This window comes from Chelmon rostratus, chromosome 14, assembly GCF_017976325.1.
Source record: "Chelmon rostratus isolate fCheRos1 chromosome 14, fCheRos1.pri, whole genome shotgun sequence".
In the NCBI taxonomy this organism is placed as follows: Eukaryota; Metazoa; Chordata; class Actinopteri; order Chaetodontiformes; family Chaetodontidae; genus Chelmon; species Chelmon rostratus.
In genome coordinates, this window is record NC_055671.1 from 3801663 (window position 1) to 3940690 (window position 139028).

Sequence of the window (139028 nt, forward strand, 5' to 3'; positions counted from 1 at the left end):
ATTAGCTGATTCATCTGCCAATCATTTAAGTTATTATAATATTAAGTGGAAAATGCCTCTTAAAATTTCCCAGAGTGGAAGAAGATGTATTCAGATAGCGTTCATTTGACTGACAGTGGAACGCAGAGATTCAGTTACTGTTATAACTTGGAAAGAAAAGCATCAAATCAACACACTGAGTGGGATCAGGGACTGGCATTTTTAGTTAAAGAATTATGTGATGAAATCTTTGCAAAATATATATATATTAATTACAAAAACAATAATTGATAACATATAGCTGTCGAATAATTTTCTGTCATTTGATTGATTGTTGCAGCTCTATATACAGCATTTATATTTAAACAATGTATAACTGAAGTCTATGAAACACAAGAGTTAATTTGCGGGTGGAGTTTTTATGTAACCACATTAGCAAGTATGTCAGGAGTCAAGTCAAAATAACAATCAATCACAATGGAAGTCAAGGCATTTGACAGGAAAGCTGGTCATTGTTCATTCAAAGCAGATGGATGGCTATATTTAAACGTGATTTGAATGCATTTCTTGAATAACGATTAGGTACAACGCTAACTGCATAGTTTTACATATCACTTTCTAATAACTATATTAATATACATACGTACACATTAATATTAAAATGAATAATACAAATAAATGTTGCTACAGCCACTACGTTTAGTTGTAAATATTTTGGTCATCAAACTGTTTCTGGAAGGCTGAGCACTGTTTTATTGAGCACTGAGCTTTGAGCATTTTCATTCTTCTGGCAGTTTTCTGGAGACTTGGTGATAATAGGCTGTCCACATGTTTGTCTCTGAATTGTCCCTTAGAATAATGTTTTGGTAAAATCCTAAAAAAGCATTTTTATTTTAGGACAGTGAGGAGAGTGTCACAGAACTATGCCTTCTTTCGTTTTTTTGAACAGAACAGATGGATTTTTATTCCCACTTTGTGTCCCAGGGAACTTAGTGCACACTGTGAACGACGATTTACAGTAAAAAATAGAATATACAGGAGGAACATGGGATCAAGGACAATATGCAGTCATTCTTTTGCACATACTCGACTGCAATCTATACATTTTTATCGACAATGAAAGCCCCTTTCAGTGACTAAATGTAATTATAGTTACTCCTTAAAGGCAGAATAAGCAAGATTTTTCTAAAAACAACTGCCTCTATTTTCTTATTTTACTGTGTTTGGGACATTTGTGGCACCGACCTTTGCACAGTAGGTGTGTGGCTGCAGTCCATAACAGTGAGTTGGGTGTGAGGGCGAGACTTTATGAAGATGAAGACCAGGTGCCAGACTGAAAGCATGCATCCAGGAGGAGCCCTTGAGGAGGGGCTAACTTTGAATGTTGTTACAAACCGCAATTGACCAATCCTGCTCATTCTGCCTTTGGACATTTGCAATGTCAGCTACTGCTGACATGACACACACACACACACACACACACACACACACACACACACATTTCTAACTTCTTTAGCTTCTGCCTGAGTATAATATGGCAAACACAGCTAATTAGATGAAACCGTCCATGAACGTTGTGAGTCCAACATATATCCTGACTAAAATCAGACTACAACCTGGGCAAGCTGTTGCTTTGGGATCAATTAGTCAGTTGCCATTCCTTCCACTGTCTGGTGAAATTAGCTCAGACTGCTGCCCCCCCTCGACTCCAATGAAACCGCCCAGAGAGTACAACGTTTTGCGCAAGGTGACTTCCAACTCCTGACAGGCTTTCTGTCTAGTAAACGCCGAAGATGCCCCAGGGCAGAGTGCCAGCACGAGGCCAGATGGGAGCCCCGGTCTCTACCTGCCACCCTCCTCCACCCAGTGCCAGTCCCCTGACACCCCCTCTTGCCATCTGTGCCGACCTGCCCCTAGCTGTCAACAGTTCAAGAGCGGGTTGCGGCGTTCCTGCAGCCGGCGTGGCGGGCGACAACACAGCTGTGCAGATGTTGTCAGGGCAAAAAGATGGCGACGGCGGCGACAGCAAGGCTAACATCTGTGCTCCCTCTGGGAACAACAGAGCAGCACTTTGCAAGAAAGCCAGTCGCTGTGATACTGTGTCAATGAGCTGACAGACGTGGTGCTTAACGTCCTGCTCCTGGCTCCCCACCCCATCCCCTCCTCATCCCGCTGTACACAGTGCCACCACTGCATAATACTGTGTCAGTTCCATAAATATGTTCTGGGGATTAAACTCAGATTAAGACACTGTAAACTAGATTTACATCAACTAAGTAGATCACAGTGATGTGATACTGAAAACATCCCAGATCATAGGCTACACAACACATAATCCAAATATCACTGTGTTTCTTAAATGTGCATCCCTTCCGTGTTTTTCTCTTTAGTGGCACGATAAAAATGTTTCAGTGACATCCTCTGCAGTTTTCTTATACGACTTGCTGATTTTCCTGTCACTGGATGCTCTCCCCCACCTCACGCTGTTCAGGCTGCTTGATGCAGTCTGTGGCATGTGTCAGGTATAGCCCTTCATTACCACCCTGCTGCTCTCTCACACACATACACGCACACACACACCTACAAGAACAATACATAGGATGTGGATGTGTTCATCTAAATTGTCTGTGTCTGTATATGTGTGTGTGTGTGTGAGAGAGAGAGAGGGGGGGGAGAGAGAGAGCACAGGAGAGAAGAGGAAATGAATAAAAGGACTTCATACATTTTTATGACCGCACCGATAAGGTCAGTCATGTGCTGTGGTTACTAAGCAACACTGCCACCCCATGTTGGACAGTTACGGACCAGAAGAGTCAAACTCAAATATGTTTACTATTGCTCTGTGAATGACAGTGGAATAGCCTCGTGCCTCCCAGATAGCTCCGGTCAGCGTCGCCTCACAGTCACACTAAAATGAACACAAGCAGCACAAACGTACAGAACTCACTCTGCTGCTGTATTGCACCAAATTATGGGAAACCTTTGCAGCTAAATGTCTCAATCTACTGAATTCATAGAGAAATGAAAAGAGCCACCACAAGCCTCAGCATACATGATTTTTCTAACAAGGCCTCAAAGCTGTTCTGATGTCATTGTAAGTTATGGTTTAATGTGGCTCACTTAAATCAAATATTGTATAACATGAGGTTACAACCTCCTATTGGTCTTCAATATATTGGGACAAAATGTGCCTTCTAAAAAAAAAAAAAACAAATGCGCTAACTGTGATTGAAACGACGACGTTTCTGTACATGTTTGTGTGTTAAAAATAATACCTTGTTAACCATGTTCAGCCATCCTGGCTCATATAACCTCCAACTTCTGATTATTCCAAGAAGATTGTTTTTGGTGAAAAAAGCCAACATCTGTATCATCCACATTTTTTCACAGGAAAGATGTACCCAGCACGAGATGTTCCTCCTGAAATGCTATTGCCTGTTTTAAACCTGGAAGGTGCATTGAACAAAATGAATGATTAGCTTTGCTTTCACTATTAATACAGTGATTTTGTTATATTTTCTCAGTTTGTTATTTTGTAGCAAATTGTCCAGCTGGGTCTGAGCTGACATGACCTATATGATCGAAGCTCTAAAGTTATCAGATATTAACACCTGAGCTAGCTCTGAACCATAACGTGGACCACAGTATCTCTTTATTACAGTAGTCGACTTTGTAGTGCTTAAATTTCAGAGGCATTGCACATTAGTGTGGTATTAAAGATAAGGGACCAGAAACTGCAAAGTGCAGTGTACAGACTCTGAATGTAAATTTCCCTGGAAAACTCATGAAGTCACCGCTTTATGTAGGAGATGAAAACATAACATTTTCAGACTGACAGTGTTAATGGATTAACATTCCAGAGATAGAAACTGGATAGGAGTATCCTGCGTGCACAAAAAGGAATAAAACTTTAGGATTCACTGCCTCAATAATCAACTCAGAATATGCAAATTGTGAATTTTGCTACTTAAAATCAAACAGCCCTAAAATCTTGGAATTACCTCTGGATGACCCTGCTTTCCACTCAATCAGGACTGGACAGGAGTGCATTGAGCCGTGAGATGCAAAGTAGTCAATGAGGGGAATCAATACATAGATCCACTAAGGTGGGCTATCAAGGAGCTCTGCTCTGTCCACTCAGTTGGTCGCTGCCTTATGAGGCAGGGTGATTATGGAAACCAATAAGGGAAAATTAGTGTTTTTCAGCCCTGTTAAACTGGGGCTCTACCTGGCTTTTAGTTAGTCCTCCATTCCTAAAAATAACTATCATGCGCATATGCAGTAGGACCACTGCAGCTAACGGATCAGGAAATATAGTCATCGTAACACAAGTCCCTGCATCTGGATGTGGAGCAGAGTGGAGTCATCTCACAGAGTCAACTCTGTGGAGTTGATAGGCAGCACTACAGAATTCAAAGAACTGAAAGCACAGAATTCTTATTTTGTAGTTTAATGCAGTGGATAACAGGCCAAACACAGAAAGCTGGATGTCACACTGAGACGTGTCCAGGACAGACACAGTGTTTTATTTTTTTGTTCAAGACTGGACAATCCTGGAATTGTCACTGTTTGGATTTGGTCTCCTTTTTTAATGTTTTCATTTTTTTTCATTTAAAACGCAGATGCGACTCTTAAATGGAGGAACATCAACAGTTTACAGTTGATGAATTTGTCTTGAAATTCTTTGCTGCTTTGGCTTTTAGAGCAAACCATGGGAAGCTTATGGCACATAGCTTATTTTCAAGCAGACACAGCACTTTCCACTCTCTAATGGTAAGGAATTGCTCTCAAAGGGAACACGATTTCTCCATTTCTTTATTCTGGAGACATGTCGACTCATTAAACATGAATTGTGACTTTGTCTCACGTTCCGTTTGGAATTTATGAGCAGAGAGAAGGATTCAGAGATGATCTAATAAAATGAGGGTCTCAGGATGTACGTTAGACTACTGTTCCTCCATTTCTACCTCATAACGTGGTGTGAATTATTCAGCAGTCTGACCCAAGCAGCGAAGCTCCCTTATTCCTTATGAGTCGCCGACTGAGATGAACCTGCTGTCATTGGTCATCTTTAAGACATTATCAGATCCATATTTTACTGTTTGAATATAATCAAAGTACTTGAGAGTATTTTGCTAATAAGAGCCATAAATGTTTCCCTTGGGGAATCTGGCACTTTGTCGTTACGATTAATGGATATTATTATTCCCCACTGCACACTGGCTTCGATTTGAATACATCTATGTACATTATATTGTAAATGAGCTGCTGCTAACCTGAACCACGCAGAGGAATGGGTGTAAAGAGAACAACATGAATATACAAACAGCTTAACTGAGCATATTTTTGAACCTCTAAAAGGTAAAGCTTTATATTAAGAATATAAACCAATGAAGCCCTCCATGATCACGAGCTTCACGACTCTTCCTCCTCTCTTCTCTTATCGTTCCACCTGTGCTGTAGCTACCTGAGGAAACAGGCTGTTGTGTTTTTGGTCGAGTCTGGGTACTCACGACCTGACCAGTGTTTGTTAGAATTTGCACTTTTTGGAGTATTTCTAGGCCTTGTTCTGGTCTCTGTTTTTAATCATGAGTACAGACTTGCACAGCATGACCGACCGTGAGTGAACTTTCTGCCTTTGTTTTTCACAACCACCATTCAGCGTCTCTTAGCCATGCTCGCAGCGTGTCTCTTCACATGGCAGCATCAGGTGTTCGACCCTTCACTTTTGTCCAGACAGATGTATCTCAGCTAATATTGGATGGATAGGTGTGAAATGTTGCGTAGACATTCATCAGTCCTTGTTGATCTATCCAGCTGAGTTAGGTGATCCTGTGATGTTTCCTCTGGCACCAGTATAAGCTTGACATATGTGGTTTTGAATTAAGAATTGTAATAATTTTGTTGATGTCTTATCTTTTCATCTAGTACCATCATCAGGTCAAAATTTTAATTTGTTCAATACTTTGGTTTATGACCAAATACCTGCAAAGTTTGAGTTGTAGTTGTAGTGTTTAGTGCAAATGTTAGAACGCTAACACCCGAGCTAAGATGGGGACTATGGTAAACATTACACTCGCTGAGCATTAACATGTTACCGTTGTGAGCATTTTAGCACTGGTAGACTGATTAATCAGTCGGCCATTTAATTGGGCTGATATCTGGCATTTTGAGATAATCTGCATTGGCCGATGCCTGCACTCACAAAGCCGATTAAACAAAAAATGTCTGCAGACGTGTCAGAGACAAAGAGATGCTTGTGGGTGCTACTGGCTGCACTAGCATGTTTTTCTGTTGTCTTAAAGTTCACAAATTTTCGCTCTCTCTTAGAAACAAGGGGATGCTGCAATCTGCTGATAATGCTGTGGTTAAAAATCCTAAAATGTTTTTCATTCATAAGTTTTTTGATTACCAGTGTTAATGCATTTTTTTTCATTCAAATAAGTGCACTGCAGACAGAGTGCAGGTCCAGTGAAGAAAACCGAGACGATGCAGGGAATAACTTTAGTGTAAAATAAATGTCCATTGAAGTTCAGCTATTGTGTCTCATTTGTTATTATTATGAAATTGTTGTATTTTATCAGCTGCAAAGAAAGAACAACATGATATCGACATTACATATTAATTAATGGCTGCTTTGCTCATATTGGTCGACCACTACATGTTAGCATGTAGCTAAAGCACTGCGGGGTGCAGAGCTGCTAGCATGGCTGTAGGCTTGTGTTTAATTTCAACTCCCAGTTCTTACATGTACAATGAAACACATTGTCAGGCTTGACTGGCCCAGTTGTTGACACATCAGCAGGTGGTAAACTGCAGTATGGAGCATTAGACCTGCATAAGAACAGCCTGAGTACATTCAAATAATCATCACACTGTACGTTGTAATACAGTGAGGTGTAATCATTCTTTATCAAACTATTGTTTGTTACTGATTATGCTGAAAATATTAGAGAAAGTTGTCATTTTTCTACTTTTATATTTTACCAGGCAGCACTTTAAAAATACATTCAACCTTTTGTCTCAGATTTACTGCACAGAACACCCTTTTATCAGTGCCAAAAAGAAGTCCCAGAGATGTCGGCGGAGGTTTAACATTTAAATAACAGAAGGGTTTAAAGAGGATAATACCATTGATTTGATCATAACCTCACAACATATCATGGAGTTAAAGCGAGGATTAGAGAAATAGGGACTGAGCTCTTTATGACCATGCAGCCAGTGATTTTAATCCAATCTCTGGACCTAAACAGTCCTCTGAGATGAACATTGAGAGATTCATTTACCTTATGGCTGAATGATTGGACAGTGGACAGAGCAATGCAAAAAAAGGCAACAAATCAGCAAGATGGTGAAGAAATGACTCAGTGCCAAGTTAACTGGTAGTTTGGCTTTGTGTGTGTGTATTTTTTTTGTGTGCAGCACAAACAAGCAACTATGTGTCTGCTGTGAATAGGTGATATTTAATTGGTTGGGTTATGCTCATTCTTATACACTTCTCATACAACAGCTATTAAATATGTCTGTCTGGGTTTTGTTGTTGTTTTGCATGAAATCCAAGTCTTTAAAGCAACTTTCTCTGACCTGCATTTTGTGACAAAAGAGAAACGATGAGATAAAGACAAAATATGGCAAACCAAAAGTATAGCACAAATATAACAGGAGTGAAACACTACAGGTATATATCAGTAGGTGTTAATGTGTAAGCCAGTGTATCTGATGAGTGCAGCCTTTCTCAGGACTGTAGCTGCCTGCAGCTGGAGCAAAAATATTTAGTAAGGTATAGTTTCTAATAATAATCCATTTGAGAAGGGTAGTGGGGTGTTGAGAGTGTCAGGCTGCAGACCAGTGCTGTACAGTGGCAAATAGAGGAAGAAGAGGCGTGCATATAAGAATGAACACCACACCAGAGCTGGAAGAACAACAAACCCCCTCACTGCTGGGAGCCAATGAGACGAGGGAGGGGGATTAGGCAAATTCAACACAAACAAAAAAATACTTTGTATTCCATGTGTGAGGAAAAGTGTTTTCCTCCCTGCCATCTTGGTTTGGATGGTTGGAGTCGGTGATAATGATCTATTTTATTTTGGGGATGCCTGGCTGGAAGCACATGCAGGGGCCAGACAGGCGGTGACAGGTCCTGTATTCCTGGTGCATAGCCTGTTCATGTGCAGGTCTGATGTGGATGCTAAGTCTAAGAGACAGACAGTGGATCCTGGTGGAGGGCTGAGGCCTGACTCGCCGGCTACAGTATTTGAACATAAATGGGCCACACTAAATTCAAACAGTCACATGGCAGCGGCTGTCACTGCAGCTACCACTGTGTCAGTGCCTTCGAAATCATTTCAAATTCAACATATAATGCAAATGTGACTTTCTTATCACAACACCATGTCTGAAAAACAACATGGATGTTTGCTCGCTGAAGATTCAAACGGAAACATTTATCTTCTGTCTGTTCCCCTCATGTCTCTTTAGATAGTCAAAATAATCACTGAAAAATTAATGAGGTCTACAGTTGACATTCCCTGGTTCATTGTTCATCGTTATATATTAATAAGGAGGTCACACTATATCATTTTCAATTAAAATATATTTGCACTACCAAGTCCTCAGCATGGAGCACACTTGCTTTTGTTTTCATATATTACTCCACAGCCTCCTCCTCCTGTGTGGCTTGAATGGAAGTGAACTCATGCAGGGGGCTGTGGATGCCTGACATGGCTGCCGTTTGATGCCCCCTGGTGCATTGGGGGGGTCGCTGCTTATGTTTGTCAAGGTCAATTAATGAATGCAGGGGTAAGGCTGGCAGGATCCCCAAAATGTCCCCGGGGCTCATAAATTATCCAGGAAACACATTAAAAGACAGGATCTGATCTCTTCCAATTAAGATAATTTAGCATTTTTTCCCCTCATCAAATGCCTACATAGTATCCAGTCAGGTGTAGCCTACATCACTCCCGCTCCCTCCCTCCCTCCCTCCCTCACTCAGCAGCCATACTCCAGCCTGCAACACCACAGCAGTGCCGGCAAACCATAGAAGGATGCCCTGCATGGGCTAATTCTCTCTTGCTTATGTTGACGTGCAGTTTTCCTTCTCTGAGTGGAACACCGTGATCCGTCTTCTCTCTGATAAAACAAAAGAAAGACTTTTTTTTTTAAAACGCTCCTTCCCTCCTGAACGAGGTTCAGCCGCGCGCCCCATCACACCCCCCACCCCACCCCTGCACCTTTAAGGCAATGGAGAGGGAGGAAAGCGGCTGCGGAGAAGGAGGCGAGGGTTTATTCCACAGTGCTCTGAGGCAGGGCAGGTTTTAAGCGCAGGGACCAGTGTGCGCAGTTTGTGTGTGCGGCTGCGGGGGGAAGATGCGTGTGCTTGTTGCTCGCCGGACGGAGAGAGGCGGTGAAGAGAGAATGAGTTTTCAGCGCAGCTAACAATCAACTCCATGCGCTCTTTAATCCTCGAAAAAAAAATCCAACTTTTACGCATTTTTTCCCGTATACCTGAGATGACACGTTTGGCTGTTTTCAGTGCGTAGACTTACAATTTATTTATTTATTATTTATTGATTCTTTTCTTTATTCCGATTTTGGAGCCTTTTGCTTTTTTGTTTTGTTGTTTTAATTGTTTAACCGTGGAGTTGGGTGTGCGCATAGGCAGCTTGTCCTATGCGTCTCCAGCCTCTGACTCAGCAGCAGCAGCAGCAGCGGAGGCACAGCTCACCTGGACCGGAGCGCACCGAGCCGAGATCCCTCATGTTCCACGCAGAGCAGCGCTCCGACACGGGGGGACGGCTGCACTGAGGCCCCGCGCGGTGCGGCGCGGTCAGTCCGAAACAGGGGAGGCGCACAGTCCTGGATCATACTCTAGATCCCGCCGTACCAGGAGACAATCAGCAGCAGGAAGAAGCTCAGACCTCCTCCTCTTCATCTTCTTCCCAACGTGAAGGATTGAGAGAAAGAGAGGGAGAGAGAGACAGGAGAGAGAGAGGGAGAGAGGGAGAGAGAGAGAGAGATTTGCAAGCTGCTTTTTCTTTCGTTGCAATTGACTTGTTGAAGAAATAAAAGGAAGAAATAACAAGAAGAAAGAGTGCGGGGAGAGAAGACGAAAAAGCATAAGCTTGGATATTGAACGGAGCGGGGCATGTGGATATTGGCTCTCATCTTTTCCCAGTGCATCTTGAATGGTAGGTGATGCATTTGTGCACTTTAAACTTCAAGTTTATGTTAATTATCCAACCGGGCCGCGTGTACAAATAGTCAGCAAGCATTTCCACATTGAAGATATTGATATTTTTTCCCCCCTGTAAAATTGAACGGAACTGAACAGGCTGTTGCTATGTTCTGACACAGGCAGTGGGGGGTTTTCAGGCTTGAAAGGCAGGCTATCAACATTAATCTTTAGAGAATTTAAGTTTAAGGACGTTTAACCACTCATGCATTGTCAACATTTAAGATCAGCCTTTAAGCAAATAGAGAGACACACAGGGAGAGAGAGAGGAGAAATGTAGGTTGAGTGATAGGTTGAGCCTGCACTGCATGAGGAACAGGGCATTTTAATGTCTTTTTTTATTTGACTTTTGTATAATGATTTTTTAGGAAATTCTAGGCCTTAAATAAAATCTCATAATTAATTGGTTTCATTCTCAGTTTGTGCCACAGAGCATTATTTATTGTCTCTCATCAAGCTGCATTGGGCCTTAGTCAGGGTGCATTTTCCTACATCATTTTGAGATGCTTAATGTGCATATAAACAATTTTCAAGAACTTTTTCACATATATGGCTTATGAAAAATTATCCTTTAGTAAATAATTTTGTTGCAACACATTTGCATGTTTACCAGGCGTATTCTCCATTTGTTTGTCTAAATGTTTCAAACCAGCCTGTGAATTTCTGAATTCAAACAGAACAATTATTTACTCAATGAAACTGAAATCATTTCTTTATAGACAGTAGAATTTATTAAGAAAACCTCTCTTAAAGCAAGACATATGTTGATGAAAATGAAAAATGCACTCCATTTACTTGCATGCTACAATATGAGCAAATACGTTTTGTTATTTTCAATAACAATTAAATAACTTGCACATATGATTGCATGTTTGTATGCTTTCTGTCGAGTATCTTCCAGAAAAAGGATTAAATAGGTTGGCTGTGCTTTTTTTCTGGCATGCACCCGCCATATTAGAAGCACAGACATGGAGTCATTTTGAATTGGGAAAAAAAAAAGAGACAAGCCCTTATCACCCTTGCCCAAGTGCACGTCTTGCAAAATACGCTCAGATGCTATTTTGTCCACAGCGAATTCCTCAAAAGATAGGTTTGATAAGTGCCAATTCTGTTCCTTTTTGCACTCGAGATGACTGATTTTTATAGCGAATACAAGAAGGGTGTGTGAGGAAGGGGGGCAGCGAGGAGGACAAGGGGCTGTGGGGTAGGAGGTGGGATGTGCGTTTGTTGGGGGGCAGAAATCAGCTCGAAAGAAAATTGGGGTATTTAGAAGATCTTTCGAAAGGCAGACGGAGGGAAAGGGGTTAAAAAAATCAGAAGTGGACTCAATGTATATTGAGAGTAGCGGGCGATGCGTCAAGCAAAGATGACAGGAAAACCATTTTGTGGCCATGCTGAAGGGTTCAATGAAGGCAGCGGTTATTTATAGGAGAGAACAGAGTAAAAGCAGTGACGGTGGTGTAGCAAAGACTCCTTTCTGTCACTGAGGCAAGACAATTTGAAGAAACAGAGGACACCGATGTCCATTTCAAACCTCACTCAATGCCGTGCTGAAATCTCTGTTTGCCGAGCACAGTCTATTGCTTTGCTTTTGAATGGCTTTTTCAGTCTCTTTGGTCCAGGCAACAGCGCTGCAAAATGGCTGCTGCTAGAAACATCTACATGGAAACTTTGAATGGCAACAACAGCACTCGGAAATGTGATGAATGCTACATTCGTGGCCGCCGCAGATGCAGTGCTATTCATATCGACAAATTCGGTTCATTCGACACTGACCTTTTCTATTGATTCAAAGATTCAGATGTTGTTTTTGTGGCAGAAATTTGAATTACTCAGAGTGCGTTATGACAGTCCTCTCTTTGTATTTTCCGTACCACGCTCAATTGACTGTGGGCAGAATGAAAAGGCCGTGATTGTTGATCGACAATTCTTTCTGCTGCACATTTGTTTTTCCCCCGAACTGACCGGCAAAGATTAGTGTTAATGAGCGGCTTCCATCAGAATCATACACTCTGCTCCTCTTCTGGACAGAGAGATGTAGCTTCCTGAAATAAAGGCTTTTAGGGCTCTGGTCCAGTCCAGGTTGCTGAGGTTGTCTCTATGGAGACCTGGGTAATGAGTGTTGCTGCAGTGTGGGCTTTGAACTTGAGCAGTGCTGCACTCTGTTCAGGTGACCCTGGCAATGCTTCCTGATGGATTTCAGCCTGTCACTCTTTTTTATAGGAGTCACATGTCATTTCAACACTTGATCTTATTTAAATGCTTGATTTCTGAAATATCTGGATTGATTTTGGTCTGACTTGGTTAACCTTTTACAGTTGTTTATGTAGATATTGATATTTGCACTGCCTGTTAGTTGAATATAAGATTAGAACCACAGCTCCAGCTTGCAGTGGTCATTTATGAATAGTATCCACTGTACAAACTCCATTTTGCTCTGAATTGCCGTTTGCCAATTTGAGGACACATTTGCAAGCTCATCTACAGCAGATATAAACAATTCACCGCTGTAGAGAGTAAAATCTGCTGTGGAGTTCACTTCAGTGGTGCTTGAGCTTTTAAAGTGCTCTTGCAGAAGTGTCTATTAAAACCTAAATGGAATGGGAACAACATATTCCAGTTATGAAGAGATAAAATTGGGGAAATGGCATAATGTTGTTTTTGCTCAGCTACGCCACGGGGGGAAATCTGACACATGCTCAATTGGACACTAATAAGCTGTGTAAATATACAGCGAAGCTCCTCAATTGGCTCTTAGTATCACTCCGTGCATGTGTATTTTTAGCTTTCAGTTTAGGATGGCAAGGGGCTGCTGGAGAAAAGGTACCTCTGCTTATTAAAGCATGATCTTTTTCGTGTGACTTAATCCAGTTTTGATTGAACATGATTGATGTAGGAGCAGAATTTACTTCCTTTCTACATTTTTTCCCAATTCAGATCATCATAGCAACAGATTGAACAGAGGAAAGTGTCCCTCAGCCCCTTCATGCTGAGCGCAACCTGGTGGATTAAAGATACAAAACGACTGAGTGTCTGTACCTGCCATCATCAGTCAGACTGTTAATTTTGATTAATAAATTCTGACTAACCAAAGCATGACATTAACCCTGCTAAGGACAGAGATTTTGATGAATCAAGCACAGAGAGGAGAGGTAGGCTTGCAATGAAGATGTCACCCATATGGACATCATTCAATAATATGTATTCATACAATTTTACCAATTAAGAGCACCTGATTGATTTTAATGTCCGTTGGTTGTTAACTGAGTCATTTAGAGGGAGAAATCTATTGTTTTATTAGTTCTGATAGTTTCAAGACATGGGGATAAAAATGACATATATAATAATTTGTTTTTTATCAGTATAATGAGGAAGTGTTTTAATAGAAGTATCTGCTATGTTGCAGAATGGTCATACTTAACATATCTGTTTAACATTCACTGACAAGGTGTTTCATTTGCTTTACAATATCAGCTCTTGCAATACAGTATCTGCTTGTAGCCCCTAAAGCATGATTGAAACTTCACATTGATATGCATAGGGAAAGATGGGGTATTCAAAAGACATCAAAAGAAGCCAAGTTTACTTCATTAAAATTTAAGTAAAACCACAGTCTTTCCCCAACCTTAATCAAACAGCTTATGTTGCCTATACAAAACCATTCAGGACCTGAACCTGATTTCCACTTTGTTCAGCCACGGCACACCCCGACCACCGCCCTACGACTTAGTGGGGTACAAAAATGTAGCACGTCCCGGCCGGTGAACATAATCCAGGTAGTGATTATGTTTCCCTCAAAACATATTTGCTTAAAGTAGTAGTATAGAGTGTGATCAGAATTTTTAGGAGAGCCTAAATGCCATGAAATGTCATCTATATACTGCACTGCATTTGCATCCACAAACCAGAATCTCTTTTATCCGTCTCTGTGCTAAAAGTGGAATATTTGTTCAGTCTGTAACCGGAGCTTGCCTGTTTGATGTTATATACCAAGTTTAGTACTGTTTTATTGTTCTGATCAATTATCCAAAGCCAGAACAGGGTTTCTTAAAGGTCAGATTAAGGCCAGTAGGAAACTAGGTCTGTGCAGACTGGTATCTTTTGGTATACATCTGTCACATCACATAGAGCCAGGATGGGTTGACAGAGTCACAGCAACACACATCACCAAACAACAACTGAGCTCAGCTCCTCGGTCACACGTTAATATCAGAACTCCAGTCAACACGATGTAGGCCACTGCAAATGCTGTGATTATTCTTTTCAAGTAAGCAATAGTTATGTCTTAATGCGTTTTACTTCTGACCGGAGCTATCGCATCTACAGATGCTGCAGGATATTCATCAGGTAATGATTTTTGACAGTGGTAGAATACCCACATTTTAGCATTACATGTTCTGTCATATTTCCTCACTTTTTCTGCACATGTATGTAGCAACAGAAAAGTAATCTTTAACAGATCTGATGCTTTTTTTTTATTTTAAAAAGAGTTTATAGTAATTTCACAAAGAACTTGCAGCACATTTGGTAACATGTATCGTGATTGTTTGAATTTCCGTCAGGTTTAGGAAGATTCTTTTCATTGTTTTCTTTCCATTTTGCATGAGGTTTAATGTTAGAGGGTATGAGGGACATACTGTTTTCATGGACGCATCAGTCACACCAGGATTTGTCAGTGCCATCGGGTAAAGACTTCTGTATCTTCCCACTGTGTGTGCTTACGCCTTAGCTTTGCTGTTCAGACGACGGTAAACTCAAGCATATGTTAATGGATGCACATTGAACTGTTAAAGGTTTCATTTAACCCAGACCAGAATGCTTAAGGAGATGATAGTGTGTAGTGAGGCAGAAAGAGAGGAGGAAGAGAGGGGGAAGAGGGGCACAGAGTCAGCTCATGTAATGTGGTCGCCAAAGCTCAAAGAATCATATCAAATCATCCTGTTTCTCCATGCAGAAACACAGCTATTTTAGGTCCTTTCCAATATATCAGCTAGTTATATTGTTGAACACTGATTAAGACTCAACAATCTGTATTGCACACTCAATAGGAGAAAGACATGGCTTGCTCTTTATCATTTTTCCAGTTATTCTGCCCAGTTTTGTACACATTGAGTGGCACAATTGAACTGATACAAACTACAGAAGCCCTTTGTACTTAATAATGTTAAAACAATCCTTTCTACTGCTTTTGCTGATGACAATCCGCGATGCAGCTGCCATGTGAACAGTGTGATGATTTATTAAATGTCAGCAAACTATGAAGTTGAATTTAATAAGGTCAAGGCAAATGGGGTAGAAAAATGCTCTGCAGTCATTAGAAAGACAGATACTACAACAGCTATTAAGAGACTTCCAAGCTTGTGAATGTTTTATAGATGAAATGAACATTGTTATCGATGCTTAGCAAAATCTGGCATTCATATACATCTGCCACTTAACATGGACGTCACAAACACACATTACGGGTCTCTAATTCGTTAATAACTCATCAACTGTGAATGAATTTGCATCCAAAGCCTGAAATTACACTTTGACGTTTCTATTTGAATGCAGCAGTAATTCACTGATACATAACTACAGTTTAGTGAGAAATCAGAACTCCTTTGACATTTTCCGTGACATGTCTTTTCAGTGTTCCTGCAAAATGGCATTGCATGAATATATAATAGTGCAATGAGACAGTGATGCAGTATTGGTGATAAACCATGTAAAAACAATGGACCTTAGTTTTTGGCATCAGTTAACTGGGTTGGTGACTTAACAAGATGACAATTAGTAGTGTTGTTTGTGTCTGTAGGCTTTCATGATAAAATGGGGCAGTAGGTTAATGCTGCAGCCACGCAGGTGCAGCAAGTCGTAAGCTAAGTTGAGCTCAAGCTACTCTATAAGAAAAGGCCCTGTCCATTGCTCTCTGCTCTATGTCTAGTTTGTAATTGACTTCTAACATGACAGGTAAAGATGTACCAGCAGGTTAATAATACTTTCTCTTTGGAAACTAAACTAAAAAACAGATGGTAACAATCTCCGCTCCAGCTCAGCTAAGATGACCTGTGACATACACACACTTCAGCATATAATCTATATGTGTATTATTCTGTTGTGATCATGATAAGTCTGAGATCTGAGATCATGATAAATGTGATCATAATAAAGACAGACATGGAAAGAGCTTAGAGCTTTGGTCATAGATAGAAGATCAGCTCAGCTGCTGTCAGTTATGAAGATATTAAAGGCAAAAAATGTAGGAAGGAGAATGAGCAGGTTTGTCTGCACATTATACATTATGTTCATACACAATTGGTTTGCAATCATAATTTCTGTTTATTGGCAGCATTTAGTCAGAGGATGACCTTCATCAAGCACTGCGAAACGCGCAAACACAGTGCTTAACCTTACTCCAGAGACCAGGGTCTGTGTTCATTCTTAAAGTCAGCATTGACATTTAAATATTTAACCAGGGTGTATTTTTTCCTTAACCTAACCAATTGATTTTAGTTGCCTAAACCCTTATTATGCTTTAGCTGCCTTGAGCAGATTTTCTTGGAATCAAGAATTGCGAGGCAGTGGTGCATTGTCAAATGCTGGAACCTTTTGTGTATGTTGCTTTTACTTTAGAAAAAGAGAAAAGGTTGGTCACTGGGCTGATGGACTTGTTGCTTTGGTTACTTCATGCCCTACGTGGATATAGATACCGGTGTGTATAATTTTCTATGCAATTTAACACTATTTATGTATATCTATGAGAAGAAGAGAGGGAAGTGGGTAAAGTACCGACAGAGACACATATGATGCATGGTAAGATGTGTGTGAGCTGAGCTGTGTGAGCATGTGCTGTCCCTCTATATGAAAACCTGTGTCAATTCAGTAGAGGCATTTAACGACCATAATTCGAACTTGGTAATATACAGGAGAAACATTTGAAGCCACACAGTATCTCACATCGTGGTGTTCTCATCATCCTCTTTTTATACTGCATAGTGAGATATCACTATCACACTGAGCGTATATCACCGTGTCCTCTGACTTGGTGGAAGCTTTGTGTTGAGTCAAAGTAACACCCACATTGTTACTGAGGCCCAAGCCTTTAACAAAGGGTCTGGCATCCTTGTTGGCAACATAATATTTCCTTCACCGTGACATAATTCACATCCTTCTGAGATGTACAAAATGAAAGGCAATGATTACTAAACAAAATGTATTCTGTTCAGTTGTTAAAAGAAATTTTGTAAATTGCTTCTAAAATGTGATGCAGAGTTCAAATTTGTAATTTAATATTTGTTCCTCAACTACAAACAGCTTGTAAAGCAAATTTAAAAGCAAGTTGAGCAAATTACAAAGGCCAATAATGACAAACACTGCTGTAGCAATAGCAACCCACCTATTTCTTCTCTGTATTCCCTAATACGCCGACCTTACTTAATTCATAGACTACATAGTGACATGTGATTTGCTAGATACTAAATGTGGATTCCCAATTACCCCTTTGTTTTATGTGTAAGATGCCAGTCTGGCAGGTAAACTGAAAAATGAGACTATTTACAAAATTATTTATCCTACAGAGCTTGAATTCTGTGGCTAGTAAACAAGGACAATGGGCTTTAGTCAAGATATGTAATTGTATGTAATTAGTGAAAGCACAGTACATTTTGAGCCTGAGACAGTCTTTGCAGCAAAAAAGGTAGCGTTGACCTGGAACTGCTACAGTAACAAAACACTGGCTGAAATGGTCGCTGTACAAGAGTGTGGCTTCATCATAGGGAAGAGAGAGTACAGCATTTAAATTCCAATAAAATAAAAATGATAATATTATTAACATGGTAACAGTACACATTATTTTCTTTTTTGTGAAGAAAAACTGAATATATTAAACCATAAAAGACAGTAGGTACAAGAAATTATAACAGACTTCACTGGCAATCTCTTCCCCTGTGGCTGACTATCGGACATATTCATTAGACATAACCACACCACGCTGATTAGCATTCAAAATCCAGCTCTGTTCCTGAAGCCCGAAATGTGTAACATTTTCAAACATTCTGGCAAATGTTTCATTAAAATGTTGTTAGCCCCCAGCTCCACTCCGCTTCAGTCTCCACTCTATCAGGCCTTCCCCAGAAGTGATTATGCTAATTGCTGTTTGATCAGATGATTAAATTATAATTTGATTAATCCCAGGCACTAAACGCTCTGAATATGTTGATATGTATTTTGCTGCCTGGCAGTGTTTGCAGAGCCCCTTGTCACCAGGCAGGCTCTCTGATACACACAATGCAGGTATAGGACAGGGAGAGATGTATGTAAGGATACATTGGGAAGCAGTTTTAACATGAATGAAACACAGTTTTTGATGTACTGTGGTCTAGTAATCACTGAAAACATGATGATTAATAAAGGAGCACTCGCCTGTGTGCAGACTGAGTGCGGCTCTAATGCAGATCGCTGCCATTTTCTCAGCCATTGCCTGTCTCTGTTACTCTCAATTGACTGTGTATCCATCAGGGTGATTTATAATAGTGCTGTATAGACAGGCTCCTGCAGGACTAAATAATGAAGGTCCTATATTACATGCCCACTATAGGACTCAGTGCCACTCTGACATCACAGGGTGTATTTTTGTATGACTACCCTTTGATTCTAATCTTGTTATGCTTCAAGTAGTGATGTATGATGCAGAAAAGTTCCAAGATTTTTAAAAATCACACACAGATCCACATAATGGATTGGCTCACTATGTGTCTGCATTGTAGCAATAAAGGAGGACTCTCCTGCAGTGGGGTTACTGAAGATCAAATACTCTCGCCTTTCAGGCAAATGGAGGGCTGTTGGGGGGGGCTGAGGATGGAGGGGGGGGGTGTTGTTGGGTGGGGGGGGGGGGGGTGTTGTTGGGTGGGGGGGGGGGGGGGGGGGTTGATATTTTTCCGAGGTGCAGGAGGATGGCTGTGAGCGGAAAGGCAACAATGTCTAGTCATCTGACCCACAATCCCATTTAACCCCAGGACTTTGATTTGCCCTCCACTGTCAACTGCCAGCTTATTTTGCCTCTTTGTTTCTCTCCTGCAAATGGATTTTGTTTTGCCACCCCGAGATGATGCAAAGCAACGTGGCAAAGAAGCTAAATTCCATCCCATTGTAGCTTATTGTAGAGCTAATGCAAGAAACATGTTCAAAAATATAAAAGCTTTTATTTTGAGCTTTTATTGTTATTGTGCAGTACCATATTCTGTCCATCCATTGAGATGCAACTAAACCATATCCAATGATTTTGTAATTACTTGCTGATACATTGCATATTATACAAAAATTTATAACTGAGTGCTATTGTTTGGTGATCGCATGCTTTAGGTAGGGGTTCTAGATGCACAAAACCACAAAAGCAGAAATGCTAAAAATATGTTCTTTGTGAGAAAAATGTTGTTGATCTTGAATTTTGCACTACTGAAAGGATATAGTCACCAACTACCTTTTTTGTCTCATCAGCCAGTCAAATTCCTCACCTTTCAGTGAAATTTGCCATTTTTGTATTAATAACACTATTGCTCCTATAGCCTGGGTATAACCTGGTCTCTATGGCAGTGTTACCTTACCTTATGATTGGTTAAAATAGGAATTTTGCTGACAAGCTTTATCAGACCTGTTTTTCTTACTTGCGTGTCTCATGCAGCAGACACTCTCTCATTTTAATCAGTGCAGTATGTGTGGCTTCGTGCAGGCTCACATTTCAGCTCTGTCTCACGGGTGTAACCGCGACCCGAAGTGTTTATTTACGCTTCAAGTCTATTTTTTCGACAGTACACGCATGAAAGCCAGGTTTATGCCAAATAAAAAGGCACCGTATAACGATATTTATCTTTATTTTGCAGCCCTGGTGGAGCAGATGGTGCTGCTCTCTGGACAGACAGACAGACACACACGCACACACAGACACACACACACACACCTTGTTTACATCAAGTTTGCTGGAAGCTGGAGCTATGGCGATGGCCCATGTTTCCCATCATGCCATGCTGGACTGAGTAGTTTGTTAGTTTGCTTGTTTTGCATCCCAAAATGCAAATGTTTCTTTGTGACATCAGTGTTTGTAGAATAATGGTTTTGATGTGTGTGTTTTAACCATTAGTGAAGTAGTTATGTTTCTCCAGCTGACAGTCACTGAACACTGAACATTTAATGCATTACCTCATATAGTAATTGCAGTAATATTACCAAAATCTTATTAGAGCTGTTGTATTACTTTGTTACTGTAAAAGGTAATATATTGCTGTATATACTGTATATATGTGTGTTACTTTTGCATTGCAGTACCCCCGACACGGTTAGTAGACAATCATGATTAATAAGCGAGGAAGGAGCAAGGCTTATTGTAGACGCTTTGTGAAATGCTCCTGCTACAATGTTGTTGTCGAGTTGGTAAAACCACATGTTCTCAGTACAAATGAAGTGCCAGCAGTTTTTGTGACAGTCGGTAGGTAAAATGACGCGGTGGAGGAGGTGCTAGAAGGTGCACTCTGTGCTGTGTGTATTGTGTTCTGTAGCTAATGGCAGGTTAGCTAGCACCCCCTGGCTCAGTTTAATGTCAAAACTAGCCATATGGGTAAATACTCAGTCACTTTCTCCTATAATATATAATCAGTATCAGAGTAGTATATAGTATTACCATATAACATTTCTGAAGTGTGTGCAGTGCGGTCAGTGTTGGGTGGGTGGGAACGTTCGTGTATTTTGATGCTTTGAATTGAATCATTCTCATATTATGGATTACCGTGGCCCACAGTAGTATTCTATGTTTGAGAAATGTTTGATTTAACATTGTGCAAGATGCCACAATGTGATGTTTTGTGTTCCTTGTGTTATTTTCAGAATGAAACGATTAGCAGGCCAGTAGAGTAGGCCAGATTTATGCTTTTAATCGCTAGAATTTAAAAACTTCACATCCTCAGACCTCCCTAGTTGTACCCAGTTTTCTTAATCTTGTTTCCTTTTTTCCCTTTTTACCCCTAACCTGTTTACATGCATGTCTTTTGCATGTTTTGAGAATGTATACTGGAAAAGCACATTTTCATGCAAATGGGCCATTTATACACCAATACAGCATCTCCCTGCATCCCCTGTGTGGATTACTGGTTCATAACGTCAAACAAGGCCCAAAGAAGCTGATGTATGTGTGCTTGTTATATAAACAGAGTTTTCATATCCCACACACTTGTATTAGTGGAGAGGTGCCTCGGATGGAGTATTTGGCAGGCCTGGTGCAGTGCAGCTGCACTGATGGGACAGAAATATGCATGAGGGCATTGTTTAAGCAGTTACATGATGCTAACTATGTTTCCCAATTCATGCTTTCCAGCATTTTGTGTCCATCTAAATGGACACATGTCTGTAGAAATTGACACATCACCTGTGTGTTAAATGGATACTTAACTGAAAAAAGTTTAAATTAATTTATTTCCCAGTCACATTTTGGCCTGTGGCCTGTTCATGTTGCATTTTGACTCTCAGTCCATGCCAACAGGTTCAGTCACCACTTGCCTTCAGTCATGTATCAAATCAAGTCAAGTATACGTAAAATACATTATATAGATCATAACAACACACATACACAGACAAAAACTCTCCCAGGCCTAGCCCCTCCCAAACCCTTCGATATCCCTAAATAGTGCCCAAGTACATACAGTAAATGGAAAGCTAAATCTACACTTTTAAATATACTAACAGATTAGGAATAAGAAAACATTAACATATAAAAACAATTTAAGGGAAAATAGGTCAGTCATTAACAGAGTTTTTCACACAAGTGCCCAATAGCAGAAAGCTTTGATGATATACCAAGTGTTTTAAATGACTAAGACCATCCTCTAATGCAGGACTGTTCTTCATTTAGTGCCCTGCTGCACTGTTGGATTCTCTGCATATATAATATAATATAATAACGCAAAACTCTGCTCAGATTTGCTTTAAAATTGTAATTATTCCATTCGGATGCATGTGATATGTATATGTTGGCTATAGACTCCTGCGCTGTGCTGTAGTATGTAGATGATCTTCAAGCTGTCAGCCTTACTCCTTAAACTAATCTCCCCGTTCATCCCTCCCCGCTGGGTTTAATGTCCTCCCTCTCAGCTCACCTGAGATCTACCTCCCCTCTCCCCCTCTCTGTCTATCAGCGCAGTCAGAGTTGCATTTGGCAGTATAGCGAGCAGAGGTGGGAGGAATTTTACTGAAATAGAAATAATGCCTCTCCTCCACCCTCTAACAGCATGCACAGTGTATATTGTGCTGTGATATATTGCAGTGCAGTCAAGCACTGTAGAACTGTTCAGACGTCAGTAATGTCAGAAGTCAATAACAGTTTTAACTAAAAAATCTCTCACTAAAAATACTAGTACTTTGTTGAATGACAAAACAGGAACCAAAATATTACACCACCATTTTCAACACCTCCTGCAAAGTCTACATTTTGCTCATGCCCAAGACAGTTAGTCCTCAGTGATGTGAGTGACTGAGGCCATTGTGCTTTCATAAGTATAGCTTTTAGTTTTATAAAACCAGAAGGTAGAAATCTCAAGCTAAAGGAATAGTTTAGCATTTTTCTGGAAATAGAGAGTTACTGTAGGTAACAGAATTGATACCTCATGCTATCTGTATGGTAAATATGAAGCTGCTGCTAGCAACTGGTTAGCTTAGCTTAGCACAACTAGTGGAAACAGAGAAAAGTGACTGAAATCCGTGAGCCACTCCCATCATGCACGCACAACAAAAAAGACAACATGATCAGCAGTGCGAGTATTTACCAGTCAGAGTAATTTAAGAGCCTGTACTCACAGAATCAGGGGTTACGGTTTATAACCAACGTTCACGTTCAACGTTTAACCTTTATTATACCAAAAATCTCTGTTGCTGTTGCGGTGTTCTGGTGTGCAAACTATTTGAGCGACATGAGTGCTTGACACTGAAGGTGAAAGTGTGTGTCAGTAGGGGCATGGGCATGGCCAAAATCTTTTATCACAGTATGTGTGATTTTATACCTTGGTAAATATCATGATAGGGTAACTGTTCGGTATGTTCAATTAAGAAATAGTTTAAAATAGTCATACATTCGTCACATTTGATTATTCTTAATTTGGAATTTCCATACAAACAAAAACAAATATGTCACGTCATAATATTTGAGTTAAAAACAAAAGACTCAGAACAATAAAACAAACATTTGTTCAAATGGAAACTGCAGTATCGCCAGCAACTGTCGCTCTCATATCTGTTTACCGTGTTCATTATTGCCCACGTTGCTTCCACTAGAGGGTCAAAGTTACATGTTGCTGGATTTGTTTCATACAGGCTAACAGCTAGCCACATATACCACCATATAGCGCAATCCTACATCCCAGAAGCGTGCAAACTGGCAACTCTGATCTTCTTATCTTACTCCCACCAAGAAAGCAAAAATTGTTGTTAAAGTGTTCCTTTAGGATGCAGACTTAACAATGCAGAGTCTACAACCATGCTCGCAGCTCTGTGAGGCTGTATTTAGGCACAGTAGCTAATGTTAGCATTAACATCCTGATGTTTAGCAGGTATACTGTTCAGCATGTTTACCATCACAGGGGCCTGTTAACAGGCTGCCATTTTGTAAATTGCACTAAACACAGTGCCAAATTGAGGCTGATGGGCATGTCATGCCAACGGTTTTGCAGGTATTTGGTCATAAACCAACTACTGAACAAATTAAAATTGAATTGAATGATGGTGCTATAAGAGAAGTCAGGGAGTCATCAAAGTGATTGCAGTTCATCCTGAGGAGGACATGGTTGTCTATGCTAAATTTAGTAAATGTTGAGCTATTTTACTGGATAAACTGAAACATTGACCTGCTGATGGCATCAGATGAAATATCAGGGGATCACCAAAGTTTGACTTCGGTAGACTTTGTCTTCTGGGGACAAGGAATTTCTGTACAACATTTCATGGCAATCCATGCGTTGAGATAATTCAGTCAGATGGACTGACATTGCCATTGTTAGTTTGTTACCTTGGCCTAGAGTAGTTTAAGAAGATTTTAAACGCCATAGACAAAAAAATCTTACGTGGCTGCTGTATAGGTTACCGGTTTAAACTGGCTCTCTAACACAGTATATGAGCTAACTTCTGTGTAACCAGCGTCTACATCAAGCTCTGATTCACTTGATATTCATGTGGAATAATATTAGAAGTTGCTACATCTGATACATCCTGTCATTTCAATGCTGTGTCACTTAGGAAGGGTAATGGAGCATTATGAATGTCTCATATGGTTGTTTTACCTCTTCCTCTTCTTTTTCTTGATGCGTCTTTGCGTATTAGCTTCAGTGGCTGCAGCTACAGTTTCTTTATGTACTCACAGGAGTTCCTCCTCTTCACTTCTTAGCCATCCCACCCCACTATTTATTTATTTCCCTCTGTCTCAGCTGATTTGCAATATTTGTCCATTTTCACCTCTGTGATGTAACTGATTAAGGTCTTCAAAGTACCCAGTACATGGGAAATCCCTCCTCTACTGTTGGCGTTCGTGTAAATGAGCGTTCATATGCATCAACTAACCCACTCCACAGTGACTCTCGTCTCGCCCTCCAGAGAGTTGACATCAGAGGAGGGTATCATTGTTTTACATAGCAGCTCCATGGCACTGAGCACACCCCTCAACATTATTCATGAGGGCAAAATGGGAGCCGGTGATTTGGGAGAGTGAGGGGACCCTGTTCTCTGATCTGCATCTCAGATCAGCGCAGCACTTCTCTTTAGCGCTTATTGCGTAAACCCCTAGGGCAGGAGAGGAGGGGTTGGAGGTTGTGGGGGTGGAGGGGGGTCTGGATGCTTACTCACTGTCATCATGAGGCCGTCCTGTCCTCCACCCCATCTCCACCCCTCCCTCTCCCTCCCCCGTTTGCGCTCCCCCACCCCCCACTCTTTCCCTCCCTAGGCGGTCTCTGCAGAGCTCTGCCTTAATTACCTGCATTGCCTGCCATGAGCTGTCAGTGTGGCTCAGTGCTTGTTTGCCCCAGTGGAGTTGCCCTAATGTCTTGATGCCCGGGTGCCCACTGTAGCACCACAGAGATCCCTGACCTGGTGAGGGCCACACTGTGGCTGAGAGCCAATTGGACTGTAATGTTTAAATACATTAGCGGCCTTGGGCAGGGAAGACATGCTGTGGCTGATAGCTAATTCAATGTGATAAAATCATAGGAGAAAGAGTGAATATCAGGCTCCTGTTACAAAAAGCCAAGCAGTCAACCAGGGCATTATGAAATAATATGAAGCATCAATGAGTTTTTTGTCATTTTAAAACAAGAGACTCCTGACCACAGTCATCTAAGGTTGATTAATGGTGTTTGGTTGAGGTAAACACAGGCCGAGCAAAAAGCCCCTGACACATCAGTGAGCTAATGCACAGGCTAATGCATAGGCCTATTTATGTTGTGTGTTAGTGGGACCTGTATTGATCAGACATTTACTTAAATAAATTGCCTGGGTGATTTGGAAGCAACCACTGATGGGCATTGTCAGAGGTTCATGGGTCCTACTGGACACAGATTGCGGGAAAATGTAAAAGGCTTGTTTGTTTATTCTTTTGGGATAGGAATATCATTGAGGATCTCTGTAACTGGTGCTATTTAAAACCAGTGCCTTGATGTTTATTTTCAACACATTTGAAGTATATCTACATATAAGAAATATTCTCTGGTAAGGTGGCAGGCTGAACCAGCAACAATACTGGCTGCACTGGCTGCTCACTGTCTCTCCTGTCAACCAAACCAATGTCAGCCTTGTGGGCTCCTAGACATTAACGCTCATCCCCCCACATCCCTCTGACACGCCCGCATGCACTCTCCTTGACCGAAGCGTGTCTGGTGCCCTTGAGCTCCAAACGCAGTAGCTCAGGCTCCGCTATGGAAGGATTGCATTAGGAGTCACCTGCAATCCACGTTTAGAGGCTTCAGCAGGGCGTGCCACCAATAGGTGCTGACATCTGGAACTGTGCCAAGCATTATTTCACACAGCAAACAGGGACCCACCTCACTAACCCTACAGGACCCCTCTTCCTGCCCCTCCTCTGAGCTTTGCTAAGACAGAAAACACAGCAAAAAAGAGGCCATCTATTATGCATGTGGATTCATAATTGAACAATATCACTTTTTCCTCTTTGTGGTTTTGGCTCAGGGAAAACTGATGTCGATTAAAACAAGGCTCTGGCACAGGCGGGCGTGTGGTGGCTGTTAGTGAGAGCATGTGTGTGTGTGTGTGGGCATGATAGGCATGGGAGTGCGTTGGTGTTCAGCATAATATTGCAATGGTATGTGTGTGATGCCAAAGCCATATCAAGAAGACTAAGACCAAATGTTTGCACGTTTGAGGAATTAGAACAAAAAACAAGAATGCAACAACTTGTCTTCTCCAAAATGTCTTCAGTGTGGGACAGGACACAAGAACAAACTTTTGGAAACAGCAGAATCATACTTTTTTGGTCTATTCAATAACTAACATCAACATCTAAAGAAGATAATTCATTTTGAAATGAGATTCAGAAAACCAGCATTATCAACTGAGACAGAAATCCTTTGAGATGTGGACCAAAGCGTTGCGGACCGCAGCCTTAATCTGCCAACCAGGCTGACGACCGACCGACTATCGATAGGGTCCACATAAATCTCTGATCTCCCGTTTCAAGATTCAGCCTGCTCTTGTTTTGATCTTACTCCTGTGTTCCCAGTATTATCAATAGATCCTCAAAAGTGCGCCTCTTCCCTCGGCGAAAACAATGCATTACATATCTCTGAGATGCGCATTTGTATGTGTTACATCTTACTATTTTATGACAGCCGTTAATGAGATTATTATTTAACGGTGCTGTACACAAACACACTTGATGACAGCCAACAGCCTCCCACATACTGTCTCCTTTGCTTACAAGCAAGCATTATGATAAATTGGGCTGGTTTGTCTTGGGATATTAATTTACAACTGAACATTCAAATAATATCCCCCAAAATACAAATTATGTTTATGTAATTTCTGCTTCATTAGATAATTCTCAGTCGAGTCAAAGGAAATATACTGCGAGGACTGTCGACATTACACTGAGTTAAATGCATTATTGGACAAGTGCTCCAAGTAGGGATTTTTTTTTTTGTATAAAATCCAGTGGCCCTGCAGTCCTGTTCACTCTTAAACCAGGACACAGCACAGTGTATTTGTTGCGTTCCAAATGTTTCCTACAGCATTTTGATTTGAGTTGTAGGGACTCGTGAAGGTCCAGTGGATGATGAAGCAGCGGCATCAGTCAGGGGCACCTGGGTGCACTGCGATACACGCTCCTGCTCTCCTCCTTCACATCCGTTGTTCTTTGCACCTGCGTCCTTGTGTAAAGGTGGAGTAAGTCAGAATGTGAGAGACCGTGTCAGAGAGCAGCGTGAAGGAGGGATGAAGGTTAGAAAGGAATATAAACAGACAAAGCTGAGCTTGGATATGTAGCTATGGAGAAGAAGAATGAAGAGAAAGGGAATAAGAGAAAATGAAAGTATTCATTTGAAGGTGGTTGTGGGATACAGCTAAGGTGCAGCACGCCTTTGACCTTCATCAAGGCATCACCCCAATCCTTCTACCTTTTCTTTACATTCTTTTTCAGTCTCTCTCTGTTAATGGCAGCCTGCGTGTCACTGTTGGAGTGCTTTCCAGCTTTGCCGCCTCCCCACTCAACCCCCACCCTTACTGTTTTCCTTGGCACTGCACTGAAAAATAAATGCACTCCCACTGTATCTATCTGAACTATTGGGATCTGGCAGGGTTTTGTGTCCATCAGGCTTTCTCATCTTAAGGAATCAGCCACCCAGAAATGGGTGGTGGTGGAGGTGGTGGGGGTCTCAATTTTTTATGAGGTGGTGCAAAGCGGATTGAGACAAAAGCAGTTATGAGGCAGCCTCTCCTCTCCGCTCAGTCACCTTTCAAACACACTCAGACCAGAGGCTGCATGATGGCTGTTCGTCCTCATTTATAGAGCATCAGCCACCGCAGCACCCATCACTCTGCCTAGATACATGTCCCCGATGGACGATAACAATAAAATGTGGATTTGGCTCCTACAAAATGCTGTACTAGGGATGTAAACACACATGAATATGAACAGATAACATACAAATACGAACAGCGTCCAAATTTGTCCAGTTTTCTTTTCCCCACTGATGTGATATGTCACCAAGTTTTCACAAGATTTGTCAGTTCAGTGCAAGATAAAGGCTGGTTGATGGTGCACAGCTACATTTTTTCCTCATGACTTAATGTTTAAGCCTGCATCCTTGATAATTTGACAGTAGACAAAAACATGCATGCAAAATGGTCAAGATTTTTTTTTTTTTTTTCATTTGGGCCCCCTCATTGCATGCGTAACCTTTTTATATGTAAAAATCCTGCAGTATGGCCCGATGAGCTAAAATGGCCCATTTTATGTCAATAGCTTCTCATGTTTTATCACAGAAACTTCAGACGTTCTGTGCTCCCTCTTATCATATATACAACCTGCACTTATTACAGAAGAATCATGCAATATAACCCAATACAATTTTGACTGGCACCTTCCCGATATTAAAGTCTGCTGTTCTATTTCCACTGTTCCTTTCTGCCATTAAAAGTTAAGACTTCCATTTTCTCCGTTTGAGGGTGGGGTTCAAATATAAAGCGTGCTTTATTATTTGTTAATTTAGATACAGATGATACAGCTTTTCGTTTCAGGGCTATACTGTATTTTACATCACTGCATTTCACTGTATTTTTTGTAATTTTAAAGTAAAAGACCTGTTTGTGTAACTAAGACGTTATAAGATGATCACCACTAAAGGTTCTTGTGATGTTCAGAAATACAGTATAAAAGTATAGTAATACAAAATACCAGAACACTTTCAGGTGCACAGCTGATTAATGCATGTCATCACACATTCGTGCACAAATACTTTTGTTTTGCTTTTTGTTTGTTTGGTTTTGAAGCATCCATAGTTTTTACAATATGTATTTCATATATTTGCATTGTATTGGTATGAACTGAGAGGAGCCTTTAGATAACACAGTTTGTGACAGTGGGGCTTTAAACTGTGGACAACAAGTAGTCTGCTGATCAGCCGTAACACCCTGCTATTCACAACAGATGCTGAGATTTTATGATCTTCTTGATGGCAAGTTTTCCTACTTGAGACAACCACTGACAAGCTGCTACTCTGTGTGATAACATGGCCATAAATGAATCCTTGGTAAGCTCTGCAGGTGTCATTATGGGTAGTGAGCCATTTAATTGTTGCTTTACCTTGTGATAATGCAGCTATATTCAAATCCAGCTATATATTTGTTTAAATGTATAATTTTGAAGAAATAAGAAATAGTCATTAATGTAATAAATAATCTGTCTAATCTGCAGTTGGTAGTATGGACTCAAACTTGGGATTTGTAAGATACAACCTTCCAAACTGATGATTGAATGGTGTACGAGTAGCCAAGTGAGTCATCACACAGCTGTCAAAGTATTTTTTCAGATGCAGAGAGAGTCCTGTAAAAGAACAATAAAAGCTGAAGGTTATTTATCTGTGTGTCAACTGCAAAACAGGTCAGACTGTCACACAGTACACACAAAGCCCAACCTCATACATGCACACTTAGAGGCAAACACAAGTGTGTGTGTGTTGGAAAGCTTTATCAGCACACTTGTTTTTGAGGTCTCCACTGTTGTCAGGTTACCCATTTATTGGTAAAAGGACACCTCAGTGTTTGATTCTTCATCTAAAGTCCCAAACGATCAGTGTTTATGGTCCTACTTGTTCAGGTTTCAGTGTGGCCCAACTCGTAGTGAATAAAAAAATCTCCCAGATCTGACGTGCCATGGCTCTTCCGCCTTTTCTTACCATCCCTTGGATAAGAAACCACCTTCAGGTATCTGTCGACAAGTACAGCCGTTCGCCTTTCAACACCTCCAGGCCTGGCCCTCAGAGTACTGCATGTGTGAAGCGAGTGCAGCTCGAAATGTGTGGAAACATGTGTACTCCATGGTGTTTGTTTGTCGTAACAGGTTGAACGACCAGTGGGTGGAAGTGGCCGGTGATTTGAGTGCGCTCATTAGGAATTTATGAAGCGCTAAAATGTTTGGTCTCTGGGGAAGGGGGATTGGCAGCTGTCGCACAGGCAGGCGGGCGACAGGAGGAGAGCCCACGACAGAGAGAGCAGAGGCTGTAGAGATGTGGTAGAGATGCCTTGAATATTTACAGCAGTTTACTGACAGTGGCTGTTTGCAGAATACCACTGTTAACATTAGCTTTCATGGCCTAGACTGCACCTTTTTCACCCGTATTGTCTACTTTAGATGTAAATGATTTCAATGAAATGAACCTGCCGTCTACTTAGTTTTTCAGTATTTGCATGGTAGCACCAAACTGCTGTTATCCTTGTCTGGTCTTATAAAGACAACATTCAATCTAATCTTCTGAAACACAAAGTGTTACTGGCCAACTTTATAGCTAATACATCTAAGTGATGACGGACCCTGTCACTGTCAAAACACATGCAAACAGAGAAAACACAAGCAAAAGAAAACATCTTCTATCAGTAGCATTTAGAAAAAGAGACCTTCATGAGGGTTATAACGTTCAAGTTTCTAGAGTTGTTGATTTAACTGTATTTGGAGAGGTCATTTTGGAAGCTGCACTTTGTGGTGGGACGGTGTCCCTTTTTTTCAAATCCTAATGTTGGCAGGTATTAAGCTCTGAGGACCACCATGCGTTAGGACAGTGGTCTGCTAGAACTGTGGAAACAAGTAAAAAAAATCTGCAGAGGAATACCTGCTTCAACTTTAACCCATTGGTGCCAACCGCAACCCACAGTTTTGAGTGTAATCGCAACTGGAATTGACACACAATACACACTGTATTGCATTCACGATGAACTAATTAAATGATTGATTCAGTTAATTACCTGTCCGTCAGAAAACTGCCGACTATGGCATCATTCATTTGTACATGAATGCCGTCTCCTCTTGTGCAGAGACAATCAAGAATGTGCAGATGGCACAGAGAGATAGGAACTGCAATAAGTGACACTAATGGTAGAGAAAGAGTCCTCAAAACCGCAGATTTACAGAAATTTGATACAATTGGGATTCTGCAGTTATCTCATTTATGACTATTTATTTTCTCCACAGCTCAAATAACAGGGAAAATATTCACAAAGCCAGTGGATGTATCAAACAAGTCCTTCACCCTTCCTTGGGATCCAGCCAGTGTACATATCCTGGCTTCGGTCCAGCAGTGTGGGTTGTCCATTACAGCAAGGAGTTGCATTGTCAGTTTTTATCCAACACAGTAACTTACTACAGGGGAAGTGCATCGCATTACATCGACTTGCTTCATCAGTTAAGATGACTTGGAAACATCCTCTGCTGCGCATTGTGTAGATGAACATGACAAATTGACAGTGTACTGGCTTTTAGGGCTTTTTTTTTTTTTTTTTTTTTTTTTTGCCAATATCCAAATTTTAATTATGGAAACAGATTCTCTGAGAGTGTTTGACACCCCAGCAACAATATAATTGTTGCAGTGATAGATCACTTATTCAGATCCAAGAGTAAACCTTTCGGAGGCAACTGAAGCTATGACAGCTTTTAATTCTGATGAAAGCATAGATGCAAATTAGTTTGTCAAGAGAGAATGTATGGTTGTTTAGCTGCGTGAGGGTAAACACAACGACAGTAAAACAGTGAAAAAGACGACGTTTAAGCCTCGAAACACTGATATGATCTAACGGACATTTTGCTGACACAAAATGACAGTCCCTCCTGTTATAAATGTACTATTTGTGTTCAAGATGATTACTTAAGCTTGAGTAATAATGAGTTTCCCCCCATGCATTTACTTAGAACTGCCTCTATTGTTGGAACATCACCCCTGAAGCCACTGGCAGCAAGAACTCGCTGGATTTCTGAGAACTTTGTTGGGTTGTGTTTGCCCTTAAAGCTTTCTGGTTGGTGCAGAAAAGGACTGTGGATATTTTTTTTTCCTGCAGTAGGGCTGATAAATCTGCCAATCAATGGCTGGATTAATTGTTTAGCGTATAAACAATAAAAAAAATGTGTGAAAATGTCACAACTTCCCAGAGCCCAGCCCAAAACCCCAAAATACTGAGTTTTCAATTATATACAGAAAAAACAGTACATCCTGTCATTTGAGAAGAACCAGGTACCAGAGGATGTTTGGTGTTTTTCTCAATTTTTGCTTGAAAATGACTATAGTTGCAGGTTATTTCTCTCTCAGTCGATGAGTCGACTTGTTTTGGTGTTCTGTGTCGTGTGCACAGATGTGCATGTTTTAGAGGACGGGTGTGGCTACAAACGTGCATGTTGTGCAGGCAGGTCTGGCGCTCTGCTGGTTCTGTTGTTTCACATCCACTGCTGCTGTCCCAGAGCTTTGCTGCAATTTCTCTTCATAGACAACAAGAGACACGCTCCTGCAATCTCCCTCCACTGCAGTGAGCACAAACACAATGGTCAACCAGGGAAAAACACACTTGGCCTAAATTCAGAGAGGAACATGCAGGATGCAGGATAGCACAATTCTGTCAAATATAAAAGTCATTCTGTTATGTAGTGGGGTTTAACAATAGGCTGTACAGCTTGTCAGTTGAGGTATTTAGAGAGTTCTTTGCTTTTCAAAGCTTTGATAGGAAGTAAAAAACAAATATCTAATTGCTTGTCTAACATCTCCTTTCTCTCCCTGCAGTTTTCTGTGAAGATCTACGTTCCAGCTTATATTTTGTCAATGCATCTGTGCAAGAGGTAGTGTTTGCCAGCACCACAGGGACATCGGTGCCCTGTCCCGCCGCAGGCGTGCCCCCTGTCTCACTGCGCTGGTACCTGGCCACCGGCGAGGAGATCTATGATGTGCCAGGGATCCGCCATGTGCACCCCAATGGCACCCTTCAGATCTTCCACATCCCCCCTTCCAGCTTCAGCAAACTCATCCACGACAACACCTACTATTGCACAGCGGAGAACCCCTCAGGGAGAATCAGGAGCCAAGATGTCCACATTAAGGCTGGTCAGTTTCTCTGCTGAATGTCATGAATGTGTACACCTGTGCATTAGTCCATTATGAGGAGTGGCTTGTCTTCAGTCAGTATTGGTAGTTTTCAGTGTCTTACACAACATGCTTGTCTGTCCCTTCCTGTCAGTCCTACGAGAGCCCTACACTGTCCGGGTGGAGGACCAGAAAGCCATGAGAGGCAATGTGGCGGTCTTCAAGTGCATTATCCCTGCCTCAGTGGAGGCCTACATCACTGTTGTGTCCTGGGAGAAAGACACAATGTCAATCAACGCTGAAAGTAAGTTGTGGCATCTTTCTTTACTACAGCAACTAAAGTCTAAAAGTTAAAAATCCAAGTGAGCATACATGGTAGTGTGACATTGGCATCAGTATTTAGTGGCTGATGTGGATCTTGTTTGCCTCTTTGCCAACTTATTCTTGGGAGATTCTTATTCATCGATTGTTATGAGACACTGTACTAATGAACACGGCCTGGATGATTGATTTGATTTATTGTTATACAGGTTAGAATTTATTCATTTTACCACATTAATTTAGATATTGGTATACGAAGGCAACACAACAGATGAGGACAGATCATTGTGGAAAGGAGATTTCTTTATAGTTCTAAGTGGGCTGCTATAAACTATAAACTACATGAAAATACGAGACAAGAGGGGGTCTTATTTTGAAATGCTATAACTTCAACAGTACAGCGGGACTGAGACAGAGGTTCCCATTTTTGTTTATCTTACGATCATACTGTGATGACAGTTAATGTTACAGTGTTCCCTAAAATGCTGTAACACCATAAGTGAAGTTTATCCTGGCCAAATGACAATTTTGAGTGGTTTCTGTCATGTGGAGAGCTCTGTGACAGCAGAGGTGTGTCTTGACTGTACAGATCTAGCTAGCCAGGCCCATTCTGTGTGTGTGTGTGTGTGTGTGTGTCTGGGTCTGTGTATCCACATCTGTCTGACCCAATGACAGTGAGGTCCCACTCCTCTTCCTCCGCCTGGTCTTCCACGAGAGCGCAGGCTGCCAGCCATGTCACTTAGTCTCAGTGTATTGACCCATTTCTCTGGCTGATAGGAAGCACTGCAGCACTCCGATCATTCAAATCACTTAAATGGAACGCTCGCCTGCGTGATTGTTTCCCAGCCCTGGGGGGCAAATTCACTTTATGTGGGGCATTTAGCAAACTCAATAGACAAGAGGTAATGTCATTTTGCTTTTGGATGGAGGGCAAATGCTGGCTAGCGACTGCTTTTTTTGTTGACGTTTCACATTTGTCCGCTGAGGCGAAATCGGCCATGTTGAAATCTATAGCAATCTCTTAATTGTCCATAAATGGATTTGCCGCAAGCATGTTTTCAGATATGGGCGTATCTAAGGGTTACGTTGCTGCTAGAATATTTGCTGTACTGCAGGTTTTCTCATTTTGAATAGATTTTTGGACTTTTTGAACTTATCACTGAATTGTTTATCAATACGGCTGCAAGTTTTAACTGAATAGTTTGGATTACTGGATCTTTGAGAGGAAAAAAGTTTTAGAACTGTCAAAACAAAGTGTTTATATTGGGCGATAAAAATCTTCACATCTGTAGCCGTCAGCCATGTAAACGCTGTCAGAAAAATCATCCCGCCACCAATCCACTGCTCTTCTCCATGCTAAATAATGGATGACGGAAGCCTATGAATCCACGAGCAAATGGTCTTTATTCACGTCTCAGTGCACGCATTCTACTGACACACCGTCCATTCCCCTCATCCTCTGCTACACACAGTTTTAGTGCACTTTGTGTGTGTGTGTACCCATTTCTGTGAGTCTGTATGCACACTAACTGACATCCCAACACAAGATGGCTTAACCCCTCATCTCGGTGACCTAGCTTGGACTTTTTAATTTTTAATGGATAAAAATAATATCAACACTCAGACTTCAGACAAAAAAGTTTGTGAAATGTAGCTTTTCTGTCTCTGCCATGAATAATTAAACTGGCTTTTCAGTTTGGAAGGTGTAGCATGGTGTGCAGGGTACATCAGCCAGGCCTCTGAAGGTCTCACTGGACGTAGACCCTTTCGAGATGTTGCAGGGTTGACTAACAAAGAACCACTTAAAGAGCCCCGGTGTCCATTAGAAAAGAATGGAAAATTATGATGAAAAATGCATTCAGTCAGGACATCCAATAAAAGCAGAAGTGCAGAATAGCTGTCTGATATAATGGTTGTATGGTGGTCAAGGGTTTTAACTGAACTGCTGTTGAAAATATACAGTCCGTGCTCCAATATTGACTCTAACTTGTTTTACTTGGGAAAACAAGATATTACTGCTAATGAAGCCAGACATTTTTATTTTTCGCATGTATTTTTTTCCCTTGCATTTGTATCAAGAAACTTTATGACACATTAATTTGCTTTGTAAACAAGTTTAATTATTTCCACATACAGGACACATTTTTCTCATTTCCATTCACTTATAAACTACAGTCCTAAACTAAATCACTTCTTAATGAGGACTGATGTTGTTTTCTGTGTTATTCTGTGCAACAACCAAATGTGTGGAAGCAAGGATAAGGCTAAACTGTTGTTAGCCATGACCCTACAGCTAAAGTGACTTATCATCGCTTTGTCCAATGAATTTGCTTTAAGATTGTAATTAACTGTAATACAATTAAAGGTACAGAACAGGAAAATGTGTGAGTTTGGACAGTGGCCAATAGTTTTACCTGTGATTAACTAAAAAAGCAGTTGTGTGTCATTCAGCAATATAAAATGCTTATCTATGTGAGTATCAAGGCAAGTTGGGGGAATGAATCAATTCAAGAGCTGCAAATTGTCCTGACTAAGAGGATTTCAGTTATTGTTTAGAGCCAATAGCGACCAAGTCTGATCGTGATGGACTTACTGGTTTTCGACTCAATAGGATCATTGAATAAAATCTGTCATTGTATGATAAGGCTCTTAAAGACGGCCCTTTCCCAGGAGGGATCCAAATGGCAAGGTTGACTCCAACTGCTGACCAATGGTTGGTATATAACTGTATACACTATAATACTGTATACGCTTAATTTACTTCAGTGACAATGCAATATGTATAAATTTGTTGTCATTATAACATATGTCTTTTCATGATCTTGTTGTTTTCACCATTGTTAGTGTATACATGGTGAAGTCAACCCATGTGGCCAATCGAAGCACCAGTAGGACATTAATTTCACAACATGGACTCATGCATCTGACTGCTGCCTGACCAGCAGAGTTAATCCTTGTCAAGATGCCAAACAGTAATCAGAAGTCAGGGCCCAAAAGAAGAGAATTTAAGGGGTCAGTGAGGAAAAAGAAAATGAGAAGCAGATGCGTTGTTGACTATGTCAGTTTTCAAAACAATATTAAAGTTGTGTTTTAAACGTGTGAGGTAGCTGTCTTTACAGTAGCTCATGCCAGTGGATATCCTGTTTTTTCATCATCTGCGGTAATGCAGTTAAAAGCTTAGATTGATTTATCACTGTGGTGGTTGTGGTAAACTCTGACATCCAAGACTTGACAGCAGGCTGATGAACAGGAAAATCCAATCTGTCAGACAATGAGTAAACATGGCGGTCAGTAAACACATGATGTATATTGGGAAGCTTCTTGCTGTAAAAGCAACACTGTTTTTTTTTTTTTCTTGTTTTGGATCATAAAGAAAAACAGGACTTCATTTGAGATCAGAGTTGATGTAGTTGTATTTTTTGGTAATTAGTAACATCTTTATCATATATGGTGGAAGATGCATACGAATAGCACAGAATTGTGCTGATTTGTAACACTGGATTTACGTTAAGGTAGTGCCGCTGAGAAGCCTGGTGGTGATGGTGACATGAAGCAGTGGAAGCATTTGTGTGTGTGTGTGTGTGTGTGTGTGTGTGTGTGTGTGTGTGTAGGTGAGAGGTCCTGTTGTGTGGTGGATGACCCATGTCCTAAATCAGTGCAGTGTCAGCTGTTAAAAAAGATTAGAAGGCCCAGACGACGACTGTGATTAGACTCTGAGTGAGACAGCGATTAAAAAATCACCTCAGAAAAAAAGATCTAAAACTTTGTACTTTTGTCACGCCTGGTGGAAATGTGTGCATTTCCTGTTGGGTTGCTTTGATGCGCTGCGATGGGCTATAGCTGGCTGCGGCTGTGTTGCTGTGCAGGGCCATTCCCCAGGTGCAGCCTGTGCTGCAGTCACTGAGGAGGCCTTGTAGTCATTTGCCTTGGCCTGACGCTGCCTGCTCTACATTCAGCACCAGTACGGCCGAGAGGGGGCCGACCCCCCAGCACCACTGCGGAGACTCACACACACATACAAAAACACGCACACCCACACGGGGGCTTCTTTTCATTCAGCACACGAGTTAAGCGCAGGGGCCGTCGGCCATCACACAGATTCTCTTTGCTCTGCTCAGCCCTCCCTCGTCTCTCCTCCGTTTCAGCCTTTTCTTCCTTTGCCCATGGCTCTCCTTGCACACACATATACACGTCTTAAACATCTACTTATTTCTTCCATAACAGCGCTGAATGAAGACCAGTGATTATAGGTTACCCAGTTAATGCTGCTGGGTTTGGTAGCATGTAGAGACATTTGTTTAAAGATATTCTAACACTTTCAGTCTGGCCATTTGCTAAGCCATCTTGTGCATTTCACAGTTTCTTTCATGTTTGTTGACATTTGGAATGTGTGTTGGAGTTATTTCTGCAGCCAGTCTCGAGCCCCGCAGACACTGCCAAGAGGGAGAAGAGCCAGCAACACTATGTTGGTTTAATTGGCTGTGTATAATGGGCCTTTGAAGTAAATATCAAGAGTTACTATCAAAAGGCTGCTGGACGTTATCATGTGTTTCCACAGTGCCCACTGTTTCTCCTCCATTCCTCCTCCTCCTCCATTTCAAGGCAGCTACAAAGCCGGGCTGGTGTGGAGCCATGCAAATGTCTGTGGGTTTAGGGTTGCACAGCTGATGGCGGTTGATGTAAGCAAAACTAAGATGACTTGTGTGTTTTCCACTCATCCCCGAGGCAGTTGTGTTAGTTAAAACAATGTTATCAGTTCACATAAGTGTTAAATGAACGTGTAACGGCAGCAAAAATGAAAATAAAAGGGAGATTATGTCAGTGAATAAATTCTCATTTTTTGCCTTCCTACATCAAAGCCGAAGTGTATTCTTAGAAGGATAGCAACTCCTGTATCACTGTAAACATTTACCTGGAGGGCAGAATGGGAGGTAATCATTTGCCATATACTGTGTGTTGGCGCCTACAGGTAGTGTGGTAAAATGAATATCTTTTGTCGGTAGCAGCCTTGCAGCTCGCTCACTGTCGGTTTTGCCCTTTTCTTAGAATGCTATGTAGGAAGCGCAGCCATTGGTGCAGCACAACATTGAGCTGGGGGCTTTGGTGGGTGGGTAATGGTTTTACTGGTCCCTGTGTGGAGATGTGAAGGAAGACGGAGGGGAATTAAAGAGGGGGAGAGAAGAGAGAGGATAATTCTCTCTCTCTCTCTCCATCCCTACCTCACTCTGTCGACAGGCAGGGTTGGGACTCTGACGTGTGACAGGCTGGGTGTAGAGTCTTTTTCCAGCATTCGCCATTCTGTCTGCCCATGATTGGCTGGAGTCTTGTTATTCACGCAGAAAAATGGGTCAGGTGGCCTGTGGAGAATGGAGTGTTTGTATGGACGGATGGACGGACAGCACAAACACACACGCATACCTACACATGCATCCCACACAGACCAGGATTATACTCTGCAGCAGAGCGGTGGTGGCAGATAAATAACAGATAAATGAAAATAAGTCCAGGTTATGTGGTCAGCATCTCTCATGTTGAATTCACTGTGTTCTCTCACAAGCTGCGAGCTGGTTCTCTCCTCACACCCAGTGGCAGGGGCTTAGCGAGATAAATAAAGGGTTGCACTGAAGGAAAAAAAAACTGGGAAGAAAATCAATACCTGTGTGCTTGAATCTGGCTGCAGCTGCCACAAAGCATTATGGGAACATGACGGGTAGATACACTCGGGCTGGGCAGTGTGCAGGCAGCATGATAGGCTATAAGTGAAAAAAAAGAACAACAGAAACACAAAAAAAACTAATTGGCCCCATAAAAGTATATGCAATATAAAAAAGATAGATAGATAGATGGATGGATGGATAGATAGATAGATAGATAGATAGATAGATAGATAGATAGATAGATAGATAGATAGATAGATAGATAGATAGATAGATTTATTTAGGATTCAGGACAGAAAAAATTATAACCCAGTCATAATTTGATCGACATATTGTGTACTTTTCAAAAATAGGCTTCAAAGTACTTTACAAAAGGACAATCAAGAAACTGTATGGATCAGGATAAAAGGATATAGAAAAATTAGATCACTAAGATACAATATATTTATTGTTTGACAATTTTTTTCATTGATTTTTGTAAATATCTGCTTATTCTGAATTTGATGCAGCAACACGTTTCAAACAAGTTGGGACAGGAGCAACTAAAGACTGGGAAAAGTGTGAAACGCTCCAAAAACACCTGTTTGGATCATTCCACAGGTAAACAGGTTGATTGGTAACAGGTGAGAGTATCATGATTGGGTATGAAAGGAGCCACCTGGAAAGGCTCAGTGGTTCACAGTGGGGATGGAGCGAGGTTCACCACTATGTGGACACATGATTGTATAAAAGATATTCCTGCATGGGCTCGGGCGTGCTTCATCAAACCGTTGTCCCTAAACACAGTTCATATGCAAATTGTTCAGTTAAATACATAATAATTGTAATTGTCCACCTCCCCACAAAGAAAATATGAGTAAATATGAATAAACATGTGATTTTTTTTTTTTTTTTTTTTTTTGCTTAAAGGTCCAGTGTGTAGGATTTAGTGGCATCTAGCAGTGAATTGGCAGATTGCAACCAACTGAATATCCCTCGCCTAACGTGACATCACAAAAGCCACTTTTCAGTCAGTGTTGCTTACTGTGTAGATGGAAAGGGCTCATTCTAAGGTTATGAAAAAACACGATTCTTATTTTCAGGTGATTATACACTAATTAAAACATACTTATGAATATTATGTTCCATTTCTGCCAATAGATTACACACTGATCTTTTAGCGGTTGAATCCAAACAGCTGAAGTCATTTCAGAATGCGTTTGGTATGCTACCATGGTATCATGACTGCGTCAGACCTTACGTTTCAGTGAAGCATTGTAATGAATGCTTCATTATAACACTCCAGGTGGAGAACGTTTCTGTACATATGAGTTCGCTGTTCTAATGACATGCTTACCAGTATGTTACTAATGTGTCACACGTGTCCAGTATTACTGTAAAACATCACCATTAGATTATGCTCTGTGTGCTCACTACATCCCTCTCCACACAGCCTGCTGCTCCAGTCTTAGCCTGAGACTGACAGAGATATTAATTAAATTGGCTGATGCCCTTTCTCTCCCTTTACTGCACTGGCACTGCAATGATCACACTCCCACCTCCGTACTGTGCTGTTTGCTCACCAATAACCGCAATTTGTTCTTTATTAAACTCTCGGGGCTGGGAACAATTAGGGTGTGAGCTGGAGGTGGTGGTGTATGTATGTGCGCGCGTGTGTGTGCACGCATGCGTATATTTGCGCGCAGGCAGGAGGAGGAGGAGGAGGGTGGTCGGGGGAGATACTAAACACTGCTTAATCTTTGATAAACAGTGAGGTCTCCTTTGTGCCGCTGCAGTTTGGCACATCTTCTCCAGGCTGCTCAGCACTGTGCTGCGCTAGTTCATGGCTGCTGCCTCCATGGCTCCCAGACCTGGACGGAAGCCAGGTCATGCATGGCTCCCTGCCAAGATACAGATTAGCTATAAGCACAACATGAGCTAATCGTGGAAGGAGCCACCAATTAATTGGCACTTAGATATTCTGTGGACTGTATGGATTTGCGGCTGGATGTTATCAGTGGATCAAAGTGATTGGCGTGAATGTCACTGGCAGTTAGATATATTCACATGTAGCATATTGGGGGAAAAAGATTTGTTGTCTGGGTGTATGTATGATAAACCTCTGAGCTTCCAGCTATATGTAAATCACTGAATATTAAACTGCTGAGAGGGCTGGGCTGGGGCAGATTGTGTGTATGCGAGTTTGTGTATGTTTGTATGGGAGGGATATTGGACCACAGAGATCACTTACTGTCTGGTTTGGAGGAGGCAACATGACATGGATGATGCATTCAGGCCCAAATATCTCTGGGATTCACAGTGACGTGCAGTTTTAGTGCAAAGAGGATGATTTTACCCACTTCACAGCAAATTATGACACACATGGCACAGAGATGACAGGACCTCGAATGCCGTACAGAGACAGTAATTTAACCATCCTGCAGTCATTAAGGGGCAGTGATTTTCAGGGATTTAAGAAATTCTGTTTTGCATGTAAGGTCATCAGAGAACGCCAGATAAAAAAACAAAAACATTATACTCAGTGGCAGATTTGGTGGACAGCTAGATAAGCGTCAGTCACAGCTCTGTAGAAACACCTGTGTTGCTGCCTGCTGAGGGCTACGTGATCGCTCACTGTCAGCGATAAAAAAAGAAAGGTGATTCCCCCTACACTTCTCCATCTCATCCATGTTCAACCCTGCTGTAGTTTGACGTCAGAGAAAATTTTGAAAAAAAAAACCAAAATGATTTGCAGGGAAGACCTTTGACGCAACAAAGGCTGCTTGAAATCACAGCATCTGTGTAGGAACCTGCAGAGAGGCTGATGTGCATTTAAACGTGTGTGTGTGTGTGTGTGTGTGTGTGTGTGTGTGTGTGTGTGTGTGTGTGTGTGTGTGTGTGGTAGAGAGACAGCGAGAGAGTGGAGAAAAGTGTATTGGTGTGTGTGTTGGTGTGTAGGAGGAGGGAAAGGGGGAGTTGGCTGTGAATGGTTGCTCTTATCGCGTGCAGGCAGCTGCTGCAGTGTCTTTGAGAGACAGAGGGGCTGTCCATGCATGCCACTCACTCTGCCTATTCACAGCCTCCCTCCCTCCCTCCCTCTCTCGTTCTACCCCTGTCTGTGCTGCATTTTACAGCAAGGAAGTGAGCGAAAGAAAAAATGACTCGAGCTTTAACGCAGACTCATGACCTGCAGGCTCTCGGATTCTCGTCCTCGTGATGATTCTTATAACAAGGGACAGGCAAGAAATTAAATGTCATTGGGCATCGCCACATCTCCCCGACAAATGTTTGATTGTTTGTGCAAGTGCACACCGGTGTCCCCCTTTGTTGACACGGACATTTTAACATTTCAATAAATCATGGTTGTTTACACGCAAAAGCCCAGCAGGCCTCGTATGCGGCTTGTGCTATTATCATATTATTCATAGATTTAGTTTCTTTCATGCAAAGAGGGAAACATCCGGTTAAATCAGGTTGTTTTTTTGCCACAAAATCAGCATAGTTGCAAGTAGGTTCAGAAAACTCATTGTATTACAATTTAGAAAAAGTAACTCAGTGTAAAATCTGCACAGATGTCCCACAAGTCAATCATAACATAGCAGCAGTGACAATTCCTCCCCCTGCGTCACGATGCTAATCAAAACTACGAATAATGAAGTGAATTCATTCAGTGGGGAGCCGGTGCCAGTATAAAGGTGACCTGTGGAAAGGTATTTCCAAGACAAGCCGCCATGGGAAATCACCTTGATAGATGGACGTCTCTGGCAGCTAGGGAAGTGATATCCCCAAGCAATGCATGTTGCATGCAGAGTGCATGCCCCCCCCCCACCAGCTCACCCATCTTTACCCAGGTGCCCTGTCATGTATCGCTACACTCCTGCAGCAGTATTTTTTCAAGCTGTGATATGTAACCTTGACTCTGAAGGAAGCAGATGGTGAGAAAGGATGATTAAGAATCAGTTTGGACCAGAGGATCTGAGAGGCCTGCAGACAGACACTTCATGTTTTTATTAGAGGTGATCTGAAGAGAGATTTTTATTTTTAGGTTATTTTAACATTTTTCCTATTTATCAACTAAAGCAACTGAACAAGCAAGAAACTGATGTTTTATGGGCTTTCCTCTCATTTTCTTATGGCAAATTGAAAGATGAATTGTAAATGGATATAATGGATATAGATCTTTTTAAATGAACTATCTAAATAAAAGTATTTTTCACAATACTATATGAATATTTTATAAAAAAAATTGGAAAAGCTAATTTGTTACATATTCAAGGTGAAAGAGAAATTCCAAAGCTGCATATTTTCAGTTTTTCTAAAATGTTGGATTCATCTGATTTATTTACTAAAAAACAATGTTAATATTTTAGGAATGTGCTTAATTTTCTTTTTTTTTTTTTATTTAATATAATGGAACCTAAAACAGTTGTCTTTGTAATTACTGTATGACTCCTTATTGTGATAATAAGGCTTTCCTGTTATTTAAATGCAAGATTTAAAAATAATTTTATTTCTAAATAATTATGCAGTATTTTCTTATATGATTATAAGATATATGTATGTGTTTGAACTGAATGGATTGAAAGAATTTCATTTGACATGCAAACTCCGAGTATTGAAAAGAAAATGTTCTGCTGGTCTTGCCAACCAACGCTTTACATTATTTCGTCTAAGGTGAGGAAACCTAATTTTTTGGAAATGCTTGCATAATCCTTTAGTTCCACTCGGCAACTATAGAGAGAGATACAATACCGAGGAAGTCTGTGTAAAAATAATTCGGAGGACAAAGAAATTAAACTGATAAGCGAACGCATGAAGGGTCCTTTGCATAATCCCAGTTAATCCATAATGCAGAATACAGAGTGAACTGTCTAAAAATATCTCTAACTAGCTTCAAAAAGCTAACATGTATAATTAACATGTTCGGTGCTGCTGCTCTTTTTCTGCAGCCGCTGAAAATAATCAGACTTTTACAGTTTGGCTTTTAAATTGCATTTTTCTGAAATCACTGATAATAAGAGTGCAGAAAAAATCTTAAATGCAACTAAATGAAATAAATCTATCATACTCATGACGGTTGAATTTGATGTTTGTGTGTGTGTGTGGTGTGTTGGACCAGCGGTGATGAACCCCAAATAGATTTTTCTCTTGCATACAGTAAATAGTCATGTTGTTGCTGAGGGCCTGAGTTGATGCTGTCAGCTCCGCCTGATTGGCTGAAGCTTGCTATGACTCGTATCGCGTTCAGCCAATGCGGTTTGCTCGGGCTCCGCTCCTTTTTTTTTTCCCCACCCTAAATAAATTGCCTGGAGAAATTGAACAAAAAATTAGAGAAAGGGAGAGAGCCTTTCATCTAATTGAGAAGCTCATATTAGCTGTGGTGGGAAGATAAGCTCCTCTCTCTCTGCAGCTATTAAGCTCACTGTATGTTAGGCGGTTTCTTCTTTTTTCACTCCAGCTTGATTTTTTAAGCTGTCACCTCGGCGCACTCGGTGTCACTGAGGTGCAGGTTTAAAGTTATGTGTGTGTGTGTGTCCCAGGTGTGTCTGACACGCTGCTGTACCTGCACACATGTGCAGCACTTCAAAATGGAGACCACATCATGTGACCTTGTGCAGCTAGACACACAGGGGAAACACACACACACACACACACATTTTCCTCAGTTCATCAGCTGTGTTCACTAATTTTGGCACCCTCCTACACTTGTCAGCACACACACATTTATTGTAAGCATATACTGTGTTTCAGTATCAAATACATGGTGAAATTAAATTGCCTTTGACACATCCATATGTTCATGAAACATTAAAAAACGTAAAAAAAAAAAGAATATGACGCATTTCCTTTTCTTAATAAAAGAATGAACAATTGGATGCAACTGTGAAGAAACTATTAATTGTAAAAATGTAGCTATAGAAATGTGTTGTCCTCAGCCTGTGTGAGTGACGAACATTCAGTTAAATGCGTGCAAAGCATATGTTCTAATTGACATTGTGAATAAACCTCTTGGGTTTATCTTGTGGTCTGATTCTTGGGGTGTAGACGTTCTTCCTGATTACATTGTGTCTTCTAGTGCCTTGATCCCTTTAGCCCCCAAACCAGGATTACAATTCCACAATATAATCCTGGTTGGGCGGCCTGGGGGTCATACTGCAACCCCCAAATGTCTTGGCGTGATTGTGATACTGTAGGACTCTTGGAGGGGGGAGAAAAGCAATTAAGTGGTGGTTTACTGGTGATTTGTTAATCTTCTCTCAACAAGAGTGAGGAGAGAGGCAGACCGGTAAAAGGTTCGCTCTGTCTCGGCTGCTGCTGCCGCCGCTGCCGCTGCTGCTGCTGCTCTGGCTTACTGCCTCTTTCAGTCCAAGGCAGCCATTTTGTGTCAGCCAGTCTGTGTTGCTAGAACAATGCTGGTTCTCAGTTCACATTGAAAAGACTGGCTGATCAGGAAAATATAGCCCAATTCTTTTTTGAACATATTTCAGCTTGGAAAGAGAACATTTAATGAAATGGTGCATTATTAATGTGGTGGAGGCCCTTTAGAGACTCTATTAAAAGGAGCAGGTGATGATGAATGTTTGAGCTGTGTCTAGTCTGAGAGGCCGTTTGTTTAGGGAAACCTTTAGATGCTTTGAAACAGCTGCGATCCACTTCATCACGCCAAAGCTGCATAAAACAAGCAACAGCAAAAAAGAGCATCCAAGGGATCCAGTCCAGGTTTAGCTGCAATTTATGTCATGTTACAGGATCAAGCCTGTGTTTTCAGCTGGAGGTGAGAGGGTCCATGTCAGGAAGCCCTCCCCTCCACACACACACACACACACATACACTGTCCTCTCTAGAGGCAGGTGCGCCGTCATCAGCTACAATCATTCTCCTGGAGCTCAAATAATTCCTTATCTGTGTGAAAATAGCGTCACTGTAGTGTGCCCATGCAGGGCCTGAGCAAACACCGTCCATCTGAGCGATCGGTCGGCCCATTCAAAGAGGCCCCATAATGGCCGGCTTCTTCTCGCCTTGTTTGCTCTGTGTTTTGTGGCTTTGGCGTCTGGCAGATGGACCATCAGGGATTATACCTGCTAATGAAGAGAGGTGGAAGAGGGTGGTGGGTGTTGGGGGGGGCTAAAGGGTGAAGGTTTATTACCTGTTATGATGTATCTAAGCAGAGGACAAAGCTGCTGGTTCTCATGCGACTGGATGTGTTTAAGGTGGACAGTTCATGAACTCTGCTTTGTATGTGAACTGAGATTATTGGTAATTTACAGGCTGTAGTCTGGAGAGTTTGCAGCTTTTGTGATGCATTAGTGAATCTCAACACATCTTTTTCCAAATTTCCACGAATGCAACATGGAAACAAATGTTGGTGGGACACAACAAAATAATTGTAACTTGACGACACATGAGACAGAGTTTATGTGTCTCTTACACTTACAGACATATTTATGATATTTTTGTTAACACCATTTTACATTGTCTTGGTCTACTTTGTGTTTTTTCGAAGCCATAATTTGTGTTGTGTTCACGGGCTGGTGCTCAGAGCAGCCACTGTTGTCAGATTCAGTGTGTAGATGTGGGTGATGTGGGTGGGGGCAGAGTGTTTCTTTTTGGGGGGAGGTGGTCATCAAGGTTATGACAGGGGAGCCTGGTGCCCACAGACCAAAAACTGGACCGAGATGCACAATGACCAGCCCTTCCAGCGTGATTACACAAGGCGTATGTCCAGACAGGATGGCCTAATCCCTGACAACCCCCCCCCCCCACACACACACGCCCATACACACAGTGGCACGCACGCACTCCCCCTCCCTATCCACCGGTTAACATATGGAGATGGGAGGAATTAGTGCAGTGGAAGAAAATAAATGAGTTAAAGCGGCCAGCAGCTTAGATCCCACAATATTTGTTCTTGGGTGACCCGTCTGTGAGTTTCTTGGAAGTGATGCACTTCTAGAAGGACAGACTCGTCTCCTTTATTTTGTTCTTGCTGTTCAGAAACTAAATACAACCAAAAACCCACACATTTAACATATCATGCACTTTAGTTTGATCACATTGTTTACAAGCACTTATTATGCATGTATTTCAGTGATGAGCACAGGCGGCGAGGTGTGGGATGCATTGTTTTTAAGACACACAATGGGACGACACCTCCCACAAAGCCACAGCCTGACCCCAACGGGCTCCTCGTGTGACCCCACCAACACGCCCCACCCCAGATTCAGCCCAGATCTTGTTAAATAGGATTAAGCTGGCTACCTGCCATTCAGTGGCTTGGACAGGACCTCTTATCTCCTGTCTTCAGATGGCTGCCAAGAACAACATAATGCACACCGACCTACATTAAACAATGCCACACACAGGTTTTGTACTACGCCTGTATCTTATGGTCAGTGTAGGTATTGTCTTCCCTTTGCTAATTTTCATGAGTAAATGTAAGTCACAAGGCCACTTACATGCCTAATTGGGATGTAATGACTAGCGTCATGCTAAAAGGCATTCAGGCTCAAGCCAGTTAAATGTTTTGCTGCTGAACCTGGCCAGTCATGTGTAGATCTGTCTGTGTGTGTGGACATGTGTCTGTCTTGTATAGGTCCTTCTCTATACAAGAAGAGCTGTATGCATGTATGCTTTGTATGAAGCTTTACTGCCCTTGCACTCTTCCTCCAATACACAAGTTTTGTCTATGTATTTAGCAGGATGGAGTCCTGATAAAGACTAGAGAGAGCACTGGAGTCCATGTCCTCCAAAGCACATGTGACATGTCTCGAGCACCCTCCCATACTCTCCCTCGAAGCAGGGACACCAATTCAGCAGTGTAAGAGGCTTTGTGGCCAAATCCCCAGTTGATCTTCATAAAGTTTGTGTCTTACAATTAAGTGCAGATGGTTTGCAGCTGGTTGTAAGGCTAGTAAATAACTTGGGCCTCTATTTTCGCCAGGGATTTGGTGGAGTAATCCCTCTCTCTGACAGTTTACCAGATTCAAATCAGTCTGGGCTTTGCTCTCCTTCCTCCACTTCTTCAACCATTTTTCCTCTCCTCCGATCCCCCTCATTCAATCAAAAGCTCCTTATCCTCATTTGAATATGTGATCATTTAGTGGGAGCGCACGCGACATGACTGTATCTAAGAACAGGGACGTGGGTGAGGCAAGAATCTCACTCAGTTACCCCTCAAACCCCCCTTTCAATCTAAAGCGTAGCGCAGATTGGAAACAGTGTTTATGGGACTATGAACAGAAATACAGGGACAGTGTGGACCCCATAGCTTAGCAACTGCTGTAGCAGATGCTGTTGGGGATCCGGTAAAATAAACAAACAAATCGCAAGCTGCCACACTGTATGTTCATACGATTTTGCTCTCTTTTACTTTTTTTTAGCAACAGAGGATTTATAAAGGACACTGCTGCTAAGCCCTTTTTTATTTGTGACGTTGTATCCTGCAAATGCAGTTTTCAACATGTTGGCTGTCACTTTGGCTGATAATTTCAAAGAAGGCACAATCCACTGGAAGTGTCTCACGTCCTGTACATCAAAGACTCTTTTGTGTTTAGAATAATAGATGTAAATGGTTTCATTGAATGGTCACAGGTTTAATGTAATATATTAAGAAAGCAAAACAAAGCAGACTATATTAACATCTTCTAAAGTGCCTGTCTATAGAAGCCATATGTTCATATATTGAACCTTGATACCAACTGAACAATTCAGTACAAACATACACAATCACGTCAGTATTGCTTAGCATTCCATCATATCTTTATAGCTCACATAATGCATGTCAGTTTGCATAGTGGACCCCTGTTAAGCAGATCTGTCTCCTGGGACGGTGCTGGGGCCCAGAGGAAGCCAAACCTAATGAGGACATAGTTACGGCACTCACACATCCTGAGAGAGCTGTGATCATTGGATGGTAAAAAGCAAGCACTCCCTAGGAAACAGCTTGACCCCGCTGCTCCTTGTTTCCTCATCCTGCCATTCCTATTATTCAAATATATTTATATATTTATATAATTATTTATCCGCTGTAAGTGGAAGGAGTCGGCACAGCAACACCTCATCTGCATAAGACAGTAGCTAACTGCCCGAGCAGCGCCTCGGGATACAAACAGATGGGAGTGTTTAGCAGCCTTACCCACCTACCCCTCCCACCCAAAGCACACACACGTACCAGAACCCACACACACACCTCCTCCACGTCTTCTTCGCCACCTCTCCTCTACCCTTTTTCTCCCTGTGCACCCCTACCACTCACTACCCCCCGCCAAATGTTCAGTTAACCTGTCAGCTCTCATTGCCCAAAATTCAAGATGCCATATGCCGCGCTTTGACTTCTAACCCTCCGCCGCCGCTCTTCCCTGTCTCCTTCATGGTGACATGAAAGTCCCCCTTGAAACACGAGGATGTCTCTCCTCCGCTGTTTGATTCAGAACGCCTGGCTGAGATCACAGCGATTGTAGGCGTTGCTTGTCTTGTATAATGAAAGCAGTCACTTAGCGCTACCCGACACAGTAGGAGCGCGTTTACCACAGCGGCATCGATGAGACGTTTGATGATCTACCTGGGTAAATCCAACAAATAACTTATGATGTTCCACCCTCGGTTCGTAATGTGCTGTGTCATGAGAGGGAAAACGACTGATGTGTGCACCATCTAATACGGAGCTCATGAGGTCTCATTACCTGATTGAGGGATGAATTTAAATGTTTCATTTCTCACTGAGATTGACTGATGGTTCAAATGAGAATGAGTACAGTGAAGCCCAGCAGCCCAGGAGCTTGTCCTTTGTTATAACATCTAATAACAGTCTCTTCTGCGAGCTTTGGCAGTCCTGTCCAGTGGATTCCGGGCCATTTGCCCTTGCACAGAGGGCAGCTCCCAGCAGGCCTGGGCATAGTGACAGTTTGTTGTTGTTTATAAGGTCATCCCCACCATAGGGGGCAGCATATTCATTACACCCACCCCATGGCTCTGTTTGTCTCCGGCAGTCTGTTTCTCTGTGGGCTCCTGTCATAAGGTCAGAGGGTACTTACTATCATCCTCCTCTTGTCTTCACAACAGGCCAGGAAAGTCATAATGCCTCTGGAAAGAGTTAAAAGGATAATTGGCCTCATCTAAACAAAAATGCCAAGTTTACATTGAGAAAGGGGGGAAAAAAATCACTAATAATCAAGTTATCCTGCATGTAGATGTAGCAAGATTCAGGTAGATTATTGACGTTAGAGTTACAGAGACTAGTCAATTCATTACTAGATCTCTAGTAAACTAATCAGCAACTATTTTAACAGTCAATTAATCACTTAAAGAAGCATTATGTAACTCTTTTGAAGGAAGAAATGACACGTTTGTCTTCTGAAAAAGAATAAAGTTGAATTCACAAGCCTAAACACACCTTTGCTCAGATCAGTATACTGAGAGGTTTTGTTGCTGCAGCCTTACTTGGTTGGGTATGACCACGTCAGTGACATTACTGAGGCGGTTTGGTAATATTATGATTCTCCTCTATTTGTGGTACTGTTACACTATGTTTTCATTTTCACCATTATCCCATCAGTTGTGGCCACAGTGGCTGCTGTTCAACAAAAGTTACGCAGTCAGTGTTTAAAGGTGAACAGCAGCCACTGCGGCCACAAGTGGCATTTATGTATTAATACTAACTGCATAACAGTAGCACCAGTAGACACCAGTCATCACACCATTGAACCCATTCAGTAAAGTAAGTTAAACAATGTCTCTCTAAAGTTAGCTTATCATTTGTAAGAGGAAGATTGTGTTATTCTTCGTTCAAAAGCTTTATTGGTTTGCTTTAAGCCCTTTATCAACCACAAAATGCTCAACATTTGATGGCTCTGACCTCCCAGGTGTGAGAATTTGCTACTTTTCTTCTTTTAGCATTGTTGTAAACTGTGAAAGACACTTTCATGGTTTGCTTATATTTTATAGAAAAAATAATTTCCCGATTAATCACAGTCAAGTCAGAGTACATCAGTGAGAAGGGTCTTTTATTAATTTGAATGCTGAAATTCAGCAGTTGAATCCAAGCTTTTAACACTTATCAGTGGTAAATTTCAGTCTGAGAATCACCTGCAGTAGCATGTAGTCTTCTGAAAGAGAAACACAGAGAGACAGAGGAACACAGAGTGAGGAAGTGTCTGGGAGTGGGAGCAGCGAGCTAAGTGAGGTTGTTAGGAGGAAGCGCTGACAGTCCAATCCAGCACAGCGACCATTCAAAAGACAGCTCCTTTTGTTTCTGCCTCCCTTTCTTCTGCCACGGTAGAAAAAGAGGGTGAATCTCTCTGTGTGCAGTAACCCACTGACACCTCCCTCTGATCTGCCTCCTGCACTCTACCTCCTCCACCCCACCACCACCACCACCACCATCACCATCACCCCCACCCTCCTCTACTTCTACTACATCCCTTCACTACCACTCTCCTCTCTCCACCTCCTCTCCCTCCACCGCTCTATCTCTCTCTCCCTCTCTATGCATATGCCATTGCCTAAGAGTCACTCTCCTGGTTGCCACAGTAACCAGCTCACCTCTCTCTCTCCCTCCCTCTCTCTCTCTCTCTCTCTCTCTCTCTCCCTCTCTCTCTCCCTCTCACAATGCACCTAAACAGGAGAATCTGTCTCAGTCTGACAGAGACAGAAAGAAGGGAAATTGGGGGGAGGCATATTTCAGAAAAAATTGCTGTTGCACAATTGTCTTCCTTTCTACAATTCTTATCTGTGCATGCACCACACAGCAGGCAAGGCAAGGCAAGAGAAAAGGAACAAGGGAAAAAACAAACGTGAGGGAATAAAGACGTGATATAAAAGAGAGTTCTGAATAACTGGGAGATCACGTGTGTGCAAAAAAAAGCGTTCCTAGAATGACAACCTTTATTTTTGTTACATTTACAGCACCAGTAGCCCCACTGCTAACAAGCATTCTCCACCTGCTCCAGCCATATTTCCCCATCCCCCTCCTCCATATCAGTCCACCCACCTCCTTCACCCCCCTCTCCTCTGCCGTGTCGTCTGTGAGGGGCAGTTAGGTGGTGGTGGTTAAGAGTCTGCCAATACAGCATTGTCCTTTAGACAAGTCATTCTGCACCTGAGCACTCTGTCTGTCTGTCTGTCTGTCTGTCTGTCTAGTACTGTCTCTCTGTCTCTAAATGTGCCCAATGCCCAATTACACTCTCATTACCTCCTAATTACCCTGGACACAACAGCAACTGGTAGCACAATCACAAAGAGAGCAGAATGTAAATCAGTTACATTCGTTCTGACATTATTTGTGGGACTCTTTTTTTTCTCTACTGGGTGGTGGCATGTTAAATGTTCCCCCGGTGATTGTGGTAATTTAGAGCAATATGGTAATTGAGGTGCTGATGGCTATTTCTCCTCTCACCAGACGCTGTTTTTGTCCTTTCATGAGCTGTTGTCGGCTAAATTACATTTAAGGTTTAATTGGGTATTTTAGATCTCGTGCATCGCAGTTGATGAATGATAAAAATCAGCTCAGTGATCATTGATTATCACTTTTCAGGGCATGCATCATGAATTAGATAGTCACTGGCTCATGCTGTTTTATTCATATAAGCTGAATAAGAATATCAGGGTACAATCTGTGATCTGTGAGCTATCACAACCAAGCTAACAAATTTTTTTTTTTCAAATTTTCTTTACCTTTGCACTGATTGTACACATATATGAAATAGATATTTTTAATGTTGATCTTTGTTTTATTACGAAGAAAGAATTTCCAAATAATTCATTTCATAAATGCTTCTATAAATACAACATTTTTACTGTCAGCATTGTATTGAGAGATCCATCCACTCTCGACTTCAGACCTCTGTGGATGAGTGATGTGGTGCTACTGTCACTTGAATGTGAACATCTCAACATTTTTGAGCATTTGCTGAAACAACTGAGGGAACTGGGAGGAAAATCTCCAACGTATTTTTTGCGCAAAGGGAAAATAGAACATCTCAGTTCATAATTAAAATTGTTGTGTTATATTTACTGTAAGAACATACAGTATCATTGAATGATCTTTTCAGTGTCCCAGCTGCATCCTTGCTGGTTTTTGTCCCTCTCTCTGGCTACACCAGCGCATGTTCTGTTGTCTCAGAAGACCTTCCTGATCTGGTCAAGTTGCTTTCTGAGTACGCAGATTTGAAAGGTTTTTACTAAACAAAGTGCAGCCACTCTGCCCACACATCAGTGCTTTAATTGCACAGTTGATCTTTTGCCAGACACTACTCTGCTCCTCGATGAAGGCTGCACACCTTTATGTGTCTGAAAAAAGTAGAAAAAAGTAAAATACATGGAACACCTGCCTCTGGTTTTAGTTATCCTTCTCCCACTGGTTTGAGCATTTTCTTTGTGGATAAGAAACTCATATCTCCAAACCTGCGAACTGCTTACAGAAACAAAACACCAACTATTCGGTCATATGAATGTTTCAGCCAGTGAAATATTCAGGCACTGCTTTTCTTTTAACTCTGCTTATTTGCAATTGCAGTCAGACCTGCTACATTAGGTTTGCATTCACCAGCTTTGAAGGAATGTCTCAGACAGTGACTCAGTGTAATTTTTTGGCCGTGCTAGGACCATGGCTTTAAGGATGGTAGTGCCAGTCTGTTGGTCTGCCAGTCCACCACTTTGGTCAAGACTGAAATATCTTAACCATTGGATGCATTGCCATGGAAGTTTGTACGTACAGTCAACGGCTCGACAGAGGATGAATGTGAATGACTTTTTATCTTGCATCATCAGCAGGTCCAAACTTTCACTTGCCTGTATTCAGTGAAGTATCTGTGCATCTAAAAGATTGATTGCCATGCATTTTGTTGCATATTTTGAAGGTCCCCAGAGCACAAATCCTAAAGACGCTGGTGATCTTTTTGCTGGTGCCACCAGCAGGTCAGCATCTGACTTTGTTTATCATTTTGGTTTAATACCTATAAAACTAATGGCATTCTCATCAGACTAAGCTGTACTTTGCCTTTATTGCAGATTATCAAACGTTAGTATGGTTGTTACCTCGCTTTAGAACGACTGAGCCTTTCCAGGATGCTCTTTTCTTACCCAATCATGATGATATCACCTGTTATCAATCAACCTGTTTACCTGTGGAATGATCCAAACAGGTGTTTTTGGAGCGTTCCACATCTTTCCCAGTCTTTAGTTGCTCCTGTCCCGACTTGTTTGACACGTGTTGTTGCATCAAATTCAAAATAAGCAGATATTTACAAAAATGAATGAAGCTGATGAGGTCTTTGTGCTGTTTTCAGTTGAGTATATTTCCAAAAGGATTAGCAAGTTACCACATTCTGTTTGAGTTATGTTTTACATGGTGGCTTTTTGGAATAGTGGTTCTACTGGTTTATGTTAAAAACCTTGATCCAAAAATATTTTTTTTAAAACAGTGATCCGTCTTTTTGGGGTCCATCCATCCATCCATCCATCCATCCTTCCCTTCTTCCTCCACCCATGCAGACTGGTTTCTGGTGTTTATAGGCTTCCTCAGCAGGCGGGGTTGTTTAACGAGGGCACGGGGACAGCGTGGCACTAATTGCTGTGTGTGATTTATACCAGGCTGGGACCAGGCAGGAACACAGGCAGACGATGGTACTCTGAGAGCAGCTGCTTCGCCCAATATTTACTTAACCCTCCGCTGGCGGGCCTGGCACCAGCGCCACTGACGATGGGCCTGTGGGGAGTCATTTCACTGCTTAGTATTATGTATAGCAGCATGGTTGGGGCCACGGTGGGGGACAGGCTCAAAGTGGGGGCGTGTGCTGTATGGGAAGGTAGATTGGAGCAATTAGAGGGAAAAATGTGATTGGTCTCCTGACAGTTTTGCTGGCCTGGAGGAATTGTTGCTAGGTGATACAATCACTATCTATTTTCAAAATAGTGGGATTTCTTTTTTAAGACAACCCAGCCTCGTAGTTTCAAAAATGTCACGTCAGTATTTTTTATATATTTTGTATTTATTTATGCTCAAATAAGTAAGTATAGGAAATACACAACAAAAGTATTTCACCTTAAATCTTTTTTTCTGCATGAATCACGAGAGGAGGCTTTAATGGTGATTAGTAGCGCTTTGACTGTGGTCCTATATTGAGCAGCATGATTTGTACAGTGCTCACTCTTCTGTCATGTGTTAGCAGTGATAGACACTTTCATCCCACGCCTGTCTGCCTGGCTCATTTGGAGTGATAGTCTGAGACATCGCAGGGTTTTGTATCCACAACTCAATTAGTCACACCTCAAATAAATTAGCAGGAAAAGGTGCCAAAGTATGCTCCTGTAGAACTTAAATAATATCCAAATTTTCACACCTCGTGTGAGCTTAATGATCCGTTTACACTTTACAGAATCAAACAAACACTGGATCGTGTTCAGTCCATGAACAGTCACATGCAATGGAAGAAAAAGAAGGGTGGAAAATAAAGGAGGGGAGCCTGATTCTGTCTCCACAGCAACATTGATTGATATTCTTCAGGTGGAGCAGCTGTCAAGCGGCCTGACCACTGCAAGCTAATGCTCTGCAGGGAGAGGGAGGCGGAAGAGGGAGGAGGAGGGGGGACACCAAGGAAAAGGCAAGAGATGAAAAGCAAGGAGACAGAGGGGACAGCGACAAAGCAGGAGATGGGGAGGGGAGGGAGACGGAATTGAAAAGCTATGATATAAAGGGAAGGAGAGATATTTTTCTGATGATTTTGAGCCACTGTAGAAGAGGTAGAGGCTTCTGTGAGAATTTGATTACATGGTAGTCGAGTCATCCTGTAAACAAGGGGTGTGTCTCCATTCTCTCCTCTGGAGATGTAAAGGGGGGTAAACGGCGTGTGGAGTCAGGTTGTTAAAGACTGTTAACGACTCGCTGATGTTAGTCAGCTGACATGCACTCAGTGTCGGCCTCTTATTAAAGATCTGATATCATTCAGTTTGTGTCATCCTCTGTGAATGTACTTCATATGATTAGTATTTTATTTAATTAAATATTTGTTACGTCAAATGACAAAATGTCATTTGTATAACATGAAAATGGCTCTTTTGAAAAATGCCACAAAACACAATCAACAATCTGTCCACAGCTTTGTTGTCCTAACTTATTGGTTTCTGAATCACCCTTAAAAATCCTTCTCTTCAAACACTAATGTGTTCTTGTGCTAATGTATGAGTGTGAGTGTGCACATTCCTCTGAACCTGTCTAGCTTGGCCATAAATATTCAGCTGGACTAATAAATGAATGTAGGTCTGAGTGAAACGACCTTGTAATCTAATTGTTGCTACGGCACATTCAGAAACCTTTACAAGGAAGTTGGTGAAAAGCCAGTCCCGCTGAGAGACGAGTGTCTACCCGCAGGAACCTTCCTCAGTCTTTTCTTTGTGCTCATGGACAACACATTTGATCGGTGAAGTTTGGAAAAGATTCATTTTGCGTTGCCTGTCAGGAACCGTTTATCAGTTTACATCTGCAAGCACAATTACTCCAATAGGTAAACAACATTATAATGTTGCAGCAGATCCTCAGGAATACTGTCTGTTTTTGCAACTACAGGTTTTATCTTCACTAATCAGAAATGTTGAAGCAGCTAAACCAGGCAGCAGTTTGTATAAACAGCATGATAGGCTTGATAATCAGCTCTGCTGAGGCGGGATGGAGTTCAGCCTCTGTCTCTCTGTCTTGCTGTCACTCTGAGTGATATAAATGTGTGTACATGACCATTTCAGTTTGTGAAATAAATGTACATAGACAGTCAGAGGAGAAAAGTCCAGACTGCACATCCAGTATGGAGGGAGGGAGTGTAATATTATTAGTATCATTATTATTATTTTTATTTACTTTTTATTTTTTTGGTAGTTATAAATCCAAATAGATTCACCACTGGTGGACTGTAACTATGTAAATTTTCTCAAGTACTGTAATTAATGATTAATAACACTTCTGAGGTACTTGAACTTTACTTACTGTTTTCTGCTACTTTATACTTTTACTCCACTACATTTACTGTCAGCTATAGCTGCTCTGCAGATTAAGAGTTTAAAAATCTATAATAAGCCTATATGATACAATGCATTGTTTTCCAGTAAATGAAACCACCCAACAGTATATAAAATAACTAGAATCAGCTCCACTCCAGCCAACTGCCTGTCAATATCAGTAATGGTAATATTCCAGCATTATAGTACACAACTCTGACAGAGACCATTTTGCCTGCATGGTCAGTACTTTTACTTAAAAATTCGAATGCAAGTCTTGTACTCAATTAAAGTGTCTGAATATGACTTCCCCTGCTGTGAATCACTCACTACGACTATGTGTATGTGTCACATCAAAATGCTTTTTGTCAGTTTTTGAGATAAAATGCAAATTTGAAGTGTTTCAAGTGAGTGTTGATAAAATTCAAATCTCCCTTTTCCCACTTCAATTAATTTAAAATTTACAAGCAAAAATTTTAGATAACTTTCCCTAATCATCCAAAGTCCAAATGAACAGTGGTAGAAGGTAATTAAGTGCATTTACTCACGTATTGTACTGAAGTGAGGTTTTGAGGTACTTTATTTTATTTCCATTTTATTTATTTTTATATTACTGTTTTATTCCACCACATTTTTATTCCGCCTGTGCATGTACACACAGGTGTCTGTGAGACCTGCGGGTTGGAATTATGCAAAGCTGCAGTATGTTGGGATTTACGTGAGGATATAAGAAACCATGTACTAATAAGAAGGATGCAGTTGTAACTTCCTGCAGCAAACTAAGTGGAGAGTGAGAGAGATGCCAATCAGGCCCAGTCTGTGCACACCCACACAGTCTTGAGAAAAAAACCTCGTCAGGCAAATCCGTGAAAATACCTGTGAGGGTCGGTCATGGCTGTGCAGGGTCTTTGAACTACACTTTATATGTTTTTATGTACAGATTTTATTTGCTGTTTTCACTCATTTCCAATATGGTTTTGTATCATTTTTATGTGTTTTAGTGAATGAGACAATAGCACACTAGGATGCACTGGGTTATTAGGATCAGGGTAATGGCGCTTGATTCAAGAAAACCCTAAAAACAAGCTGTAATGATCTTGGTCCATTGGCAGTCTCTGACTCTCATTTTATGAAAAAAAATATTGCTTTTACAGACTGAATGCTCGAGTAAATGTCATGTCAGGATGTAGTTTCTGTAATGTTGTGGATGGAGGCTGTAGCTCTGGGCTGTGATCAGACAGGGTGACTCATTAGAGAGCAGCACTCTGTCTCCTCCCTACACTCTACATAATCACTACAATGTGCTTGGTCCTTTTATTTGTATACTGTTATACTCACAGCATGTCACAGTGGTTTAACCTGTCACATTCTTTTTTTTAAATTCAGACTTGTTTTATCAGTAAGTCAAAGAACAGAACAGTCTGATCCATTGATAGATGAGTCCTGTCAGTTTGATACAGAGCAGAAGAAGACGATTTGGTGAATGAAGCTGTCTAAATGATCTCTATCTTTACATCCCTTCAGCACTCATTGGTGAACGTGTTTTAATTAAACCAGCTTTGTATACCGGGTGGTTTTTGTTTTGTTGTTTTCTGTTGCTCAGCAGTGGAGTTCAGCACCACGGAGAGTTCCACTCCCCTGTAGAGTCTGCCTCATCTGCAATCCGGAGATTTGAAATGAAAATGTTTGCTTTGGAACGATTAGCTTCATCTTGTTTTTTAATTTGCAATTTGTCTAAAGTAGTAGTAGTAGATGTTTTGGTGATTTTAGATTGCGCTTTGTGTATTGAGTTCAGTGATCCCAAAGAGGTGAAGTGAAAAAAGGTAAGAACACAGACTTAATGAATTACTGTGCCATTTTTCCCATTGACATCAGAGCTGCACCTGGCTGCCTTACTCACCTGTCTGTGTGTCTCTGTGCTGGTCAACCTGCTGCTACCAGGATTGAACTGATTAAATGATGGCAGGCTTTCTGCATATAAATAATGTCCATGTCATAATGACCCATACAATAATACATCCTGACCTACACTTGAACAAGGGAAGGTGAGAGTGATGCAGTTTGATAAAAAAAAAAAATGGCCTACTTATTATAAGAAAACAAACAAGCCTAGCATCTCTGACTATGACTTTAATGAGAGTTAAAATGACACCATCATTTTTTAAACAATTCGGTTGCGCCTTGACATTGGTGGGGACATGTCCCTACCGCCCATACTCATATCTACACCTATGATGTGAGGACATCCACTTATCACTACCACCAAAATGTTTCCAGCAGAGACTTTCTTAACATAGAGGTTTTTCTTCACAGTGAGGATCAAAGTACATGAACGTTCAAAAGTTTGAAATCACCTGCTACCAAAGCTTGAGTCAGTACAGTCAGATGGCGCAGAGGACTACTCTATATTTTCAAATGGTATTTCAAGCTTGTAGGTCATAGAAACGCCTCTTTACAAATAGATGTTATTTTGTATGAGGGCTTTGCAAAACCGGTAATGTTTTGTACATGGAGAACAAAATGCTGTACAATGGTTCAACCAGACTGACAACTGAAAGGACAGAAAGAGACAAAGATTTAAATAGATCAGGTTCCTGTTTCTGAGTCAAGTGCACAGTGATGCCTATAAAAAGCTGGACTCAACAGGTGTGATGCTTTAGCAAAACTGTGCTTAAAAATACAAAATGCAAGGCTAGCCTTGGGTTAGCTCTATTGAAACTGGACTGACAAATCACAGTTTAAATCTATTCAATCTAACCTCTTAGCAGACTGCAGAGGGTCCAGAGAAAAACAGGGTCCCAGAATATGTACCGCCCAATCGCACTGTTAATAATAATGATTGATGGTCACTTTGTTTTTCTGGACTGGAAAACAAATTCCAAATCGATGTTTATTTGGGGGAAAAATAGTTCCAACAGTATTCTTCCCAGTCATGCAACACCATGAAGGACATCCACCAAATGGAAGTTTTAATTATTTACTTATTCTTCTTTTGTGGCCCAAAAGAAGACACTGTGTCTGTCTTTGTGAAAACAGCCATAATTGAAGGAAAGAAGAAAAACATCAATAGAACAGGTGTTTCTGAACTTTTTAATCAAAGTGTATATCTATGTGTAAGTCTGTGGAAAGCAGTGTCACATGCCTCGTCCCGCCACGACTTTCTCCCACTCTTACTCCTCTCTACCTTCCTCTTTCTCCCACTGCTCCCTTCTTCCCTCCCCTCCTCAGTGTGGCTCCTGAATATTTAATAAGCCTGAATTACTGAGGCCCTCAACCGTAATGACGGGGAAATCAGACAATTAAATCAGAAGGGCTCCGGCTTTAAGTCTCACCTCCCCCAGAGGAGCCAGAGATTATTTAAAGTGGCACACTGTTTGATTATCTAATCCTCCTCTTGCCCCCTCTGCTTTACTCACAGAGCAGCATCGCCTGCTCCACTTGCCACCACAAATTACCATGAAACACCAATGAGCACTGTATTTAAGTCCTTTTCCATAAGCAGGAATGTGGTGCAATGAAGTCTCCAGGGAATGGCACTATGGGAGTAACTCTTTTACGCTCAGGTTATCACAGTTTAGCAAGGGCTTGAAGGGTTGTTTCGTTCTCACTTAGGAAATGTAATTAACAACCACGCTGAGATGCGAACATTTGCATGAAAACCACATTACTTTGCATCGAAAATGGCCCTTGTGTGCGCACAAACATCATTTCTAAGTGTGTATCAAAGGTGTTTAAGACAATGAGGACCATCTACAATATCTACCTCGCTTCTCCAGGTGGCAGAGAGCATATTCAAGCTTTTCCTTTTTATGTTTAATCCTGAGCTTTCATCAAGCATGAGTGAAAGGGGAGCATGAAGTGTGTGCGTGTATGTGTGCAAACAGACGATTGTATGGCACCCACTAACATAACTCTGACCTGCCACATTGCTCTTTGAAGTGAAAAGCTGCAGGACGGGAAACAGGCTCGGCTCTTCTTTTGCCTCCAAAACAGAGCCTGCTTTGTTTGGGTTTGGCGATAAGCAGAATTGTTGTCATCTTGACTTATTATCCAGACAAAGTGACTGATTGTGATTGAGTAGATAGTAATAGCTTCCTTCACGCCTGCCAGTGCATAACACACACAGAGGTTCTCACAGAGAGATGAATATTCATGATTATACAGCTGAGGCTCAACACTGGCTCATTTAGTGTTGGCCAGAGAGAGGCCAATGATAGCATTGTAAACACACAACCATCAGGGGTTTAATAGCTCGACTCCAGCACTGGCTAATTACGCCGCACATGCAGCCGCAGACACACTGCAGACAGAAGCGCACGGGAACAGATTTGAAAGCTATTGTGGCGGAGATTTCCCTCCTCAGTTTTGACTTCAGCAGACAAACATTTGTCTGGTAGAAAAAAGTGCTCACACAGCTGCCTCGAAACAGCCTGGTGGAGAATAGAGACGTCCTGTCATAGTATGTCACTGTCTGCCAAATGAGTCCTGTACAAATAAACTCCATTCTTATGCTGCCCATTGTTTGATTCTGTTTATATTTGAAGAGATAGAGTTTCATTGGTCTGTCTACACCAGCGGGTCCCACAGTTTGCTGAACATAAGAGCAGTTCTTCATAATGGACGAAGCCACTGACTTGAATTCCCCATGTTTTACACATGGAAGTCTGTTCACTGCTCCTGGGGAGTCCTACTGCATGGTGGAAAGACTTTTCTGGCTCCAGAGGCAGATGAACTAAAGAAACTGCCTTAAGTGGTGTCACTTGAGTCAGCATCGGCTCGGGCTAAGGCGTTAGAGAGAAGTGAGCTTTCCAAACCTCCAAAGCCTGTTCCGCTGGCTTGAGGTTAGCGGCTGAAGGCTCGCTGCTCCTAGCACAGCCAAATCTCAGAACAGTGGCCAAGTTGTACTGTGGTGCTGTAGGAAGAAGCAAGTTTTAGCAAGGAAGAGGATGTGCCTGCGAAATCAATGCCCTTTGAATCAATTTGATTTTTTTTAAAACTGTCCATCATAAGCCTTACAGTGTTATAGTAGTCCAATGTTAAATCAGTGGAGCATCTTTTAATAGCCCACAATCACAGCCACCCTCTGAGACTGACATGGCAGGTGGCCCTGTTATGTCCAAAATGTAGTTTTAAACAAAATAATTTACTTCAAAGACACTAGATCTAAAGCCGTTAAAGACTATACCATTTAAATGTTCAACCTTAGCACTCAAACTGGCACCTATCATTACTGATTCTTTACTCCTTCTTGCATTGTTTTATATCTCAATCTGGGTTGTCTTGTAGAACGTCAGTCTGAATACAGACAGTGTCTAAAATCTGTCTTCCCTTTAACACGACAGAAAAATGTGGGCCAGCGCTGAGGCCAAGCGCCTCAGGGTCTAAGTTTCCCTATTGCCTCCTGATTTGAATATCGTTCAACGACCATTTGCATCTAGTTTTAATAGTGGTTTATTCAGTCAAGCAGAAGATGACATCTTTATCTGTGGTTGACATATGAGGCCGTTAGCCTCAGGCTAGCGTGTGTCTAGTTAATGAGCAGAGGGATGCTGCCGCTGATTAGGAGCAGCAATAAAAAAGCTCAGCCTTCTACTCTGACTCAACTCTGTAGCGAGCAGTTGGGGTCTAGACCCAGATAGACTTCTTCAAGTTTGTAGTCCAGGTGTGATGAGAAATTAGGCCAACTGCTTGGTTTGTGTGTGTTTCTGTATTCTTGTATTTGTGTACTTATTGGGGCCTAACACAATTCAAACTGTTCATGGGATGGAGAGGGAGTTTTTGCCTGCTTATGTCTGCGTGGAGATTTAAGGTGCAGTGTGTTTTACAGTAGCAGCTTCTCAGAAACAGAAAGCTACACCTTCTCAAGCTGAAGTTATGACTGCATGTTTTTATTTTTACACAATTCATAAAACATAGAAAACTTCACCAGGGCTGCAGGTTTCAAGCATTTTCATCACTGATTAATCTGCCAATAATGAACAAACAACACACACATAACAAACACAGTTTCTCATAGTCACAATTCCCCAAACTTGATGTCTCCAGGTGTCCTCTTTGTTCCACCGAGAGTCCAGAACCCAAAGATATTTAGTTTAATACCAAAGAAAAACAGCAGTTCTTTACATTTGCGAAGCTGGAACTAAACACTTTAGCATTTAGCTTTTGGCATTTAGATTAATAGGATAACAGATTTATCTCCCCTAATTGTTTCAGCTCAAATCTTTATGTCCGCCTCCTGTTTACGTGCCGTTTATTTGCATGGCCATAAAGGATGTTTTGAAGTATCTTTATTATGATAAAAAATGTGATATTTTATGTATTTTCCAACAACAGTCGCACAACGTATGACACACTCTATCCTTACACCCTGGATTTGGAAAAGGAACAGCTTCAGAAAAAACCCTTTGACAGGGAAAAGATGGAAGAAACTTCAGGAAGAGCAGCAAACGTCCATGAGGAACAACATCTCTGTCCTTTAGGACAAACAGACATTAAATACTGTAGACGTGGTGTGTATAGTAACAATCAATAATAAGATTATATCATAAAAAATCAGAATGGCAATATTATGTAGGCAAATTTCAATCACATATGAAGAATAAGTAGGACAAAGCGGTATAATTCCTACAACATTTCATCATGTGTATTAACAATTAAAATCAAAGTGTCATTTTCAAGGCGAGGCATGACGCTTCATATATATTTTATTGTGTGTCTAAGCACTGAAACATTTGACTGGACAGTGTGGCCGTGTGTTTCCACTTCTCCACCATTTACAGCACTGGGAATAATGCTTGCTAAGCGAATGGTGGCCAGTGTGTTGCCATGGCAACCCCAGCAGCTGTCAGCGGGCCTCCTGTAAGAATGACAAATGATTTTTATTAGAGGGGCACTAAATTGGTGGAATCCCCCTCTCCATAGAGATGCTTATCCCAGCCCGATCAAACCGGAGTCAGTCTGCCAATAACTCTGACCAGGCCTAATTACAACACAGCCCTCCTGGGCTCATCATACACTCATTATTACTCACAGACTACACCGGCAATTCTGGCGCCAGTCACTGCGTGACATTTTCATAGTGGGAAACAATGTGGTGTCGCATATGGCGCCATTATGGCGACAGTTTCTTCAGTACTTGCTAAATTTTCATTTTACCAAATGGGAATTTAATTTGGCAGTGCTTTTCATAGATGGAGGGATGCAAGAAATCATTTGAAATTTGAAGTCCTTTTAACAGTTATCATCTGCCTGTCACAATCGTATTTATATATTTGTTTTCACGTGTGGTCACAATCACAGGAAGAATCTCTCTGCAAATCTAAGCTTTAGATATTTTCTGTCGACAATAATACAGAAGAGTACTGAGCAAACATACTACTTTTGTTGAAAATGCAACTCTGCAAGACCCAAAATCCACAGGCACCTGACCGCCTCAGTAAAGATACTCTCCAGAACACACACTGCTTTTTGTTCTGTTGATTAATTAAAGCCCCCCAGCACAAATCTGGCTTACATGTTCAATTTTTGGGTTCAATTTAAAACACATTGTTAAGGCACATTTTCAAAAGGAATTATTTGAAGTGGAAAGCACAAGCTGATGCACCCAATCACCTGACACAAGCTCTCTTTTTCTACTTATTTGCCACCTCAAGAAGGTTTCATAAAATCAATTCTCCATGCAGATAGGTGTTGGTTTGTTAGTGTGCAGCTGTACAAGCAACATGGATTATCTTTTTCGTCAAGCTGTGTGACTTTGAGTGGCCAAGGTTACAGTGACACTGTGGGCCCCGGCTGTCTCCAGGGACCTCACTCCACTTGCTAATACACTCCAAGACAGTTGCACAGTGGGGAGACTGCCAGCAGAGTGATGAGGAAGCAATTTTTATCTGCATTGTTTAGCTGACTCCACGGGTTTCCTGTAAGTGGCGTCCAGACTGTTGGTGTTGATAGGTCAGACGATTCAAAGTTCTTCAGAGTCAGAGGGTGGCAGGTTGTTCAAGGTCATAAGAGAAAATAATAATCTCATTTTTTCTCAGTTAAGAAAAGCAGACAGGGATGTTCCCATGTTTCAACAGTAGTTTCTTTGCTAACATAATGCACTTGGAGGATTGTGCGGCATGCAAAGCTGCAAAGGTACACAGGTATACTCAAACCTGTGTTCATTGTCACAGTATCTTTACATTGTGTGAAGTACAGTCCTTGCTTGGAAATCAGACAGAGCGTGTAGGAAACAGAGACAGAGGTACCGGGCTCCTGTTGAGATCTGTCAGGCAGACAGGGCTGACATTTTTTTTGATAATTGCTCTGCCTAGCCATGATCTTGAATTAGCATATGAAAGTTGTGTCTTTTTTTTTTCCTTCACTGGGAGCGCATAGCTGTAAGCTAATTTGTAAGTCATTTTAGATGACAGAGAGTGGTTGTATCCCAGAGGTGCTCTTTCCCTCTTGATCCTTTATTTTCTCTGTCTCTCTCTCTCCTGCTTGCTCTCACTATCTCTTCTCTCCCTCCTCCCATCTCATCTCTCCTCCACTCATGTCTCAATTATAGAATATTGAAATGACTCAGGCAACTGAGGTAACTCTTTCAGCTGCTTTGAGGCAGATGGTCGCCCAGCAAGCGTAGTTTAAAGTGCTCAGCTATGTCATCGTGTGCCACTGTGTTCCACCTTATTGGAAGTCCTTCTCTCATAGTCCCTGTCACGAGTCAACTTTTGTGTCCACATTGACGACACATCCACACCAGCGCAAACTGTCCTTGGGGTGCAACAATCGCATTGTAATATGGACATGATTCAGACTTTTCCACAATGTTGCTCTTACACAATATATCTCACAAGCAATTTAGTTTTTGGTGAAACACTGCAAGGCCTCCCAATTTCAATGAACAAAGAGTCTACTTGCACCCTCAGTGTGGCTTAAATGGGGATTAATTGAAGCTATTGAGTGTGGATCCACAGAAAGGGACTTGTGTTTGCGGCACCTCCGATGCCAAAGCAGCTGGGCGGGCAGTGGAAGGGAAGAGTAGACGACTGATAGGCCAGCAAGCCACCTGTGGTGAAATGAAGCCATAGTTTCAGAAAAATACACTAATACGGCCAGGTGTGGACTCAAACGCATGCTCATATGGCTAGCATGTTAACACACACAGTGCAAGAACAATGGAGGCTGTCTCTCAGGCAGTGTTAGTATGCAGTAGGTGGAGCAGAGAGGAGCAGGGTAAAGCGTAGTGGAGCGCCTTCGATCGTTATTATTGACCATTCCTCCATGCAGTTGTGTGCTGCGTAAACACATCCACACTCAGTCGCATGCACACACGCACAGAAACACACACACAAAAGCTTTAATATGCAGACACACAAGCCAGTGGGATTTGAGATAACTGCAGTGGTACGAGAATACACAGAAATGCCCTCAGCTTACAAGGACAAGCACATATAATACAGCACTGTAGGCCCGCAGCTCTGTGTGAAACAATCAATTCTGTTTGTTGGTAGCGAGCGCAAGCTGGTTCTGAGAAGAAAGAAAAGGAGGCTAACCAAGAATCGAGAATATGACCAAACACAATTGCCCCGGACATTTTTTTCTATTCTAAATTAATACCAACCAGCCACCCTCTGCAGTGGTCTAAAGATGTTCTTACTCACTGTTAATTTACTTCCTGCTGAATAGATGCTCTGCTGTGTTTGCAAACTGTTACAGAATCTACTAATATTAGATCTCTTATCACTGGAAACTCTTCTAAATGGTGAAGACACAGAACAATTCAGATTTTCAGATTCTAAACATAATTGTCTTCACTTCACAGGAACTACAGTGGACAAGAGGTTCCCTAGAAGCTGAATTGTTTCAAAGCATTGTGATGATGTACATTATTTATACAGTGGAGGCAGAATGGAAAAGAGCGCCGAAATGCATCTTTACTTTTGGCTACCTCTACTACCTCACTAATTAACACGTTATATGTCATTTGTTTCATTTGGACAAAAAAACGCAGATGAAAAAACATTAGGTTGTGGTTTAAGCTTTCGAGATGCTGGTGGGCAAACTATTCACGTTTGGACATAACCAGGCTAGCCGTTTCGCCCCACTTCCACTATTAATGCTAAGATAAGCTAATTGTCTCCAGTCCTAGCGCTGTACGTAGCACAACACACAAACAAGACAGCAGATAAGCCCATTTTTTAAAATGATTTTGGAAACAGTGATGTTTCCAATGTAAAACATGGGCTAACATGTGAGTCTACTCAGTGAGAAATTCAGTTATAATCCACAGACAGTTCACCAGGAGACGAGAGACAAGCACACACACACAAACATGCATGTAAACGTGTGTGTGTGTGTGTGTGTGTGTGTGTGCGTGTGTGTGTGTGTGTGTGCGTGTGTGTGTGTGCCTGTTTTAACGTGCATTCAAAACACAGGCTTACTCCCCTCTCCCAACCCTGGCCTTTTGTTACAGTGACAGGCAGTCTGTTCTAATGAAAGCTCCTCTCATTCATGAGCCTGCCTTGTCAACTTTTGATGCCAGACAACTTTCAGAGGGAAAGAGGGGGGAAGAAGATGGAAAAATCAGAAAGGAAAGACTGGAGAGGCAGCCTGTTCTCCCGTTTCCTTTGATATCTGCTTTCTCTGAATTGTTTCCGTCCTTGAAAATGAACTACATTTGCTACCAGCAAAATTCAAATTTGATAATATTCTATTGGCTTGTCTGTGTGGTTGTACAATTAAGGACTGCAGACACACACATAGGGCTTGTACCACCTCTCCTGTCCCCCTCATTTTACCGCTGGTTGTCTGTCATACTACAACATTTCGACCACGAGCTGAAAAACCCCTTCAGGATATCAAATCCATGGTCTCTCATTTCTAACTAGGTCATCACTTGCTCACAATAGCATCTTCACTACCCTCCTCTGTGTATTGCTCCCTCTCCTTCTCTGTTTTCTCCCCCCATTTGTCTCCCTTTCATTCATCCCTTACTTTTTGCACTGTGTCTATAATCTGTAAACACTCAAAGTCATCTGTCGTTCACTCCATCCACTGTGTGCGAATGTAAGATACTCAGAATTTTTTCCAAATCTTTCCAAAGATTTAGCTCATTTTGTGCAGAAAGAGTCCCCTTCCCCTGCAGCTTTGTTGTGATATTTAAAACAGAAATTTAGAGTGACCAAATGTCGTTTGATGATATTTTCAGTAATTAATGATTTATTGTTGGGTTGTTGCAGATTATCACTTAAACACAGTGATCATAGCTTGCACTTTTACTCCTCTTTATATTATTTTAGCATGCACTGTGCAAGGGCCTGTACCAGTAATATTAATCTGTGTTAAACTGTCGTGACAGGACTAAATGAGAGTAATTCAACAGCCCATAAAGTCTGCTTATGATATCTCTACCAATATTGCCAGAATCCCTCAATATACGGCGGCCCCATTTGATCCCTGTCCCAGATTGGCCTCTCCATCATCTGTGACATGGAATACCCCGGCAGCCACCGGCTATAGCACACATCACTCCTCATAAACACTGACTACCTCTCTCTACTTCCATGTGTTCACACAAATTAGCATAACATCAGCATGATATTAGCACATCCGACCTGCACAGCCATGGCTTATCAAAGCGCTCTGTGATCCCTGGCTCCCTGCGCTTTAGTCTGCAGCAGAGGAAGACAGAGAAACCGAGCGAGAGAGAGAGATGGAGAGTTTCCCCCAAGAGAGAGAGAGAAAAGAGAGCGATGAGCTACATGATAACGAGCTGTGTTACACCGCTACACAACACACAGCCTTGTCACAGCGCCTCAGAGCTGTGCTGAGCTAAATGGGCTGCAGCAGATGTTTGGTGACTACAATCACACAGAGCTGCGTACCTCACTTGACTTGCAAATATTTGCTAAGAGACTTCAAAATTGGATTTTCTGTATTTTCTTCTTTTAGAATGTGTAAGGTAGTGATTCCAGTGCATAAGAATGAATACACACACCATGCTCTCTTCTCACACTGTGTAACTGCAGAGTATTATTTGTTATAAAATGCTAGTTGTTCCCTGTGATGAAATCCAGAGGCAATGATCCTTTGTTTATTCCTTTCATGTGTCACATGCAGTGTTCCAGACACCACTAGTTAGATTTTGGCAAAAGAATGGAGACAGTGCATTTCATCCAACTGAGCATTTTCAGGATTACACTGATTGATGTGGGGTCCAATATTACTTGTCAGTCTGCAGGCCAGAGACACACTTCAAGAGAATCTACAAGCTACAGTTTGTTTTTCCAGAACGTTCGACATTATACTAACTGACCAGAGGCAATGCACAGCGCTTACAGGTCACATGAAGGTGACATATTCGATGCTGATTGGCCCGCGGGCAGTTAGAATGTGCATACGAGCTGTCATTTTAAAATGTTGCTTGGGTTTAATTGTTTTGTTAGGACCTGTACTGTTGCTGTTTAAAATTGCACCATGCATCAATGATGTATAGTGATGGAACACGTTTTATTTGTTTGTTTCCAGTGTCACGGTTTCTCATCACATCCACGGGAGCCTTGTATATCCTGGATGTGCAAATGGAAGACGGGTTGTACAACTACAGGTGTATGACACGTCATCGGTACACAGGGGAGACCCGACAGAGCAATAGCGCCCGCCTCATTGTCTCAGGTAAGAGGAACTCCAAAATATTCATCCTTTTCAAGCTGGATATCTCAGACTTTCTGAACCGTCTAGGAGGTGGATGATATTTATGCTTGACTATAAATGACACAACTCAAGTAAACAAACAAATGTGAACCATAAAAAGCATGAAACCTAACTCTCTTATTATTATTATTCGTTTGTTTTTCCATTTACTTTTGAGTATAGCTGTTCATTTTAGTTGGTTTTAAAATGATGTGTGCTAAATGACAGGGGAACATATGGAAATAAATTTGTACTTGTGAAAAAACGATGTAGATGATTTGAAGAGAACAGAGAGTGACAGGAAGGAACACATGAATTAAAGAGGGGGTGACATGTGATAAAGGTCATTAGATCTGTGAACACAGTTTCTGGAGAGAGCTTCAGGACAGAAAATGCCCTCACTTTCCTCAAACCAGAAAGGCACACTCAAACAAATTTCCACATGAATATCATCTTACTCAGCCCGTGAAAACAGCTGTATGATGTCTTCTGTGGCTCAGCTTCAAAATGTGACCCTGATGGTGTCGTCAAGGCTAGCTCGGAATGAGCCCCCATGATAACCATGAGGCGTTAAACACACACACACATAGATATTTAAGACATATTAAGTTCAGAAGTGATCAAACAACAAAAGAAACTCAAACCTCTTACTCTCCTGCAGATCCCACCAACTCAGCGCCCCACATCCTGGACAGCTTTGAGCGTCGTGAGGTGATGGCGTCTCATCGAGTGGAGTTGCCCTGCAAGGCCTCGGGTCACCCCGCACCCAAATACCGCTGGCTAAAGGACAACCGGCCGCTGGAGCCCGACACACGCTTCAGGCAGAGTGTGACAGGCCTGCTGATAGAGAGAGCCCAACCCAGCGACACAGGGACATATGTGTGTGAGGTGTGGAATGGATATGGAAATGCTGAGGTGGTTGGCAGGCTGCAGGTAAAAGGTCAGTGCCCATTGGCTGGTGGTAAGTCATCAGGGTTGATTTTTATCAGGGGCATAATGCCTTAAAACTGGAACAAGCTAGGAATCTAAAGATGCTGCTTTAGATTTTTAGAGTGCTACATGTAAAGTTTCTCACTTCTCACTGGCAAAAATAATACTTTGGTAGTATTCTGATACTTTGTTAGACCTACATAAAAGAAACGAGACCAAATATTCCATTAAAAACAGCTGCTGAACTCTTACCTCCCTAACCTACAGAGCCTCTGAAGGTCGTGGTGAGCCCACGGAAGGTGAAGGGCAGCGTGGGAAGCCAGGTTTCGCTGTCCTGCAGCGTAACTGGCTCAGAGGAGTACCAGTTGTCCTGGTACCGCAACGGCGAGCTCATCTACCCAAGCAACAGCGTTCGCATGACAGGCCAAAACAGGGAGAATCTGGTCATGGCTGGTATGGCCAAGAGTGATGGAGGAGCCTATCAGTGCTTTGCCAGACATGGCAAGATGTCCGCCCAGGACTTTGTTCAAGTCATACTGGAAGGTCAGAATTCATGAATGTATAATCTTTTTGTTTTGTGTCTACAGGTATGTGTGTATGCACATGCGAATCCAAACCGTGTGCATATGTGTTCATGTTTGAATCTAGAAGTGTATGTGATATTGAGTAGAGCAGTGCAGCTTAGCTTTATTAGATTGTCTGAAAGAGGCTTGCTTACTGCTGCACAAGCTGAGTTGCTGCAGTGTCTGCCTCCCATGACCACACCACTATAAGGAGAATATTGATAATCAATGATGTTGTGCAGCCAGAGAAAGGACCTGTATTAATCTGCTCTACAGTTGGTTCTGCTTTTTATACAGCAGACATGAAAGTGTTGCAATGAAATACAAATTAGTTTCAATTATTATTCTCATTAAAACAAATTCTAATAATCTATTTTGATGCTGATATTATAGAATAATAACATATATCCTGCTATGTGTATCTCCTTCCACCGCCAAGATGGCACCCCCAAGATTCTGGCTTCATTCAGCGAGAAGGTCTACAACATCAATGAGTTTGTGTCGTTGTCGTGCACGGTGAAGGGCACACCGGAGCCCCGGGTAACGTGGACCCTGGACGACGAACCCGTGGTACGGGACAGCCGCCACCGCATCTCCCACTACACCAACACTGAGGGCCATGTGGTCAGCCACCTCAACATCAGCCAGACTCAGGTGCCCGACGGAGGGGTGTATCGCTGCATCTGCAACAACTCGGCCGGGACAGTCTCCTACCAGGCGCGAATAAACGTAAGAGGTGCTTGTCAGATCAACTCTTCCAGCACACCATCACATACACACATGAGCATGTCTTGATTTATTCTGTTTGTATTTTTTAATTGGCGCGGATGTGCAGATGTTGAAAGAATGCCTGATTAAGTTTGTCAGGAGGTTTTTTTATTTTTAGTCATCAAAAGTTTCTCTCACATGTAGAATTCAGAATTACAGCATCTCTACAGCCTCCTATAGTAGCACCTCCCACCATCAGTCACTGGTGTCAGCTTTAACTTTCTAATGCCCTGCTTCCTAGCCAACACCTGCTGATAGCTTTGTATTGGGATGTTATTAGTGTGATTTACTGTTAGCTCCAGTGTATGACTGTAGTGCTATCTGCTCTCTACAGGGACATGGTTAGCTGGATTGCTGTTGTCATGTAGTGGTAATACAGGGTTGTACAAGGTTTCTGTGCTCAGTGCAAGGCTATTAGTATTTCTCTATTGCAGAGAGGAAAGTGCTTTCTGTACACTGATTGGTTTAATTTGATTGTGTTCATTCTTGCATGTTGTAAGGCTAAATAGGGCGATCCTCTAGCCCTTAAGCGAGGGTCCGTGGATGCCGAATGCAGCCAAGCAATGAAGATAAATCTCCACAGGTGCCATTGCGGAGAAAGTGTAATGACTGTTTCTCACATCGTTGGCTCCTTAATCGTGCTAAAGAGAGTAGCAACCCAGGATATGCTTGTGCTCAAAGTACACTACAGAGCCTAGTTAAACTGTCTTCTACAGCGCTTTAAAGAGAAGCCTAATAGTCCATTTCCCTGATAGACACTGAGCTATGGAAGCCTATTGGTTATTCTGTTTGTTTTTCACAAGTGTGCACGAAAGCCGGTAACATGAGTAATGGTTTTGATAATAGCTTCATGAGTGGAGAAAGGGAACATTCCACGCTAATGCTTGTCAGAGGCAATCACAGTCGGCACCAAAGAGGTGGGAGCGAAAGGTAATATTCACTACAGGCACAAATAGAAGGGTTCACGAGTCTCTGGTTTTGACAAGGCAAAAAGCACATTTGATAAGAAGGAAATAGAGCAGAATGCATCCACTGATAATGACTCTGAGCCTGATTTCCAAGGATGTCTTAGTCAGGCAGTCTAAAACATCTAAATAAATCCTGGTAATGTTTTGATTTCTGACTATTGGAATGAATCAAGGCATGTAAACTTTGTGGTGTCTTGAAAACACACACAACACAGCACAGCTATCTTTTATACCACCCCCCTGCCTCAAAATCATTTTAAGAGAGTTGTCTCTCCAATGTGTCCTTCAAGGGCCTGCCAGCATCAGACCAATGAAAAACCTCACTGCCATCGCTGGCCGGGACATGTACATCCACTGCCGTGTCATTGGTTACCCGTACTACTCCATCAAGTGGTACAAGGACTCCAATTTGCTGCCGTACAACCACCGCCAGCGGGCCTTCGAGAACAACGGCACCCTCAAGCTATTTGATGTGCAGAAGGATGTGGATGAAGGAGAGTACACATGTAATGTGCTGGTGCAGCCTCAGCTCTCCACACACCAGAGCGTCTATGTTACTGTGAAAGGTATGAACCTCAGTTATATCTGTCTTCAGTTACAGTTCATGACAATACTGGACAGTAAGCTTGGACTTAAGATTTAGAAAAAAAAGCATACAAGTTAGTTGCCGTAGCTGTGTGTAATCATGGATACGCCATTGGGATTAGTAACAATCTCAAGTGTCAAGGAAGCTTTTTTACAGTTGTATTTGAAAGGTACAGTTAATGCACGCTGTATCCCAGTATGTATTGAGTACATTTCCATGTATTCCATCATTAATCTCTCTGTCTGTGGATGCTAAGACAAAATCATTTTATCAGTTTTATCAGTCACTGACCTTGTGGCTTTCCATCTGGTGCAATACATCACATTTAAAACATACATTACAGCATCACTGTAGTATCAGCCTTCCTTTGTCACAGAAAACACAGATATGCAGAGGTATATTTGTAGATCACAACCTGTAAAAAAAAGCACGCTCATGTCACTGATAGCAAAGCACCATTTCCATCATCCCGACCAGCTTATCTGGGGCGCATCTGAATATGTAGCAGCACTGAGCTGAGCCAGATGATGATAACCTCAGATGGCTCTCTTTCTTCAATGACGCTGCATAATTCGAAATGTCGGATGCCCCCCCACCCCCCACCCGTGGCGGGTCTTGACGTGCTAAGGAGTGTGCGAGGGGGGAAATCACACAGTGCAGACAAAGCTATGCCTCCATTCCACCTCGGCTAATTTGCCTCTCGGCTGCTTAGCATTCCACCGCTGCCGAGGGGGAATCCCCAGGAGCCTATTATGCCTATTTTGTTGTGAATTAAATAAGCGCTGAAGTGCCGCTTATTCCGGTGTTATTTTAAATCATTAATTTTCCAAAGCATCTGGTTCTCACGATGGCTACATTGTCCCCAGAGAGCAAAAGAGAGTGAGAGAGAATGCTATATGCATGTTGTTTAGAGATTTCAGCCGCTCTGCGTTGGGAGAGTTAATAAAATATTTCTCTCATTCCTGCAAAATCATAGCATAATATTTTAATATTGGGAAGTGATAAAGAGAAAATTGTGATAGGTTGCTATTAGAATTCTTTATTAAGTAGCTCAGCCCTGACACACAAACTGTTGTTTTTTATACACACCTGAATTGTGACTGATTTTGAGCAACATTTGCTGTCGTTGAATTTAAATTATAGACATGTAAGGAAAGATTTCTGAGGTGAAAATGAATTTGCTTGCGTCTTTTCCCCAGTCCCACCTACCATCCACCCATTTGAGTTCCCTCGGTTTTCCATCGGACAGCGAGTCTTCATCCCTTGCGTGGTCATGTCTGGCGACCAACCCGTTTTCATCACCTGGCAGAAGGACGGTCGGCCAATCCCAGCCAGCCTGGGCGTCACCATAGACAACATAGATTTCACCAGCTCCCTGCGAATCTCCAACCTCACACTGATGCACAACGGCAACTACACCTGCATAGCACGCAACCAGGCTGCCGCCGTAGAGCACCAGAGCCAGCTCATCGTCCGAGGTGAGGAGAGGGGAGACGTGGTGTTGATGAGAAGAATCGTAACGGGAAAGAGCAGGGGCATGATTTCACTGAAGAAGAGATCGTTGTGTCTGAATTGATTTACTATCAAAAGTTTTAGGGAGAAAATAGATGAATGCTTTTTTTTATCAGTCGGTGTCATCAGATTTTTAAATGACTAGAAGTTGTACACCCAGATATAATCTTTATGGTAATATTGATCCTTGATTTTGACTTGATCTTTCTTCCCGAATACAATAAAAATCCTTATGAATCAAAATTTACATTTATCCGAAGTTTGTTAGATTAGAGATTTCTTGAGAGATTTCTTTCCCTTTGGAGATAAACCAGCATAATGCTGCTTGACTTGCAGTTCCTCCCAAATTTGTGGTGCAACCGAAGGACCAGGATGGCATCTACGGAAAGGCAGTGATACTCAACTGCTCAGCAGAAGGCTATCCTGTTCCTACCATACAGTGGGAGTACTCTAAAGGTAAACACACAGCATGACACACACGTTAAAATACATGTGCATAATCTTTTGACGATCATGCTGAAATTAATGTTAGGTTTTTTTTTGTCCTCAAGCAAGCTTATCCTCTGTGATGGATGATCTTTTTGCAAAAGCCAACGCAACAAACATAATGTCCACAGCCTTGAGGTTGAATGCATAATAACACCCACCTCAAGTCCCAACAAGCACTGTGAGATTAAAAACAGCAGCAGTTCAAGGGAGAGCTTTTTGTCTCTCCGAAAGTAGGAAATAGCTGAAAGATTATTATTACTATATACTTATTATCTTATTATTATCTCGTTGTAGTTGGACACAATAAAAGTGTTTCTTGAAGACAAGTAGGATCAGTATTGGAGTATTGGAATGTCCATTGGTTTCATTCATTTCATGTCAAACGTTGCTTAGTTATTAGGTATTAGGAAGTGCACTGTCAAGTATGAGGTAGTTTGGATGAGATGTTCTGGAGAACTTGGAGAAAGATTGCCCTGCAGAGCCCCCGTAGTTGTAGACAGAGCAGTTTAAAGACCCACAGTTTTAGATGTACCTTTACATTAGTTTAAACAGTTGGTGACTATGTCATACCCACAACGATGCAGAGTGGGTTTTAGACTTCCGCATGCTCGCGTTTAAATGACAGTCATGACTACGTTATGACCAGAGCAAGGTCTAGCAAAAAGGAGACCAGGGAGCTGGAGGACAGGAGGCCTCACTTTCTCATGCAGGTCATCTTGATCAGTTCCCCAGAAAGGAAACTCCTGGGAATCTGGTAGGAATCTTGCCAACTCCGGATCAGGAACTGGCGGGAGACTAGCAGAGCCGTGGCTAGCTAACTCAGGAGCAGAGGGTTAGCCAGCTGGAGAGAGTCTGGCTGGCTGTTAGTGGTCTGGGAGGTTGGCTTAGGCTAGGAAGCCTGCAGGCTCACAAACTCGAGCCTAATTGACTGGCGTGCCAGCTGGGAGAAAGCTTGCTGAAGGCTAGCAGACAGGGATGCAGACTGGAGGCCAGTGGCCTGGATCCTGGCAGGCCAAAGTATAGACTGGAAGCTAGTGGGCTGCCTGCTAGCAAGAAGGAGTGGAGAGTGGCTGCTAGCAGGCTGGATGCTAGCTGGATGAGGTGCAGACTGGAAGCTTGTAGACTCAGAAATCAGGATAGGTGGCGGGCTAGCAGGCTCCATGCTAAGGCCAGCATGAGACCAACAACGGAATCCAGACTGACCAGAATTGACTTTCTAAGATTATCAGTCCCAGATAACAGTTTAGCCATGAAGGAGGCTATGGTCCTCATTTGATTCTTGACCATTGTACTGCTCAAACAAACAAAAAAAAGAATCCACAACAGATCTCACGTCCTTCCAGAATCTCTGGTACAATTTTCATGTCTGCTGAGTTCATTTCTGGTTGAGTCGCTCTGTCACAGTAAGAGCAGAGCAGATGGACCGCAGGCAGACAGGATCAAGTGCTGAACTCCTTATTGAAAGTAACAAAACTGAGATACAGGAGCAGGTAAACAGCAGACAACTTGACAAAGACTGAACTGAAAACTGGACTAAAGTACAGACCAAACTAATGAGGGAATGAGGCGCAGGTGGAGAGATGCGAGGTGAAGCACAGAGCTGATTGGCACCTGGCTGGTGCAGGGCAGGTGTGGGGAGAAAGTATGGAGGGAAACGCAGACTGGGGGTTAGCACAGAGGGGAAGACTGTAAACAGGCTACAAAATCCCAGAAAACGACAAAACCAGACAGGCCATGACAGTAATGATTTTCATTTTCTCAGCCACTCATCCACAGATTCACAGGTATAACACCCAACATGCAGATGGCTGGGCTTGTTATCAGTGACACATTAAACAACTAATTTCCAAAATACTTTATTTTTCCCCATAAATCTTTGACCTTGTCACAGTCATATAGCGTGTGTACCCTTGTTCCAACCTCCTTATGACACCACCAACATAAATCCAATATTCTTAGTTTAGGCCCAGCCGTTCTGTTTGGAGTTGAGCAGCACTGACGTGGATCTCAGAATTGATAAATAGCATTTGGACTTCTTGAGCAGAGGTATGCCAACATGATATGGCCTCATTCCAATGTTGTTCTTCAATAACCCCTCAATGTCTTTCTCACCAAGCTAATTTAAGACCATCTGTTTTCGGTGTGTTGGCATATCTGATAAGGTCATAGAAAATTGATGCACCACCCTTTTTATAGAAGACAAATTGTAGTAGGGTTTGCGTTTCAGTGATTGGGTTTGGACTAGCTCTAAACTTTTAGTGATTTCTGTGGTAAGGGAGTAAAATATTAAATGGCCAGTGTGCGTTTTCTTGTATTTTGGATTAATGCTTATTCCGTGTTCTCTGACAGGCGCCGGGGTCCCTCAATTCAAACCCATCGCCCTCAACTCAGGCTTTCGGATCGAGGTGCTGGTCAATGGCTCTCTGTTCATCAAGCATGTGCTGGAAGAAGACAGTGGATTCTACCTGTGTCGAGTCAGCAACGATGTTGGAGCTGATGTCAGCAAGTCCATGTATCTCAATGTCAAAAGTAAGTCTCATGGGAAAACACCACCGAAAACCTGAGAATGTGAATGCTGTAGACAGTGATTGTCTCTGGATTTAGGGTTTTGTATGTAGTGTAGTCCTTCATAGTCAGCTTTCCACTAATAATTAGTCGCACTTTTATCTAGTCAACTCTCCTGCTTCATCCTGTGGCTGTTTATGCTTCGTGTTGCTGCTAACATTAAAGTAAAAAGTTAACACTAGTGCTCAAAGGTTAAGTGAGTTGAACTGGAGTCGGCTTTGTCTGTGACAGTCAGGCCACCAGCAAGATGCCGTCATGGTGCTTGCTCTGTGCTTTCTGCCTGAATGAATTCCACGAAAGCAACGGACACAGCCACCACATCTTTTGGAGAAAGTGCAGCATTTATCCGCTGTGTGGCCAAGGACTTAACTCCCCTCCATTAAGCTCTGAATTCTGCATGCAGGCAGGAGCTGCCATGTGGAAAAGAGGGCTGAGGGACGGAAATGGGGGTTGGAGTTATCATGTCCACTTCCCTACGATGTCATCTTCTCTTCATCTGTACCATTAGTACATGTTTTCTCTATTGTATTCTCTAGCCCAGATAATTTATCCCACTGTTTGCAAGAGATACAGACATTTTTTTATGTGATAAAACCCTCACTTACACTATGTCTATCCATGTCCTTCCCTTCATGCCTGACCAATGTTATATTTGTTGAGCTGCTACTGATTTCATCAAAGTATTGAAGCCAACACCCATCATGCTCACACATACATGTAACACAGCTATGGATTTACGTTCTACATATTTTAACCAGTTAGAGGTCTTTATCCGGACCAGCAAATTATTTGAAATCATTTAGTTTTGTCCTCTACAATATCACAATCACTACATACGTACACAGAATTCAACTTTTTTCATCAGGAATACTGCCCTCTTTAGGTTGAGAGAGCACTGATTGAACCACGAGAGTCTAACATGTGATTTAATTCACCATAGCTTCCCCAAGATAAAGATGCTAGGAGCAGGGATATGACAGTTCACATACTTCTTCTGTGGCATCAACGACACAATGTCACAATTTATGTATATTCCACAAAAACACACTTGAGCTTCTGTTTGTGATTGTGGATTTGAGTGTGTGTGCGTGTGTGTGTGTGTGTGTGTGTGTGTGATCTCCTGCCAGTCCGCTGTGGCTGGGTGCTCATTTTGATCAGTCATTGCTAGATGAGGCTTATGCCCCCGTGGCTCTTATCAAGCCAGAGCAGAGTACTCCCTGCTGAGTGTCTCACTGTCTGCCAGCCACAGCCAAATAGGGTACCACTCCTTCATGACCCCTCCTGTCTGACTGTAGCCCATCATGCTCCCTCACAGACCAACATACTTGCACAAAGACACACAGACACCAACTCTCAGTACAGTCCCTTATGTCATTCAAGTGTGATTTACAATTAAATATCTATGAATATATATCCATTTGAAGTGTTTTTGTAATACTCTGTTAACCCCGCTGTATGATGCTACCAGTGAAAAGTTCTGCATGTTCTAAAATTGTTTAATTTGCTTCTAACTAGAGAAAGAGGATCTCACTCTTAATGTTCTTCAATTCTCATCTTAAAAGCAAGCATTTCATACATCAAAAACATAGTATAGGGTATATTAAATCTTATATTCTCTTGTTACTCAGCTCATTTTAATTTTACAAAATTGTGACAACAATGACAACATCCTGTATGATCTGCAGGCCAATCAGAGCGCTGCCAGAGCACTGCATGGTATTACAGGCACTTTGATTTGACAAAGGAAATACAAACCCCATTGACAGCTGCAACAAGTGGAGAGGTGCTCTATGGCCAAAATGTCTTTGTACCCTGCTCAGAGTAATTGGCATAAATTAGCCTGCACAGTAGACTGCAGCCATCAAAACTTGTTGACGACACCACAATTCTTGTGAGTCACAAACGCGTTTACTTTATGAGGACATGCAGCATTTGGCACTGTTTTCACAGTACAAAAAAGCTCTCCACTCCACTTTAGGTGTGATGTGTCACTTAGTGGAGGCGTCTGCATTGTGATTCTGACAAACAGAATTTCAGCTCACAGAATTTATGAACTGCCTTTTTCTTTTTTTTTTTACTACATCCTCAACGACATATGATGATGGAAAAACAAACACACTGTGATTGTGTGTGTGCGTATGTGTGTGTGTGTGTGTGGCAGGAGTCTCTCAGGTGCATGTTCCTCAAGTGTCAGGCTGTTGTTGTGATAGTCGTGCTGTCCTGATTTGTGTCTCTTGCTCACTGTAGTAACCTGAGTCTCCCTCGGCGCCAGGGGAGCCATACCTCATCCTATATCTTTTGTGTCTGTGCTTATATGTGTGTGTGTGTGTGTGTATGTTGTAGCTCATTAACCCTTAAAGCCTCTCCATGGCACAGGCACAGTTTTGAGCCTGTACAGCCCGCTGTAACTTTCTGAGGCTGTAATGCTCAGTAATGTTGGACACTGTGATGTTCTGTACACTCTGTGCCATTTTCATGTTGTTTATCCAGGCCAGCCTACACTACTTGAGCAGTGGCAGCTACTTAAGAGGCTTAGGAGCCAATTATGGAGGCACACAAGCTGACACATGCTGAAGCACTCACGTGATGGATAGTATGATCTTCGCTGTGTATTATTGGCTGTCCGAGTGTGGCTTGATGTATCAGTAACCAGTGGAAAATCAATAAATTCAATCAGAAACTCTGAGATGTATTGTATAGACACGTGCATGGTGAAGATGCTATCAGGTCATATATGTGAAACAGGTGAGCAAACAAGCTCAGAGGCACACACAGAGGCAAACGTTCGCACACAAAGGACTGCACACGTTAATGCAAAGACATAATGTAAAGGCACAGTTACAGTGCAGCACAGTGCAGCCATTACAAAAGAATAATGGGCCTGGCGGCTAATGCAGTGGTTTAAATAGATCCTGCTCTGCCAGGCTATTGTGGTGGACTCCCCGGGAAATGAATTGCAGCCATTGTGATGTCCTAGCTTGGCACTTTCATTGTTATGAGTGTCTGTGCATAGGCTAATGTCTCGTCATAATACACCATGCATCATCCTGTATGAACACCGCCACTGCACTAACAGCCAGTAGAAATTGCTTGCACTCACTGCACCAGGATTAAGCTGTGTATGTCTGCATGTGTGACTGTGCGTAGACGCACTTGTGTTAATGTTTACTTTTCCTTCATAAGCGTCTTCAGAGAAGTAGTAATCAGTTTTTGCTCTGTCATGACACTGGTTGCAGGTGGAAGCTGGAACAAATGATTTTTATGCAATTTCAAGTCAAGCATCCCCACCTCCAAAACAGATGCAATTCAGTCAATTCATTACCAATCCACAGCGGATGCTATCAGAGTCAGTCAACAGCCACTCAATGTTTATCAGGGCCAATTAAGACCAATCAAGCCTATTAGACATCATAATGTCGGCAGACACAGTGATGAGGGCAGAGCACTTAATGAGGCTTCACTGAAGAGAAGTGGTAAATGGTCTTGTGGTCACTGAGCAGTCTCTCAAGCACAACGTCCTTCAGACAGCCATAAGGAAGTCCCCTCTTCCTCTGATCTCTATTTCTTTCATCTTATTTACTCATCTGCATCCAGGCCCCTTCCCTCCCACCTCTGCACAGAATCCTGCCCAGTCTGCAGGCATACATTTGGCATCATGCTCCATGCCCAAGCCAATTGTGCAGCTAAGGGAATTATTTCAGTACATTGCAGGCGGTCAGTGAACCAGTCATCTTTGTGCTTTTGCCACAGAGCTCTTCCCTTCCCCCCATCCACGCCGTCGCTTCCCCAGCGCCCACTTACAGTGTGCCTCCAGGGCAGGGAGCTATACGCATCCCAGCTCATCTTCTCTTGTCTGGCCCTCGTGGCCCCATTGAGCCAGGGTGCCCTGTGGCTTACACTGGCCAGCCAGGCAGCCAGTGACACAATGCGGGGTGAAATGCAGACTAGCGTCCCAGTGCTCTCAACATGGGTGATGATGCCAGCTCATCTGCAGAGAAGATAACACACCAGAGGGGTTTTTTTAAGTAAAAATTATCCCAGAAATCCACTGGTGCACTCTCAGTAAAAGATTTAATATTGTTAGCACCAGTTTTAATTAGGACTTTCAGAAATAGATGAACTACTGTAGTTACTAGTTACAACTGAACAGCTGATCAAAAAATTAGTTCCACATAGGAAAATGTATACTTCATCAACAAGAAAAAGAGCATCACATTAACTAATACAGTTTAAACAAAAAGTGATATCTGAACAGTGCAATGTAAACATGACAGACCACACAACCTCTTTAATCAAAAATGAAATCACTTTTCATCACCTCTCACATCTGATCGAACCTCTCAGAGGGTCTCACAGCTTTTTCTTTGATCATAGATGAATAGCCCGCCACTGAAGTAGCCATTCTGCTATAATATGTTTTATTATAATTCTCCTGACTCCTCCTTTTGGGTTATTTTACCTTCCACAATACAACCATCACCAGTTAGAGACGCACGAAACATTGTCTATTTGTATCTGTATTTTTTGCCCTGCATTGCGACATTCAGGGCGTGATTGTGTAATCATCATCACACTCCTGTGAAAATCAATGGCAGGTCCATGTTCTATTCCTGGCTACTAGAAATGGCCCTTTTTCTATGAGTAGAGACTGGAGAGAGAGAGGCAGGAGGAGAGGGAGGAGGGAGGCAAGGTGGGGAGAGGAGCGAGAGGAGAGACTGTCCGATGCTGGTTGGCATGGTAACCTGGCCAGGTGAAAGGGAGCCTGGGAGAAGGGAGGGAAAGGGGGCTTTTGTCTCATGGGAGTAGCCTATCAGCAGCCAGCCTATCCCCCACAATCCCCTGCAGGCTTAAGCGTATCATCACTGCCCTCTGGGTTGTTCTGGAGGAACAGGGCTCTCCTCACCTCCACATAAAAGACACATTGTGCCGCGCAGTAAACATACTGTACACTACACACTCTGCCTGTTATTCTTCGGTTTTCTAAAAACTGTAATGCTGATGTGTCCTTTGTTTATGTGTTCTTATTATTGTCTACTCAGATACAGCACCAGATTTCTATGAATAATCTTAGGATGAAAAGTAGACATATTTGGGACTGCAGCGTGCTGGTATACACACTGTCATCATCCTCGCCTCTTTCTAACAACACACATCACATCTTACTGGTTTCTAAAGACTGCAATGCATGAATGTTTCCAGCGCCTGTGTGTGTAAAGGACAGTGAGCAGTATTTAGTCATCTGTTTATGCTTCATTTGAACATGTTGGTATGTCTTATAAACCTAGCTTTAGTCTTTTTCAGTCAATGTGCATACAGGAAATGATTAATGAAATAGTGAAATCCAGCGAGACACAGAAACAAAGGATTCAAAGGTATGATAAACTAGATTATTCAAAGTGACAGAGTGACTCACAGTGATTGATATTCTTTTAGATAATATTTACAATCAAATCTGCTCTTTGTGTCCAGCAGCTTGCTGTGTATTCAAGGCTGATTTAGATATCAGAGGAATTGATGCCTAATGAGACAGAGGACTCCCTCTTTCCTCCCTCACCTCCTCACCTCCTCTCTTTCTCTGTCGTTTTTTCTTCTTCTCTCACTCCTCTTCACTCCTCCCCGTAGCCCTGTTCCAATAATTGCACTGGATATTAAAGAAATACATCAACACAACAATTACAGGGCCACAAAGTGTGCCTCAGGGCTGGCTCAGCTGGGCTGCTTGCATGCACAAAGACACACGTTTGTACACACATGCATATACATAGACATGAGCCGATGCATGAGCAAACACGCAGACACAGATGCACACACTGCATGTGCCTCTGAGCCCTATTCATGTTGCAAAGACATGAAGAGACATTGTTGAGTGTTTGTTCGCTTTTTTTGTCCCTGCCTTCTTTGACATCCATCTCTAATCAAGATGTATTGTTGTAAAATTAATTTTGCTTGATGTTCAAAAGGTATTACCTGCAGAGCTGCTGCGTTGCTCACACGTTATAATGGAAGTGACTAGTTTGATCAAAGAACCACATAAATTAATATCCAAATCTGCAAAATGATTTTCTACTGCCCTGATTCCAAAAGGGAATTGGGGCACCGTATGAAATGTAAATAAAACAAAATGGAATAATTTGATAATCCTTCTTGACAATATATTTAATGTTTCATCAGCTTCATTGATTTTTGTAAATATCTGCTTATTCTGAATTGAATGCAGTAACACGTGTCAAACGAGTTGTGACAGGAGCAACCAAAGACTGGGAAAGATGTGGAACGATCCAAAAACACCTGTTTGGATCATTCCACAGGTAAACAGGTTGATTGGTAACAGGTGATAGTATCATGATTGGGTATGAAAGGAGCATCCTGGAAAGGCTCAGTGGTTCACAAGCGAGGATGGAGCGAGGTTCACCACTTTGTGTGAACATGTGGACACATGATTTTATAGAGCATGTTAGTACATGGGCTCAGAGACACTTGACTGTCGGTAAACACTGTTAGTTTGTAAATGATTGCATTCTGATTTAATTTCCGTTTTGCACAGTGTCCCAACTGTTGAATCAGGATATGTGCCGACGTCAGTTACTCATTCAGGAAAATAAATGAAGAGTGATGTTGATAAATTATGCAACACTGAATTGAAATTTTCTTTATTAGGTGAATAGAGGATGGGCAGCTCTTTGGAAAGTCAGCTTTGTCAGTAAAACAATTTCAGCCAGTGTCTGGAAGTGGTGTTTCTAACAGTTTGCATAACCGGTCATTTATCTATATATCCAGTATGTATCAGTCCGGCCTCAAAAACCTGTGTTTACTGCCTTGTGTTTATCTGTTGCCATCACAGCTGTCTCTAGTCATAGGATGAATTTCAAAATACATATAGGCTTTATTGTGTCCCTCAAATATGAATTTGTCTTCACTTTTTCCACAGTTTCATATAGCTAATTTGAGTCTAGAGCCACCATACATTCATATTGTATAATGTATGTATTAAGGAAGAGCCTCTGCTTTGATTAGTTGGTCCAAAAGCAACCCCCCCAGTCCCCCTGCACCAAATCTGTGACAGGTAGTCGGTTAGTTCACAGTTCTACATCACCAGCTGATCATGCTCAGATTTGCCCCTGACACACACAAAAAAACACCACATCAGATATCACTATTCAATTATTTTCATTTTAAAAAATGTAATCATATTGCCAGTTGTTTTTTTTATTATTGCAACAGTGAACTATTTAAAAAATGGTAATAGCATTTATTAGCATTTTTTTGTATATCAAACCACGTCCAGCCTTTGTATCAGCATATCAATAACAGTATGTTGAGCTGTAATATGTGAAAAAAAAAAGAATGGTAAAAATGTGCTATTAAACACAAATATACTGTATTTTTAATGTACTTCCCCCCCAGATGGTGGATACTGAAATGTCTCGGGTGTTTACAGTACAGACATCCTCCACACACCTAATCTTTTCGCTGTCTTGCTTTTTGTCACCTAGCACAGTGTCCCACTCTGCCAGGAGTGTCAACAACATTGCCCTGTGCCACCTCTGAGCCTCTTACATGGCAAAATGAAAGTAGCTGTGCACTAAAACGATAACGTTTAAATAAAGCCTGAGCAGTTATTTTTTCCCCCTCACTTTACCAAATGCATCTCACAAAAAATTCATACTTGTCATGCAAAATAAATCAGCGTTCTTTTCCATAGCCGAGTCCCAAATGGCTTCAGAGTGAATAAGAGATGAGGCTTAAATGTTTGCAACCTCTTGCCTGACACTTCCCATCACATCACTGAGGTCACGCTTAGTGTGTTTCTGTGTGTGTGTGTGAGAGCGAGCGCACACATTTGTCTGCGTGTACGAGCTTGTGTGTGCGCGTGGGTGTGAGTGTGTGTGAGCAACTGGGAGCAGAGGGTTGTTATACACTCTGCTGTGGGTGTAATGAGGCATGTATGTCGTTAGTGTGCGTTTAGTGTTGTGTCTTCAGAGTGTTGTTAGAGCATCACTGTACCATTAAGGACCCTCAGATACAAGATACATGCCAAGGCTGCTTGTTTCCTTCAACACAACATTAAAGGGAAGCTGTACATTCTGTGAATACTTTAAGTCCCTAATGTAAGCGAGCTTTTCCTCTTCCACACAACATGTAAAAAAAAAAGAGAGATAAATAGTTGAGTACAAAACTAATACTGTTAGATGACACATAAGGTTAAAATGCCACAAACTAGCCTTGCTTTTTGATTGTTCAGCACACATAGACATGCCGTACATGTTTGATCCTTAAGGAGCCGTTAACGGTTCATATCATTTGAATAAATAATGTAAAATATGTAAAAGAACCAATGACTTCTGTTATTGTTGTTGGAGTTTCATTTGTGTTTGTGACATTGTTCCCTCTCGCCTTTCAGCCAATCACATGCTCTCTACCTTTCTCAGTAACTTCAGCAAGCCATCTAAGTGGCTAGCTCTCGTTGGCTGCACCAACCAAAATAGAAAAACATGATTGTACTCTTAATGAGAATGTTTGACTTTCTCTGAGGAAATGAAATGTACAGAGGTAACTCTGAAGTACTCATCTAGCAGCTGGATCCTCACCTTGATGTTGAGTAAGCTCAACCACCTGCCTAGTGAGTTACCTGCAGGGTAAGCTAAATAAAACAAAAGGCTACTCACTGTGATGGAATCGTGTTTATTTGAGGTTATTAATTGATTGATTCAGAATTACTCTGGTATTGTTGCGGCTCTAGCTAACAGGAGAGGTCAAGGGCACGATTGGCTGAAAGCTGAGGGGATGTGGCTGATGACAACACCACTGTCAGAGAAAAATACCAGTTTTAAATAAAAGTAGACTTTTGAAAAAATGAGCACTTTGAAATGACAAAATATATCAAGTAAGCAAAACAGGGAGCAACAAAAAAACAATGAAAATGAAAACCAGAATGATTCATAATAATAATGAGAGAAGTTTTAATAATGACTTACATTTTTGTCAATTTATTGGTTTATGTATATACTGTTTGACATTATTGAAGTGATCATCTTTTTCATAATGTCTCATTTGTGTAGTTAATGTTGACCAGTTTGGGGCTCCATAAATACTGGCTCTGCTCAGTTGTGAGTCAAATAAAGAAGCAATGTTTTTCATCTAGAAAATAAACATGAAACATGTCTCCTCTTTTTCTCCACCTTACTTTCACAACAGTTCCTGCAATGATCACGTCCTACCCCAACACCACGCTGGCCACGCAGGGCGAAGAGAAGAAGATGAGCTGCACGGCCCACGGTGAGAAACCCATCATGGTGCGCTGGGAGAAAGAGGAACGCATCATCAACCCCGAGACCAGCCGCTACGTGGTCTCTGTCAAGGAGGTGGGCGATGAAGTCATCTCCACCCTGCAGGTAGGAGGCTGTGCTACTTGGAAGTGTAAAACTAAAGTCAGAGCCTATTGGATATTTTATATATGAAACCACAGCATACTCAGAGGTTACATCTTCATGTATTCTGGCTTATCTCCATTTTTTTTGTTTTTTTTTCTTATTATTACTGGACTGTTAAATTCTTCTAATGACTAAATAACTTGTTAAAGTATTGAGCAGCCATGTCTACAGCAAGGCCATGACCTGTGTTGGTGGGTCACAAGTAGAGATTGCTTCATTTTAATGGGACACAAGCAAAAAGTTGTGGGAACTATAACGGAAAGCTTCTCAATAAAAGTATAGATGTGAGACATTTGGCAGTGGAAACCTGCATATGATCTTTCACATTATTCGTGCGCATCCATCAGATCATGCCCACTGTGAGGGAGGACTCTGGCTTCTTCTCCTGCCATGCCATCAACTCCTTTGGTGAAGACAGAGGGATCATACAGCTCACAGTGCAAGGTATAACTGCCCCCACTTCAACTGCTCAAAGAAAAAAAAACTGTAACAGAACTTTTCAACATTCACGCATCTTCAGCAACACTGAAGTAACAAAATCTTTCTCAACTCTGTGCCTTGTAGAGCCCCCAGACCCCCCAGAGGTGGAGATCAGAGAGGTGAAGGACAGGACCATTGCACTGCGTTGGACTATGGGTTTTGATGGCAACAGCCCAATCACAGGCTTCGATATTGAGAGCAAGAACAAATCAGGTAAAAGAAAAGGCATCTATCTATGATATATCTAAAATAAAATGGTGTGATCATTTTCTGACATTGGTTAAAATTTGTAAAAATCGTGTTTAGGTTGATAAATTTCACTTTTTTCTTTTTGTCTCAGCACCATAATGTAATAAAGCCTCTCCTGATGCACTTAGCTGTATTTGACCTCTCCCCTGACTTCAGCAACCCCAATAATCCTCGCCCTCTCCCCTTAACAGCCTCCTGGGATACTGCTCAGAAGACCAAAGATGTCTCCCCTCAGCTCAACCAAGCCACCATCATTGACCTGCACCCCTCCTCTACCTACAACATCCGCATGTTCGCCAAGAACCTGATTGGCAAGAGCGAAGCCAGCAACGAGCTCACCATCACCACTGATGAAGCAGGTGTGTGTGTGTGTGTGTGTGTCTGTTTTGTATTTTGCACAGAACTAAACTCGCTTTTCACTCCTTTTTTCAAGTACACAAATAAAAACAAACAGCAACGGTAACAATAGCAGATCAAATTTGGCCCAACAAATAGTGAGAGGAACAAACAGTGAGAGGAACAACAGTCAAACATGAGTGCAGGTGGGGAGTGAAAGGATAAAGGGCCAACTGAGTCAATTCATTAACAGCCCGGTGACATCAGCACCATTGCCTCTGTTGCATTATTGAACACACGCTGACCCCTCACTAAAAGCAGAACTCTTCAATTAGCGGCCTCAGTAGTAAATGTCACACTACGGTCAATAGACTGAGGCTGGACCCCTTCTGCAAATTATCCCCCCCATCCCTCCAGCTTCGTCTCTGCCACCCCCCACAGAGCACTCCTCCTCACCCTCAGCAGCCGCCTATAAAAACTACCATCACATTTGTTAAAGTAGCCAGCTCTAGACTCAGACTCACGTCTTGATGTTTGCTTAGTGGGTTTCTGTGCAGAACAATGTTGAAGCAGCCTTTTTAAGATGTTTGGGACAGGTGATGGAAGTGTACGGTGTTATAACATGTAAATGTTGGTGATGTGATCTCAGCTCCTGATGGACCACCTCAGGACGTGCAACTGGAAGCCCTCTCCTCTCAGAGCATTCGAGTCACTTGGCGGGTGAGTTAATCCGACCCTGCGGGTTAAACGTGTGTATGTTTGCAGAAAGTGAATATATAGTTGTGTGCAGATAGGTACGGTCAGGGATGACAGAGCGTAGTTTTGGCTTGTGGCTTAAAGATCGCTCTTTTAAATGCTGTTTCAAATTCAGCACCGTTTTCTCCTCTAAGTCAATGAGTCTTAAACATTTAGCTTGCTACTGCACCAGTCGAGCTGCTCAGCAGAGAGCAGTACAGGCTCGAAGCTGTCCTGGTCAGCTCCCAGGTGTGACTTCGTTTTACTTTATGAATGTAAAGCAGGATATTGCAGAAAAACTGTACTGTACTACAAAAGTTTACAAGACCTTTCTTCAGCACAGTCAGGAATTTATTTGCATATGTGGCACCATGTATACCTCCTTACTTCTGTGTCTTGATGACATTAACCAGTTTTGGAACTGAATACATTTTGGTTATTGGTAACTTGGTGTCATTTACAGCACTCCATCTTTGGTCACATGTTGTAGTACATATAAGGAGTAAGTGAAAAAAATGCTTTAATTTGTCTTGCAAATTGTGGTTCTTTGTTCTCTATAGCAGGGACTGCTCTCAGTGCAGGGATGTTCATCACCATTGTCTCAAACAACCCCTGTCATTCTTTTGCCAGGCACCCAAGAAGCACCTCCAGAATGGAGCCATCAGGGGCTACCAGGTGGGCTACAGAGAGTACAGCTCTGGTGGAAACTACCAGTTCAGTGTGATCAGTGTGGAAACCACAGGAGATAATGCAGAAAACCTGGTGCTGGACAACCTGAAGAAGTTCACGCAGTATGGGGTTGTGGTGCAAGCCAGCAACAGCGCTGGAACAGGGCCCTCTTCCACAGAGGTGGCTGCTACCACGCTGGAGGATGGTAAGACAGGAGGAAGATGAACCTAGAATATGATAAAATCCAGAGACGTTGTGATGTCCTACAGAATATTATAATTAAATCTAAATAATAACAAGATAACTTTAGTAAAGAAAGTCGAATAAAACATAATAAAAAAGACATTTGCTAAAAGTGAGGTAGTGAGTATGAAATACTACAAAAACCAACAGAGGATTCTACAAATTTCATATATTTGAATATATTTGGATTCATTTTAGCCCTGTGTCCTAACAGGAGTAATGCCAACACAACACAGCTGTGAATTTGCTGTTCTCAATGAGGCACACGGCACGATGTGAGAGATTTGTGAGGATATATCACAACCTAGTGGAGATCAGTGGGTGCTGCTACATGTTGTCAGTTTCTGCTCAGAGTTGACCTTAGTCACAGTCTGTCCCCTCCTCTTCCTCCTCACTCAGTGCCCAGTCGTCCTCCAGAGAACGTCCAGGCCACTGCCACGTCTCCAGAGGTCATCTCTCTGTCCTGGCTGACCCCTCCCAAAGATGCTCTCAATGGCAACCTGCTGGGTTTTAGAGTCATCTACTGGGCCAACCTGCCTGACGGAGGTACTCATCTATACCTATACACTGCATAAAGCCATGCAGGACAGTTCACATTAGCATTAACATTAGCCTTTTACATAAGTGCATATGAATGCCGCAGTCCCAAGGAATCTGAACTCTCCTGGTAGCTCCCAGTAAACTGAATTTAACAGAACGTTATGAACTAACAGATTTACATCAGGTATTGTCAACCAAACATCACAAAGCAGAACAGCAACAGCAAAAAACAAGCGAACACTGTTCATCACTCAGGTGGTTGTGATCTGCATGATTAAAGGTTCCCTGTGGAGTTTTTGACCTCTAGCAGCCCGATGCAGCTGGTTTTCTATGAGCGGGCCCCTGTTTGGTTTATTGTGTTATTTTGTTTGATTATGAGGAAGGAAATTAAACACATTCGTTAGACATCAAGGATACACACAGTGTGTTTTGGTGAGTAATGCTGAACTTTTGTTGCCTGAAAACTCCACAGGGCCCCATGACGAGCCCACCCTCAGACTGGATCAGTCAGAGCAGAGCTGGATGGAGATAGATGAATAAAATAAAATAAAAACATGAATCATGTGAATGGGTAAATGGCAGTGGCTTTCTAGCCAGAAATTCAATCATTATTTTATCAATAAATGTAGAAAACCACTGCAGGTTCCCACACAGACCAGGCAGCTTACCTTGGTGTAAGTTGGGTCAAACTCAAACGTAAATACTTTGATTGCCTCACATCAATTATGTTCTGTTTTGCTTATTGGTTGATGTCAGTCTTTGTGTGGGTCAGTATTTATTTATCCAGTAATCTCTGCTGAATGAAAAGGTTGTGAGCTAAAATCTGGATAAAGCTGTGTCTATATAAAGTAACAATGATTGCTACTGATGCTAAAGTAACATATAGCTTGTAGTTACCCAGGTCTATTCTGGGTGTCTGACTACTGGCCAAAAGTCTGCATGGTCCTGTGGAAGTCAGACAGAGTGCCATGCCATTGTCACATGCCGGGTTTGTGTCAGGGATTGGTTGTGACAGCATGATTACCTTTGACCCCTGCACTGTCACTTCATGTTGGCATGCCTATAGAACATGAAGGCTCAGGACTTGACAGCCAGGATTAGTTTGCATGGCAACAGTCTGTAGCTCCATGAGCGAATGCTCAAAGTTAAGTTTATATGTTGTTATTTGTAAATGGTTTGACTTATATTGTATGTAAATCTAATATATTTAATGGTTTACCTGTACACTCAACATGTATCATTTGCAATTACTGTTCTGCAGTACTCAGTCTCAGACAGGAGCAGTGTGAGAGAATGTGATGTCAGTGACCAGCAGGGGGAGACATGTCTTCTGTGACACAGTGTTGGAATCAGTGACAGTAAAAGTTCAGGGTTATGTTGCACTCAATCATTTTTGACACTTGCAGGACGCTGTATGTGAATGGGCTGCTACACATACAGGTGTGCTACTTGCAAGTCAGCATGTAGCACATTTCCATGTTATGTAAATGTGAGTCAAAAAAGAGCAGCAAATGATGCAATGAAGCGAAAAAAAAGGACCAAATACATTTTCTTTTGCTCAATTAAACAGTTGAATTTAGAGGATTTAGAATCGTGATTTAGAATCCTGTTTCTTCCATATCTATGTGTAGGAATACATGTTGATATGCAATGATGTATAAAGCATTTAAAGAATTGTGATTTTTCTGTGGAAGTCCAGACATGAGAACAGTATGAATGTTTCAGTCAGAGGGCAATAAGATAAATGACAACTGGCAACACAAAAACATGACACACAGTATGAAGGTAATAGAAGAATTTCATAGCTGTAAACTGTGATGTGATGGGACGAGCAGAAACACTACAGAGCAGCTGCTGCTTCACCAAGTTCAACCCAACATGATACCAAGTGAACGTTTGTTTGTGCTGAACGCTGAACAGAATATTAATTACCCATTTATCAATACACCTAAATTAGAGATGTTTTCAGTGTTGTACAACCCCAATTTCAAAAGTTGTGGAGATGCTGTTAAAAACATAATGTGATAACCTTCTAATGCTTTTTGATCTACTCAATTGAAAACATTACAAAGACAATATATTTATTGTTTGATCATCACCTTAATTGATTTGTGTAAATGTATGCTTGTTCTGAATTTTATGCAGCAACATGTTTCAAACAAGTCAGGACAGGAGCAACTAAAGATAAAAGAAAAGAAAAGGTAAACAGGTTGATCCTGGAAAGACTCAGTCATTCACAAACAAGGTTGGAGTGAGGTTCCAACTTTTTTGGGATCTGGGTTGTATCTGGACTAACTGGATATGTACATACACACGATATACAAATACAATCATGCATAAAAAGCGCTTACTGTACGGTAAAACGTCTGCGGTGCGATGAGTGTTCCAGGCATTTTAATTACTTGTTAAAAGCAGAAGAAGCAGAGATGCAGCTGGTCTCGCAGATCTCTTGGGAGACGTGGAAAGAAGAGAAAAACAATCGGGAGATGAAAACAGTTGTTACGAGGAGACATGGACAGAGAGCAGGGACACACAAAGACATCAATAATTCAAAGCCTAACAGGCGAGGGCAGCAGGCTGCCAGTTCAGACCTGCTGCCACCACAGCAGACCTTGAACACAGAGTTGTTTAAACTTTGTGACTGAATATGACATTATATCCAAGGCTGTGCTATGACAACCTTGAGCCTGACATCGGCTTTTATGTATGTGATCTGCTGTATAATATATTAGTCACCAGTTGGCAGCTTGTCACGTCACTGGATTATTTACAGTGAGAGGTTTGCATTGGATAAGGCCTTTGACATGAGCTGTCCTAACATAATTTGACTTTATTCCTCCACTCTCTCCTCTCCTCTGACCATCAGAGCTCGGAGAGATCAGGAATGTGACGACCTCTAAGCCCTCTCTGGAGCTGGATGGACTGGAGAAGTATACCAACTACAGCATCCAGGTGCTGGCCTTCACCAGAGCTGGAGACGGCGTTCGCAGTGAACAGATTTACACCCGCACCAAGGAAGATGGTAGGAAGATTAAGTCACCTCTCCCAATAAAAGGCAGCTGTCACATTGTACTCGTCAAGGCGAGCTTGTGTCTCACCGAGTCTTTTTCTGAATATGCTCATACTTGTGCTGAAGTGTAAGTTTCATTCACTGCTGTTGGGCATCAAAGAATTACAGTATCTGTCATATTTGCAGTAAATAGTGAAGTGTCAGTTTTGCTAAATTGAGAATATTTTGCAGCAGTGAATGAACCCCTGCGGTAAAAATGAGGTAATGTGAAGGCGGCAGGGTCTTAAAAACGTTTATTAAGTGGTGAGCTGTAACTCTATATGTAGCAGGAAATCCTGAAGAATGTGACGTTTGGCCATCTGTTATCTTGCTTTATAATTAAGATAAAAAGCACCACAAGATCTGGTGAGTAATCATATAAACTTAATGTGGGAAAAATATATACTACATCATGTTTTTCTTTCAGTTCCTGGTCCTCCGGCAGGTGTGAAGGCAGCAGCTGCATCAAACTCTGTGGTGTTTGTGTCCTGGCTTCCTCCTCTCAAAGTGAACGGCATCATCAGGAAATACACAGTTTTCTGCTCCAACCCGCACCCCACGGTAACACATTTTAAAACAAATGATGTCAACAAATCCCATGAGGAGACCAATTCCACCAATATGTTCGTCTGTCTCTCAATGCTTTCTGACCTCTCTACTGGCACTCAGCTCAGAGGCTATTGGCTCCTAAAACAAAGTATTTTCCTAAACCAGCTGGGCAATATTGTGAAAAAGCAACTTAAAGCGGCTATAGTCAATGTTTGCAATGGATGGAAATCTTATGTTTGCCAGTGGACCATAGTGGCCATGGCACAGAGGAATAATACACACACAGTACTTACTGATACGGTCCTTCATGTTGGTTTTGGTATATTTGTGGGATTTGTTGACAGTAAAAAACTATAGAATAGACGTGAGTCAGTGTTTCATGTTGATGGAAAACATGATATGATGTGAGTTTGATCTGCAGCAGCAGGTTATGACAGTCCTGAATGTCTTCCCTCACCCAGGTGAGCAGTGAGTTTGAGGCAGCTCCAGATGTGTTCTTCTACCGCATCCCCAACCTGAGCAGGAACCGTCAGTACAGCATCTGGGTGGTGGCCGTCACCGCTGCAGGCCGAGGAAACACCAGTGAGATCATCACTGTCAAACCCATGGCTGAGGGTAGGTGGAGCTGGTCTTTAGTACAGTTTGACAGTCAGTGCTGAATCAAGCTGAAATACTTACTCTGCACTGTGTTTCACATTTAATCAAGAGACAGAGGTTTATGACAAGCTGAAAAACAGGGAAATGGAGACCTTTTCTGCATGCATGATGGGACTCAAATGTGCAAGTTGAAATGCACTATTTGGGACTCCTTCAGGTTAAAACATGAGTGCTTTATAGGAATGAGGACGGAATACATACAATGTAGTACAAGGTGTTACTGCAGTAGGTCCAATTGCTAACTTTTAATAACATTTTCAAACTCAGGGCAGCTCTATGTACTGTAAGATAAAATGCAAACAATATCCCTCGTTGGAGATCCCCCTGCTTCACCCTCTTAAACCCAGGTGGATGCATGAAGACAGTACTTCATTCCTAGTATCTCCTGATAAGAAGACAGTTTGGGGATGATGAGGTGAATGTAAATCACCCTGTGTTTGGCCTTGCCAACATGCTACATGCTTGAGCTGATAAGATGATTGTAAATGCTGATAGACCCCATGGTGTCTGGACCCTCAGCTCCTGTTAGGATGTTCACATCCTGTCTGATGTCCAGGTGATGGATGTCCTCCCTTCCCTGCTCCACTGCTCAGGTGGAGAGAGAAACACCATCAGACTGTGGCCCCTCGCCCTTTAGCCCTGACTCAGTGAGCTGAGGGGCTAAAGAGAAATGAGAGGATAACAAATGTGTCAAACTCTTTCTGAAATCATTTAGAAAACACATCTGACTGTTACTGCATCTCCTCTGTGGGCTGATGAAGCATGTGTACATTTTTGCAGCTCCAGCTCGAATCCTGACCTTCAACAGGACAGTGACGACGCCCTGGATGAGGGACATTGTGCTGCCTTGTAAAGCAGTGGGTGACCCATCGCCAACCATCAAATGGCTGAAGGAGATGTGAGTACAGTACAAATACAAGCAGACAGTTTGTGCTGTAATAAACATGTGCACACTGAATTTATCTCTTCAAAGTAACTGAAAACATAACGCTAATCCTGAACTCATCTATGTTTCAGCAATGGAACCCCAGCACCTGTTGTGATTGACAGCCGGCGCAGCGTCCACGGGAACGGCAGCCTTGTTATTCGCACGGTGAAAGCAGAGGATTCTGGGAACTACACTTGTGTGGCCAGTAACAGCTTTGGGTCGGACAAGATCGTCCTCAACCTGCAGGTTCAAGGTAAGAAATTGAATTGAATGTAGCAACCCTTAATAACTGGCACCCATCAGAATTTATAGCACCTATGCACAGGTGCTGCACCTGTGCTTTGGTTTTAATGCATTTACACACCTTGTTATAGTAGAAAACTCTCTCTGTGGGATGCAAATGAGCTTTTCAGTTGTGCACATTTTTTTTTCCTGAGACTAGTCCTTATAATCAGTTATTTATGTTTTTTCTGTCCTTCAGTTCCACCTGACCAGCCACGCCTAACAGTGACCAAGACAACAACCACCTCAATAACACTCTCCTGGATCCCTGGAGACAATGGAGGCAGCTCCATCAGAGGTCAGGCTGACACCACCTTGTTTTTCTTTTATTTTTAACATTTTTGTTTCAGTTGTTTTCTTTTTCTCAGTAGCACCCGAAGGGTTCTTCCTCCAACTTAATTTCCAAACTCGTTCTTTTTCAGGCTACATTCTGCAGTACTCGGAGGATAACAGCGAGCAGTGGGGTAACTTTGCCATCAGTCCCAGTGAGCGCTCCTATCGGCTGGAGAACCTCAAGTGTGGCACCTGGTACAAGTTCACACTCACAGCCCAGAATGCAGTGGGGCCAGGACGCATTAGTGAGATCATTGAAGCAAAGACCCATGGGAAAGGTATAAACAAACACGTTTTCGTTTCTTTTGGGCACACAATATAGTTGATCATTTAGATTTTGATGCATTTTTAACTGCAGTAACTGCACCATCAAAGTATTATCTATTGATGGAGGAGTGGTATGTCTAATGAGAGAAAACTGTATATTTATTGATATCACCTTCTGGAGGCTTTATTTGTTGCCATCAATTAGCATGTTGTCATGTGATAAATCCTGCATAGTTTTCAAATTGTTTGAAATATAACGTCCTTCTGAATGGGTATAAAAATACTTGTTTTGGTAATCAATGATGTTATATCAATAATTTTTCAGACATACACTTTATTGCGTTTCTCTTTCCTAATAATTTAATTTATTAATAAATGGAAAACAGTACACTGCAAACGTGTTAAAATTACAACTTACATTCCGTTTTTAATTTTGAGGGACATTTTATTAGAGCTGAAATAAATAGAGATTAGAGATTAATGAAATTCATCGTCAGAAAGTTAATCAGCAACTCTTTTGATTATTAATTGCTTGTTTAAGACATTTTTAAGCAAAAAGGCCAAAAGGCTACAGCTGCAGGTCTGATTCCAAATATGAAGGTTTGCTTGTTTTCTTAGTCGTATAATTGTTGACTGGCCAAAAAAAGACATCTGAAGACATCACCAGGCCCTCTGAAAACTGTGTTTCTAATGTTAGTTTAATGTTTGTTAGTTGGAGCGTCACATTTTTAGATAATGCATATAAGAAATGATATAATTTCCAGTCATAGGTAAGCATATCTGCCAGGGTTTGCAGCTTTTTTCTTTCTCTATCTTAACACACCGAGGCTTTCCTTTCCGTCCCTCTGCAGAACCTCAGTACTCTAAAGAACAGGAGCTCTTCACTAGCATCAATGCCACTCGGGTCAAGCTCAACCTGAATGGCTGGAACAACGGTGGCTGCCCCATCACCTCCTTCACCTTGGAGTATCGGCCTGTAGACTCACCCACGTGGACCACGGCACAGCGCACCTCCCTCACCAAGAGCTACATCCTGTACGACCTGCAGGAGGCCACCTGGTATGAGCTGCAGATGAAAGTCTACAACAGCGCCGGCTATGCTGAGAAGAGAGTCAAGTTTGCAACGCTCAGCTACGATGGCAGTGAGTTAACACAATAGCTGGAAACGATGCTGTGTCCCACTCTTTTCTCTGCAGGAGACGGAGTCACTGAACTGTCACGGCCTGCTGAAGCTGGCAGGGAACTGCGTCCATATGATTCATGCTGAGGACGTAGCGTAATGTGAACACTGACACTCTGACTGTTGAATAAGTAGAGATCCTGTGATGAAAGACCTAAGTCCAGCAACTGTCGCATACTGAGTCAGGCTAACACTGGCAGTTTGGAGCAAAGAGAAATAACTCACTGAATTGGGCAATAAAAGTACATTTCATGCTGGCTCTGGTGGCTGTATCACAAGCCTACTGAATACCACCTCGTGAGTTAAATCATTTCATGACCTCCTTTGAGATAAAGCACATTGCCAGCTCCAATATGAGCTGGAGGGAGCTCAGCAGTAGTTTGCCTTAACCAGTTCTGAAGACCAACCACTTCAATCACCTCTCCTTCACCGACATCCTGCAGCTGTTGAAGAGAAAAATCAGGCGGAGCATTTAGCAATGAAGGATGAGTTCGTTGACATTTATGTACAGTTTTGCAGATTGGGATCCAGGTATTACCGCCAATCCTGAAAAAGGTCAAGTACAGATATTAGCAGAGTGCAGCAGCTTGTGGTGGGGCCCTGTACGTGATTGCTTGGAATGAAATGTTAAACTCAAGCTTTGAGATGCTGGTGGTCTTGATCAACTTTTACACCACACGGTTACTGTCATTCAGTAGATGTCATTCAACGACACAGATGGTTTTGTTCTGGGAATTCCTACAACAACACTGAAAGTTGTTCTCTGTTATGCAAATGGTGTCTTAAACAGCAACAGTATCTGTAATAACACATATGACTCCTGCACAGGCACCATCGCACCTTTGGTGAAGGCACCCAACGTGAGTGAGGACAACTCTGGTGGTGGCGAAGGTTTGAAGATGATGGTGACCATCTCCTGCGTGTTGGTTGGCATAGTTGTTATCTTCATCGGGCTGCTGGTGCTGAGGAGGAGGAGGAGGGAGCAGAGGCTCAAGAGGCTCCGAGGTGAGATGAGAGAGGTCATCTAACACGACAGATTTTATCCCCTGCTCTCTTACCTCCAACAAGAAAAATGATGGTTTATCTGTTTGTTTTCCAGATGCAAAAAGTTTGGCTGAGATGCTCATGAGGTAAGGAGACTTCACTGCTCAGCCATTATCAGCTTCTGCCTGAGGAGAATTCATTATGACGAGTGTCTGATCTCTTTTGGTTTTGTGTTCCCAGTAAAAACACACGTCCGGCAGAGCCGATTAACAAACAGCAACAGACGCTCCGCATGCACATTGACATCCCCAGAGCCCAGCTCCTGATCGAGGAGAGAGACACCATGGAGACTGTTGGTGAGCTCACTGCTGCTGAGTCCTGCTGCCATATGCTGCACTTTTTTTTGCAAGAAATGCCTTCAACAAATGATCCCGGTCACTTGTGTGCTAAGCTTGTTTTTGTTGCTGTCCCACAGACGACAGGTCCACTGTGTTGCTCACTGATAACGACTTCGGGGAGACCCAGAAACAGAAGTCATCCACAGTCACCCACACAGTCCACTACCAGTCCCTGTCCCAGGCCACCGGTCCTCTGGTAGATGTGTCTGATGCCAGACCAGGAACCAGTAAGTCCAGTACGGACGCTTTTTTTTTTTTTTTACTTAATAACAGATGAAATAAACATTTGGTTTTGTTGTCAGGTATGTTCTTTTTCCAAGTAGTTTTTCCTTGATTTGTATTTTTCCTCCATTGATGTTCCTTTTGTTGACCTCTGGTGTATGTTGAATGCTTTGGTATGAAATAAATGCCACACTCTTCACACTGCAACAGACAGCACATCCAGCACACCCATGTGATCTTGCACCTAAAGGTGTCCTGTGGAGTTACGTCTAACAAACATCTATTTGAAATCCTGCATTGTTTACTAGCTTGCAGTCCTCTGCACTGGTACATTGCTACATATCTTCACACATTACCACCACCTGTACATCAGTGGAATAGTGTAAAACCATTGTCAGGTCTGAGTGTCATGTCACCTGCCTGCCAGTGTGTGTACATGTGTCCACATGTGCATTGTCCATAACGGTAATACAGGTCAAAGACTCCACTGGTGCTCCACACCTGAAAGGTCCCACCCAGCATCCACCTGTCGGCTCTGAGTATATGTTCAGCTACAGGGAAAGACTTTACCTTCGCTCCCAAGGACTTGCTGTGCTGTGCTGTGCCTTGTTGGGAGTGATGAAGTCTGAGCTTAGATACACTTACATAAGTTAACTGACTGAAGTGTTGCACAGTCGTCCTCAGTGACCGGAGATGTATAACTTCTAACAGAGAAAGTGAGTGTGATGATGACTAGCATCCTGGCAGAGACGATGTGATGACACCATGCGTGATGTCTGAAAGGTGTGAGCTGATATGAGTTGAGCTGGTAACATCTGTCAGAAGCTCCATGTGTCGCCAGGAAAGACAGATGCAGGTTTTGGAAATGTTGGTGGCAGCTGATATTAGAAGCAGGGAATGTGTTATAATTGCTATCATGACCATTTCATTAAGTTCAGTACTGTCCTCCCTATGGCCTACGTAAACACCCTGTGTTTCCTCCTCGCTCTCAGACCCTACAGCTCGCCGCACAGCCAAAGCCGGCCCAGCTGCTCGCAACCGCTATGCCAGCCAGTGGACCCTAAACCGCCCACACCCCCCTGTCTCCTCCCACACTCTCAGCACTGACTGGAGGCTGCCCACACCCAGAGTAGCAGGCTCTGTTGACAAGGAAAGTGACAGCTACAGCGTCAGCCCATCTCAGGACACAGGTGAGCAACACATCTGGATACAGCTGTTTTAAAACAGCTATAACAGTACAACATGACCCATCATTTCTAACACAGATCAGTACGTTACATCCCAATAATTCTGTCACTAACTCTTGACACTAATTCCTCCACTAACCGCGGCCCATGTCCAGACCGAGCACGGAGCAGTATGGTGTCAACAGAAAGCGCGTCCTCCACCTACGAGGAGCTCGCCAGAGCCTATGAGCACGCCAAAATGGAGGAGCAGCTGCGCCACGCCAAATTCACCATCACCGAATGCTTCATCTCTGACACTTCCTCAGAGCAGATGACGGCAGGCACCAACGACTACACCGACAGCCTGACCTCCAGCACACCGTCCGAATCAGGCATCTGCCGCTTCACTGCTTCCCCGCCCAAGCCTCAGGACGTCAGCCGGGTCATGAACATGGCCGTGCCCAAGGCCCACAGACCGGGTGAGGACGTGCTGTCAACTGCCACAGATCTGTCTCGGCCTGACCCCGACCACATGCCATCCTTTTACTATAACTCATTTTGATGTCAATAACAGCACTAGCTTAAGTTCAACTTCTTGTCTAATACTGATATCCAACCATTAACTAATGCTGACAGTGAATCCAAGTGTTGCAAAAGTCGGTCAAGCTGATGATTGTCTGAGTTACATTTGGGTAAGTCAGGCCTAAAGTCTTAAAGAGAGAACCTGAGGAACCGTTAAATTGAAAATTCAATCTGAGTTACATAAAATAGGACATTATGAGATATTTAACAATTAAAATTTCACACTGCTGACTAAAATCATGAGAACTAAATACACATCTTGCAAATCTAAGGTAGGAAACCATGCCTGCTGTGTTGAAATGGAATGAGAGCAGATTTGATTTCTTTTACCAACATGAACAATTGAGGCTTTACCACAACATGAGCCGCACTTCATACGCCAGCAGCTCTGAGTGAGACGCTGCCTCCAGAAAGTCACCTTACCTACAACATCCAACAGTGTCAGTGACGGAGATCCTAAATCTGCTCTCGACGATGTTTCAAATAGAAAACAATTTTGCTATGTTGCTCATCTGTCAAGGAGTTTTCTTTGTAGTTTCAAGAAAGCACCTCGAAACTGACACCATTTAGACTCAAACAATAACAGCAGTAAGATCAGGAGATCTTGTTCATTCATAATGTTTGCCGCAAGAAGTTAAAAAAGTGACAAATAAGCTAAATCAGCAGTTATTAAGTGGGAATTTTTGAAGTGTGTAAATGTAAGATGTGTGCATACTAAGATTGGTAGGAATACCATACTGAACATAAAAACACTGCTGTTACTTACTGATTTGAAGAAAACAGTCAAGTCTAATAGTTGTATAATAGTAGCACTGTGTAATGGAGCCAACAGTGACAGGGGATGACGGTTGAGGGTTGAATTAGATGAGTTCAGTGTCAGAAGCCTCCATGTCTGTGTGACAGTACTCAATGATTTATTGTCAAAGCTTTATTTCCATCACGTATGCAGGTGAGTACAGACAGGGACTCTTTTGAGGACAAAGTCTAAAACAAAATCTTCTAAAACCAACACGTGCAGTCAGCTCCAGATGGAAACAGCTGCTCGAGTGTTTTAACAAGTGTTCATAAGTTCATAAATGAAATAAGTTGGAGAGTTCAGGTGATGCTGGGGAGGAATGTCAGCATGTGATTTCTCTTGTAACTAACTGATGTGTGTGTGTTGACCTGCAGGGGGCGAGCTGGTTCACCTTCCTCCGTACCTGCGCATGGACTTCCTGTTAAATCGAGGCATGTCCTGCTCGGGCTCATCCAGGGGGACAGCTAGTGGGGAGAGAGCGGCCATGGGTCAGGCCTGTCTGGAGCCCCAGAAGAGTCGCTCGCTGAAGCGGCCCTCTCGCATGGCGCCCCCAACGCCCACAGAGGCCCCTCAGGCCAGCAGGGACCCAGTGGCCCAGTGGCAACCTGGCTCTGCAGCCACGCTCCCACACAGAGAGGGCTCAGAGCTGGCCCAGGCCGCCAAGCTCAGCACCTCCCAGGAGTCCCTGCTTGACTCGCGAGGACATCTGAAACAGAGCAGCAACCCCTACGCAAAGTCCTACACGCTGGTATAACAGCAGGGGCACCTGGGGCAGGACTAGAACTCACTCTAACACTGGACTTAACACTCAAGTGCAGTAAACTGACTTTCACCACGCAGTTCTGTATATATGTCCCCCCTCCAAGGGCGGGGTCACTTTTACTAATCTCCTTTTATTTATTTTAGAGCTTTCTTTTTTCTCTTTTTTTTTTTGTTTGTTTCACTTGGGAAAAAATTCACTCATCGGAAACGACTCCAGCCGGAGCTTTGCCAAACTAATTGAGTAACGTAACGAGGGAGCATTATTTATTCTTGATTATTGTTAATTCTTTATAATTAATCAGTGATTATTAATTGTTAGTTGTCAGCTATTAATGATCATTAATTATCGATTACCAAAAATCTATTATCACCATTACTACAATGTTTTCATAAGAACCCGGACATCTTTTTTTTCTGGAGTGGAAGATGACGATTTGGAGTCATTTTTTTCCTATGGAATATCCTTCTGAAACACTGAATGAAACTTGGGAGAAATCTTGGAATGAAAGCAATTGACACAAGTCCAAACTTTTCAGCTGCTCTCAAATTGTTACTTTTTTTGAAGAAAAAAAAAATCTATTTCCTATGGATGCATGGGGACTGACCAATTAAAAGACAATGAGGATTACGATCGTGGCTGGACAGCCCAGTCGAGCATTTTGTCACACTATGAAATGATCCAATGTGAAGATTTATTATTCTTATTACTATAAATATATATATAAAAAGAGAAATCGCTTTTATTTGTGGATATTACAGGGAAGAATTGATTTGGTTAATAAAGTCCTTAGTCATGTTTGCACATATCTCGTTTTAATTAGGAAATGGAGTCTCTGTTGATCTTTCTCTGTGTCCCATTCTCTGATGGTGCAATATGAAAAAAGATATGAAAAGTATATGAAAAACTATTGCTCTATACTGTACTGTAATGATGAAAAATAACTATGTTGTGAGTATACTTACAGGGCCGGACACTCTCCAGCTATGTATTCAGGTGTAGTTTACCACTGCTTGTTTGCCAGGGTGGTAAATGATGTTAGCTAGTATAGGGAGGGTTTAGAGAACTAATGGTTTGCACTTCACAACACCCCGACTCAAGTGTGTCCGGATAGATCCCCCTACTCTCAGTGCACTAGGTAGAGTCTTCAGGGCTCTCACTCTCCTCAGTAGATTTACTGTTGCTGCATTGCAGTGATGCTCCTCTACAGGGAAAAAAAACGTGAGACAATCCAGCAGAATCCCCCCTTCAAACCAAACCTATAATGTCTATGGGAAATATCTAAAAAAAAAAATGTGGATATACGTAAGAAGCGTTTTTTTGTTCCTGTCTACCCTGGCCCATTTCTGTTCTTTCTGTTTCTTTGAGTTAGCCTGAAGGGAGAAGAGTTTGATCCAAAATGCTGTGAGGTCATTATGTCAGTTTTTATGATTAGTTTCTATGATTGAACTGTCTTCATTATGATTACACATTTTAACAAAAAAAAAAAAAATGTCACTTTTTATTTTTAACATGAGTGTTCACCATGGTGGCACTGGAATAAAGAGAAACTAACACAAAGTTCAAATTTGATTAATAAAATGGCTGTTCCCCAAAGTGTCCCCCACGGGTTTGACATGCGTGACTGATGGTGGTGTGGAGATGAAGCAGGTGGAGAGCGGGTGGAGGCTCTGCTCTCTGGCTGTTTAAAGAGACCTCGAATCCTCAGTTTTCATCATCACAGACGTCCTAAACATCGTCAGCAACGTCTCAGCGAAGAGATTTGTAATGTCGGCGCGTCAGATCATCTTGTTTGGGTCTACAGCTTCCCTGCCTGCAGGTGGCAGTGTTGTAAAGAGTGAAGTTGCTCACTGATCCATCATCTTGTAGAAACAGAGCAGGCATTTCAAGCACGGCTTCTTCCAGAGTAGATGGAGAGGAGAAAACATCTGGAAAGGTCAAAACTTCAGCAACACTTCTAGTATGAAGAACACCTTTATTGTCAGACCAACACGTTTCAGTTTGTGGCCTTCAGCTGGGCCACCAAACATTTCTTCCCAGTGCATGTTGGAATAGACTCCAGCCCTCTCAACCCAGAAGAAACAGGTGAGGAAAATTAGTGACTGAGTTTACACAACATGTCACCTAAACAAGTATTTTCCTGAACTGCTGCTTTGGCAAAGGGTCAAAACTACTCCGATCAAAGGAAAACTTTTTTTTCCACATCAGTAAACATCCAGTTTCATTTTTGTGTCAGAAGTAACAGAAGGAGAATTCAGTTGCAGAAGAACCTGTGAAATCAGTTTCCCCCCCAGCAAAGCCAGACTGCAACGCAGCTGCACCTGACATGTTGGATTATAAGGGGTGTAAACTGACGCTGTGTGCCAAATCCATACTACACACCAAGTCAAAGATGTTTGGAGTTTGTAGTGCTAGTGCTGAAAGGTGACAAAAATAAAGTATAGATCAGATTAGTCAGACTGCAGACTGAAAAGAGAAACAGTTGGTGGGAAGTGTCCCACAGTGCAGTGCAAATAGGAAACGGAGGAGCTCCTCAAAGCTGGAAAAAAGAAAGCTATTGATGGTGAATCAGCTTTGTAACAAACATTTTGTCGTCACTTTGCTCAGATGAAGTGGTGGAGGTACTGTAAAATGTCAGTTTAACTGCTTTTTCATGGCGCACATATTGCATCACTTCCTGTTAGTATAACATGGCTGAGTCCAGCTCGTTGATTTATTGCATAATAGCTGCAGAAACAGTGGACTGTACAGATATATAATGTAAACAATCTCTAAATGTAGCAGCACATAGTGGAATTTCTGTAGTATGTAATGGACATGAGACGTGATCCAGATCCACCTGCTAGTTGGTAAGCCGACATTATATCTCCACAAACCCACAACCCCCTCAAGACAGCACTTCACTGTCATTTATGGTGTAGCTGTCAAAAGGCACCCTGGGAAATGTGGGCAATCATGAGGCGAGATTAAGTTACAACCATGACTTACAGAATGTGCTGAACATTACAGGCTGATTAAATCCATCAGTTTAAGAGTCGCAGAGTAAATCTCCCCTTTAATAAAGTCAGTGTAAATTTAAAATGCTACCACTTCTAGAAATGACACCCAGAGCTTATAAATATTAATTCTCAATCTAATCATAGGTGTAAAATGTGTAGTCGTAGAATTTGGAGTGTTATAAAGACTTTTCCTCAACTGGTTTAGTAATTGAAGACTTTCCAACCTGCCGCTCTGAAGCTTGTGCCTGAGCCTCACATGTCCTGCCTGCTAAATTTCTTCCATGGTCTTATATCACCAGACAGGAGGGCGTATTACTCAGCATGACAACTGTATCTGCCATCCACCTCTGAAGTCCACAGCAAATTAAGCGTGGTCACAGAGATTTACTTGCCGTCACACTCGGTGCTTAATAACCGCTGTCATAAATAAGGAGACCTGAATTCTACCCTCTGATCAGCCTGAGAAATATGAAGCTGTCGCTCGCAGCGCTGGGGAAATTATTCTGAAAATGTAAAGTAATAAACACGTCCCAGTGCAGAGCAGAGCAATGAGCACCGCACCTTACTCAACAGTTTGCAGCTGACAGCTGCCATTATTTATGTTTCATTCGCTGGATTCAAATATATTTTTTCTCCTTTTAAATCCATTTATTGGGTTGTGGACAGACGGACATCAGTGATTTCTTCTACATGTTGTCTGATGTGGATGATCTGTTCCACTCAGTGACTGGTCATAGGGGCTCACTCATTTATACACACCAGCATCTTAATTTGATAGGAAGTGATCGAGTCAGTCAACAGATGTCATCGAATGCGACTGAAAAAAGGGACATCGTGGTTCAGCTCCTGTCAGTTATTATAAACCATTTTAAAGACGAAGCACCTGCACGCTGCACTTCACAAGTTTATCCCTCTAAAGCTGCTCCTGTTTGTATGTTCCTCATGAACATCACAGTGTAACACACCTGTATTTATGATCTGCTGATAAAACAGGAAACGGCATCACTTCCTGATGAGATAATTGGTTAATATGCCCAGTCTTCTTCCAGCTCAGATTTCACACACACATACAAAATTAATAGAATGAATGTAAGCATTTAATCACACCTTCATTTCTTTGTACTTGCTGGCTCACATTTTAAATCTCAGACACTCGACACTCTGGATGACCTCCTGTCCTCTGAAGCACAGATTATTACCACAGAGCCTCTGACCCAGGACATAAAGCCCTGCCTGGAACTGACCACCTCTGACTGTGGAGCTGCCAGATTACACGAGTGGATTCCTTCCTCGTCGTGGCTCCACAGCTGACGGCAGCGCAGAGACTTCTTTGGTGAATTCCTCTGTGTGTGTTCTGGGGTCAGTTTCACAAGGATGTATTCGACTGGTCCGTGGTGTTAGGCCAGTCCTCAATGTGCCTCACCACTCAAATAAATGAAACCATGATTTATGGTTTGCTAACGATGTTTGGGGGCGAGTAATGGGAAGGGGAAGAGTTTTCAGAACGGGCAGTAACCTGTTGGAAACATTCAGCAGTGAGGACGTTTTTATTTGTCGTTGACGTTTGAGCTCAGCTCTGCTACAGGCCTGCGCTGCACTGAGACTCTACACTGTGACAGGTTGTTGTTTTGTTCCACTGCTCGCTGAATGTTCCCATTAACATGTTGCAGCCCTTCTGAGGGCAAACACTTCCTGCTGCAGGGAATGGAGCTGAGCGATTTGACACGGCTGCTTGGTCTGCCTTTTTACCCAGAATTCATAGCAAATTCCTGCTGTAGTTCAGATAGTCTAGAGCTAGACGGCTTTGTGTAGTGGTTTTATTTGAAGTCTGATGGTTAGTTTGAGCTAAGCCAAAGTTAAAGTCTGTCTTTGCTTCAGGTCCTTGTGGGATGCTCTAAAACCGTAGTCTTGACAGTCAGTAGCTGGAAAGTATCATCATTTAAAATCAAAATCAGTTCATGTGGAACAATATGCAGTTTGCTGCAAAAGGTCATGAAAAACCATCAGTACATTTCAGGATCGTGTAACTGTGCTGACCACAGTATGAGGTGATCTAGTGATCGAGTTCATTGCAAAAATAATTAAATAATTAAATAATCCAAAACACTTATTCTTGTGATTGACTGTAATAAATCAATTTTAATATGATCCATTGCACATGCTGCTACATGTACTATAGTGAACAATCGTAGCCACATCCTCTATCTGGAACAATTTGAAATGACACAAAGTAAATCAGCTTGCACTCCTTTCCGATGCCTTTATTCATTTCTCTGTATATGTGTATATGCACATGTGTGTGTGTGTGTGTGTGCGTGTGTGCCACCTGTGCAAGTTTGCATGCATAACTGCGTGTGCTTGTACAGTACACATGTGTGAGCCAACTGAACAATGACATTGTTTCAATCACATTTGAACAAGGAAATAAACACAACTGGAATCAAATCACGAGCACAGCATCTACAGCCTCTATAAAGACACACAACTCAGAGAGGTTCATGTGATCGGATGAGAAGACTTGATGGAGGGGAGGCCTCCGACGTCCAAGTACAAATTAAACATTGATTTGATTTCCAAAGCGACAGTCGTACAGCGCGAAAGCACTGATAACTGTATGGGATCAGTTTATCCAGCCAGAGGGAAATGCCATCAGCAGACCTCCAGGAGAGCTGAAAACTCTTTTGATTATGGCGCCTTGCTAAGACTGTCAATGAAATCATGAGCCAGGTTAAAGTGTCAATCACAGCAATGGATGTGGCTTTATATTCCCCCTGAATTAAAGATAATCACTGTATGACAAGACTTATCTAAGTTTGTTGTTAATATGGGTATATTACACTGAATGTGACTTCAGAAAAACTGTTCAAACTTTAAGCTCTACTGCACTGTGAAGTGTCATCGAAGTAAAAAACAGCAAAATCATAGGAAAGATTTAAATACACACACCCACAATCCAATAAATGTCTAATTTCTGTATATAATGGTTATTAATAAGTTAGTAATTACACACACACATTCACAAAGATGCTATTTATCCCCCGACCACCCCACACCCAACCTCCACCTTCAGGAATCCCACCCCCACCCTTCCATTTCAGTTCATGATGGTGCAGTTTGATTGACATGCAAGACCAGGCCCACATCAAGTGACGAAGTAGCTGACAGCGCTCTCTCTAAGACTTCACACCCTGCTTCTTTTTCTGGAATTTCCTGAACTGCGACTGGATGGCCACGGCGGCCTTCTCAGTCTCCGGGTTCTCCATGTCGATGTCAAAGTCCTGGGGGAGGTTGTTCTTCTTGTCATCTGAGGGGAGGAGAGAGGGTGAGAAGATGTTAGATCGATGTGTCTCAGCAGCTGGATGAATGTCCAGGAACGAGATTCCTCAACTCAAACCCTTTGTGATGACGGCATTCCTGCAGGCACTTCCTGTGGGCGATGGTCTAATATTTTCATCTCAGTGCTGTGCTTGTTCAGTGTTTAACTACCACACACCACACATCAGCATATTAGCACGGTCACCGTGAGCATGTTAGTATGATGACATTCAGCTCAAAGCACTGGGCTCGCTGTGCTGTGATGCAGCCTCACAGAGCTGCTAGCATTGCTGCAGACTCTACAACTGCAGCTGATAAATTACTGTTCAGGGCTGTCTCATCCACTGCATGGAGGGAGAAAGCGCCACCATGATGCAGTTGTGGGCTACACTTTAACAGACCATGGGCGGTTAAGAGAAAAGACTTCAAGGATGAAGACTAAGTTGTTGGTTTGATAAATGCACGTCCTCACCTCCACCAAAGAGCAGCACGAAGCTGCTTCCCTGAGCTTTTCTGTGGCTGAGATAGTCCCAAACGAGGCAGCTGATAACTAACATTTCTTCCTTAATTTTTATCTTTGTCTGGGTGAAAATGCCTCTGTCATTGAGTTCAGACAGTCATTTGATACTTGGGGTGTCCTCCATGAACTCTATTTCATGTAAATATAAGTGAACAAATGAATGGAGTCATAAAACGTGCAAGGAAAATAAAATTTCACTTCAGGTTTTGCAGGCACGTTTTTTCTCTGTTGCAGTGCTCTCATTCATGTCAGATGTAGCTGTCATTAGAGATGCTGACATTTAATAAAAGGACAGTACGGAGGAAGGCTAACGAGGCAGCCGCTGTCCACGGTCCGATAGAAAAGATGGCATTTCATGACAGAAGACAACCTCTTCTAGTAATTCTAATAAAACCGACTGTTCCCTTTAATCTACATGTGAAGTAAATGAGACATGCTAATAGAAAGTTAAATAAATGCTGCTGATGTTCAGTTCACTATCATAAATCCATTAGTATATACAGCAAAGCCACATTCTCTGTGCTGAGGAGCACAAACAGTGACGACTGAAGTCAGTTCTGACTGCTCAGAGACACATAAAGCAGACGTGTGATTAAAAACAAGTCAAAAGGTTCAGGTTTATGGGATGTGGTGCAGTCAGTTGTTTATTCAAGCAACACAGTTGTCATGCAGTGCGGTTTCCTGTACATGACTGTGCTGACCTGCTGTGCAAGGTGTGTGTGCTGGCATGAGATGAGGTTTCTCTAAATGGCCTACTTACGTTTAGCAGGAACCTTTTGTTGACCTTGAAGCCCTTGGATGACACACGTGACAATGAAAACAAATTCATATTTCATGACTGCAGAAGACACACACACACACACACACACACACACACACACACACACACACACACACACACACACACACACACACACACAGAGCTTCCTTCTAAAATCACACCTGCTCCACAGGGTCGATGCCCTTTAGACCACAGAGGACACAAGACTCCATAAGCCAGGCACATCACAGATTCAGTAATGTGTTGTGCTGCTGCATGAATGAATCAAATTGCCACAATGGATGATGGGATTATTTCCATAAAGGGTTTGTGAAAGGTCATGTTCAAATTGCTTCCTTTGAGACAGCCTTAGAGTATATGGACAATGATTGATGAAGGCCCAGTCTAAAGAATACTGAGTAACCAAATCTCCAAAAGGTGACCCGTTGAGCCAAGCAAGTCAGGCTCCAATACATCACACAATCATTCCCTCAGACTGAGTGTGTGTGTACTGTCTATAGGAAAAGGGTGAGTTATTGATTTTCCTACAGACATGATGCCCTTTCAGTCAATTGTAACAGGTCATGATGCCCGGACTCAGAAGTCATTGTTAGCTTGTGAGCTAGTTGGCAGGTGGACGGTAGACAGCCATCCAGCTGGCCTTAAAACAAAGTATCTGCAATGAAAAGGTGAAAGGCTGTGTTGTTTGCTGTTTAAGAAAGTACCAACTCTGTGGTATCATTTATTGTGCATCACTTTACAAAATGGCATTGTAAAGTTTTTAAATCAAGAGTAGTTATTGTCTGTATTGTCTGTTGCGTACTGTTTTTAATTTGATTTATGAAAAACCTCGTACTGTAATGGTATGGAGAAACTGGAAAGACTCAGTGCTAAAATAAGGTAAGTGACCTAATCCAATGAGGGAGGGGTACACAGGGCTGGAAGGATCCTGCTGTTTCTGTTTCTGTAGCAACTGAGGAATAGTCTGAGCCTTTGACGTCTGATACTGTGATAATGTGTAAAGCACTGTGTAAATGTACATATAATGAATGCAATGATTATCTTTCCTACACTGCACATTTATTAAAGTGACTTAGACTTCAGTCGTTCTCCTAAACCAAAGGCAATGGAAAGAAGAAAAAAGTGTGAAAATGGAAAAATGTGGAATGAATTCAAATCACGCTTCGATCACATTCAGTGAAGACGGGATGTTTCTCTGCAGACTGAGCTGCGATGCACTTTATCATCCCACAAGTTTGGACAGAAATCCATTTGAACACGGGGTCTGAACAGTGTTATCAGCAGCCCCAGAGAGAGCAGAGAGGTGACGCATGGTCCCCAGGTACACAGGGCTGCTTTCAGTGCTCAATGGGGTTAAGGAGCCATTTAGCAGTGAAGGGACCACTATTAACCTGCTGCATCCATTGTGTGAGGAGAAGGTTGACTTCAAGGAGCGGAGGAGATTACGTTCAGGGATTCATCAGTGTATTGTATCATATGCTGCTACGAAACCTAATTTTGTTAATGTGCAGACTACAAAAAGCACTTTCAAGAAATGCAGGATCTGCTCGCATGGCTGCAACTATGAAACCCAGTAACACGAAACAACCTGCTAAATGCAGATTCATGTTGACATATGAGCTTTTTTTCAAAGCGTGGTTAGCATCTGTTTCTACAGAGCAGCCAGACAGGAAATGTCAGACTGATTCACATTCGTCTCACCTGAGCTCAGGTCATTAGAAACGGGCCTTTTTGTGCACTTAGCACGTTTATGAATTTCAAAGGATCCTGCCAAGTACTGCGGGCCCAATTTTACCATTTATAACTCAAGGGATTTGAATTACATTATTATGCCAACAATACCATGGCCCAGTTTGCAAAGTAGGTCTTCCTGTGCATTGCTACCATGGTAGAGGAAGCCTTTTTATTGCCATAGCTTCTGTGGTATCTTGTCTCTTTTGCAAAAGCTTCAAAGAGACATTCAAATGTGGTATTCTATGAAATTCTCTTTGATCTTACAGTGAAATACAGTATGTTGGGATGTTAACACATTTCAGAAAGTCTAAGTGTGAGGGGTACACTACTTCAACAAAGTGAAAAAACAAACAGAACCCCCTGAAAAGCATCATCTCATTTTCTAGAGGGTCCTGACAAGTCAGGCATTTTAACAATTATTAGATGGTGCAGACAGAAACATAGAAGCAACAGAAAAAAATCAGCACAGAAATGCTGTCATGACATTAATTTATAATTACAAATGTATTTACATTAGAATTATAATCATAATAAGCAAGAGCAACCTCATTTCAAATACGTAATGTATGGTTTGAATAATCCAAAAGATGTTACGGATTTAACGTTTGACGGAAAATTATTCTAATTATTGGGAGCCTTTTTTTTTTCTTTTTCTTTCTGTTGAGACAGATAAACAGACACATTGTCTTAGAGTGTCTTAAAAACACACTGAGGTTTATGGCTGTAAATAAACTGGCAAACTAAAAGTAATTTAATATGAACCAATGAAGTAAGGCATAAGGCAACGATGGGTACGAAACAGACACTTCAAAACAGAAACAATTGTATCTAACATTTGAAGAGGAAAGGTGGACCTAGTTATCTTATGATATTAGCCTCATCGAAGAATCAGCAACAGCAGGGTGAAAAGTCTTTCTCTGACATTTAAAGAAAACCATATTTGGACCTATATGGTATCAAGAATTCCCAGAACTTTACTCTTTTTATAGCAGCATTGAAGTGGAATTAGAAAGAAAGCCCAGAATCAATAATAGCACCAAGGCCAGCTTCTGATAATAAAGACTCATCACTGCATGAAGCTGAAAGTGAATCTGAGGATCTTCTGACTGCTGTTTAGCACCAAGACTCCAACAAAAAGGATTTCTTTTCATGAAGAGGAGGCTTGTTGGCATGAAAGCAGGTCTGCATGTCAAAAGAAGTGAATACTGAATGAATTCATATGAGATTTTCATGACACACAACTGTGTCATCTGCATACAGATGTCTTCTACAGTCATACCTGACCGGAAGTCCATGAATACAGAAAATGAAGCAATCAGAGGCAGACACCTTCCTCTGCGTTCACTAATGCATCCATTCTAAATTTACACATTTACGAGGTTTTGTTTTGTTTTTTTGTCTGTTTCTTTCAGTATTTAGTTGTCAAGGCTTTTACGCTGTCTTGTTCTCTTGGGGTTTGATTTTATTTTCCTGAATTTGTGTCATCAACACTTGTTATTATCTGAAATGGGTCTTAGAGAGCTGTGAAATCAACTGATCTGTAGAACAGTTTCAACTATAATATATGTGAAAGAATCATGATGATAATTGTAAATCATAGTTTTCATTGTAACCAAAGATCAAAACTAACTACAGCTTTGCTGTATGACTATAGGTAATGTAAATGCTGTATGGTGAAAGCAGCACGTCAGTATTATTCTGCATCGTATTTCTGCATGGTTGTACTGTTCTGATGGAACGTGATAATTTGAAATACCTTGGCCAGCAGATGGTTTGCTGTTTCCGGTCGTCGCTCCAGATACTTGTCTCTGCAAAGAAAACAGAGCAAAACATGGTCATCGTTTTTTTAAAGATGAAGAAAGAACACTACATGGGAACGCTTGAAATGTTCCTCCTGTTTTTACTGAATTTACTTGCTATTCATTCGACAAAATGCTCATTTGTAAGATGAACATTTAAATTCCAAGATCTTTGTAGATAACAAAATAAGTTTTAACATGGTTGTCGTGTTCCTGATAGAGAAAGCATCACACGCCATCGTCACACTGAGCATGTTACAGGACAGTCTCTGCTCCCTGTGGGGTGAGTTATGACGATCTATAATCCATGTTTGTGCAGCAGAGGCATGCTCTCTCCGTCTGCTGTAACAGGGCCCGGCAGTTCCCCCCTGACAGGCTGGTGCTGCTCGGCAACATCACAACATGCACTCAGCTCTGAAAGCAAGAGCTTCCAAATGCAGTGACACTACAGTGTGTGAGAGAAGGTTTGCTGCTGTTGCATCATTCAGACCTTAAATTTGTTGCTTGCAGAAAGATAATTTTGCAACACACTGAGCTTTAGTCTGTGGATGACATTTCCCAGTTATTTAAATAACATCCTGTTTCTTCCAAGATCAGTGTGTTACCAATACAAGACCATAATTCATACAACTGAGCGTTGTGGGTGTTATTTGATTTAGAGCACGCTGTATTTCACATATTCATCTGCCCGGCAGGGACCATCTTTCCATCTCGCCTAACTCTGAATTATTAATCCAGTGCTTTCAATGAATTTTAAAATGCCAAAGTTTTGATGTATGTGAGCCAAGCGGGAACCAAACAAAATAAAACTGGCAAAAGAAATCCTACGTCTTCCTCTCATGTCCCTGTGCGCCGTCACGAGAGCCAGTGGAAGAGAAACTTGTTCGGCAGCTTGGCCATCTGTTTGTCTGTTTACACGCTGAACTCAAAGTGAGTCAGTGCCGCTGGGATTCCCGGCGCCACGTCTGCCTCATTGTGTTCTGGTATTCAGCAGGGCAGCGGTGGTGCCACGCAGTGATGGTGCCATACATCACACCTCCACCCACCAGGACGCAAGCGAGCCTTCAGTGGCAGCCAGAGCGGACGTCCGGGAGCAGAGCAACAATCATGTTGGAGTGAGCGTCTCAGGGCGGTTGGAAGATGCAGCGCAATATTGAGAAATCAAGACAAATGTGCTACAAGATGAAATCAATAACCGGCTGCAGGTTGAGCTTTTTGATGCTTATTTCTACCCTTTCACTCTATTTTCCTTTTTTTCTTTTCACATCTTTTCTTTACTCTTGTCCTTGTCTACTTGTCATCAACTAGTTCTCTTACACACTGCAGATGGACCATGGCTGCAGGGCCACCAACAGGTATGAGAGGAGCTAATCCACGTTTAAAGAGTGACACTTCTTCCATTTTAGGCCACATTTCTACTGGAAATGTTTGTAGACCTCAGGAGGAGGTGAAAAAATCTCCCTGATCACAGTAACTCGAGGTGTGGGTGCTATTTGTGTCAGCGGTGGGTGGCTCTGTTGTCATAAAAGTATCCTGAGTATGACTATTTTTGTCTCTGACTGTGACAAAAAGTCATAATGAGTCTAAGTTGGAGCATGTGCATTTATCCTGCATTCATACAGTTAAACTGCAAAACAGTTCAAACACATTTACATCAGCTTAATGAGTATTTTCTCATCTTCATCACAAGACATCAGAGGCTGAGGCGTATGATAAAAAACACATTCAGCAGCATTAGATAACAGATATAAACCGAGTGTTTGCTTGTTGATGCTGTAAAATACTTGGGTGCTTGCAAATCTAATCTGTTCTTCTAATCTTTGATTTTCAGATTACAGGGAGGTCAGAGGTCGGAAGTCACCAACTGGACAGCAGCCCTGCAGCTGGCAGAGACTCGGTCAGTTTGTTACTGTTTAATGTGCTTTTACACACTGTCTTTCATGGCCAACAGATATGATGAGGCAAAGAAGTTACGAGTGAAAAGCGACAATAATGTGACCATATTCTTTTAGAAACACAGAGGAAACGAGTCCTCTGCTGCTCTTCTTTTCTTCCCTCTACAGTACTTAGATCGTCACCACCACCCCACCCCACCCCCTTTCTGCCTGGATACAGTCAGAGCTTGCATAACGAGTCCAGTCCTAATGTGCACATGCACGGGGATAACTCTCCACGCATTAGCACATCTTCCCCACACTATTCCCTGTTCTGCTCCATTTTTCCTCTCCAGTGGAGGCTCCATCTCACTCATTCCAGCACATTCTTTGCTTTACTGTGCAGAATAAACACGGTGGAAGTGGCGAGAAGAACGGCGCATTTGCATAAAAATTCATATGAGGACTTCCAAAAGCAATGAGTGAATTTCAAATGAGATGTTTGTCATGGCCCATGTCTGTCTTCACTCAAGCTCGGCGCTGTTTGATTCCCGTCACTTTCTCACAGTTGAGGAGGGACTGTCGCTCCGTTCTCCAGCAGCTTTTTAAACAAAGTGCTCGGAGTCCTGAGCGGTAAGAGGAAACAGCAGCTGAGCAGGTGAAGCAGTGCTGATGTTGTTTGCCTTTTAAAGGTGACTTAAAATCAAATAGACTGTAGGATATCACTGCTGAATCATGTTTCCTCATATCAAGCACTGCACAGCCTCTAAACCTGAGCCTGAACAACAAACTGTCAGAAGCGAAGGCCTCACCACGTTTCCTCCCTGACTGGAAGGTTGTTTCAGTCTTTAAAAGCAAAGGGAAACATCACAGCCTTCGTCCCTCACTGTTCATTCAGCTATATTGTATGTGTTATGCAATGACATGTACAGCAGTGCTACAATATACATAAAGATATTTCTTCATTTGTCTGGTCCATGGCTATAAAAAAATAAAAAAAATTCACTGTCAATAAATAGACATCACATATTGATTGTGTCTTTCTGTTTTAAAGCTTGCTTATGTCATTATTCTAAGACCAGAGTCTTCCTCTAGCCACAGCAGACTATACTGAATCCCCACAGTCACTGACCACGTGAATGAATTAATTTAATGGATTATTAAATACATATGTTACACTGCCCTACGGTCATTGTATACATTCAGAATCATCAAGGATGAAAACACAGTAAATTTCCCCTGTGGCCCTCCAGTATAATACAGCACACAGCGCAAACAGGACAAGCAACGACAATCAACACATAGACTGAAATATCAGCCAGCTCTGTCAACATGCTCATGTTTCCTTGGTCATGATAGGTCAAGTCTTTTAACCTTTTTAACCGTTACTTTAAGCCTCTTTCAACGTGCTCTGTGAAACACTTAATTTCAGATTTGTGGCTAAATTATTCCAGTGTGCTGCTGCTCTGTAGAGAAATGTGTTTTTGCCCATTAGGCTCCTAAATCAAAAAGGTATGAAGTCTGTCAAGCTGCTTCTTGTAAAGGAGCTATGAGTAGTGAGAAATAATTAATTACGTCCACCGTCAGTTATAATGTTTTTAAAAGGAACAGGATCGAGACATGTATGTGGACGGACTTTTAATATTAATCATATCAGTACATTTGGAGAGTTTTATAGTATTTGTGTGGTGTGGTGATAACCTGGTGTGCCGGGAGATGGCAGAATAATCATAATGACTTTGCTCAAAAGCTCCAGCAGGTGTGTGAGGAGCTGTGGTGTCTGAAATGGAAGCTTTTCTGGCTGAGAACAGAGGGCCCAGTATACTACCCTGTGGCACCTCCCATGATGCGGCACTCTGAAAGGTTCCCCTTCGTTAGGTGAGTGGACTTAGGGTCTTAGGGTCAGCCCACAGAAACCCATGCATCTTAATTAAAATGCTGTGATCTACTGTGTCACATGCTTTCTGCAAATCCAGCATGAGCACATCACAAAACTTCACTTCATCCACTTCTCTTCTGATAAGGTCTGTCAGATACAGCGAGCAGCTTCAGTAGGATGAGATTTTCTAAAACATGATTGAAGCTCATATGAAATGGTTGAAATATATTCATTTATCTGTTCTTGTGTAATTCTTTCAATTAGCTTTGAAAAAGCACTCGAATGGATGCAGGTCTGTAGTAGCTTGGGTCACATCCTTTTTTATGTAATGGAATTACTCTTGCCATTTTTAGCCCATCTGGAAGTCTACCTGTCTGAATAGAATACATTAATTACATGAGGGATAGAAAGAGTGATCACTTCTGCAGCATCTCTAAGAAATCTTGCCAGTGACTGATCTAATCCAGGTTCTTTAGCATGACTCAATTCACTGAGCATTTTTAAAACAACAGCAACAGAAACCTTGGAAGAAATGAAAGAGGTACATAGATTGTGATTCTTCACCAAATATTTCTATATTAGAACCTAAAGAAGGTCCTCGTCCTGAAACGTTGTTGTTCATAAAGGTTTTTGATTGTGTAGTGTAGAGGAAGGTGTGCAGGAGTCTTCTCCCGCTGTACCTGTTCCAAACAAATACACCAGTCAGCCATTTTTAGCAATCGTAGCAAAATGTGAATTGAAGTGTTCGGCCGCTTCCTTTGTGTCCGATGTGCTGTTTCTCTATAACCAAACTGATGTCGCTGCTTTAGATTTTAGACCTTTTAGACCTTAGACCCTAGTTCCTGCAGATACTTCTAAGATTTTCTGAATGAAAAAGTCTTTCTTAGCCTTCATTTTCCCAAACTCTTAAACTTCTGAAAACTTAAACTCTACATAATTAACATTAATATCCAGCCAAGCACTCTCTAATTCTTTGTGGCAAACAGCTTGAAAACTGAAATCCATGCCTGTCCTGCCAAACACACAAACCCCTCCACCATTTCGATTTCTGTCTTTTTTCTTATAGTGTAGTTTTCTTATTCCAGAAGCAGTAGCTTTTAGCAGGGATGTGACAGCTTACCTTCGGAAAAAAGCAGCCGACATAGTAAGTGACTGTAAATCTCTGCATGTCATGATTTGAAACAGCAAAGTGAATCATAATAGTCGTATTCATAGTTTTCATATCAAAACCCCCCTCTTCCCTCTTCCTGTTAATTCAGGGCATATGCATGAAACCCATCCCATCAAACCGCCGACCCGCATCTTGTGGGCTGTAGTTGTTAGTCGAGCGATGTTCTGGTAGGTTTGTCACACAGCAGAACTTTGTTTTCATTTCCACAGATTGTGACTGACGTCTAATTTATTCATTTTGACCTTGTCTTCCTCCTCCGCCATGTGGGTGAGGGAGGCGTGGGTGGAGACCAATGCTCCTTAAATGACTACACCTCCACACCTCTCTTCTCTGTGTTTCTGTGTATTTGCTACCACTCACACTTTTAAACAGTGCAATCAAATGTGAAGGACTTCTTCAAATTCCACTTGCAAACTTGCAGTCACAATCGCCCAGATACTCTCTTCCAGACGTAATGCGCCGTTTCACCGACACGTTAAAGGAATGATGGGATACACGCATCGGAAAACCCAATTCCCAGGAAGCACAACACACACACACACACACACACACACACTAACTTAAATTGAGCTGACTTCAAGTTGCAGATAGAAGTAGAAGTGAAGATGCAGGAGACTTGAGACTCTATGAGTAAGAGCAGGTCAAAGGACTGAAAGAATAACTCACTGCGGCACATCTGACTCCTCTCTGTCTACCTCCGTCCACTTTTCATTAACCCTCACACCCGTCAGCTGTGACCTTGACTTCAACCCATCTCTGTCTCATTTAAAGGATCACACATAACACAGAAGCTGCCAAGGGACACCAAGCTGAGAGGCCTGCTATCATGATGATTAACACTAGCAAAGGAGCAGGTGCCAAAGGAGCTTTCGTGGTATATAATTAGAAAGCCTGAAGAAAAAAAAGGAGAAGGAGGGGAAGAAAGAAAGTTTATAGCACTCTTAGAAATACCACAATTAGAAATGCTTTGTAAAATGCTTTACAAAAGATTTTAAAAAGCAGATAAAATCTGCAGCAGTTAGAGGTACGGAAGAAGTCTGAAGAATGGTGAAAGTAAGTTATCACATAGAAGCATGTGCCTAAAAAAGGGTGATTTGAAAGATGAGATTTTGCCAGGCTAAGCCTCTCCGGCAGGTCACTGATGGCAGGGGACTCTATTTAATCCACAGCCAATTGAGACCTAAATATTTTTTTAATCTAGGCTTTGGAACAGGAGGAGCCTGCTGGGTTCACACAGGGTTAAAAGATGTGTGATGAAATGACGTTCAGAACTACCCATGTGCTGACCACTTCCTGTAAAAATACCACCATGTTATCAGCCTAAATCACCACCAGAGAACAGATCCCATCACTGCCGGCCTGGAGTTTCCCCCTAATTATTTTCAGGGTGTGGTGACAGGCAATGGAGGCTGCAGATGTGATGAATTACAATACTTGATTGTCTTGTGGGGGAGTTCTACTCTGGACAATATCAATAGTGTCACAACCAGCTATGCCCACTGGGAAGCAGTCCTATAGTCCAGTATTCAGCTGTGGTTAGCTAGAGCTTAACTAATAAACAGCCTACATTGGTTATATTTTTGATCTCCAGTCACTTCCTGAGCCATCACAGTGGATGAGTGCTGCATCCAGAGACACCAGAGTCTGCCACTCAGAATAAAACATTTTGTTCACTGACGTCAACACATGATTTCTGGGTATTGATGTCCTCAAACCTCTTGCTGCCCTTTGGGGTCAGCAAAATGTAAACTTGCCTCATGCAGACTTATAAATGTTCATCCATCCTATCACCATTTCCTTTCTATACCAGCTTTTGCTGTGCAGTAAAATCCTAATTCTGTGAAGAGGTAATCCATACAAAGACACTACATTCAGAGTGATTGTATATTGTGTTTTTGCTCCAGCTCCAGCTGCACTATACAGGCTGCTGATAAGACAGGCAAACAAAGCATTTGTGCTTACAGAAACTACCCTGGACAAAAAAAAAGTAACATTTTTCCATATACTGGTCATCAGCACTAACATTGATTATATACTTTATCAAGCTGAGAGACTAGAAGCATGAACTCACTATACTGTCGTGAACTCTGTCAGGCTCTGTGCTCACAGGGCTTTAAACATGATGTAAACCATCTTATCATGAATGAAATTCAAAGTAAAACCATTTCAATCTGAAAATACTTACAAATCAATGAGCTGAAAAGCTCGGTAGAACCCAGAGGAACTGCAGAGGGTGGTGATGATTTTCATCACTGTGATTCATCGATAATATAAATCTATTGATAACAGTCACTTTAACCATATTGTAAACAAGCGAAAAAAAAAACCAAAAACCCATCACTGGACCAAAAACACAACAACAAGCATCTAATCACCCGGTACAGTCAGTGGTACTGGAAATTGTGACAGCAGGGTTAATCCTATTATATGTTGCACTGAATCTTTCCTTTGGGGTGAGTCGAGCTCATTGAACATGTCCAGTCTGCAGTCTCCAGCGATTATACCGTTATACACTGTTTTTTCTCTCTTTCCAGCCTGTCAAACAGCACAGCTCCTCATTAGGACACTGGACGGGAGCAGATCGTGAGACTCACGTGCCTTCAGTGTCAGTGATGTGGCAGGAAGTGAACCGAGCGCAGTGTTGCTGGCTGGTGCTGTGTTTGATTTGGGCTTGTGCACAGCTTGTACAGACGTACCGTGCTGTCACAGTCCCTGAGGAGGAACTGCAATGTTTGCCTGCTCCCAGTCCCATATGCTGGAGACCCACAGAGCTTGACGAATGGATGGCAGTGATGATAATTACAGCACTAATGATGATGTCCTTCTGTACAGCGGATGTGCCACATATGGCTCTGGTCTGCCATGGTTGACTAATAATGTACAAAGCTTGATAAACACTACAAATTATTATTTTGTTGTCCCTTCCCTTCTGCGACTGGCAGAATCCTGGAATGTGTCTCATGGCAGCGAGCGGCAGATATATGAAATGTAGTGACTGTCACAAACAACCAAGTGTCCAGAACATCAGTATCAGCTCTTAAAGCACATACAGGTCTGACCTTCCTAAGAAACAGGAGAAAACATGACACGTAGTATTGTCACTGGTTGGACCAATTTAGCAGTTTCAAATGCTTTTTCCCTGTTCTGCTACACTTGCACCTGAGATTAGGGACTATATTTTGTACTAAAACAGGTCCAAATCAGTGCAGCACCTTGAGTATCTGTCTTTTAGAATGATCTTCAGTCATGTTTGAATCAAAATGAACTGAACTGAAATGGGGGACATGTTTTTGCCCTTGTTTTTGGGATTTTTTCTGTTTTGCTGATTTAGAAAAGAAACAGAGATACTTGGGCTGCTATTGGTGCAGAGTGCATCCATCCAAATGAATTATATACAGCTGTCAGTGTGTGGCAGATTGTTTTTTCAGTATCAGCAAAGGCTCAAATTTACACAAACAGAGTCAGCTTCTAAAGATTTATTCTATTATTTGATGTTCGTATGTGTTTTTCTCATTGATTGAGTTCAGGAAACTCTACGTTGGCACGAAGGGTTGGCGTGGACATGGAGGGAATTGGTAAAATAAATAAATTACCATCCCAGTGTGTGGGGGGCTATTTTTGGTTCTTATGGCAGCTCGGGCTCCCCAGAGAGACTCCATGCAGCACTCAGGATCTATTAACAATTTAACGAGGAGACAGCAAAACTAGGTCACAGACAGCTCATCCCAGCGCCATTACAACTCCTTAGCAGCTTCCCACCACCAGACTGGAACCAGGGGTGGCAGCACGCAGAGTGACACTGCTGAGGAATGATTGACTGAACGAGCCACATGTTGCCACGACGGTGGAGGATACACTGCGTTTAATCTGTGTTTGAAATGTTTAAACGACCCCGATTGGAGATGAACGGCAACTTGCCTGTCTTTGATGATACAACATTTGGTGACATTACAGTGAGATATTTACAGTGCAGATATGACTGAGGTTAAAATAGAGATTTTTTTAAGCCCTTGCTCAAACCACAATCAGACTGACTAAAGCCCTGCGTGAAAAATGAGAATGAATGGAGCTGGTCCAGTGGCGCAGGGGGGGTGTGACCTTAGGCCTGGTGAGTTGCCTGGAAAAAAACTTGATTTGCCAGCATGCCACTGTGTTTGCCAGCACACATACATGGCACCTTTGTGGTAAATTGTTTTGTAATGTGATGTATTTACCCAGCAATTATCGTGAAAAATGGTAAAACAGCAAAATAGGTAATAACTACTGTAAAACAGTACAGTGTACCACTGTAAAAAACCTCTCTCTGAGTATTACAAACCATTGTACAGCATGTCGGCGCCTGATACTGGCCTTCGCTAGCTAAGGCTAACATCAGCATGCTAACATACTCACAATGACAATGCCAGTAGCTACGATCAAACTGCAGCATTCAGCATTCAGGTGCTACGCAGGTATCACAATTACCATGTTCATCGTTTAGTTTAGCATGTTAGCACATATTAGCAGCAAACACAGCTGAGGCTGATGGGAATGTCATGCTTTGCAGGAGTTTCATCAAATTCCACTGTCAATCATAATCACACAGATAATCCCTTACACTTGGAAGTCATATCACACTTAACGCGCAGTTTCACTGACACTTTACGCACGCAATGCAGCTACAACATGTGTCACTGTCATTCTCTCCATCCACAAATCAATGAAATCTATATCAGATACAAGTGCACATAGTTCAAGCCCTTTCTCTGGAGGAAGAGAGAGAGAGGAGATGGAAGACAAGAACACTCATAAATATCACAGACTGAAAGTACAGAACTTACTACATTACTTATATAAATTATTAGAGGTGTAACATGCCTATGTGACATGAACTGTCTCAGTGTGGTTCAGAAAGCTGTCGCTGCATACTCGCTGCATCTCTACTTTCTCCAGCACAGTCTCCGCTGTTAAACCACGGCACAGCAGACCAGCTACCTAATGAACACTGCAGTCCAGCTGATGTTTGGTGATGAATTCAGTCATTGTTCTCCTGCATGAAGCCAGTACCTCCTCCTCTTCTCTCCTCCACCTCATTAACTGTCCACTACAAAGCAGGTAATTATTTCACCTGCTACGTTAATGCCTAATAACACAGAAAACAATCCATTACCAACACTTCAGGAAAATATCTGAGCTGTACGCTGGTGTAATATTATAAAATGTCTATCTATGAAAATGTTGGTGTGGTAAGGTCCTCTCCTCACGCATTAAGGCTGCTGTTTTAGACAGAGAAGCTAGAATATGACAGCTGGCCGACTTCCTTATTCATCTTTATTTGATGCTGGCGTGTTCACTAATTGAAGTGAGTCAGTTACACGCCAGACTTTGATTTAATTGGTAGTATAAATCATGAACACAGTTTTCCAGCAGTAGAAGTAGTCCAGTAGTAGTAGGGTTAAAAAGGAGCGACAACTAGAGGGACAAACGTAATGAAGCTCAAATGAAGTTTAGCTCAGACATCATCATCAAGCCCTGCCTCCAGCAAGAACAGTCGCTATGTTTAGATATTGTGATACTGGTTATGTATTGACTGAGTTTTTTCCCAGGCGTCGAAATGGAGAAGTTAAGGTGTTAGATTGGAGGTGATGGCATGTGGGTTTTAGTATGAGGATGTAAGAGGATGGTTAGGCATTGGTCAAGTGACCCTCCACACAGTTTCTCTCAGGAGATCCTTGTTTGTTCCCTGTTTCCTGTCACCAGTCAAAGTTATTTTTTCAAGCATGACCACAATCATTGCCTAACTTTAACCAAGTAGCTATGATCATGATAATGAAGGTCCCCTTATCTAAATAAAATACTTTTCTTAACCCAAACCGCAACCTCTCCCTAAACCTCACCGAGTAGTTCTGTGCCTAAACCCAACCAGACCTTAATTAGATTCCTTTTTAATTTGTAGCTGAGCTGGAAGGCACAAACAAATGCTATCAACCTGCTGACAGATCTATGGATCACTGGAAGACAGTTACAAATGACATATTTAGTCATTTAATTTGGAAGTCTTGTTTGATAATCCACACACACCACTGTTTGCATTAGAGCTACTTTATACCAAAACATAGTTCCAATGAAAGCCGTCGACTGTGCGGTCTGTGGATTATCCAGGGTTATCCTGGATTATCCAGAGTATACAGGGACACTCTTTCTGAAAACAGATGTTGCTGTTTTTAAAATCAACATCAGTATAAAGTTCATTTCAGGTGTGAAGGTAGAAATCTGAGATGTATAAAACCAAAACTAACTGCATGGTTAGATACCACTCAGAGTGAGTGAGATTTGTTGTTGTTGTTGCTGCAGCATCATTACAGTATACCGAAGGTACAGTTTGCAGCTGGAACTATTCAAGTAAAGCTCATGGAGTGGCAGCATAGTTTTCCTGAAGAACATTAGCATGCATTAGGCAGAGTTGGTCCACCCAGCAGCATGCATTTAACTGTATAGAATATTAATTATTTTAAAAAGCAATTGCATATACTCTGAAGGCATAATTAAAGGGGTGGGGGTAGGCAGCATTTCTGCTGCTCTGCTGCACATGACTATTATCTTTCTGCAGAAATCTATAGGGATCAGATTCAGCCCAAGTTCCATCCTGTAGTACGGGTCCAAAAGCACCCAGTGGAATTTAAAGACACTGCACGCCACAGCTTGTGTTTGCACAGTACCTGCTCACAGATGGAGGCCAGCGCCACGAGCGACTGAGCGGTGTGGTACAACATTTCATTGACGACAACAAAAATGGATCTCAAGCCAAAGCAATTAAAGATTAGGAGGTGTTTTCATTCAGATAGTCTGTTGGATCACTGGTCTATGTATGTTTGTGACGGTTACAGGAGACGGGTGGGGTGATGAGGTGAGGTGTGGGCCAGTGGAGGCTTTTTTTTCACAATTCCTAATAATGAGAAGGTTTTTAAAATATTACAAAATAAAATCCCCAGTCAGTGTATGCAAATGTGCAACAATAAGAAACTTAATTTACAAGGGACACGGTTTGACTTGACAGTGATATTTACTTATTTTTCTTTAAGGTGACTCTATGAAACATTGCAGGCTGAATCCGGTGGTGGTCTCAAGTGTATTATAAGACAGCGTGTGAATGTTAACAGCTCTCCCTCTGTGGGATAATACGTAGAGTAATTCCCCTGAGAAATTATGTGTGACATATTAAGACCCTTGGGGTGAGCTTCTATGCAAAAGCTGATAATGCTACTGTAGAACTGATCCCGTCTTGGCAGTTTAAATGTAATCTGCTGTATTTTCTCGTGTTGACCATTCACCCCTCACTCACTGACGTTTGTCATTTTCCCTCTGCAAAGTCCGGCAGAAGCCAGGATTACCCTGGAGGTTACAGCCAGTGAAGGAGCCAAAGCCTGCTGACAGTTTAGGTGGATTACAGATTATTTCAATCTCTGTTCATTGTTTAAAGCGGGATTAGGGTCAGTCCACAACAAATCACAGAGAATCGTAGATTAAAATGTGTTTATATTTCAGGTCTATAAGTGAGAGGAAAATCACATTAAATCAACACGCGTCAAATGATGTTCGAACATTTCCTGCACAGCTGCAGAGCATTTTTCTGTCTAATCACCACTTTGGTCCAGATCTCAATCACTTCATCAGTCTTCAGTCAGCAAAAAGTTTAAGGGAAAATCCATCCCTTACCACTTTTCCCCTACTCAGCTTGTTGTCCATTTTATATTGATCAGCAACTTTTAACACTCTTATCTCATTCATTTAATAAAAAGGGTTCTGGTCCACTTTGGATGATGAAACAACTGGCTTTGCCAAGTAGCCACCATAGCCACCACTCTCACTGTAATTAAAGCGTAGGGCAGGTGATCACAGCAGGAGACCACTTACATGTTGATGCATCGATTGAAGGACAGGTCGTAAGACAGGATATCCCCCTTAATACTGCCTGTGGCAAACTTTCAGTAATCACACTTTCAAACAGGTTTTATACTAATGACTTAAGAATTGCCATTTAATCAGTAATGTGCTGTACAGCCTACCCACCAACAGACGGATGTACAACGTTTCACCACCATAGAAATGACTTTACATCCAGGAGGCCAGTCAAATCCTCCAAAATCTAATGTCAAGCAGCACTTAAGCGCAGTGTGCTACAATTAACCTGCTGCAGAATTACAGCGATTTTAGAAGAAAATCATATTTGACTTGAGTGCGGAGGGCTATTTGCATCTGTTTTTAGTGGTGGGGGTTGCTCACTAAAAGCTTGCATGCGTTACAGAATTCGACAGCAAACTCTGTCCAGTAACAGTTGGTCATACAAACGGAATAACATATTCTACAATGTCAGATATCTGAAAATGAAGAGAGGAATCCAGATGATTAGGACATGAGTCTTATTTTGGTGGTTCTGCCCCATCATCTGCATCATCATAATTCACAAATCATTTTTTACTACAAAAAGATGTAATTGGGACTGTAAACTGAAGCAAAATTGGTATCAAGGCCAAAACAACGGACAACAGAATCTAGCCCCTCAAAAGTAACCCTGAATAATGCTGGGTGAAAGAAAAACAACAAAAGGACAGTCACTAAACCGAACTCCCTGGGAAACAGCAACACAGGACAAAGCACGACAAAGGAACATGGCTGCTCACCCTGACAGCGACTTTCTTTCCAGATAGTCTGGTTTAGATGATCTGGTTCAACTGGTTTACAGCTTGTCGATCGTCAGACAGCTCCTGTTTCTTTAGGTTTTACTGTAGAGATGATGCCGTGTTCTGACAATGTTACCATAGAAACGATGATCAAACGCACGAAAATAAGACTCAAGTTGTGATAAAATGTAATTAAGCTTTAAGATGCATCATACTGTCAATACTGGCAGTTAAAATGAGATTGCTTAATTAATTAGCGAGTGTTGGAACACAGGGTCAGTGTAAAGTCACCACTTCAAACTCGCCCCAGCCAGAAGATAAACTGTAACAAACACGCAGTCTAAATAAGAGTGGAAAAGCGCTGCTGGCGGCCCCTACAGGCTGCTCACTGTCCATGTGACCTCGGTGATTTGAATACGACTGACTGACAATGACCTCACAGCCCAGTCAGAACATGGCAGATGATTAAAAATACAACTGACTGGATTCACGAATCACAAGCTGTTGTTGAGATAATTTACAGGCCAATCAAGCTTTGATATTATACTTTGGTGTGAATGTGTGCGATTAGCCTACTAGTCCACTAAATGTTTCCACCCTCGAAGTACTAGCCACTCAGCGTTGTTATTTTCTATAACTGTACACATCTGAGTTACAGGATAATGTGTAATGTTGATTTGTTTATTGAAGAATGTGAAGAATATGACTCATCTGCGCAATTTTTTTTGGACAATGCTTAAGCTTGCAGATTAAATTGTGCTCATGTTTGACTGTTTTGTTAAGGTGCCCTACTGTAAGAATAGCTGACTAGTCTAAGTTTAAACTTCCATTTGAGAACATCTGTAGTGTGAAACATGAGAATGATGTGTCTGTCAACATGGAACATTACCAACCACCAAATGTGTGATCATTCACAACCCTGATTTTCATTTACAGGTGACTGTCTTCACCTTCTATCTATCTATCTATCTATCTATCTATCTATCTATCTATCTATCTATCTCTTTGCAACAGTCTTCTGTACATATTTGTGCTTTATTTACATCAGCCACACAATATTACACACCTATATACTTTTCCTTTTTCCCTTCCAGCTTGTAAATTTGTAATTAACTTTTACTAAACAGCGTACAAGGACAGGCAGACAGGACAGCGCTGCATGAGAGACGGACATGTTTGCACGGTTAGCACCATGGATAGCCACCTAAGCCACCAGGGTGTAGCTGCACCTGCTAACCAGCAGGTAACAGGGCATAAGGAATCATCTTTTGCTGAGAATTAGAACTAAACTGAGGCTGCATCCTCTCCACAGAGTGCTATCTAATTAGTAAGTAAGTAACTTAAGATAAGAGATAAGATAAGATAGACTTCATTAATCCCAAGCCAGGGAAATTTGGGTATTACAGCAGCAGGTAATGGCAGTTGGAAAAAATAAAAACAGAAATAGAGAAATACAAAATAAAAGCTGACTACTAGTACACTAGTAAATAAGTCATATGGAACAAACTGAGAAGCTGAATAATAGATATATACAGTATGTACATATATGTTGCAATGAGTGAAATGCAGCCCGCACGTCTCCAAAATGTTGCTGTTCAGTCTCCATGTTGTCATGATTTGCTAGATAGTGCAGCCTGGAAGGGCAGAATTGTTCATCACTATGGTGACAGACCACACATTTAAGCTACTTTTACCACAGGAACCTCAAACTGCCTGTTTATGAACACAGCTACAGATGAATCAGCTGCAGCAGTACCACTACAAACTGGGCTCTGACTTCAGTTCTTCGCATTAATCCCTGCACAATTTCACAATTAATTTGACAGTAATATTGATTTTTACAATACTACCAATCCAAGCAACTCTAATTTTGACTAATGTGATTTTTTATATTGTATTAATCATGCCAGCTCTCTCATGCTGTGAAGCAGGTTGTAGTTAGTGGATTGTTGTAATGCAGTTACAGTGAAACGTGGCTTTAGGGATTTTATAAATAAATATATAAATAATATACTGCCTGTACTTCTCAGAGACGATATTATCAATGTTCAAGTGCCCCTAGAGAAACAAGCTGCTGTATATTTATATGAGACTAAATAATTCCTCAGGCTTTGAAGCCAGACGGTGAGTGGTAATTAAGCAAGGTTTCTCTCTATTGTTTAGAAAACAGTCAGGTCACATCATAATGATTCAACAGAAATTTAAATCTCCTCTCCTACTGGTCAGAGTGCCAATTAACCTGATGTACCATTAAAACTTGGTGCGAGACTGACCAGAATAAAGGTAAGAGCAGTGGAGTGTGGAGGTAGATGGAGGATACCATTGATTTTTATTGAATTATTCATTCCTAGCAACGTGCTCTTGTCTTGGCCTCGGCTCTTTATAGGCACATGAATCCATCACTGGGAAGAGATGCAACTGAATTTCGTGAGTTTCCCTGTGTGTAATGTCTTATTTATAAGACGCTAACTTCACTCGCTGGGTAGGAGGGTAGGAGAGAAGTCAACATCGTGAGTGTGTGTAGTGTGTATGAGCGCGAACAAAAAGACATCACAAGCCTGCAATAAAAGATTCACAAGCATTGAAGTGGCAGCTGGCGTTCACAGCAGTGTGCATGTTGTGGGAGCGCTGATCAAGAGATGATATTTCCTCCTGAAATAATGATTACAGTCATTTGTTCTGTTTGATATCATTCTCAGGCAGCATGCTACAGCTATGGGGAGACAGTATGTAGCTGCCATGTACAGCAGCATGCAGATAAAAGCAGGCCTTTACTGCTGTAGTAACTGCCCTCAGTCCAGTTCCTCAGGGTGAACAAACTAAGTCTTATTGGAGGCACGGCTCCCCCGTGTGCACTGTGAGAATGTTTTATTTCTCTGGGTTAGCAGCAAGCCCTGAATAATTCAGGGACTGTAGGTTGTGCTGCCAGTGAATCATCTTCCAGAGAAGATTCTTGCTGGAGTCCTTTCTCATCTCCACCGACGAGTCCCTGACATTATCAGGGACTCGTCACCTCCATGGAGTCCACCTTCAAAGTTGCAATGCCTCAGCCTCATCAAATGATGCACAGACTGACAGTGTGGGTCAGGACTGCCTCTGCTTCACCCGGCACGTGCTCATGCTCTGCTGAGCTTTGGCTGGAAATGCCAGAGTTGAGCCACATTCAACAATATTTGCTGACAAGGAAGTGTTTAGTGGTCTGTCACGCCTGCTGTCGTTTGCCCCTTGAAGTTTGAGATTTGACTCTCATCACTCAGATCTGCAGCTCAAAAAACGTCTCAGTCCTTTCATGCAGGTTGTGTTAGTCAGCGCTGCAGCTGCACATCAGTCACATCACAGCCGTGACAAACACAACCAGCAGCTGCTTGTGCGCAACGGGTGACTGTCAGGGTGATTCTCAAAAGTCCGTGTACAGCAGAACATTAGAGAAGCTGTTATTATCATCATTACTGTTATCATCATCATCAACGCCGTCGTCGTCATTATTATTATTATTAGTATTATTGTTATCAATAATCAGTACATGGAAGGCTATTTAAAGGCAAAGTTCTTACTTAAACACATAATCACGATTCATCCTTTTCTCCGTTCGTTCAGTCATGCAACATCACATTTCATGACTCTATGCAAGCATGAAAAGTCAAATAAAAAGCTGTCCAAAGTTCCGCTTGTTGGACAAAGCGCCGCGTTCAGAAGCGAATTCATCCAACATTGCGCCTGTGCGTCGCGAATATCTGCAGCTTGAGCCGCACAGGTGTGATAACCTAACAGCAAGCCGCTGTTTAAAGCTGCTGCGATGATGAAGGCTCGAGGTTTGCGGCCAGCTGAGAGGCACCTACCTCACTCATGGCTGCGCTGCGAGTGTCTGCGTGTGGATTCAGAGATGTGTGGTGCGCACCGGCCAGCTGGTAGCTCCAGTCCTCTCCGAGACGCTGCGCGCTCTCTCACTCACACGAGGCTTTTATAGCACGGCCGGCCCCGCTCCCCTCACCACATTTCCATGAAACCAATAGGCACGGGTCTGCTCGTCTCCAGCTCCACACTGTGGACCAGCCTTCACATCCTCAACTATCTGACACGTGTTTGGCTTGTTTTCAGCTTCTGCTGTCAGGTGGCCATAAGAGATGATGAAAATTCAAGCAAAAATAACGAAAGACATCCTCTGTTCACGAAGACATTCATCTGGACAAATTGACCACTGCTTGTGAATTATTCTCTGAACAATCTGCACACATATTAAACGAGCAACACATTAAATAGTCTTGCAGCAGCACAGCCCGAGGCTCCATCTTTTTTAAAGAGAGCCACTACACACAGAGCAAAATGAGACATGGGCTCTATTGTTTTTTCTGGACAGCTACATGCGAAACATCCCCCACACTAACCACACGCCTGGAAAGTATGCACCCTCACTTGGACTTCTTTGGATGAATCACACTGGACACATTTAGCGCTGGAACACTGATCAACATAAAACTGACGCACCAAAATCATCCCCTGTGCAGCAGAATCTACATAATGGGCTGAATGGAGATCATCTGTGTGTGAGGTGACAAGTGAATGTAGAGTCCCACAAGTGGTTAAGTCAAATGTCTATCATAAAGACGAAGGGTAGTCAACAGTCAGGCAAGTACAGTGTTCTGTTTAAAAGCTGAAACTGGAGGCACATCCCTGCATCTCAACACAGTCAAAAGGAAAAGATACTCAAGTGGCCTATTTTAGATTGTGCAGGACTTGAGAACATTTGCTGTTTATTTTGCACTGCATTAAAGAGCAGCAAGACCGCAGACAAAGCCGACAAGCACATAATGCACAGTGTGCAAGGTGTGCTGAAACACCACCTGTCAAACTGCACGAGAAAGAAGGGGTTGAGGGACAAATGGATGCAGTAACGACATTAATTTGAGCTCACTTGTGGGCATTTCTACACTAAAACAGTGGACCTGTCTGTCACTTAAACTCCCCCCAACTGACTGCACTAGACACAATCTGTAACTACGATAACTGCCGCTTAAATGAAGAACTTAAACCATTTGGAGGTCGATAATTCAAAATGCAGTCAACTTATTTGTACACATGAGCCGTCAAAAAACACCTGCCGTGGCTGAAGGTGCAGCAACAGATATACAGTAGATAGTACATCTATTCTGTCCTGACCGAAACCAATGCAGTTCTCTTTAAATGCTGTTATTGATTAAGCAGAGGACGCCCATATCTTTCCACACGTGTGCAGGTGTGTGTTTGTGAACAGTCATTAATCAGGCTGAGTTTGGCACACTCTGTCACATTTTAATCAGAGCACTCAGCTGCTTAGCGATCCAACAGGGCCAGTGTCCCTCAGGATCCACATTTGGGGACTAATTGATCACCCGTCACTCTGAGCATTGATTTATTTGGATGGCCCGTAGACATCTTAAGTCTTGAGCAGCACCCAAGTGGAGTTGCGAATTCACATCATTATTATAGAATTGAACACATAAGTTACGCCCATTCATCAGTGTTTCACATGCTCCATGCTGTACAGACAACCCTCATATTATTCTCTCATTAGAATTCCATCAGGAGGCTGCAGCACAGCAGTGTAGAGGAAATGCATTCAAAGCATTCTCGGTTTCCACTGCAAAAAGAAAAAGAATGTTATATATTTTAGTTTATTTTGGTTTCCAGTCTCTCAACTCATTGCTTGTCAAAGCATTTAAAAAGACTGATGTTTTGCATTGTAGTAGGAGTGCATTTTTGTATGTAAAGCTGCTCAGTCTTGCTGGTCCCAGGTTTTGTAGCACTGCAAACATATTCACGTATTAAAAGCAAGATCCAGGAAGTCTTACTTGATATTAAACTGTGCAGAAAGCCAAAAACCAAGGCACTCTGTCTTCAGGTGAAATAATATTATTCATTTATTCTTCGAGCCTCTAGGCAAACAAACAGAATAACACGCATCGACTCCTGGTCTTCATTAGGGTCGGACAAATACATAATCAGTCAGAATTATATACCAGTCACAGGTGGCGTATTCAAACACTGTTAATGGCTGCATGCAATACAGAAATATACGGATTCTGTTTTCATTAATCATTGCACTGTTGGATTGCAGAGGAATAAAGGAAGTCTATATTTTTGTGATCACTGAGAGTTTATCACTGACAGTGTTACTGTAGCTGGATATTTAAAGCCACTATAATCTGTATTTTTCAATAACAGTGGATTAAATAACAATTTTAAATGGGACTGACGTCAAGAGAATAATCTGCACTTTTCTTTGGCTCTGTGGAGTTTGTGTTTTGGTTTTCTGGTGCACAGCTTCACTTCCTTGGTTCACTCTTGCAGCCCCCATCGCCCCATTTTCAGCTGCAGCGGGCATGCAGCTGTTTAATGAACGTCCTCTAAAAACCTACTGCGCAAACTATGAAGCGTTTAGCAGCTAAGCCTTCACATGTGCAACTATGTTATTCAAACTGGACTTCCTGGATTGTATTTCATGTCTCAACACCCCCTAAAAGTGCACATATTTCTCTGAGTGGAGACAAAGAAGACAGCTATGAAGACAGCAGGCTTGTACAAAATTCGAAATTGAATTGAGAATGTCCCCGAAATTCCAATTCAGTTCTTGAATTTCAATATGAATTTGAATTGAAATTCAAAACAGGAAGTGGAATTGCAATTCAAATTCGAATTGCAGGAAGTAGAATTGGAATTACATGAAATTCAAAGAAATTATAATGAAAATATAGTTAACAAAAATTCTGTACAGACTTATATGATTACAATATATATTTAATATCTACAGTATATTAATGTAGGGCCATACCTTATGTCCACAGCACGATTTTGTATATTTTTAACAGAAAATGTACCACAATTTGTCACTACAATTTGTCACTAAAAATATATATTCAACAAAACTGATCCTTAAAATTGTAAACACTGAAATGGACCAAAATTAGAAAAGACAAGACTTAATTTCCCAGAATGCTTTACTTTATCCTAGTCTTCAAAATGGTTGTCCAAACATTTTGGACATTTTATTTTGGGTAGACTGTTGTGTACTACCCTATTTAAGGGCTATAGCTGGTGCTGAGAGGATGATTAGTCTTGGTGGAAGATATTCCGACCAGAGCGCCGCCTCAATGATAAAACATTTGAAGAGCTGATGATCATTTAATGTAACACTGCTACCCCATGAAATGAATAAAACACTTATTGCATTCACCACAGCTTTGTGTTATTTGATTACTTTAAAATGAAAATATTGTTTTTTTAATATAAGTATGTATGCTTAATAATAGTCTCTGTATTGCATTTATTGTGTTTCAGATATAATTGTTCCAATATGGAAGAAAAACACATGCTAACTATCACATTCTCATTGATATGTGGTTAGAATAAGTTTCTCTGAATTTCAATGAATTTAAAATTCCACTTCCTGTAATTCCAATTCACATTCAATTCCATATCCTCTGGGGGTGGAGCCAATTCAAATTCACTTCCTGAATTGAATTGAATTCTGAAATTCTGAATTTTGTACAAGCCTGGAGGACAGTGAATATTGGACTTACATTTATCAGGTGGCCAGACACACAGCTCTAAATGACACCTTTGCCATATCAACCTAAATTCATCCCATATAGTTAACATGAATATTTTCTGCAGCAGTCTTATGTATTGGTTTTGAGGTTCTAGCCCCTGTTCATGACAGACCATAGAAGAACAAGATGACAGCTGAGCATGCATTTTTACATTCAAGCTCATGAAAGGTGACAATATGTCAATGTTGTGGTCACAGACTGTTTCTGCTGCCCTCAAGTGGCATATAACTGTTTAAGAATCAAGGTTTTTGTGAGTGCTGATACTGCCTTGCACTTACAATAACAATGGACTGACAATATTCAGTTATATCATGAAATATGGATAAAGATTGTCCTGATTCTCACCAAAAACATGTCCACTGTGACACACATGAATGCAGCAGATTATGGGGTTTGCACTGTAAATCAGACCATGACTAAGGAATTCAACTTTCTGGGAACACATTCCCGTTGTAATCCAATCTACAATATAGTCAGCCTGTTAATGAGACTGAATTACTGTTTTCATGTAATGGAAAAAATCTGAGGTGTGGGCAACAATTCAGAGGTCTGGAACCAGGCTGATATCCATTTTTTGCTGCATCGTGGACACAATTATTGTAAGCACACAAACAGGAATGTGTGCACACTGAGTCATTATTGCTGCTGGCAAGAATGAAAGGCAATCACAGGACTTCTTTAAACCGCTGGGACACATTTTCATTTGTAGCTCATTGATCGAAGCGGTCATTAAAAGAGCAGCGATAGATAAGAATGCAAAATCATGATGTAAACAAGGGGGCACTGAAAGACTGGCAGGGATCTTCTGTAATGAGTCCGGCCCCAGCCTGTAGCAACCAAAGAACATTTCTCACGATGTGCTCACAGAGTGCTCACCCAACCGGAAAAGGAGGTCTGAGCCAAGGGTTTGAACTTTGCAGTTACACCAGAACAGATACCAGTGGTAGACCTCGTCACGGCCACAGAATCAGCCATCAGAAACAACGAACTGGCAGATACAGAGGTCGAAAAGTCAGGTTGAAGGTATCAGCCGCCCTTTCCAGTGCCAAAGCACCATCTTCCAACCTCACCTTCCAAGAAAGGAAGGCACTGACATCACTCTAGAGAGAGAACATCACCATCTTGCCGGCGGACAAAGGAGAATGCACAGTGCTGCTAAACGCAGTGGTCTACCATGCTAAGGTGACCAGTCTACTCAGTGACACAGCTACCTATGAGACACTGAGGCGAGAACCCACCAACAGCTACAAGAAGAAGGTAATCGACAGCTTACAGCTACTGGAAAAGGAGAAAGTCATTGACAGACCTCTATATTATCTATATTATCTGTACCCTTGGGAAGCCACTCCCACTGCATTTATGGACTCCCCAAGATCCACAAGGAAGGAGCCCTGCTCAGACCCATCAGCAGCAGCATCAACTCGGTGCTGCTGTTTGGTAATAACCATCCAGTTATTACCAAACATCTGGCCAAGATCCTAGCTCCTTTGGTTGGCAACACTCCACACCACATCACAAACTCCCAGGACTTTGCAAACAAGGTGAGAAATGTAAAACTTCTCACGGTTGTCTTTTCTTAGTAAGTGAGGTCTCATGAAAGTGCCATACTCATACACAAGCATTCATTATCACATTCATTGTGAGGCATTAGTGCAAAATACATTAGCAACAACAAACAAGATCATACGGTAGCTGTGAAGACTGCTTCTATTTGCAGGAAATCTGCCGCATGTCTTATAGCACTGAGAAGGATTACAGGGGGCGCTGTTGTGCAGGTTTATTTGAACTACCATCAGTTACTAGGCGTGTCATGACTAGTGTGAACAGGACAACAAGAATAGAACCGAAATGCAGGCGATGGAGGCAGGCTGTTGTGAATCAATGACTTATACATAGATATAAGGTTCAAAGCTTACAGGACTGGGAGGCCGGCAGGTAGAGGTGACTGGGTTCTAGGAAACAGGTAAGAGGTTTAAAGGTAAGAGGTTGAAAGCAATGGGATGAACCCACAGGGCAATGTTGATGAGCTGGCAGAGGAAGAATGGATCCTGGCATCCTGGTATGTCTATGAGTGGCAGATTAGGGATTGAGGTGCAGGTGGAGAGATGGGGGACGAAGCTCACCAGAGGGGGTCGAGGTGACTGCAGGGCAGATAGCAGTGGCAGGATCTAGAGTGAAAGCAGGAAAGTCAGAGGTCATGTGGTGGATGGGTAAAGATTAACGCTGAAGGGGCCTAAGTGGAAATGTGGCTGTAAGAGAAGTAGAATGAGAGGTTTACAGCAGGGAAATATGAATGGGCTCACTCATTTTCCAAAATAAACTCTTCTAATCTGCAGCAGAAAGCAGCAGGTTTTATGGGAGTGCTTGAACATATGGCGAGTAAGGATGTAGTCAGGGCCTATAGCAGTTGATGAGCATATTGGCTTCTACAGGGATCAAATCTGCAAACTCTTTCTAAACTCTAAACCTACTCTGCCCCCACCTCCTGAAGACATATTGACAATGTGACAACATGAGCACTCAGCTGTGTTCTCTCTCTGCAGGATAAGTTGCAGGGTTCTCCATCACGAGATGAACGTCAGGCCTCTCTCTCTCCCGCTCTCTCCCTCAGTCTGACAGTCACCCAGCCTCATTCTGGCTCTTATTATGTTGCTGAGGCATTTATAGATAATAGCTGCTGCCTTAAGACCTGCTATTTTTGGCATTTTTTTCTCTGAAGAAGCATCTTTCAACATTTTTCAAGACAGTTTTGTTTCGTGCCTAAAACTGCATGAGTTCTAAATCAGTCCCATATAATCAGAGAGCACAAGCTCCCAGGATGCAGTAAATCCCACCTAAATACATTTTGCTTATTAAAAATAAGATATTAAAACAAGTATTGCTGGTGGTTTGTTGCTAACACACACACACACACAGAGCAATGTATCGGATTCTTATTCTTTCTGATCAGTGCCTTCTGATTATATACCACACTTCATTTCTGCTGGAAGTACGAAGTGATGTATGATTGTTGTTAACATGCTACCAATGCAACCCTGCAATTCATGCTCCCTGAGACAAATCCTTGAACAGAAATAAGAAAATAGAAACATCTCCAAGGCAACTTTAATCATCCAACCTAGATCTGTATTGGATTTTGCCACAAATCATTGCAGCATAGTGTGATTTATGACAGAAATACTAGAAAGTAAAAAACAAATCAGTTCAAAAGGTAAGATGAAACATTTGAAACTTTGTTAGAATTTGTTAGGGACATTGATTTTCACTGTACTATTACTGCTTTAACTTCCAGAAAATCATAGTTGTCTGGTCAACATACAGCACTTTACCCTCCATTATTTCAAGCCAGACTGTGGCTTGTGCCAGCAGGAGCCATGCATACCATCCCTGCTCCCTGCACAGCCAATTTGATGACTGAGGTCTGCTTTGGGAGATTCATTTGCTAGACATTCCTTAAGTAATGGTACAAGTGCTTAGGGAAGGGCCCTGAAAGCCAACGTGACTTGACAAGCCACACTATATATGGCTTATCAATAGTCATTACCACAGCTCTATTCATTAATTGTATGGGTTAACTCTTTAAGCCACTGCCAGCCTGCT

At 42.0% G+C, this 139028-nt stretch overlaps 2 protein-coding genes across 2 annotated transcripts; one reads left to right on the forward strand and one right to left on the reverse strand.

Moving 5' to 3' along the window:
- The first annotated feature begins 10074 nt into the window (after window positions 1–10074).
- On the forward strand, window positions 10075–103104 carry dscama (Down syndrome cell adhesion molecule a). The gene is made up of 33 exons (XM_041952023.1): window positions 10075–10166; window positions 32983–33300; window positions 33434–33583; window positions 69729–69875; window positions 70555–70833; window positions 71091–71366; window positions 71826–72122; window positions 73413–73688; window positions 74908–75186; window positions 75557–75676; window positions 78059–78238; window positions 87470–87666; window positions 88053–88149; window positions 88270–88398; window positions 88626–88793; window positions 89420–89490; window positions 90136–90379; window positions 90817–90963; window positions 93824–93979; window positions 94434–94567; window positions 95017–95170; window positions 95993–96110; window positions 96230–96393; window positions 96622–96720; window positions 96845–97033; window positions 97874–98164; window positions 99031–99207; window positions 99302–99332; window positions 99427–99542; window positions 99662–99811; window positions 100799–100996; window positions 101149–101451; window positions 102725–103104. Exons 1-33 carry the CDS (start codon window positions 10124–10126, stop codon window positions 103102–103104), a joined length of 6078 nt encoding a protein of 2025 aa, XP_041807957.1. The 5' UTR covers window positions 10075–10123.
- A 6178-nt stretch (window positions 103105–109282) lies between these two features.
- On the reverse strand, window positions 109283–131755 carry pcp4a (Purkinje cell protein 4a). Its single transcript, XM_041952998.1, has 3 exons — window positions 131682–131755; window positions 114216–114267; window positions 109283–109413 (listed from the first exon to the last, which is right to left on the reverse strand). The coding sequence occupies exons 1-3, from the start codon at window positions 131688–131690 to the stop codon at window positions 109283–109285; spliced, it is 192 nt and encodes a 63-aa protein (XP_041808932.1). The 5' UTR covers window positions 131691–131755.
- Window positions 131756–139028: the final 7273 nt, after the last annotated feature.

Coding starts and splice junctions, on each gene's coding strand:
- dscama (XM_041952023.1), top strand. CDS start 10,124: ATGTGGATATTGGCTCTCATCTTTTCCCAGTGCATCTTGAATG. Junction 96,721..96,844: donor TGGAGGCAGCTCCATCAGAG/GTCAGGCTGACA, acceptor GTTCTTTTTCAG/GCTACATTCTGCAGTACTCG. Junction 100,997..101,148: donor CAGCCCATCTCAGGACACAG/GTGAGCAACACA, acceptor GCCCATGTCCAG/ACCGAGCACGGAGCAGTATG.
- pcp4a (XM_041952998.1), bottom strand. Junction 109,414..114,215: donor CAAACCATCTGCTGGCCAAG/GTATTTCAAATT, acceptor TCCTCCCCTCAG/ATGACAAGAAGAACAACCTC.